Genomic DNA, 144,179 nt, shown 5'->3' with positions numbered 1-144,179 from the left:
TTGAAAAATTTATATCCTTCCGTGGTAAGAGCAAAAAATAAATAACCTTGCATAAGACATAATGAATGCGAAAAAAGCATGCGTAGCAACAGATGAAAATGAATAATCAATCCGCAAGAACCCTCCTTGCCCCTCAGAATATCAAATGATCGTCCAAAAAATATGAATTGAAAACACCACGGCAAAACTTGATTGAGATAAAGAGATCCATTAATAATCATATAAAATCACGCATCAAGATGACATTGGGTAATATTGAAGTTGAAGAACAAATCAAATGAATGATACCCATTTCCGTGCTTTCTCAATGTGTAAATGGCAGTTGTATACATAAACAAACGACGGACAACTAATGAGGATGGTCAATTCCAATTATTAAACAGAGTGCAGCATCTGTATCATGTGTATACAATAATCTCTAATATACAAATTAACAAATCAACAAATAAACTATATTGTAAGTGACTGAACCGAAGGTGATGCAGTACGTTGTAATATGAGTTGAGAATAATAATACAGCATAGAGAATATTTTTTATTTGATCCTTCTGACTAAAGTTTCCACATGTTCCTAGCATTTGTAAATTTTTCTTTCCCAACTCTCGGCTCTAATAAATTCGGTTGAAAGCATTTCAAGAAAGCTCATCGAACGCAACAAAATTGAGTATTTTTTGCTTGATTTATATATGCATGTCTCTTGTACAAAAAAACAGTGCAATAATCAACAAAACATTTACAACATTATACAATAAAGAAAAAATGCTATCTCTAGACAAATTCCTGGACATAGTTTCTGGATTATTATTGTAGTCTTGTAATGCTTATCTCAGACCGTTTATGATGTCTTTACACCAAAGTCGTAGGGTGTATACTCATTGATACTTTAGTCTGGGAGAACATGATGTATAATTGATCAGTTGTGATTAGCATTGAACTGTCTTTCAGTTACTATAATACTCCTTTTTACATCGCGATGACCGTGAGGGCATTCCGATGTATTGTTGCCACAGAGATTTGACTTTCGTTTTTGACTGGTAACCGATCGTATAAATACGCGGACATTATCGTGTGCAAAATAACATTACTTATCGTTTGTTATAAATTCATTTCTTCAATGAATACTCATAAAAATAATTTTTTTTAGAACATAAATTAATAATTTGAAAATGTTTTGTCGTATAAGTAAAAAGTCCTTAATGTCAGAAAAATTGTGTTAACGCATGCGGAAGAATATCTCAAGAACGCTTTGCGGGAAAATATGAATGCCTACTCAAATCCAATCTACTAGAAAAATCGAATTATTACACTCACTTTCAGGTATAGAGATGTGATTTTATTTTCTGAGACAAGTGCTTGTGACCATCCACAAGAACTTGCGGTCATCCGATGTTCAGTACTTCAGTACTTTGATTATCTTTTGTCTTTATGTAATTATTTTTTTTGTGTGCTTCGTAGCAATCTGATGAGTCAAGACAATTCCAACTGAGTTTTACAATTCGTTCTTATGTTGTTCTTATACACCACTGTCCGATGTTATGATGGAGGGTTGAGCGCTCACAAACAGTCATGTTTAACCATTGAATATGTTCCTGTCCCAAATCAGGATCCTGTAATTCAGTGGTTGTCGTTGGTTGGTTGCTGTCATGTTTGTTTTTCCTTTATTGGTTTGTCATAAATCAAGTAGTTAGTTTTTTCGTTTGAATTGTTTCACGTTTTGTTATGTTAGGACCTTTTATTGCTGACTAAACATTATGGGTTTTGCTCATTGTTGAAGGCCGTACGTTGACCTATAGTTACTTAAATCCAGTTCATTTGGACTCTGTTGTATAGATGTCTCATTGGCAATCATACCACATCTCGGATTTTGTATTTAAAGCTTGGCTTTCATTCTGAAAAGTTACAGAAGTACTTATATATCCGGAGTAAAAGCAGTAGTGATCCTGTTTAAATAAGAACGAATTTTCATAGAAATGCGCCGTTTTATGATTGAGGGTTTTCATGCACTTAGTCAGATTGACTTTGGAACCTAATTAGTCATGTTAGTATAAGTGAAATTACAGAACTTGTAAAGTACAGAGTTAAAGACTTCAACCATATCTAAATTGGCAATACATGCATACAATTGTCTCATTAACGTTTAACACTAATCTCATTTCAATCGTACAAAAAGATGCACGTCATACTTGTACAAAACATAAACTTTAGTCGCAAACAAATGAACTGTCATATTAATATGAAAAATGTGTACATAACATTTCTATCATTTCTGCTGTGTCAGGTGAAATATTTTTTTATTCTTTTTGCTTATTCATTGCATATTAAATAAATTTAAACAAATACCGACTTATCTTATCACAAAATACAATCTCCATCTTATACATTGGAAAGCAAATAAAGTAAAGCTTTGTTTTGCAATAAACATGCGCTTGTTTTAAATGAAAATAAGCGACCCCTCCCAATATATCATATACAGATGATTTAGATCAAAAGGTTTATGTATTGTGTAACAAATAAGGTTGTTATGTTACCATAAACAGAAGCTTTTTTAATTTGATATACTGAAAATGATTTCGACAATCAAAAAGGTCAAACAAACACAAATAAACTATGACAAACGGTTGAGTTTAAGCCACATATCATTTAGTACTCATTCAACGCCCGATTCGAACAGTGTCAAATATATTTTTAATTGATTATCCTTTTTTTAAATTTCACAGCAATTTACATTTAACATTACGTTCACAATTTTACTTCAAACTACGAAAATATTTGTATCCCATGTCCTAAAATAAAAATTTTAACGTATATAAAGAATTATAAATAAAAGGAGGTGTAGGTTATATGTCTACACGTCAGCAAGCAAACAACACAAAAAAGACAACAAAAGACATCTATAGGTAGAAGATATGCGGACTTCATAACTTTAAAGAGAGTATCAAGGGTTGATTTTTGAAGAACGATATAAAAGTGAGAATTCAAAGGTGACCGGAATAACAAGAAAAAGACGAATACGAACAGCAAACCGGAAGTGTAACAAAAAGTAAAATAACAAAAATACCGAGCTCCAAGGAAAATTCAAAACTGAAAGTCCCTTATCAAATGGCAAAAGTTCAAACACATCAAACGAATGGAAAACAACTGTCTTATTCCTGACTTGGTACATTCATTTCTTTATGTAGAAAATGGTGGATGAAACCTGGTTTTATAGCTAGCTAAACCTCTCGCTTGTATAACAGTCATATAGAACAATTACTAAACTAAACTTTTGCAAAGTGAACGTTTAGATCATGTACAGATAGTAAAAATTGCGGAATAGAAAATAGCACAACAAGAAGGGTTATATGTTTACTAAACACTTCCTGTAAAGTTTACTTAGAAATGTGAACCATCTGCCCAGTCAGTTATTTCTTGTGACGTCGAGGAATTAATGATATTGGATTTTGTTTTTAGACATCAACATTGATTATTCATTCATAGATATTGTAAACGTTGTATTAGAAAAACATTACCACAAGTACAATGGAAAATTGAGTGATGTTTATTCAACGTCCAACGACAAATATTTCATTGATATTCAAGACGACACCACGTTAAACAATAAATAAGTCTAGAAGGTTCTACAAAAATGGTCTCAAAAGAAAGTGGTTAATTTGGACCGCTGCTGGAAAAAGATGGCATGTTGAGAAAAGCGAAAAATTCGTTTTACAATGGATCCCTTACAGAACCGTCAAAGTTGCTGCAAGTGTTCCTTTACGTACGGAGAGTCAGTAGTCCTTTTCACAAAAAATCTTAAGTGTAAAATTAATCTTACGATAAAAATATTTAGTTGAATTGTTAAGGAATATTTTAGACTTACGATAAATTTTACACTTAAGATTTTTTGTGAAAAGAGCTACTGGTATCGAATATATCGTCCATATTCCTACCTGACATTTATAAACCATGCTCGGTCAAAAGGGCGCACATCATCTTGCATCTTCTTACTGTCGGACAGGAGAAGTCCTGTCCTGCGTTTCACAAAAATACATTGCGACTAAAATAGATCGTAAGCCATAAGCATTTCAGAAAAATTACGATAAATAAAATTTTATTCGGTAGTTTTTCTGTGAAACGCAGTCCAGGTGACCTTTTTTCCATATTCCCGTCAAGCACTTGGGTGAAATGGTCTTGCGTATTCTAATTCAATATCGAATGTGCAGAATTTTCTGTTTTTGATGTTTTTTTTTTTAATTTTATTTCATGATTGCACTCCAATATGACTGCATACAGAAGATGTAATTTTGTAATAATTTTATTGTGGGTTACTGTCTCATGACGTACACTCTACATCATCCTTATTTAGAATTTTTTGGGTGTCGTCTGATATTTCTTTTCAAAATTTTGGCCTTAAATGAATACAGTGTATGGTTTATGGTAGAAGTGATGGTGATGGTATATGAATTAGAAGAAACTGTTTTACATTTGTAATTTGTACTTTGTCATGGTTCTGTATTTTTTTTTTAAATCTAACCCATATGTGTTTAATTAAGACGTTTTTATCAAACTTCATGGAGTGAAAATATCTGTTTAAATTTCGCTTCATTTCATTAGATCCTGCATGAACTATTTGCAGCCGTAAGACTTTAAGTCAATAAGAATGAATCAATCCGTTTTTGATTTTTTGTTATTAATGTGTTTTTTTGTTTCATAATTATTTCTCTTCTGGTTTTGAATATGTTTGTCTGATTGATTTTTTCATTGACTTTATTTTGCTAACGGTTATTGCATTCATATCCAGGTTGACTTCGACTCCACTCGAAGCAGCAAGTTATTGGGTAGGATTTGAAATTTTTTCTTACATTGATTCCTTATGAAAATTCCTTAGCATTGTCGCTTTGTTTTCTAACCACAGTGAAAGCATGTTCTCCTAAATGTTTCTTCGATTTAAATGTACCCTTTCTACCATATAAAGAGGGACGAAGGCTGTATGAAGACGTTTGTTATAGGAAAACATCTGCTTTGCACTAAATAGAATATTTTAACATCCTCCCACTTAGTACAATAAAGTTTGTAATAAAACGCCATTAGCTTTTACTTTTAAAGTTTACGATGTTGACAACATAAAAATGCACAGTGGATTACATTTAATATATTGCAGTGTGTGCCGAGTTCAGAGATGAAATGGTGAAATCCCATAATACACTGCGAAGTCATCATGGAAGTAAACAACTGAGAATATCTGAAGACCTGAACAGGGATACTCAGATGTGGGCGAATATCATTGCAGACAAAGGATATGTTCAGTTCAGTGAATTTCCTGGTATTGTAGACTTTTTTTCTCTCTCCTTTTTCTTGTTGCTAGCTATCAATTTATGAACTACATATCTAAAGTATCTTAACACTCTTCGTTACTGCCCTACACACCAATGGCATACAGGGCAGTAATTAGGTAAGTAAGTAATATCTAAAGTAGTCGCGTTAGTCTAGATTGTATAACATTACCAATCTAATTAAAATATAGAACTCGGATTCCGTTATACTACATACTTAGTATAACGGAATCCGAGTTTTATATTTTAATTAGATTGTAACAAAACAACCCAGAGGACAGCTATTGATATTCCCACAGCAAGAAATGTTGGATGGTGTTGTCTATTGACTATCATACTTCGTCTCCTTTTCTTATAATGTACGATTAATAATCGTAATATTCGTTTTTTTTTATTTATAATTTCCCCTTTCTGTCACCAAATAATAAATAAACTTTGCAATTCTCTGTAGATCTCTAATATTCTTTTTAAAAAACGCAAAAATCGCATGATTTATAAACAATTTGAGATTGTAATTGATTGATTGACTTAACGTCCAGGCAAACATGTCATGCATATCAGGATGAGAACAAATTAATAATAAATTAAATAGGTAATAAAAGTCGACCAGTAATGAGAGCGGGAATTTAGCCCGGTTGCCACTGGTAGTAAGGGTGATAGAAAAATTTGGCTTGCAACAGGCCAACTAATTAGGATCTATAACCGAGTTAGTACAAGTGCTCAAGTCAAGAGAATAACCCTTCTTATAGCAAAAGTTTTACTCTACTAACAAAATTTTACCACGCCCCTTGCAAATTCCATGATTTGGTAACTTAAGGGAAACCCCAAAAATATAATTCAGAAAAAAGAGGAGATGCACAATGGTATTATAGGATAAAGATTCTCAAAAAGTTTTAATAAACTCTAATAAGAGGTTGGAGTTGCGGATAAAAAATGGGTACCCTCTAAAGCAATTGTAAAGTCTATGATTTCCTAAGGAAAATTCTAAAAATTAATCGGATCAAAACAAAATATGAAGTGCACAATACCATTATATTTATATGATTAAGATTTTGAGAAAATTCAATACATTATAATAACAATTAAGGAGGAGTTGCAAATACAAAAGGAAGCAATCTATGATTTGCCAAGGGAAACCCCAAAATGATTTGGATAACAAATTGGTATAATTTCTGAGTATGGCAAACTTAACCCAAAAATTTATTCGAATGAAAAAATGAAATACGAGGCGCAAAAGAACATCATTCGAGTAAGATTCTGTGAAAGTTTCATAAAATTCTGTCAAGCGTTTCATTTGTGGACAGCCGTCTCCCCCATTAATATAAATCGCCCGCTTCCGCTATACTATAAAATCAACAGCAAATTCATGTTAATCAAAAACTGATTCTGCATGTTATAAGTTTTGTGTGCTCAAATTTCTTCCTGACAAAGGCACTTTGATGCATATGATTTTTACATCGGATGACCGTGAGGGCATTCCGGTGTATTGTTGCCACAGACATTTCTACCCACGTGGCTTTCGTTTTTGACTGATAACCGAACGCAAAATAACATTCCTTATCGCTTGTTAAATATCAATTTCATCAATAAATATTCATGAAAATAATTTTTAAGAACATAGATAAATGATATGAAAATGTTTTGGTCTTGAGAAATATATATATCAATAACAAATCAAGAATACCGAAAATTGGTGTTAACGCATGCGGAAGAATATCTCAAGAACGTTTTGCGGGAAAATATGAATGCCTACTCCAATCCAATCTATTAGAAAAATCGAATTATGACAGAAGAGTGGCACTGCACTATTATTAGCATAGTAGAATAGAATGACATACACATGGATGAAAATTATATATGCATGTAACTGTTATATACAAATATCAATATAATATATAACAACAAACCAGAGTATCACTACAATATAATAATTATTACGGTGAGGTTGAATTCCCTGTCATTTATTCATCATCCACGCACGAACTTGTCTCAGAAAAAAATATATCTATGTATACCTTAACCTCACTTTCAGGTATAGAGATGTGATTTCTTTTCTGAGACAAGTGCTTGTGACCATCCACAAGAACTTGCGGTCATCCAATATCCAGTACTTCAGTACTTTGATTAATATTGTTTACTAACAGATAGTTTAAATAAGTGAATAATGGGTCCTAGATGTTTGGTAAAAAAACAATACACTCTACATATAGTGGACACAAATGGAGATTGCAAAATACTTTAACAACGTTTTAATTTGAATTTTCGCCCCTTCTATTGGCTACATGTTTCACCAAACGGATTTGAATATATAAGTAGAGTAAGACCCATTGGTGACCTTGGGCTGTTTTCTGCTCTTTGGTCAGGCTGTTGTCTCTTTGACACATTCCCCGTTTCGATTCTCAATTTTATTTGTCATTTTCAAACATCCAACAAACATCTTCAAACTAGAGCAAAAAGTAGCTGGGTTATAGAAATAAGATGGGTTTTTGCCCATCTAGCAGAAAAACCTGTGCTACGTTTGGTTCCGTTTGCCTGTGCGGGTTGTATAAATACTTTGTCACGTGCAGTAGAAAAGGTGACGTTAAATCATACTTTTGTCCATTTTAACAGATTGCCATGCTCTCTGCACGAGGAAGAACCCTTGTAATGAGGGTCGCACAGGTGTCATTTTGCAAGGGAAACTTCAGTTGTTAATCATAATGCATCTTTTTCCAGAGGAATTCTAAATTTCCGGCCGTCATTTGGTCAAATCATTTTTAATAACTTAACTGTCCTGAATAATCATGAATCATTTGCCACTGTAAGTTCAGCAAAATAACAACCAATCAAAATCTCTGTATGAAGTAAGATAACGAAAATACCGAACTCCAAGGAAAATTCAAAACGGAAGGTCCTTTATCAAACGAATGGAAAACAACAGTCATATTCCTGACTTTGTATATGCATTTCCTTATGTAGAAAATGGTGGATTAAACCTGGGTTTATAGCTAGCTAAACCACTCACTTGTATGACAGTCGCATATAATTCCATTATATTAATATGCTCTTTAACGTGAATTATAATACTCAATCGCAGTAGAATAGAACGCTATTTTTCAATTCTTATTGTACAACATCGTTCAAATAAAATATCTGTTTCAAAATTACTTTTCACTGATTAAAACCCTTTTTGAACATTTTACAATACAACATTTAATTTCCGTAGGTAGAGGTGAAAATGTAATATTTGTGGAAACGAATGGACAAAGGCCGAGTGGAGATACCGTCACAGAATTATGGTATAAGGAAATTGAAAACTATGACCACCTACACCCACAATGGAATAAAGGTAACTTTAGGCAGTAATCAACCTATTTTTATGATTGATTGATTGATTGATTGATTGATTTATCTAACGACATGTGAACACACATGGACTATATCGCGGTGAGAACAATTTAAAAAAAATGCCAAAAAAACACTTACTTTTAACTTACTATTGACACAGGGATAATTATTTAACAGCTGGCCCTTCCGAATTACATAACTTACACCCAGTTTCTCGTGGTTTTTGAGTTGCTCAGTCTTTATTTTTTTGTGAAGTGTTGAATGGATTGTTGTTTGTCTATTCGTCTTTTTTTCTTCTTTTGGTTTTCCACAATGAGCAAAAACAATACCGCATTAGTTAGTTATACAAGGCCCCGCAATGACAAATGTGAAACAATTAAAACGAGAAAACTTACGACCTGTTTTATGTACAAAACAAAAGAAAAACAAATATGACATACAGCAACAAACGACAACTACTCAATTACAGGCTCCTGGCTTGGGACAGTTGCATACAGAATATGGTTGGGTTAAGCATGTTTGCTGGTGCCAACCCTCCCCTTACCTTGTAACAGTGCAACATAAACAGTAAAAATCAGTTGAAAAGGGCTTAACTCATCAGATCGATACAAAGCACATATCAAACCAGAGGTTCTACAATTACTAGTATGAGAGATAGATTAAAAAAAAAACAAGAGCGTCATTGCATATGAGATATAATTCTCTTTTTCATAATCTAGCTTGTTACATGAATTGCACTGTATTATAACACATAGTACAAATGAACTTATGATAAATTTGCCCACACTTTCATAATCCAGTTTTCTACATTGTATTTTGTTTTCGTACATGGAATAAACTGTTGTGTGTATTTCTGATTTGATCCCAGTTAGATAAAAACTACTCCTCCCCCCCCCCTAAAAAGCGAAAAAATAACAAAAACAAAATCAACCAAACAAACGTTTGTAATAACAAACACACATGTAAATATCCAAGTTGGAGACTCATTGACTTAAAATAAGCTTTTATCCACTAAGCATCTTTGAAGGTACTAGTACTTGCAAATATCAGAAATGTACAACCGCGTTGATAATCAGGAGTATAAACATTGTTCCTTCGCCTGAGAGTTTCTACTCTTCCTCAATGAACATCCATTTAGCGTGCAGGATGTATAAATACGCAACCACGTTCGACAATTTGTCTCTCGATTTTTTGGCCTCGAGCATCACTGAAGGGACAAAAATTGAAAATACTCTTCTGGTGCAGAAAAATGGCACCGTTAATGTTATCGTAGCAGTCAAAAGATACAGATACTCGAGGGGTGGTTATACACTTGCATTTGCAACATGAAGAATTACTTGCATGAAACACTGTGAATATAAAAAAAAAAAACACGAGTGCACGTTAACAATGGATTTCCTTAATTTTGAACGTGTTTATCCAATTATAATTTGCATAGCTGATGCTACATACGAAACAACTAAAAGACGCTTGGAGTGTTCATGTTTTGTAATTTCAATATCCACATGCTGAAATATCCGTATCCATACATCAGTTTTACGCGGCTTGTGTACTACGGTCACCGTCTATTCAGTGTTTCTCGTCTTTTATATAGATTACACCGTTGGTTTTCCTGTTTGAATTGTTTTACACTAGTCATATTGGGGGTTTTTAAAGCTTGCTGTTCGGTGTGAGCTAAGACTCCGTGTTGAAGGCCGTACTTTGACCTATAATTGTTTACCTTTATACATTGTGACTTGGATGGAGAGTTGTCTCATTGGCACTCATACCACATCTTCTTTTTTAAATGTATTATTCCCAATATTATATTTTTTTATAATCACAGACAGTTTGGGGATAGTTCCAGAAAAGTTTATTGGCCATTGCATGCCCCACACCTAGTTCATGTATCGACACTAATGGTTCCAATTCTAAAGGTTTATACACTGAAATATATTTTCATATACTTATTGGTCTGACTTCTAATTTATTTTCCAGATTCGATGAACTTCACACAGATGATATGGAAATCTTCTAACGAGATAGGAATTGGAATCTCTAAAGTTAAAGGACAGAACAAATACGTTATTGTTGCTCATTACAAACCTTCCGGTAATATCAATACTCCAGGAGAGTTCCGAAAGAATGTATTACCGCCAAATTCTTAAAATAATACAAATGATAAGTTGAAGAATGGTTATCAACAAAGATACACGTGACAGAAATTCTTAGAATGTGATTTAGAAGTGTAAATGTACAATGTAATAAAGGCAAAGTCGATTATTCAAGATCGTCATCATAGGTCTTGTGAAAATGCTTCCATGCATACGAAATGTAATTAACGAGTGTATTTGTTTTTTAATTGTCGTTCATTGTATATTGAACAAATATGTAATATAAATAAATATACAAGTCATTTTTACATATATTAATATACACCTATATTTATTTTCCCTATTTTTCTGGGAAAAAGCAAAATTCCGCATTAATACATGTATTAATGCTATTAATGCTACTCACAAAATTTCATTCAATGTAATTTTGATAAAAGTAAATTACTGACATGACGCGTTTGGAATGATTGTATTATCCCTAAGCGTCAACCGCAATTTTAATAGAAAAAAATACTTAAAATATAAGTATCAGGGTACAACAATCAATATTGATTGATTGGTGATTGCTTTACGCCGCATCCGCACAAAAAGGCTATATTGCGGCGTGACTTAAAATATACGTTTTGATCCCAAAATGTATGCAGGTTAATAATGTACACCTTCAATTGCGTGATATGGATGGTGAAACCAACAGCAATAATTTTGATTATATTTAACATTTTTTCATACATTGAAAAGTACGAGTGTGCTTTTTAATGAAAAAAAGGTGCTGTGTCCGAATAACGAAAGATTACAATCATATTTCGGAAAACAGGGTACAACCATCTGATATTTTTTTTACGCAATAATATTTTAAGTTGCATAAATATGGATAAGAGGATGTATAATGCACCAAAATAAATCGTTCCGACAGATTCCACACCATGTTACAGTTAGGAGTCCATTTTTCATTAAAAAAAGCTAGGTGTTGCAAGTGGTTTTTTTTTAACATAGTGTCAATAATATCATCTTTCAACTATATTTAGATTAAGATACAATTACAATAAAAATGTCAAAGATAGTGATTCTCATTTATAGTGTAAAAGTCTACTTTGTTGGCAATATGAAAAAGTATTTTTAAAAATACCGAACTTCGAGGTGAATTCAAAAAGGTGGGAGTTCTTAAAATCTGACAAAACCAAACGATAAATATCAACCAATGGAAAGAACGGAAAACAACAGTCATATTTCTGACTTGTTACAGGCATTTTTCGATGAAAATGGTGGGTTAAACCTGGTTATATAGCTAGCTAAACCTCCTACTACCGGTATATTATACCAATAATGTTATTAAAAACAAACTACGTGGGTTTCTTTTCGTGGATTTTGCAAACTTAAACGCATTGCATGGAAGTGAATGACCAAGGCACACATACATGATAAATCTGCAACCTCCGATTGGACAAAGAGTATACTCCAGATATTTATATCAACGGTATAGGCCTTTGTCTACAGTTTTGCTGTAAACAAGGTTTTTCTGAAAGAAACTTCTTTTAAGTTTTTCGTGTACAATAACTTACTTTAAACCAATATAATTATCGCAGATAGGGTCAAAGAAATGAGAACAAATAAGAAGCTATATAGGTCCTATACCAATTTTGGGAACAATGAGGACATGTGACAAGTTCACATGGTGATTTGTAGAAATGTCGTGTGAATGATAGTCTCGTTTCATTGGAAACCATACCACATCTCCTTACATTTACGCTAATTTTGATGTCACAAAAATTTTCAGTAAGAAACGTCTTTTAAGTATTTTGAGTTTAAAATGTTTAAAAAGTCAAAAATACATTTCAAAAATAATCTAAAAATCGCAGAAAAGGACAAAGAAATGAGACAAAAAAAGAAACTATGAAGAAGGTAGTGAATAACCAGAAAACGTAGAAAGACTGGCGAATGGACAAGAAAACGAGACAAAAAAAAGACAAAAAATTTAATAAAAGGGGCCGCAACATAATAAAAAGAAAACTATATATATATATATAGAGCAACATGATCCCTGCCGAAAAAAAGGAAGATGCAATTCTAGCTCCTCTTGTGACACCAATGAAGGTCGTGTTTATTAATTATTAAGTTTGAAATAAACCAATTTTACGATAGCCTAAGAGTTCATGCGCATCTTAATGTTGATCGTCGGGGTTATGGCTTAGACCTTAAAGTATTTATGAGTAGTTACAATGAAGGAATTGCAGGGGGGGGGGGGGGCGTAAACTATTTGTATAAAACTGTATATTTCAGAGAGAAGAAGACCTGGAGGTTTCATACCTTGCATACAGTCCTTGTGTTATGAAGTTTGCGTCGTCAAATGGCCATTGTCCTTGAACTCATTTTCATGGTTCAGTGACTGCTTGTAAAAAAATGTTAGTTTTTGTCATGTAAACTTCTCTCTTATGAGTAATAGGATAACTACATTTGGTATAAGGGTTCCTTGCAAGGTAGACATATCCGTCAGACAGGGTTCACTTGACATCAACCTCATTACGTGGATCAGTAATTGAGTTTTTGAGTTCTGATCTGTTTTTCAAATACTATAAGTAGTATGTCATCTATATTTGGTTTATGGAATGATTTTAAGGTATACTATAAAAATAAGAAGATGTGGTATAATTGTAAATGAGACAACTCTCCACCAGAGACCAAATGACGTAGAAGTTAACAACTATAGGTCACCGTACGGCGTTCAACAATGAGCAAAACCCATACCGCATAGTCAGCTATAAAAGGCTCCGAAATTGCAAATGTAAAACAATTCAAACGAGAAAATTAACGGCCTGATTTATGTAAAAACAATGAACGAAATACAAATACGATATACAGCAACAAACGACAACCACTGAATGACGGGCACATGCAAAATAGTCTATCTGGCAGGTATCAACTGTCCTTGAGCTTTTTTTTAAGGCATTGGTCAATGTTAAGTTTCCGTTGTTTGGTCCTCTTCTCAGATACTATATATAAGCAATAGGTCAAATATTGTTGGTCTATGGAATGAATGGAAGACGTGCGTGTCTGTCTAGTAGAGTTCACTCTATTTTCATGGTTAATTGGTCAATGTTAAGTTTTCATTGTAAGGTCTGTTTTTTTTTTGATACTATGAGCTATAGGTCAACTATATGTGATGTACGGAATGATTGTAAGGTGAACGTGTCTTTCTGACAGGGTTTATCATATACTTTGACCTCATTTTCATAGTTCATTGGTAAAAATTAATTTTTTTTGTAAGGTCAGTTTACTAGATACTGTAAGTATTGCTCTTTAATAATGTTAAGTTAATGCTATGTAATATTAGTAAAACATTTTATCTTAAAGACTGTCAGCATAAAGTCAATCATGGTCATTTAAATAAGCGAGACATTTCACCTGGTTCACTCTTGTTGAAATAAAAATAAGAAATTATTATAAGTGTTTACAAAAAAAAAAAAAAAATGAAACTGCAACTGCAACTTACTTAATTGAAAATTATTGAAAGTATAGAAAGAAAATCTGATTTTAAATGACATATTCTATATGTCTAAAAATAAATTGTCTTTGATTTTAGAGAAAACAAAAATTCGTTCCGGGGAAAATATTACAACCATTTAAAGTTAAATTGATATTGGTTGTTCTATGGTGAACGTCTTGAGCACTTTATCACAGCCATATTGACGATGAGCAAATTCAATACAAAAAATATAAGGATAATTCCATATGTTCCAAAACAAATTACCCACAATTCTTACTTTCAAAAACTCAAGTTATACTCTACATGTATATTGTATATCAAAACGATGTAGACTTTACAGTTTTCTGGCCAATTTCTATTTCTATATTCAAGAAATTTGCAATGGATATCGCATTTTTTGGTTCACAAGAAACCTCTTTGTCGTCACTTTTCTTTCTGCAGAATTTCTTTGACATCTTTATACAGTGAACATGCATAATATCTCGGAATCTCTTGGCAAATAAACAGTATATGACAAAATTAAACGCTGACTGGATGATATACAACAGCCGAATTATGACGGACGTTCGGGTAATTGTTGTGAAATCTTCTAAATATACCTCCCTCGTAATAAAAGATATAATTATCACAAACACGTTATGTGGCAATTGGAAAAATATCAAAACAACAATAAGCAAAGAAACATTCACTTCGTTTCGTTCTACCTTTTTCGTATGTTTTGCCATTCGTAAAGACTTCCGGTATGACCTAATTTTCCATAGCAACAAGAAGTTTAAAATCAACATGAAGACACATATAATTAGACTTGAAATTACGTAAAATCTCTCGTAGGTTGAGCGATATGAAAGAATTAAACCATTACCTGACTCGAATAATTCTCTTGGATTCTCGTACACTAGAAAAATTTCTTTAATTAACTGTGGTCCGTGAACCAATATACTCGTACACACGGCTAATATGATTACTATTCGAGTACGCCTTATTGTTAAGCAATTTCCAACTTTCATTGGAAATAACACTGCAATACTTCTCTCAGATGTCAAACAGAATGCAAACAATAACCCGGTGTAAATTATATTATAACCAATAAAACGCTCTATGCTTCGAATAATGAATTGTTTACGATCGTCATTTGTAATTGAAGGAAATGGATTCTGTATGGTTGATGATAGTATATTCTTAGAAGTTGTTATCATATAATCATAATTTGTAAACTCATTTCTTGAATTTGTGTTGATGGAGTGTGGGATCAACGATCGATTCATCTGTGACTCATAATATTGCAAAAACTGTTGGAAAGACGTAAAATTTAGCCCTTCCAAAGACGACAAAACGTCATCTTGAGTTTTCTTCCTAATCTGTAAGGTCCGTACAAAGTTATTGGCTTTATTGTAACCTTTTATAGCTGGATAGACATCCGAATAAATTGCATATAACATATTTAAAATATCATGTATCGCCAAAGCCTGAAGTAGACAAACAGGAGAACTACGCAATGATTTCCCACAAAGTACAATTAAAATAACAATATTCCCGATCAATCCGAGTCCAATAAAGACGGGCATTACAACTCCAGACGTAATGTACATAAAGTGAATTTCAGATAGAATATCATCAATAGCTAAATCCATTTTTATGTCTTTCTGGTAAATAGGTTATTTCCCTGATAGACTATCATAAAAATAGACGATCAGACGTTTCTTCAGCATGACGAAACACTTTTGTGGATCTATTTGACTAATTTGTGTATTCCCAGTGTCTTTCTTAATAGGTTCTTTCAGATATCTTGTAGATGAGAGCCGGGTAAATCTATTACCTACAAAGGAAAGTCAAACGAAAAACAGTTTTTCTATCATCAGAAAAAAAGTGTCCTTATATCAATCGCACAAAATCTATGATTGTGTCCTAAGCCAGTTGGTTGTGTTCGTGTATTGCATAATTATTAGTTTTTATCGCTTCTGTGGTTTTTTTGTGAGGAATATAATCTTACTTTAATTGAAGTTGACACGTACATTAATTATTATCGATGATATTTCATTCGCAGTTTGAACTAATCTTAAATTCTCCGTTGATAAAATAAGAAATAATTGATAAAAATAAGATTCCAGCTCCGTCAGTCATAGTTTACTTTAGATTATCATCTTTGGTCATATATATAGCTCTTGATGTGTTTATGTTTTATATATCCATGGCTTTCAATATTTGGATTTGAGCGTTGCTGATGAAGGTTAATCCAGAAAAGAGTTTCGGACGCACGAAATCGATAAAGTGTCATTTTCTTTAAACGTCTTTGGATTGGCCCGGCAGAGAAGCGAACCCACGACCTACCGAACGCGAAAGGAGATTGATACCACGAGATCATCAATGTGTTGCAGAATTTGGTGTCTCATAACTACCTACTCCAGATCTCATATTTTTGAAACAGATCAATATATCTTTGATAGATAAAAAGGTATTTTAAGGTCACATATACACATTATTACATGACAATAGTTGTTATTCTTGAAGGTATTGCCAGTTTTGAAGATTGTATAAGCTTAAAAATAATTTTAAAAAAGTATATCTGGTACAGATGTATAAATTCGTAATAGTTCCAAGAAGGATCAATCCAGGTAGGAACAATTCAGGTTGGAGGCTATTCAACCTCAACGTTATATGTATTTGTCCTCCTCAAATATATGACATATATGTGGCTCAGTTTCTTTGGCCATGAAATTTAGTATCATACTTTTTTATAAGCTTGTATACTGAATTTCTGCCCTACCCAAGGTACCACCCATCCGACCAGTAATAAGCTCTTCGGCATAAACATAATTTGTGTGATGCATTTTTTCTTCTTATCACGGTGCAATAAAGCTATTAGTTTCATACGATATCCATGCCATCTTTAAATTATTACGTCACAAATATGTTCCAATTGGTTGCCTTACGATGTGGTAAAGAATGAGATATAGAATTGGGAACGTGTTCCGGACAGAAGAAAAAAAAAATGAAACAACACGTTATTATATAGATTTCATGCGTCCGAAGCGCTTTTCTGGATTTAAATTCATCAGGAACGCTCAAAGCCGAATATTTGAAAGCCAAGAATGTATAAGAATCGAGACAGTTGAAGAGCTATATAACTAAAAAGGACCTAAATATAGCCAAATCCATCTATGGCCAACTTTTCCTGAGGGTGTTGAAACCTTAGTTTCTTTATAATTTCAAAATTTGTAAACGAACAATTTTAGAAAGGTTTGTTATAAATCATGACAGTACCGAAATACTAATTACTGACGGAGCTGAAAATACCCTAGGGAACTGATAGATATAGGAAGATGTGGTATGAGTGCCAATGAGACAACTCTCCATCCAAGTTACAATTTATAAAAGTAAAGCATTATAGGTCAAGGTACGGCCTTCAACACGGAGCATTGGCTCACACCGAACAGCAAGTTATAAAGTTTCTTTATAATTACTAAATTTATAAATGGACAATTTTTAAAAATGTAGGAAGATGCTAAATATGGCACATGAGGAATAACATTACAATACGGATATTCAAGACCCAATCAACAATCATTGCTACATGTTGAGGTTATTTATAATACTGGACAGAAATCTGTACCTTTTTAAAAAGGTTAAACTTTTCACTTTAATGATTATGTACTTCTATTCGATCGGTCCTTCGGGCAAAGTTGGCATACCCTTTTTATTCATATTAATTAGATGGAAGGTCGTGCTTTTTCTCAGTCTTTACAAAAGAGGGGCGAAAGATACCAGAGGGACATTCAAACTCATAAATCGAAAATAAACTGACAACGCCATGGCTAAAAAAGAAAAAGACAAACAGACAAACAATACTACTCAAAACACAACATAGAAAACTAAGCAACACGAACCCCACCAAAAACTGAGGGTGATACAAATAATCCGCAATCTTTGAATTTTTGTTCTTGCATTTGGACAACATGATTTATCTATTAGTTGTAATAGGCTTTGCACTGGATACCAGTCACTGCGAGTACTCTTTTTTGTGCTTTTTTGTCATTTTGTTAGTTGTTTTTGTGCTTAGTGCCAATTTAATGAGTCTTTTCATATCCAAATGATATTTGCAGTTTGTTCACATTTTCCGCTATTACACAACTATCTCGTGTTAAATGAGGCTTGAGCGCTCACAAACACGATTGAGCCCGCCACATTTTAAAATTATGTGTTTTTCCCGAGTCATAAGCCTGTAATTCAGTAGTTGTTACCGTTTTTCGTTTAATTGTTTTAGCATTAATCAGGTCTTTGGTTTTCTCGTTTGAATTATTTCACAATTTGCCATGTCGTGGCCTTAAGCCGACAATACAGAATGGGTTTTGCTCATTGTTGAAGGCCGTACGTGTCCTATAGCTGCTAATACCTACGTAATTTTTGTCTCTAGTGGATAGTTGATCCAATGACCATTGACAATCATACCACATCTCCTTATTTTATATGGGTAGCTTTTAAATTTTGAATCTCCAAACTTTCGTGTATTTTACTTTCCTATATCTTTTGTTCTAGGGACTACCTGATGAGAATTGTTTCAAAAACTTGTCCTGTACGTTGAATTTGGAATGTTAAAAGTTTCTCTGACCCAAAATTAACTGGTAAAATGTTCATTATTACTTGAAACTCCATCACATACTAGTATGTATACATGCATGACCGGAGTGTTGATATAAGGTAGAACTACTGGCAATATACCCAGTCGTTTAACACATCATGCAGGAGTCTGCTGAGTTTTTTTAATAGTCAACAATTTAAAAAAAGCTCGTTGAGAACAATTTAGTCGAGAAATTTTTCAAGATTTGAATTTATATAAAAAATAAGCCATAAAAAAACCAAGCACAAGATGCGAACACCAGTGGCGGATCCAGAGGTGGGGACGGTTTCTGGGGGTTTGAATCCCCCTTTTTATTTGACAAATAATGCTTTTGCATGGGGATATATCATGGTTAGAACACCTTTTTTTTTATGACTTGCATGTGTTGGAACCCCCTTTTAAAAATGGCTAAAAATGAACACCTACATGTCACTGTCAACCATGGGTAAAACCCATATAGTAACTATTAAAGAGAAGATTTATGCTAAAAAAAAAATAAACGAAAAATAATTATGGCAGACAGCTACCAACAACAACCACTGGATTACATGCTCCTAACATGGGACAGGCACATACAGAATGTAGAGGGGTTAAACATGTTTGTTAGCGCTCAAACAACAAAATTATGGGACAGTGCTGTAATAGTGTAACAATAAAACAAACTAAAAATCATTTAAGAATGGGCTATACTAGTCAGTTCAGTACTTAGCACAAAAAAGATAACAAAATGACAATAGACACACACAGTTCCGACCTAGGAGTACTCTCATCTACTAAAATCTATTCCAAAGCACAATCTCAACTAATAAATAGACCATGTTTTCCCAGATTTAAAAATCAATCAGATTACTTCCAATGGATTTAGTATAAAGACGTCAAAATTGCGCATGAAGTATGAGAAATGAATGACTTTCAAGTACTTGTACATGCTTGGCTTTTATATTTTTGGGTAGAAGTGTTCCTGATGAAGGAAAATCAAGAAAAGCGCATCGGATGCATCAAATATAAACACTATTTTCATTTCAAATTGACAACCTTTTCAGATAAATAAGTTTATTCAAAGGACAAATAAGTTTACATGGGTCATATCAAATTTCACCCAACAGAATTATTTTAAATGAAAGTATTCGTTCACTTAAGGTGGGAGGTACATGACACTACAGGGAGATAACTCTGTAAAAATCATTGTTAATGTAATATTAAGCTTCTCAATGATGAAAATTAGTGCGTGTCAAACTGCTATATATCCAATGATTTTTTTCCGACAAAGTGTGTGGTTAAAATTTTTTGAATTTTTAATATTATAATTGTCAAAAGGTCAAAGTGAATATTTTGTTAAAATTTTATGAAAATTAAACGAGCCAAATTAATTTTAGTCAAGGTGTTTGGTACCAATTTAATGGAAATAAAAATAAATGTGATCTAATGCGTTGAATTCATAATTCGTTTAAATTTTTTCGCATTATTTTAGCTTGAGGTAGTTTCTTTGATAGATTTTTTCCGGGTCAGGTACTACGGCTGCCATTGAAGTGTAATTAAAAAATTGATGGTTTTATAAACATGTAGACGGTTCATGAAATAAATTAATGAGTTTTATTGAAATATTTATAAATTAGGTGACAACCAAAATTAAGGGTTTAGGCTCAATGTAAATATGATATAAGTGTGTGTAAAAACCTGTCATTTAAACTTAGAAATTTTATAAACTATGAAAAGCAGTTTATTCATATTGTTGGATGTAATAAATCTATACTTTTGAAAAGTCTCTTTTTATTCTGCATGGAATGGATCTCATTTCATGCAATATTGTTTTAACACTCGTAACTGTATATTATATTTGTTGAGAGATGAAACGTTAATAAACATTTAGTTGAATTGAATAGGATTAATATGAAACTTTATCAATTAAAATTATTTAAAAATAAAAAAACCCAACTACATTGTTGCGAATTTTATATGAAAAATCGAATTTAAGCACTTTCATTTTTTTCCTATTGGCAATTTCCCAAGAAGATGCATGGCAATTTACCGCACATGTATCATCAAAATTTTGAAAAATCAATGGCTTTTCGTACCAAGCGCTTGGAACGGGAAACACTTCAGGAAATCTTCAAACGGCCACATTAAATTTACTCACAATATGTTACGATAATGCGAAAAATTTCATTACTTTTCGATTATTTATTTTTAAAGGTACAACAGATAAAATAAAATGATATTTTTTTTACTTTGAAAAAAACAAAATGAGAACAATGTTCAATAGTTCCTAAAAAATCGGCAAGCACTTAATGTATTAAAAAAGTTAAAAACGAATTTTGAAAAGTGAACAAGTAGAATATTAATCAAAGTCGGTTGAAGTTTCATGGCTTTTCTTGGTAAGAAATTGCAAGGAGAAGGTTAAAACTGACCAACAGTCACCAACAAGCATCCTAAATTATAACTAACCGCATCCTCGTTGCTGATCAGATGCACGATAGGGATATATAAAGCTATATATACAATATATGTACATTGTCGAAAAATATAAAATTTATATGTACGAGCTTTAGAAACAGGACGAAAAGCGAGACTCGCCGAGATTTTCTCCTGTTTCGGAGCGAGTAGAAATAAAATTTTATGTTTCTGACAATGTACATATATATTGTTTTTATCCGGCAATTTACACCCGGCACTCTGATATTTAGTTGTTTAAATCCAAATTGTTGTCTCTGATTTTTCAAAGAAATCGACAAAGCTAAAACGCGAAGAGGACCCCAGAATGAACTGTCACACAAGAAATGTTCACACTTCCGTTTGTTAATATGGAAATGGAGTAACAGGAGATTTCAATTTATTTGTGTACCTGTTATATGCACAATAGTTGGCTGATTGCAGGATAAAACTATTATAGCATATTTAACAAGTGCTGTATGTAGTAAATTAAGTAGTGTCTTGACACATTTAAAATGAAATCTTTAACTTGTCAATATCTACCCAGGTAAAACCACACACACGTAACGAAAGGAGCTAGCACAAATCCAATACACCACTTCAGACACACCTAAAAAGGTAATTTGAGAAAAAGTACATAAATTGCAATCAAACGCATAATTGAATATAACATCAATGTCTACAGCTAATTGGGCGCATTACATTTGCACGCAATTTGGGGATTAAAAACTTTTACGTTTGCGCGCACCTTTTGATTACATTTGGCAAATTGCGCGCATTCATTTTACAGGTAACACAGGTAAAAATAAAGATACTTCATAATAATTATGACTTTACTTATTATGAATTTTGAACATACTTGTAAATTTAAATTTGGACCATATCCACAAGAGTTATCAGTCTACAAGCAATGGATTTCGGTCACCGGTGATGATGAAACGCGATACATATTCCATATTCGACACATGCGTTTTGTTTTTAGTCAAAATATATACAGCACAAATGTTCTATATAGCTTATTGTTGCATCATCTTCTTCTTCTTCTATCCGTTGGTGTAAAACAGTTTGTTTTGATACGTCAAGAAACACTGTAACATTAAGTACAATGGCATTTATCTTGAGAAAATTTTATTAGGTCTCGTGCTAGGTCGGCAGTTAGTTTGACGAAAATTACATAAAAGGTATAACATATGGACACTAAAGTTGACAGTATGAAAAGGAATAGACACAAATAACTGACTCATACATCATGTAAATATTGTTAATTGTAGCACCACAGTACATAAGTTACACGAGACATTTTTTCAAGAGCAAAGTTCAATCAAGTTGCTCGAGGGTCTTGGTAAGAAAATAAAAAGTCTAAAACACTAAATATTTGCAAATAAAACTTAGAAAAAACCCCCAAAAAACAAAAAAACAAATGGAGATTTTATTAGCCAAAAAAAAAAAAACAAAAACAAATCCAAACTATTCATGATTTTGAAACGGATCTCAAATAGCCCCTTAATTGCCCTAATAATCAAAAACCGGACACTTCTAGAGAAATAGATAGGTAAACTTCAGTTTAATGTTTATATATTGAATAATTTACTTAATATTTATTTTACTCTTTGATAATTTTTTTTGAATATATCACTTACATGTACCAGCTGTAGATCTGAATTTAATTCCACAAAATATATTTCACATTAGAAAAAGGCTTATTCCTTCTGGAATCATAGATCCACGGCCATATATTTCCAGTTCAAAGCAAACAAGTGCCATTATGATTTATGATATAAAACATTGCTCTGACGTTCTGATGCGCTTTAACAGATACTGAAATACTTCATTCCAATTTCATAACCACTTTACAGAGGAATCGAATAAACAATAGATTGCGAAGAAATAATTAGTCTAATGCATTAAACGTGACGTAAAATATTGTAAGGGGGAGAAAAAATGAAGACAAAATGACATTATTGTGAGATCAAAAATGCGTGGTTTAGATTTATCATTTCAGAATTCAATAACAGTATGAGATATGTTTCCTATTTGTTTGCTATTTTCGCATCTAAGGTTGTAAGGGTACATAATGCATTGCTGATTATTTACTGTAAAGTAAACAGGACGAGTTTGCAATAATCACGTAGCGTAATACAAGGGATTTTCTCTCAGTAATCAAAGTCATTTGACTAAAGCACTTTGGAGAAAAGACCAGTTTTGCTAAATTATGATTCCTCTGACAAAGGTGTTTGTAAACAACTGTGTAGGAATAGGTCAGAATCTGTCCGCACAAGTGTCCTTCACTAATCTTGCCACGACGTCTAATCAATTTAGCATGAAATGAACAATACTAGATGCCTACTTTTTATTTAAAATATTTTTAAGATCCATAAGTTAATATAAAACTGTTAAAGAATGATATTTGTGCTGTAATTCCCCCCTCCCAGCAAATGTATTATACACCAATGTATAGTAATAAGACATCAAATTCTTCTTCAAATTTATTTGATTAGTTCAGCCTATCATTGAATCACAGATAACATTTACTTTAATTTTTTTGAGAGTTTTGAAAATTAAAAAATTCCCTTGAATTATTAATAGGAACAAACTGTAAATCAAGAACTTAGTCCAGCATTCATATATTTTTTTCAAAATTCCATTTATTAAAACGGTGAATTTTTATCAAAGACTTTCTATAGCTCATAATAAGTTTATTTCACAATTTATATCATCAAATATGATTATAATAAGAATGCATTCGTTTGGGGTGTTCAGCATACATACCCCCACTCGTAATTCAGAGTATCTGAAATCAGGAATTATGTTGATGAGAAATCTGAAAAAGGCACACATCTTACAAATCATCACTGTTGAGATGCTGACCAAATATGAAATCATTCTGTTTATTTATTATTATTTTAGTTTTTTTTAGATTTATAATATTTTTTCAAATATTTTGGCCTCGAGCATCACTGAAGATACATTGATTATCGAAATGCGTATCTGGTGCAGAAAATTGGTACCGTTTATGATATTCTGATAAAAGTATGACGAACATTTTTAAGTTTATTCAACATTTGAAAAAAATAGATAACGGCAAACAGGAAGTTGATTTGTTGACACATCTAAAAAATATGTTCAAACCTTACCACTCATCACTGTAAAAGAGAGGCGAAAGATATCAAAGGGACATCCAAACTCATAAGTCGAAAATAAGATGACAACGCCATGGGTAAAAAAGAAAAAGACCAAAAGACAAACAAAAGTACACAAAACGCAACATAGAAAAACTAAAGACTGAGCAACACGAACCCCAGGGGTGTTCTCAGGTGCCCGGAAGGGTAAGCAGATCCTGCTCCACATGTGGAGTGAAAAATCCAGTGAAAAATTTGTGTCAAAATGTCATTTTTTCTATGTCATATCTTTTCTTTTTGTAGTGTAAAGAGTAGATAAAAATCCATCTAGCATGATAACTTGTGAAAAGTTGAGAAATGGGTAAAAATACACAATCCAAGTATAACTAAAATGAAACCTGTTACAGTTAACTAGTTACATGAAACTATGAATATACTAACAGTATTAATCTGCCAGACCTTAATTTAATATTTACAAGCTATGCAGTGTACTGTACAATCAGAAGATAAGTCTTCTATTACATATAACCAAATCATCCAAAATTGTTTACAATAAATATATTAAAAGCAATAAAACATAACATTTAAATTATTAAACATATAAAGAAATTCATATTAAATAATGATATAGTGAAACACATCATTCTTGTATAAAAAAAAATGCCTAAACTGATATCTTGTATAGGTACAACAGACATACATTGTTGGAAAATGTAAAATTTATTTAAACCCCCTAACAAACAGATGAAGGACTTGAGAAGGCTACATATTCAGCGATTAAGCTTTGAAATCAGCCAGTAACATATATTTTGTTAAATCTCAACATTTTTATAGAAATTGACTGGCCTTGAACGTGGATAGTTAGCAGATTGCAGGATGAAACGACTTAAAAAAGAACATCCTTCAGTTATTCAATATTTGTGTTACAATAACACCTGGTAAAGTGACAAAGTTTGCTTTTGACAGGTTCCACTGTATTTGACAAAAAATAAAATGTCTCCTTCAGTCATTATATATATACATTTAAAACAATTCCTGAATATCTAAAGGTTAGGATTTGTTCTTTAATGAAGTAGAATATATATAAAAGAATAACCTTATTGTAATTTTTTTATTAATCTACCAAAAATGTTATGTACATTTACCTAAGGGAGCTACCATTTAATTTTTATGGGGGGGGGGGGGGGGGGGGGGGGGACTAGGATGAAAAATTTTGTCCTGCCTTTTTTTTAGTTGTAATCTCTGTCCTGCCTTTTTAATTTTCACTCTAGTCGGTCCTGCCTTTTTTTTTAGTTTATCCAAACTTTTTGTTTTGCAAAGTGTCTCATCCTGCCTTTTTTTTTTACTCAAAACTCCTGTCCTGCCTATTTTTTTCAAATTTCATCCTAGCCCCCCCCCCCCCCATAAAAATCAAATGGTAGCTCCCTAACATCAAAGTATGTTGAAATTTGTATATATGAAGAATTGAATTGATGTAGGTCTTAAAAAATGAAATTCAGTTACATTGAAAATTCATTCAAATGGTTTTCACTTCATTGATCATTGATGTACCAGGAATGAAGTGCTGTATTCGTCTGAAACAGAAATAATTCCAAACTGTACTATTACAAAATGAAAGTTAATTCTAAAAATAAAGATATGACATTGTCTGTATTTTCTCTTTTTTAAGCAGTTAGTTTATCAAGTCACGTTTAATCTGGGTTAAATTTAAACATTTTTACCGTGAAAATCTGAAATAAGTCAAATTCTTTTTCAAAAGGTGAAAAGAAAACCCATGCCAAAATTTTTTTAAAATACTGCAAAAAAGAATCATAAAAAAAATGCTCAATGGACAGCCATTAAATAATTTTATGATTATCTGGTTGTCACAGTATTTCGTGATCAACATTAAATCACTTAAGTTTAAATTTGCAAGAAACCCAACCTAATATATGAAAGCAAGTACGGTAACTCTGTAAACAATCTTTTTTGTAAATCAATTGCTATTCATATTGATATAAAAGACAACAATGCTCACCCTGGGCCTAAAAAGGGTATCAACAAGCTATTTCTTTTTCCACTGATTAAAAAGAATTTAAACCTCAAATTAAGCAATTCAGAAACAATTGCACTTACTACATAAACCAAATTGTTTCATGTAAACAATTTTTTATTGTGAAAATATTAACATAAACATTACCAAGTTGTTTGAGAGGCAACAACAAAAAAGGAACACACCATATGCAATAGTCTGATTCTTGACACCTTAAAACATTTCACATTTATATTCCTTGCTCATATAACAGATTTCCATATATGGCCAAAGGTTCAAATGTCAATAATCCACAAGGAGAAAGGACCATATTCCATCTAACCATATGGCCAAATGTTCAAATGCCAATAATCCACAAGGAGAAAGGACCATATTCCATCTGACCATATGCCCAAAGGTTCAAATGCCAATAATTCACAAGGAAAAAGGACCATATTCCATCTAATCATATGGTCAAAGGTTCAAATGCCAATAATCCACAAGGAGAAAGGATCATATTTCATCTAACCATATGGTCAAATGTTCAAAAGCCAATAATCCATAAGGAAAAAGGACCATATTCTATCTAACCATATGGCAAAAGGTTCAAATGCCATTAATCCATAAGGAAAAGGGACCATATTCCATCTCACCGTATGGCAAAAGGTTCAAATGCCAATAATTCACAAGGAAAAAGGACCATATTCCATCTAACCATATGGCCAAATGTTCAAATGCCAATAATCCACAAGGAGAAAGGACCATATTCCATCTGACCATATGCCCAAAGGTTCAAATGCCAATAATTCATAAGGAAAAAGGACCATATTCCATCTAACCATATGGCCAAAGGTTCAAATGCCAATAATCCACAAGGAGAAAGGACCATATTCCATATAACCATATGGTCAAAGGTTCAAATGTCAATAATCCTTAAGGAGAAAGGACCATATTCCATCTAATCATATGGCCAAAGGTTCAAATGCCAATAATCCACAAGGAGAAAGGACCATATTTCATCTAACCATATGGCCAAATGTTCAAAAGCCAATAATCCACAAGGAGAAAGGACCATATTTCATCTAACCATATGGCAAAAGGTTCAAATGCCAATAATTCACAAGGAAAAAGGACCATATTCCATCTAACCATATGGCCAAAGGTTCAAATGCCAATAATCCACAAGGAAAAAGGACCATATTCCATCTAACCATACGGCAAAAGGTTCAAATGCCATTAATCCATAAGGAAAAGGGACCATATTCCATCTAACCATATGGCAAAAGAACCACATGCCAATTAACAATATGGAATTAATATGGCAATGGGTCATATACTAATTTAACCACATGGCAAAAGGATCATTTGCCAATTAACCATCAGGTAAAAGGACCATAGTATAATATAAGTTTCACTGCATGCAGTTCTATTATTCAATTAAACTCACAAAACTTAAATATTTGAATCTCCAAACATTTACTAGTATATAAATCTACATTTCCCTGTCATCAAATCTCTTGTAAATAGAAATTTTTCTGTGACCCATCTCTCACAGCTGTAACCAGTAGTATTTTCTTCACATGCCATTCAATGGCCTACAGAGGTAAATACTTATATTGTAAAATACATTTCAAGATTTTCAATAATATAAAAAATAAGGAGATGCATTATGAAGATTCCCAAATGAGACAACTATTGACCAAGCATATTGAAAATTAAATGGGGACAGCTCTATAACAAGTAGTGTTCTTTTTCGTTTCATTGATGGTTAATTCATTTTTTTTAATGTAATATAACATATATCAATAAATATCTATATTATTGTTCACTTTTAAAATGATATGTATATTGCATTAGAAAAATTCCTTGAACATCTCTCCATAAATTGCATACTTCAAGATTTATTCCTTTAGCCAAGAAAATCTCTTAATAAGGACAATGTCAAATGAAGATATCTAATTTATTTTAAAATTTTGTGAATATTAGGAGACAATTTATCTTCTTAGAAAGGTAGAATAAGTAACTTGCTAATAAATATACAAAGGATTAAACAAAGATGTTTGCAATAAGTATATATAATGAATGAGATATGTGTATTTCTATATGTCTCATTTGTTTATATCTTTATGTCTTTATTATGTTACTAATCATAATATGTAATTATATTTTTTCATTTGAAATGTAAAGAAATATTAGAGTTATCCCCCTTTATATAGAAACGGTAATTTACAGACTTCTCCCAATTCAATATTATGTTATGTTGAATTCTGATCATTCATTTCCAATCAGTATGATAGTTGTGTGAAAAGATGTTTGAAAGTAGTTATATGTGTGTCTTTGGTATGATATATATTCCTGTTTTGAGCCCTGTTAGGTTAATGAAAGAGCTTGAATTTAAACTAGCTAATTAAAGAACAGCAAGTCTTCCTTGCAATTGTTAAAGCCATTGTACACTTTAGATGGATAAATGTTTAAAGTCCAGAGGGAAATATAACGAACTATAAATTCAGAATATTTTTGCGTGCAATTATCATTCGATTGATGAACAAGTCACAAAATTAAATGATGAATAATTGTGATTTCACGAAATGCTGCATACGTTAATGTCAATCGAAATTGAAAGTGTAAGTTGTTATATATTTTAGAAATTATATCCCATCACAATTTTCAAAAAAAAAAAAAAAAAAAAAAACATTACAAAAATTTCTGAATATTTACTATACACATTGAAAATGAGAACATGTAACTAATAATGGGATAGGAATATGAACCCTGCTTAAAACTAAAAATTCAGTACAGTAACTATCGTTTTCTTAGTTTTCTAGTTTCTTCAATAAGTAAACTTCAGTGTTACTTGGATATACAAATATATTTGACATCTGAATTTTTTTCTTTTAATTGTTTCAAATAATTGTAGAAAGCATAGTCTAGATAATTCTTTTTAAATATTTGCAAGATCTGTATTGTCTTTGAAGTACCCTGAAAATAGCAACAAATATATACCTTTACTAAAATCCCAAAATGACAAACCTTTTATATGCGTTGTTTTAACTTACCTGCCCTATCACATTATATTTTGATCTTCCGTAAAAATAATTACCCATTTCTCACACCACCTCCTTCCGTAATCCTTCTTTAACTCTATGCATTCAAGTGTGTCCTCGTCTGTAATAAATATTAAAAGATATGCAACTCTATATTCATTACAAATGAACTTTTTATTATGTTGACACTTGAGCTCTTGATGTGAGACCACAAAAAGCGGTAGGTTATGTAAGTATGTAAAATAATTAAATTTTTTTAAATATTTTAAATAGACTATAAATAGAATACTGCAGACTTTAACAGTGCTTAACAAAAAAAGCTGGAATTTTTAACAGTTCTTATCAAAAGTGTCTATAAAATGTGTTTGAGAAGGCATGGACATTTAGGAAGACAGGAATCACAAATATATTTTGTTCTGGCCTTACAATTAAACGTGTTAGAGAAGGCATGGACATTTTAAACAGTACTTGACCAAAAGTGTCTATTAAATATGTTAGAGTAGGCATGGACATTTAGGAAGACAAGAAACACAACTTTATTTTGCACTGGCCTTACAATTAAATGTGTTAGAATAGGCATGGACATTTAGGAAGACAGGAATCACAAATATATTTTGTTCTGGCCTTTCAATTAAATGTGTTAGAAAGGCATGGACATTTTAAACAGTACTTGACCAAAAGAGTCTATTAAATATGTTAGAGTAGGCATGGACATTTAGGAAGACAGGAAACACAACTATATTTTGTTCTGGCCTTACAATTAAATGTGTTAGAGAAGGCATGGACATTTTAAACAGTACTTGACCAAAATTGTCTATTAAATGTGTTAGAGTAGGCATGGACATTTAGGAAGACAGGAAACACAAATATATTTCGTTCTGCCCTTACAATTAAATGTGTTAAAGAAGGCATGTACATTTAGGAAGACAGGTGACACAACTATATTTTGTTTTTGCCTTACAATTAAATTTGCTAGCGTAGGCATGGTTTAGGAAGACAGGAAACACAACTATAGGTTCTGTCCTTGCAATTAAATGTGTTAGGAGTAGGCATGGACATTATGGAAGACAGGAAACACAATTATATTTTGTTCTGGCCTTACAATTAAATGTGTTAGAGAAGGCATGGACATTCAGGAAGACAGGAAACGTAACTGTATTTTGTTCTGGCCTTCCAATTATTTGACTGGAATTATGGTAGTATAACAACCTATCAACAGTATGTCACTTTGACCTTTATTTCACACTATAGGGAAGGATTAACATCAAAATAAATAATTGTTTCACTGATCATGTCTGACAACGTCTCATGGGATTCACAAGAGGAGCAGGAACATCTGACCCTTCAGGAGAACCTGAGGTACTCAATTTATCTACCTAAACATCCTTGATGACTGTAAAGAATTGCGCTAACGTTAAACGTACCCTTTTGCGGTGCGGCCGCTATCTTTGTGACGTCGCGTTATTGTGATGTACGATTATGTTTATTGAATAGAAACTTATAATGGCAGACGTAGTTCTATCTGTAACGCCTTAGTTAAGCTTACGATCAAAATACACAACGCAACCCATTAATCTACATTGGTGCCGTGACTTCAAACGGAGAGAATGGACATCAGCCGATTAAAATCCTTGAGAGCGGGGAACAGAGCAGCGGTGACAAAAGTTTTTAAAAAACTGGAGGAAGCCATCGGAGATTCGCAAATAGATACGGAGGAAGTATCAACATTGCTCGACGCAGTTGAGAAGAAAAAGAAGACGTTAGCCACAATAGACGAACAGATACTAAACACAGTCGATTCCGAGGATATTACTGATGAAATACTTGAAACAGATGAGTATTATCTAGATTTAGAGGGTAAAATTGGAAAATTCAAAAAGTTCTTGAAACCCGTAGCACAAACCACATCTTCAATACTAGATTCCAACGCCCCAGAGTTTGTTCCGTATTCAAACCCATTTACACATGCAAGTCAGCAATTATCACAATCAAGTTCGACCTCAAGAAATAACCATCGCCTACCAAAGCTATCGCTTCCCAATTTTAGCGGAGATATTTTGCAATGGCAATATTTCTGGGATTCATACGAAACCACGATTCATCACAATCACACATTAACTGACATTCAGAAATTTTCGTACTTGAACTCATTGCTTCAATTTGATGCTGCAAACGTAATTTCAGGATTAACCATGACAAATCCAAACTATCACAAAGCAATTGAATTATTGAGAAATCGCTATGGCCAACCACACAAAATCATTAATGCATATATGAGAGCACTACTTGATATACCTGCACCTAGTGATAATTTAGAAAGTTTGAGAACATTTCACGATAAATCAGAAGCATACATACGGGGACTAGAGTCTCTCGGACAATGTCAGGAAATGTAAGGATCGCTATTGATACCAGTGATTCTCGGGAAGTTACCGCATGAAGTACGGAAAAATATTACACGCGAAAACGGGAGCAACCATTGGAATATTCAATCGCTTAGAAACGCAATAGGTAAAGAGATTTCTATTCAAGAGTCCGGATACGCGGATTATACACACAAGTATTTAACCGCTACCCCTAGCGCAAATTTCATAACAGGCGTTAAACGAGTAAATACAGATAAAACCCGTCCGATAAACACAACAGACAAATCATTAACCTCGAATCGGAAGAAACAATGCACATATTGTGACGGAAACCACTGGCCAAACGAATGTAAAGATGTCATAGATCACGATAAAAGAGTAGCCATTATAAAAGAAAAGAGGTTATGCTTTAATACACCTTATCGCTATTCCCGGCTGACCCGGCCGCTTGAACTTTTGACGTCAACAACAATCACTTTTCCATTGTGGCGTCAGATATTTTGTTTTATGACGTCAAAATTTTACGGGAACCTGTGTGATATCCAGTAATGGCGGACAAATAGCGATAAGGTGTATTGTTTAGGTAAGCATAAAATAGCCGATTGCAAATCCAAGAATACATGTAGGTGTTGCCACCGGAAGCATCACTCTTCATTATGCAAAAAGAACTCGTACTCAAATAAACATCCTTTTGAAACTGAACAATCGCAAAATAAAGTAGACACAGAAACTTCTATGTTGTATACCGCTAGCGAAGAAAGGTCCACTGTTTTATTGAAAACAGCATTCAGTCCAGTCGTTCACCAAAATACATGTATAGATGCAAGCATACTCTTTGACGAGGGAGCTCAGCGCTCATTTATAACCGAAGAACTAGCAGCTAAATTGGACATTAAAAAAGAGGGGTCTGAAACATAGAGTATAGCTACATTTGGAAGCACTACAAAAAAGGTGAGAAATCTTGACAAAACAACAATTAATCTAAAGTCTACCGAAGGAGAATTAATCCCTATTAAAGTTTTAATTGTACCAACCATTGATTCACCACTTCAAAGTCACAACATAAGAATAACGCAGAATTTTCCATATTTACGTGGTCTACAATTAGCACACCCAGTCACGGAAGGAGAGCAATTTGAAATATCCTTTTTAATTGGAGGTGATTTTTACTGGGACATAGTTCAAGACAAAATAGTGCGTGGAAACGGTCCAACCGCAGTTAGCTCGAAAATTGGATATTTACTTTCCGTTCCTGTCCCTTCACGAACCAGTAATGCATCTTTCTCAATGATGAATATACTAGTATGTCACAAACAAGAAGAGTGCGATCTTGAAAAATTTTGGAAGCTTGAATCGTTGGGAATTGACGCTAAAGAACAAAATGATCCAGAACTGGCTGAATCAATTGAAAATTACATACAAACCTCCATTACGAAGAAAAATTATAAGTTTATTACGAAATTGCCATGGAGAGAGAATGCGCCAGAGCTACCGATAAATGAAGACATCGCAAAACGCAGAACGGAAAGCGTTATTCGTCGCCTAAAGAAGGATCCCGAGATGTTCCGAAAGTATGGTGAGATAATTACAGACCAAGAACAAAGAGGATTCATTGAAAAGGTATCTGATGAAAGTACATGCACAAACAAGGTTCATTACATTCCGCATCATCCCGTAAAAAAGGATTCAGTCACCACCCCGATACGCATAGTATATAACTGCAGCTGACGAGCTGACGAGTGAACGACAGTAGTCCTTGTCTTAATGATTGCCTAGCAACATATCCACCAATTATGACGGAGATATTAGTACACTTTAGAATGTATAAATATGCAGTTACAGCGGATATTGAAAAAGCATTTTTACATATTGAATTAGATGTTGATGACAGAGATGTCACAAGATTTTATTGGTTAGAGAATCCCATGGACATAGAAAGCCGTTTGATTACTTACCGGTTTAAGGTTGTACTTTTCGGCGCCACCTGTTCACCATTCATGTTAAGTGCCACGCTTATGAAACATTTTAGAGACAATCCGTCAACTACATCAACAGAATTACAGATAAATTTATACGTGGATAACGTTTTGACCAGTTTTACAGATGAACAATCACTTTTGAAATTCTACACGCAGTCAAGAAAATTATTGTCAGAGGCAGGATTCAACCTACGGTCTTGGAATTCTAATAGTACGGAATAACTGAACGTCGCAGGACGAGACAAGATCGGCGACAATGACGACATAGTCAAAATTTTAGGCATGAGATGGGATAGGGAATCAGACGATCTGAGATTTCAACAGATTGAATTTATGGAAAAGGACAAAATGGTAACAAAGCGTTAGGTTTTGCGCACATCGTCTAGAATTTTCGACCCCCTAGGATTAATCACGCCAATAACGGTGAAAGCAAAATTATTTATGCAGACTCTATGGAAGGCAAAGTTTGATCGGGATGAATGTTTGTCCGACGAACTGAGATGTAAATGGCAGGTAATCGCTTTGGATATCGAGGAGGCTACCAAAATAGTATTTCCACGCATGTTAACGGAAGGAGCTATTAACGAGAAAACGTCACTACATATTTTCACGGATGCCAGTCAGTTAGCATATACGGAGCTTGTGCTTACTTAGTTACAGCAAATTCATCGGTCATCGTCATGGCTAAAAACAGAGTAGCACCCGTAAAACCGATTTCACTACCACGTTTAGAACTTATGGGCGCGCTTATCGGCGCCAGATTAGCAAAGCATCTTCTTAAAGTCATAACAACAGAACATGTGTATATGTGGAGCGATAGTCAAATTGTTTTGAGTTGGATTAAATCTTCAAAAAACTTAAAACAGTTCGTAGCAAATCGACTTAAAGAAATAAGAAAATTAACAGAGAATGCTGAATGGAATTATTGTCCAACAAATGACAATCCAGCTGATTACTTAACTCGTGGAATTTACGCTAAACATCTTAATAACAACAGATTATGGATGAACGGTCCACAATGGATTTTAAATCGTGAAAATTGGCCGACATGGACGAGGAAAATAGAAGACTGCAGCACGATGGTAGCTGTTAGTGATGACTATACATACGATGAAAGTATAAATGCTTCAACACAAACAATTCCATGTATAAACATACAACGATACAGATCTTTAGAAATAGCAATTAGAGTAACAGCATACGTCTTGCGTTTTATACAGAACTTACGGTATTCAAAAGATAAACCGTCAATCGGATTTATCAGTGTTGAGGAGCGATGTAAAGCATTAAAAGTTCTAATAGGAGCAGTACAACAGGAAACATTTAAGGATGAAATTGATAACTTAAATTCATCTTCACAGAAAAAAGTGCCACTTGTTCGACAACTTAAACTATATACAGACAAAAATGGATTACTACGATGTAACGGGAGAATACAAAACGCAACTGTGGAGGAGAGTACTAAATATCCGTTGTTATTGCCAACACATCACAGTCTTACGTCCTTAATCGTAATGGATGCGCACACTAAGACTTTACATGCCGGACTTAACAGTACAATCGCTTATATTCAACAGAAATATTGGATACCCAGAATAAAGTAGTGCGTAAAATCACAAATTCGTAAATGCGTTCAATGCATTAAAATATCAGGAATGCCTTACAGCGCACCCGATCCGCCACCTCTACCTAAAGATCGAGTCAATTACGATTATCCTTTTTCAGTAACCGGCGTTGATTTTACAGGAGCTTTGTACACAAAAGGAAAACACAACGAATTAAACAAAACATATATTTGTTTATTCACTTGAGCAGCTACACGAGCTATACACTTGGAGATAGTCACAGATTTAACCGAGGACTCTTCCATACTTGCATTTAAAAGATTTGTTGCCAGGAGATCTATACCAAGGATTATTTTGTCCGATAATGCAACAACCTTCAAGGCAGCCGCCGAAAAGATCAAGCCAAGACAACCGTATACAAGAAAAACTTGCCGATCAAGGAACTGAATGGAAATTCATACCCAACAGAGCACCGTGGTTTGGAGGCTTCTGGGAACGCCTTATTGGACTCACGAAAAAGTCAATTAAAGCAATACTAGGAAAGTCATGTGTCACTACGGAAATGTTGAATACAATTGTAATCGAAATCGAGGGAACTCTAAACAATCGTCCGATAACTTACATTTCTACTGACATTAAAGATCCCGAACCGCTGACGCCAGTGCACCTGTTATATGGTCGTCGACTTGACACCCGATCGGAACAGAATATTGACAGTGTTACATCCGAAGATTTGCACGTGAAACTGAATAAAAATTTACACAGACAAAAGGAACTAATCAACCACTTTCGATCAAGATGGAAACACGAATATCTGACGTCACTCCGTGAATTCCACCGTACATCTGGAAGAAACGAACAAACAATACAAATTGGTACACAATGATACAAATCGTATAATGTGGAAATTAGCAGTTGTACAAGATTTAGTTCGTGGAAAAGATGAACTCATTCGATCCGCTATTATCAAGACCGACACAGGAATTACCAACCGTCCAAATGTGAAGCTCTATCCGTTGGAAATACGCAGTACAAATGATGACAGTGAATGAACGTTTCTGCCCAGGAGAAATTAGTTTATGTATAGACTGTTCAATTAACTACGGTTATTAGATAGACTTGTAAAAGTGTTTAATTATTCAAACGTAAAAAGTGAAGTTTTAAAAAAAATATTGAGAGACTTTAACTATGATTTTATTTCATTTTGTGACTCAATTGATTAGAAACATTTAATTTTAACTTAAGTATTTTTCATATTGAATTTCACATTTGAGTTAAATATCATTTTCTGCGGCCCCAGAATGTTAAGAATTGCGCTAACGTTAAACGTACCCTTTTGCGGTGCGGCCGCTATCTTTGTGACGTCGCGTTATTGTGATTTACGATTATGTTTATTGAATAGAAACTTATAATGGCAGACATAGTTCTATCTGTAACGCCTTAGTTAAGCTTACGATCAAAATACACAACGCAACCCATTAATCTGCAATGACAAATAACTTGAGGATCCAAGGCTCACCTGGATTACTGGTGGTACAAAGGAAAAAAACAAAAGTAACAAGTAGCTGGTAGCGGGTCTCCCAAAATATTTCAAATTTAAGTAAATTATTACAGAAAAGATTTTTGAAAAATGGCCAATCAAAGCGAACTATTCCCTCTGGTGGCCATGGTTCTTGGTATGATCAGAACCAAACGAGAATAGCTTGTATTCAAATCATTTATTAAAATAAACAATTGATTTCAAATGGACCAAGTGGTTTCAGAGCAGGTGAAGAACAGGAATTTTTTTATAGAGTATAAATAGGTATTATTTGCCACTGATGCCACTTATTCCCATTTGATGAAAACTGTTCACGGTTAGAGGAGGGTCTCCCAATCATCAATTTGGTAAACTTTAAAGAGGAAGATAAAAACGTGAAGATGTGTGACACCGACAATAAAAATGCCTAAAGATGGCAATAGCTTATAATGTCTTTCAGTCCACGTGAGCTGAACATGGAATTACCAATAAAACACTAGCATCAAAATTAATAAAAGATGAGTCATGCATGAGAAATTCATATTCATTACAAACCTATGTATTTTTCTGCAGTCATCCTCATTTCTGAGAATAAAAAACAGCTGTTGTTTCATGGGCAAATTATTTCTGTGATAATAGGGGAAAACCACTGCTACGTAATTTAGTATACCCAAATAAACATGCAAGCTTGCTCTTCAATTATCAAGAAGTGTATTTTTAAGTGGATGTATTTATAAGGAGATGTAGTAGGTTTGCCAATATTATCAGCCAAAAGTCCCTAAAACCATATAAATAGATCTTCCTGATCAAAAGATATCCAATATATAATTAAGCAAATTTATTTTCCTTCTTGGTGATTTTTGATAGCAAATTGAAGAAGACCCTCTTTCAAAGACCAATTGTTGGTTAAAATTGACTAAGTTGTTTCAGAAAGATTTCTCAAAATAACAGAGTTATAATAGCACTTTGTCCATGTAATACCATCATATTCCATGGTCTATATGTGGTACCTTTAATCTTTAATGCCGAATACAATACAAATTGTAGTCAAAATCACACAAAATAAAGCTGTAAAATCATAAAATAAACAATTTATATTGTTGAAAACAGGTGAAATTGATAAATTAAAAACTATAATTTAAGGATTTATATCATTTTTACTCAATTCAACAAAAAGATTATCTTCAGAACTACAATTTTTGTTTCTTGTACAGATGTATGCATGCTCCATGTGTAACAATATCATATGGTGGGTGTTATATTATGCAAAAGGTAGATATCTCTATCTTTAAGTTAATAAAAGTATTAGAAATTATGATTCCATCATTACAAATTACAAACTTAAAAATTAATCTTTACTATTCCAACAGTACAGCGGTCAACATATTCCTAAATTATAGTTTTTATAATCAATTTCACCTGTTTCAATACTATTCATTGGTTATTTCAGGATTTTTACTTCACTTCGGGTAATTTTGGGCATTCAAGGTACCCGTCTATGCGAGCTATAAATTAAAAAGTTCCAATTGCGTAAATGAAATAAAACATGGATTACAGGGCTCAGCTTCCTTTTAAAATAGAACTGAACTATAAAATACTGTATCTTTAGATCAGATTGTTAAAATGATAAAGTGAAGTGGTGGGCGACGTGAAAATAATATATAATATGTGAAACTTACCAACAACAAAAAAAGATGAAAAATAAATAACTTACAAAACATTCCGTTTTAATGGGATTTTTATAAAAAGGAAACAGGAAGAAACTTTTTCGGCTTTTTTATCTTTAATTCAGTTTAATACTTTTGTCAGCCTATATATAAGTTGATACCATCTGATAATTCGAAGTATTTCAATCAGTGAGATGGGAAGGTCCAGATGTTTATGAACAAAGAGAAAAGAAGGATATCAAAGCACAGCTTATTTGTTGGTATGTATACGTTTTTAAAAAAAAATATGAGTGTATAAAAACAATCGATGAACTAAACTGCTTAAAAAAGAATAAATTTGTGGCTGCTTAAGTAATATAGTGAAGTAATACGCTCAGGTTGAAATGTACCTTCCTGGTCTTGTGGTAGCGTGCTTGCCTAGAGTGGGGAAGATCCTGGGTTCCTATGGCCAGGTCAAACCAAACAACTGAAAATTGGTATGTGCTGCTTCTCCACCAAGCATACAGCATTTAGTAGTAAGAGAAAAGACAGGTCAGCTGTAAGTCAGAATAAAGTGTCCGGGTAGGTCGACATGTCTTCCTGTGGATTGTTACCTGTTAAAATCCTGCACAGTATTTAGGTCTAGTACGAAGAAGGGGTTCATATTCATATCTTAGACATCAACATGTTATTGTCCTGATAAGCATGTAATATTCGCCACTGGATAATACAATACCAATCCATCCATCTATGGAACGTTTAGCTTAGACATGAAGGAGAAACTCTTTAGGTTGAATAAACATGACATTCAGTTTTTGAATACTATACACAAACTCTCATAAACTCTCGTATTATATACAAAGCTATATGTACATTTCCCTATGGAAATGGATTTCTGTTTGCATGTGTATATTTGGTTGGCATTAAAAATGAGTAGGAATATGAGCTACTGGTACAACTGCAGTAAGCACATCTTATAAAAGTTTAAATACCCCTGATCTCAATTTTAACAAGTGTAAACTATTAACCCAAATATAATCAAAATCTATACTACTCAGTGATTGAAAACCACCCAATTAACTATTAATCTACATAGAACGGCTAAAGGCAGACGACCGATAGTGTCAGAATGATTTCTTCAAATTTAACTTGAGACATTTGATCGTTTGAAAATCGAAGTTCTTATACCTAATCTCTTCTCCCATTATGTATGCGATACAGAGCTCCTCTCCTTTTCAAGGCCTTCCCATTAATACCAGCAGTTACTTAATTATGTCTTATAAATCTTAGTTTATATTTTCTATTTTCCATTATTCATATAATCTATTTTTTTTAGGTAAATAAGATCCAGATAAACACATTTAACTATTTCAAGAATAAAGAAAATGTCTCACAATAAAGCAGAATCTTTGCATTTTTATAAATATCTGTGTTATAAGATTGGTTCAGAGGAAGTTGTAAAAGGGAGACGACTGATATTGACATGTCAAGATATGGATCATGTGGATGCTTTATATTCGAAAGGATTTTTGAGATTAAGCAGTGGCAGTAAAGGGGAAGGTCTAAATCTAAATGGTAGTGATTTTGATCTGATGTTCTTTGATTTGAGGTTCAAAGTATATGAATCAGAAAGAGTAGCTGTCCAGGATCGTGATTGTGTGTTAGTTATGGAAACAGAAGATACACAACCGTGTTACACGTATCTTCGTCTATTCACAAATTATAAAATTTTGCCACAAAAATACAAAAAAGTGTTCCAGCAACAATCTGGGCAGAATCTTATTTCTAGTGAACTTTACAAACTATGTATGTTAAACAGTGTTGAGACAAACTTAAACAAACCACCAGTAAACAATATTCATGGACCCTGCTTATCAGATAAAAATGATGAGTTTGATCTTGCTTTCTGCTTTAAATGTGATCAGTGGGTCTCTCAGGCGCAACCATGGATTACCAGACCACGTGCAACATGGCCGTCAGCTGAACTGATTTCAAAAATAACTTCTTGTGGTGTCTTATTTGTTCCTATTGGCTACAAAGGATCTAGAAATGAGCATCTACAATGGAGAATATCATTTTCAATAGCTGAAAAGTTACTTATATATTCTTTCAGCCATACTCAGTTACTGTGTTATGCACTGTTAAAAATTTTATTAAAAGAAATAGTAGATAGAAATGAAAACTTAAAAGGTTTATTATGTTCATATTTCTTGAAAACACTGATATTTTGGATTTCAGAAGAAACAGAACCATATATCTGGAGATCAGATAATATAATACCATGTTTTATGGTTTGTTTAAAAAGATTGGTATACTGTATTGAATATTCTACATTGTTACATTATTTCATTCCAAACAATAACTTGTTCTATTTAAGGTTTAACAACAAAAACAGGGACACATTAATCAATATCTTAAAGAATTCATATATAAAAGGAATTAAGATTTTCTCATCATCTGAGACTCTGCACGACTACAGAAGATTTCATAATGAAATTACCAGATCAGAAAGCAAAAATGCTAGATTAATCCAAGAAATAGGGACTCTTTTTAGTAATGAATCGTCTGATTTACAATTTTGTCCTTCTGATGGGACGAGTATAAAGAATATATTTAAGACTTTGCTGTATCATTGTAGAACTGGATTATCTAAATGTATATTTACTATTTCTTTATCAAATAATTACAAAATGATACCTCATACACTACAACAAGAAAATAACCAAAACAATAAACACCAGTACAACAATTACAGACATGACCTCAGTTTGCTTTTGGTTGGTTCACATTCAGATGTGGCATCAGGATGGCTGACATTGGCCTCTTTCTTTTGTGTCCATAAACATTACTTACACTCAATAGCCATAATAAATTATGTTTTGTCAAAATGTCAAAATGAATTTCCAGTTTCTGATTCTAATTTTATATTTATTAAAAAGCAAGAATGTGAGCTGAAAATGATGATGCAAGAAAGGCTGGGCTCAGTATGGAAAAAAATAATAATTCAAAGGGTCGTATTGAAAAGTTTTGTCTTACCAATAGAACTAGCATTAAATATTCAGGAAGAAGTTGTATACAGTCTCGATCCCATATTATTTGCGCACCAACTAAGTGTTCTGAGTAATTACCATCTCAAGGATAATATATCATGTAGGCAATCCATGTTACAATATATAGATAGATCTCATACAATCACTACATTAGAAGGATTCAAAAACAATAATTTAATTCAGGCCAATGCTTTATACATATTCAGTAATCAAAATCTTACAAGACAATTTTGTGAACGTGTAGCCAGATGGGTGAATATGTTTATAAAAGTGTTGTGATCAGACCTGCGATTTGTTTATGGTTTATTGCAGAATTTAATGAAGATACCTGCTGCTAATTATAATAAAACCAAAAATAATATTCATTTTTGCCAGATTATGAAATTAAGACTCAAACGAGCCTGAAAAGGCTATAAACTACCATTTTATAATCTATAAACAAATTCAAAGGTTAAAATTATATCAGATGTAATCAACTAGAGGTACTTATGTGTATTCTGAAACAAAAAACTGTACTAACTGCATAACTATGTGTTAAAGTATGTAATTTGAATGTACATAAAATATATTTATTGCATAAAAATGTGTTATCATTTGTTATCTGAAACTACCAGAAAATGCACTTATTGCATAACTGTGTTTAAATATCAGCTGAGCTGTTACAAGGATAATCATTTAAGCTGTTAATTTTGTCTGTACCCCCTCCCCCCCTCATGATATAGTTAAAGCAACAACAGTAAAACTGATTGGTTGGCCTAAAATTATTTTATAAAATTATTAAAACAAGGAATGATTAGAATCTTGAATAATTTTGAATTCTTGAAAATTGATAAGAAATGTACGATGGCAACTAATTATAACCCAACTAAATAGGGTTAGGCATGCACGCACGGCTAAGGTTTAGGTTACTTCACTGATATTTCAGTATGAACTAAATAACCCCTTTGTTCTGAGTGCATGTCTAATTACTTTCCTTAATTTGGCTAGTTTTCATCATACATTTCTTATCACTATTCCAGAATTCAAAAAGTAAAATAACAAAAATACCGAACTCCAAGGAAAATTCGAATCGGAAAGTCCCTTATCAAATGGAAAAATCAAAAGCTCAAACACATCAAACGAATGGAAAACAACTGTCATATTTCTGACTTGGTACCAAATTGTTCCAGATTCTAATAATTCCTTGTTTGAAAATGTTTCCCTTGGAACTACAAGACTTTAATTATTCACTTTAGCATACAATTAAATGTGCATTGTAAAACTTAATTACATCCACCAGATTCTATTACTTGCAGAGGGTTACCATGAACCTTAAACATGTTAAAGGGGCATTAGCTACGAGATATAAAAAAAATTTAAATGATTTTTTTTTTGTTCAATCATTAATGAAAGTGAAATAGTGATATAATAATTTGCTTGAAGCAGCCAGTTTGGTTCAGTTTTGTCAAAATAAGCAAAGAAACATTGCTAATGAATTATTCACTTGCAAGTGAATAATTCGACCTCATTAAATCCGTATTCATGTGAACTTCAATTGAACCCTTTAGGTGTAATACCACCAAATCATAGTACGTTACATCCGGTTGCATACGAAAAAGGGTCGAAAAAAATATTCCCTTGAATTTGACAGCTGTAGGAAATTAATCGTACATTTCATTGCAGTAAAAAATATCTTGGGTGTTTTAAAGCACCATTATTTTTTTATTTGGTGTTTCTGTAAAATATTTTGGAAACTTGAGGTTACATGGTTACTAAAGCTTGTACACAGGTAAAAAAGAGGTAAAAATTTGATTGGTTAACTTCCAGTGATGGTTATTTTCTTATATGCAATGAAATGTTACGTGAAATTTTGTCTATAGTACTGGACAGGATAAAACTTTACTCATGCCAAGTATTTCTTTATTTGAAACAAAAATAAATTCTGCACATTTGTTTGAAAAGTGCAAATTTAACAAAGACTAATATGGGAAAATCAATGGTGGTATTACACCTAATATGGGAAGCTGCACATGCACCTTTGACCTTGTGAGTACCCTCATTTGTTATAATTCCATGCTATTTAAGTGAAATATTACAAAAAATGAAATATTCTGAGTGGATTGAGTCTCAAAAACACATTTTATGAGAAAATTGCCTTGAAATAGGACTCTACCATGAATATTAGTAGGCAGAGCAAGCCATACTCAGTGTTTTGGGGAGATTTTCTGACTTTTTCTCCTTATTTCTTATATTCTGCTATAATAGAAAACTTTTTCCTAAGTAATACTTTAATAAATATATAGTTATTAGTAAATGAAATTATTTTTGAAGCAGTAACAACAAATTATTCACTAAAAGGGAAGCTTTTTATGTCCCTCTCTGGAACGCGGTTTACATTTAAGTTTTACGTAAGGACTTATTGAAACCTCCTTGGAGTCAGTAAACTTTTATATGCATAGTTCATTCACCTTGAATACTTCAATTGCTCATTCATTATAACATTTCTATCATTAATGAGAGAAACTAACCCCAAAATTTTTATTTATTGGCCTAAAAAGTTGAAATTTTGAGGAAATGAGAGGTATAAATGGACTAAAAGAGACCTTATAATGAAGACAAAGAGGTCCTTTAGTGGTATTTATCATCCTAAAGTCATCTTTTGTATCATATTCAACTGTTTGTAGGCAGATGAGATAATTATTTGATCATTTATTGGTCCACACTATATTCTATCATGATGCGGCTTGATTTGGATTTTTCAAAGAAATTTTGCTCGAATCGTAGATTTTTCTCAAACTATTGAACTGATTATGACAAAACTTGACAGTAATGCTTGAAATAACCAGTATTACAAAGATAAAAGTCACATTCAGTTTATTCAACAAAAAGGTTTTCTTTAGGTGTAATACCACCAAATCATAGTACGTACGTCACATCCGGTTGCATACGAAAAAGGGTCGAAAAAAATATTCCCTCGAATTTGACAGCTGTAGGAAATTAATCCTACATTTCATTGAAGTAAAAAAAATCTGTGTCATAGACATATATCTTGGGTGTTTCAAAGCACCATTATTTTTTTATTTGGTGTTTCTATAGAATATTTTGGAAACTTGAGGTTACATGGTTACTAAAGCTTGTACACAGGTAAAAAAGAGGTGAAAATTTGATTGGTTAACTTCCAGTGATGGTTATTTTCTTATATGCAATGAAATGTTATGTGAAATTTTGTCTATAGTACAGGACAGGATAAAACTTTACTCATGCCAAGTATTTCTTTATTTGAAACAAAAATAAATTCTGCACAATTTTTTGAAAAGTGCAAATTTAACAAAGACTAATATGGGAAAATCAATGGTGGTATTAAACCTAATAGTTAGAGATGGGTTACGCACGAACTAGGCGTGTTCAGCTATCAAAAAGAAAAGAATGTCAACATTGGAAGTGAAACAAGGGTAAACCATTTGGTTGACTGATTCGATCTACAAAAACCCATTCTTATACAGGTAAAAACGAAAATTAACATATTTTTTAAACATATAATATGAAATCAAAAGGACCTAGAAAAATTCTATTGCACGAGTTCGCTATCTATTCATATCTATGTTGATGATATGACCGTCGGCAGTCTTCGGATGTCACATATAAGGTTAATTAGATGGCGTCTAGACTAAAATACACATCACGAAATGCTGATACATTTTAACACAGTCATGCATTGTTAATTGTTTCTTTTTGGACTTTTTGTAATTTGGATTTACGTTTTCGTATGTTATGAATCAAATATGAGAATTTGAGTCAAGTCGGTGAACATGAATTTGACGGCTAATGCCTCTTTAATAATTAGTCAACTCATTTTTAATATAAATTTTTTTTTAAAGTCAAATAGCAGGTGCACAACTTCAATTGCCAGTTTGGTTGAATTATGTCAAGACTTTGTCAAGAGTTTCAGTTACACAGACTTACATAAGCAGAAATGGTTTTAAGTCCATGTTTTGGTATAGCATCCCCCCCCCTTCCTTTCCCCCCAAAAAATAACTAAGATAAAATTTTCTAAATAGCAGACTGACAACTCTAGTTTTCTCGTTTGAATAGTTTTACATTTGTCATTTCGATGCCATTTATAGCTGACTTGGCGGTATGGGTTTTGCTCATCGTTGAAGACCGTACGGTGACCTATAGCTGTTAACTTCTATTTCATTTGGTCTCTGGTGGGGAGTTATCTCATTGGCAATTATACCACATCTTCGTATTCTTATATTTATGTCCTGAAGAAGAATCTGTGCAAGTTTAATTGAATTTTGTCAAACCCTTTTCAAGGAGGTGCAGGTGAACTAAGTGTGACACAGACAATGTGGACGACAACGCAGGACGACAAATGAGATCCTTATATAAATACATAGCCACGTTTCGGTTGTACATGAGGTATAAATAATACTAAACCAACCACGCCCTAAAAGGGACGTTGATTTCAAAATAAATACTTTATTGGAACTGAAATGACTGTCATGCAAGTGAAGAACGCAATATAAACCCTGGTTCAACACACCAATTTAACTGAAAGTGTTTGTTTCAAATTGCTAAATATACTGACGGACCTTAGAAACGCAACACTATATCATTCTTTTTAACTACCATTTTCAAATATGCATTTTTTGTAAAACAAATATATAAACATAAATTTCATTCATTACTTCATTGTCTAAAAAACGTTTGCAGTTCGAAAGTCGAATTGATTACGTCATTTTTAATGTTTAAACCACTGAAACCCCGGTGTTCCCCTTATTAATGGATGTGTCACCGCCAAAGGCAATGACTGTCTGTAACCAACGCCAAAATTATTGTCAGAAAGGTCAACCAATTCTGTTGGGCATGTTTTGGGTTCTGTTTTGTACCTTCTGATTTTGCCTCTGTCCCAAACATTACAGCGTGCTTCGGCAATTATGCGGTTTAAACTTTAGAGCTTTAAATGTTTTCCTGCAGTCGATTCTTTGGCATTTCAGTATATGGGAATAATTTATGGCGTGAATCTGTCTGCCATGGCATTCGGCGACTTGATTAGCAGTTGACGTTGCGGCCGTAAACATGTTTCGCAAATGACGTTGTGTAATCAAATTCCATTGACGTGGCGTTGCCATTGCATATTGATCATGGATGGTCATCAACAAATCCCGTCTGCCTGTATCGTTGTTGTAAGAAAAGTAAGACGAGTTCTGACGTGAAATTGTCCGGTAACAGCACGTTCACGTTTTCCTGCCTGCAATATTCTTATGGCCTGATTCAGATTTTCATTGCAGAGTCTCGGCAATATGGAGATGCAACATTTTTCAGTGGCGTAGCTAGACTTATAATGATCTGCACGCAGACGTTGCCGAGCGTAGCGAGTCAAAAATTTTGCCGAGCGGAGCGAGGCGAAAAAAAATTTTGGACCTTTTTTTTTACAGAAAATGAATCTTTTTTCGATCTAAAATGTTTAATTTTGAAGTGAAGTATGCACAGTTGAGTGTTTTTCTTTACTTGTATATCAAATCAAAGACCTAAAACTGACTAAAAAATTCTAAAAACTTTGCAATCCTCGCCAATTTATTATGCTTCAAAGAAAGAAAGGGCTAGAGAACTGGATCCTCTCATGACATATATGTTAACATACGAAAACAAAGCAATTCAAACAATCAATTTTTAATTTGGTGATATATGAATGTGACGATCGTATGTAAGACCGTATGTAAGACTGTTAACAACCGAGTTCCTTTAGGAGAGTAACATTTTCATTTACCTAGCATTGTTAAACGTGTCAATAACTTCTTTAGTGTCAATGTCAAAATCAGAATGAACGTGCAGCAGTGCAAGTGAAGAAAGTCTTTCCCATGGTCGATCTTAGATACGTTTTTACGCGTTTCAGAGCGCTGAAAGAGCGTTCAGCAGTAGAGGTTGAGGGTGGCATGGTGAGAAGTATTTGCAGAATACAGAAAATATTTGGGCAAAGTTCTTTCGGCGTCATCTTCGATGTTGCACAGAGATGGTCTGGTATCTTAGATGGATAAATATCCCATCGCGCAACCCACCTTTTAATTTTGAGAAGAAACTGATCTTCTGATTGAAGATCGGACTCGTAGGCGCGAAATATGCGAATTTGATGGTCCCGATTCAAACTTTTCAGATTGTTTGGAAGAAGCATCTGGGCAAGAAAACGTTCTTCCGAATTGACAAGACGATCTCGTAGTTCGTTTTAAATTAGTAGATGGTCTAAAAATTGTATATACCGATGTACGCACAACAAAACTGAACTGATAGAAAACACGGAAACCTTTCTGACAAGTTGCAACACCTTTATATACAAAGTGACAGTCAATCGCACTCTTTCTTTTTTTGACTGCTATGATTTTTTAATTATGATTTTTTTTTGGGGCCATTTCGTTTGTGCACGCAAGTGCGTCGTTGCGTCAATGGTAGCTACGCCACTGTTTTTTAAGTGATTAAAGTGTTGGTATGGATTGAAAGAATTGTTTCACGTTGAAAAAAAACTTTAAAAAAATCATGGGTATCAGTCGAATTTTCGCTTTAAAAAATTCGTGCGACTTCAATTATCCGGTATGTTCAATAACCTCAGGTAAGTCACATATTGATTTTTTTCTAAACAGAAAGAAGTACGGTAAGCATGAATAGTAGTTATATATATATATATATATATATATATATTTTATTAATTTTGTTGTGTGTTGCGGTTTTAAAAGTCCGCCAGTATAGATAAGCATCTTAATTTTTCACACTTTTTTTTAGGTAATAGTGACATCACATTTATTTAATGTGCCCAGTTCTTACAGCGGATTAGAATTACTTGACATGTATAACAATTACTTGTTCTAGTTAGAGGACAATTACATGTATACTCCAGGTTGTTCTTGTGAGGCAAGATATCTCTTTATTTTTATAGTAATTGCAGTGTTTGTTGTTTATGCTGTTTGGATACAGTAGAATGTGCATGCCCTTATATCTAACACTTATGGATTTTCGCATGTGAGAGCTGTCGCCCTTTTTATGATTATGTTTTTTTTTTCTTTATACTAGTTTTTAATTTCCGTTTATTGTTTTTACCCCCCCCCCCCTCTTTTACAATGATATTTTCTGTATTTGCCCTGTTTTTAAAAAATGTTCATTATATGTTTTCGTCTTAACGTCCCAATTCAAAGCTATGACTTTCGGTATTCTTTAATTTTCTTCATTTTTACAAATTTACAATAAAGACATTAAAAATCGGAAAAACAACTAAATACATTTCAACGTCTAGAATAGTACCATGCCGTAAAAATCGCATTCTAAACATAAATTTAATTTCAATAAATCGAAATTCAGCTTCTAAATTCAGCATTTTCCACAATTGTGTGAAAGGGGGCAATGCCTCTGCAGCAAAATTATTCAACAAAATTACCCGTGGATATCCACAAATATATTTACAAACAGTGACAAACCTGCTCCATATTATCTTTCAATAGTACTGTTTGGTCGTAAGTGAGCGAGAGAGCATTTTTGCTCTCCTTTTCCGATTACATTAATAGGCAAACTTGAAAACTTTATACTTCTATAAAAATAAGAAGCTGTGGTATGATTGCCAATGAGACAACTCTCACTCCAGAGAGCAAATGACATAGAAGTACGGCCTTCAATAATGAGCAAAACCAATACAGCATAGTCAGCAATAAACGGCCTCGAAATGACAAATGTAAAACAATTCAAACGAGAAAACTAACGGCCTGGTTTATGTACAAAACAATGAACGAAAAACAAATACGATATACAGCTACAAACGACAACGCTGAATTACAGGCAAATTGGGACAGGCACATACAGATTGTGGCGGGGTTAAACTAATCCTCAAACCCTCCCCCTAACCTGGGACAGTGGTGTAACAGTACGGTCAGCGTAAGAACAAATATAAAAAAATCAGTTCAAAAGGGTTTATCTCATCAGATCGATACAAAGCAGAAAAACATCTAACAAAAACACATACCGGACGTGGCAGGGTATTTATACATCCCCACAACAAAAAAGACACTAAGTAGTAAATACAGATCTGAGAGTACTCTCAGTCACTGGCAGCTAATTCAAAGCCAATAACACCTAATAAAAAGATCGTGTATATAAGACTAAAACATCAATCGGTACACATCAAACACCAAATGGATTTAGCGTAAAGACGCCATTTACAGTCAGAGAAAAACATGACCTAGTGCAATGCCAAGATAAGGTATCGACAGATTGTATAACCGTGAATGTGCATATGTATATAACAACCATATCAATGAAACCAAAATAAAGTGCTCTACTACTTTATCTGTCTGTCCTTTTAAAATAGTTACCACTGTGTCCAAACTACCCTGGCAAAAAATGTTTCGACTCGATAATATCTTTATATTTCCAGTATGTTTGCACATCTATGAATGTTTTGGTGACCCTTTTGTTGATTTTTCTTGTCTATATATAGAAATAATAAGATGTTTGCCAATGAAACAACTAACCACCAAAGAACAAGTGTATAAACAACAGTCAATATGTTATTTATTATTTCTTAAGAAGTGTTAGGGAAGAAGATGGTAATATAGACTTTCAATGTGATCTTCAATAAGGTTAAATATAATATAATCTCCAGTATTTACGAGGAATCCTAGTGCATGGTCCTAAAATGATAATTTTAATAAGTCTGGAAAAATTAAAAGCTTCGATTAACAAAAAAATAACCAATTTGAACCAATAGAAGTGTGCAAGATCAAAAGAAAGAAAAAAGAAAATTAGCATCCATTCGGACATTTTTTTGAAATTTGAATTTTTCGACATTTCAAAATGTTAAAATTTGACTTTGAATGAAATGTCAATGTTATTTTTTATATTTTCTATACTTCTAATAATTCAGTAAGCTTTGCTTCTTTTCAATTTTCTTGGAGTTCAGTTTTTTTGTTATACTTTATTTTGCCAGTTCGGAACTAGGAATATTTCTGCAAAAACGTTCACTACGGGAACTAGCACTAGTACCGCATTTAAATGAAGTTTTAAATTTTTTTGGTTGTTTCAGAGAAGATGAAACTGTATCAAGTGATCGGATGTGACAAACCCCGTATTATTGAAGAAGAAAATTCTTTGTAAATTGTTAAACAGTTGGAATGAAATCCACACAATTATTGAACTGATTAGTACATTTTTAGTCTTATTCAAGTATTGAATCTCTGCATGACTATTGAGTATATGGGGTGGATTATGCCTTCATGAAATATTCAGACAACGTTTAAAAATATCACGGTATCTAACGTGATTGAAAAAATGAAGTTTCAGTAATTTAACATCGACATTAAATAATTTGTACGTCACTGCATGGGTGCTGTCTGTTGTGCTATTTGCCCACAATCTAATTAAAATATATAGTTCTCTGATTTGGCTATACTTTATACTCGTATGAAACATAGCGAAATCAGAGAACTATATTTTAATTAGATTGATTTGCCCAGTACCCAGTGCTTTGATAATGGCATCATTTAAAATTTCAAAACTACGTTGTATATATATATAATTGTACAGAAACTAAGTTGCAAAATCCTCAGGCAAAGATGACCTCAGACTGTTACAATTTTATATTCAACGTAAAAATAAGCAAATGCGATATATTATTATCCCTTATAGGACAGAGATCTGAAAACAGAAACGCTAAAAACAGACGCAATAATACAATACTCATATTAACGAAGTTCACATCACAATTATATGTATCAAATGATTAGCGTAAAGAGCTGTGAATTCCGAACTGATAAATTTTAATGGCCTAATCCTCTACGATAACACTCCCAAGGTTATCGTCAAAATGTTATATGTCTCAATTTAGTTACACTGGTCTCGGTAGTATTGTGTTACATTGTATTCTACTTTTCCATTAGTTAATTAGTTAATGTCATGTATTTAATTACCAGTATAGCAAAAACAAAAAGCCTACAGAAGTATTTTAACATAAAAAATGTACTGTCAGAATGAATGATTTTTATGGTCAAATAATTAAGATTATTCTAAACGTAGAAAATTTGTGTCTTGATGAATTACACAGATTAAAATACCGATTCTGCGGAAAAAACGTAGTAATCTCAAAATTTAGTTTTTATGGATACCAGTGGTACATTTCAACATGATTTCCCACTTGTGTGAAAATGAAACCTTTTTCATAACAATAATAAAGGATGATTCTAATTTCGGGCTATAAAACTACTCCTTCAGTGTCATATTAAGGTCCAAAATTTGTAGAATAGTTGCTTTTTTGTGCATCTCCTAAATAGTGTCGAGTATCGCAAAAGGTATTTGTGAACCGTACATTTTTCAGACACAATGAGATTTGTCATGTTCCGGCGTCAAACTTCAACATCAGACATTTTAAAATTTTTGGTACGCTTCAGAATTCAGGGGGGGGGGGGGGGAGGTGTTAATTTTATTGCACAATCACTTTCATATTTGAAAAAAAATCGAAACCAAACTCCTAATAACAACAGGCCGCAAACATAAGAGAATAGGAAATTATACATAAAAATTAAGATAAAATATTATTATGAGTATATATCTATTTCTTCAGAGGAGTCGAGTATACACACACCTCCATTAAATAAATCAATAATGACACAGTGCTTTTATTGCTGTTCCTCATCTATGAATATATGAATTTCATGTCTTAAAAATTGTCTCAAGATTTATAAAGACTTAAAACGGACAACTGCTATTAATATTGAACATGTTGCTCATAGTATAAATGAAAATGATAAATAATGCTAATACTATGATGATGTGTGTGTAGAATATAGATTGCGGTGTTGAATTTAACTGCTGTATGTTCGTGATGCTCAATCTTGAGATTTCTGTGTTGTGTGGAGGGGCTGATCATTTGTGTCGAATATTTCTCTTGGTTGCTATCATTACACCTTTCCTTTAGAGTACACATTTGGCAGTCAATGATTGTCCAAGTGTCTATGAAAAATTATACTATGATAAAAACAGACGTAAAGTAAACAAACTGGGTTTTTCACATTGTTGAAGGCCGTACGGAGACCTGTAGTTGTTTTAAAACTTCTATATCATTTGGTCTCTGGTGGAGAGTTGTTTCATCTGCAATCATACCAAATTTTCTTTTTTTATAATGTCGTAAATAAATGTATGAACAAAAGGCGTTATGTTCGGTTTACGTCATTGAGACAGCAACTCCCCGACAAAAAAAAACTAAAAAAAAAAGACATAAAGAGGACAATATACACACTTTTCAACATTATGGCAAAGTCTAAATTGCCGACACTACACAAGTTGTGAATAATTAAGCAGAAACATATACATTTTGTATTGCATAGAAATCTATTAGTCTTTAGAAACAAATGCTATGCATTACGCAACAACTTGACAGATTTAAAGGAATTCGATTAGTGTATTAAAACCTATATTAAATTGGAATTTAAAAAAAAAAAACTGTAAAACTACAAAAGAAAGACAAACTGTAGTTTCTCCTTAGCATTGCGGATATAAAGAAATACCACTGATTAGGTAGAAGTTATAGTCAGTATTAGAGGGCATTATTCGAAGCAAAGAAAGTCTATATGAAATATGTATATCATTTCTATACTTTTTGGCGCATGAATCAATATAAGATTTCTGTTAGCATCTCTTAAAAAAAGTAACCACAGCGCAATATTTCATGTCATATGTGTACAATAATTATGTCTATTTATACGTTTTTGGCCCATATAATATAAAATTCATCACATTTCCGTTATCTTCTCTTTGAGAAAGTTAACAGGGAAACAAACAAAGAAGATCTATTTAGAGAATGGACAAGTGATGTAAGATGCTACAGAATAACTTTTTATTAAAAAATTTAAAAAAATTAAAAAACTGCATCAACGACATTTGTCCCATAAATCACAATGGAAAAGTTGCACACTTTTAATTTGGAATGTAAAATGTTTGGGAACATACACTAGCATTTCTTCCGTCAATGGTACGAGTGAGGTGTCCTTGACAATGATCCTCTCCACTTATAAGTCTTATCACATTCAGGACAAGCAAATATTTTCTCCAGATGACAAGTCTGTATATGGTCATACAGCATACTATCGTTTCCGAATTCTCTTTCACATTTTGGACATTTGCCAAAATCCCCAATACAAATCTGAACATGTCGATTAAACATGTAACGAGAGGAAAACTGTTTGTTACACTTACCGCAACAAAATGGCCTTTTCTTGCGATGTTTATTGATATGATATTCAAAATATGTAAATCGGTCATGAGAGTAAGAACAATTGGTGAACGGACACTTAAACAATCTGTCTTTACGATCTCTATGGGAGTCAACGTGTCGTTTTAATTCAAATCTATTCGGATAAGCTCCTCCACAAATATCGCAATAAAATCGTGAATGGAAATTAAGTATGTGTTGGTTATACTCTTTGTCTGTATTAAATATCTGCATACACTTCAAACAACAGTTCTGCGTACCATGTTTTCCCATTACATGTTTTATTAGGTAGGCTCTCCGAACGTAGCACATATTGCACTGAATACATTTGAATTTCTTACTCTGAGCTCGAGTATGCGTTATTTTAGCCGAAGGTACTGGCGCCGGTGTAGAATTTATTGTTGCTGAAGTAGCAGGTTTTGAGCTATGTGACTGTTCGTTAATAATTGGTGTATTACGTTGTAGCGGAATTTTCTGTGACGTAGCTCTAAAAGTGTCGCCTGGTGGAGTATCTTTTGATGTATGCGCAATTTCTTGTACCTTGATTGTGTTACTTTTAAGAACATCGCTAGAAACTCTCGAAGCTTGAGGATCGTTTGCCGGTTTTCTTACGTTTGGTAGAAACAACTGTGGCGTTATTGTCGAAGGACGGGAATCATCTTCACGTTCTGTGATTGGTGTCAGTGACATTTCAAAATGAAACTATTCATCATGTACATTTGTATTCAAGAAATCTGTACAGACTGTTACTGACAGGTTAATCTGAATATAAAAAAAAAGAAAAGAAAAGAAAAATTGATCGTTGATGGATGCTGTCTGATATCATTATTTTCGATTATTTTTGTAGTTTAAATCAGGTCGTTGGTTTTCTCTTTGAATTTTTGCACATTTTGCCATCCCGGGGGCATTTTTCGTTATTTATACGGTATTAGTATTGCTCATTATTGAAGGTCGTAGGATGTAGAATGGCTGTTTCATTGGTGATTATACCACTTCTTCTTATTTTCATATTTGATAATCAAAGTCTAAAAGAAAACGCCGAATATCTTTCCATCTTTTTGAAAGATTGTAATCTGGATAACGTCAAGCAACCTTATTTCAAATTGAAGCAAGGACTTAATTGGATATGTATGCATAAAAGATATGTAAATGTTTTCTTCCAATCATGCCTGGACTTCTCCCGTCCGGCAGTAAAACCCTTCAGGATCTGCTTATCCTACCAGAGCACATGAGATAACACCCGTTTTTTAAGGTTCGTGTTGCTTATTCTTTTCTATTCTATATTGTGTTTTGCGTACTGTTATTTGTCTTTTGTAGTTTTTTTTTTGTTTTTTTGCCATGGCATTGTCAGTTTGTTTTTTGCCATGGCATTGTCAGTTTGTTTTTTGCCATGGCATTGTCAGTTTGTTTTTTGCCATGGCATTTTCAGTTTGTTTTCGACTTACGAGTTTGAATATCCCTTTGGTTTCTTTCTCTTCTCTTTTGTAGTAGTCCAGAGATGATTGGAATAACGAATATGTATGTATGTATACTGGTGTCCTTTTAGCTATGTGAGGTGTATAAGTTCGCAGCCACGTCCGGTCGAGATGGAAACGTTAAATCCAATGCTCCGTGTAGGGAGACTGCCATGCATGCTTTCTGCACCTTTAAGAATCCTCATAACAGATCTCTTGAGGGGCCGTAAGTGACCTGTTGCAATTACGGAAAATGTCTGTCCCTATCCAACATACTCTTCATATTTAACAAGCCCTGCATGCCGATCGCTCCTACCTGGTAGAACTACACATTGTACTAATTGTTCTCTTTTTGAATATGTATGAAATATTTGCCACAGGACGTTCAGCAACCAACAATCAATCTATCAATTTTTCTTTCAATTTTACTTACTGCTAATAGGCAATTTCGCTTTTTTATTTAGTAATTAATGCATCATACCACACCATATATATAATTACCAATTTTGTTTGTGTTTGTTTCGGATGCATCAAAGTTATTAATATAAGAATAAGGAGATGTGGTATGAGGGGCAATGAGCCAACTATCCACCAGAGTTAAAATGAAGTGGTAGTAAGCAGTTATAGGCCATGCACCTTACAGCCTTCGACAATAAGAAAACCCCACCGTATAGTCGGCTATAAAGGCACCGACATGAAAAATATGAAACAATTCAAATGAAAAAAAAATTACGAAAATCAAATATGACAAACATGAGTGGTCGTAGGATAACTGTTGGCGCCTGTTAAAACGTTTAAACTCGCTGCATTTGTATGCACCTGTCCTAAGTCAGGAGCCTGTTGTTCAGTGGTTGTCGTTTGTTGGTGTGGTCCATAAGTGTTTCTCGTTTCTCGTTTTTTATATAGATTAGACCGCTGAATTTCCTGTTTGAATTGTTTTACACAAGTCTTTTTGGGGTCCTTTATAGCTTGCTGTTCGGTGTGAGCCAAGGCTCCGTGTTGAAGGCCGTACTTTGATCTATAATTGTTTACTTTTTACACATGGTGACTTGGATGGAGAGTTGTCTCATTGGCACTCATACTACATCTTATTTATATGAACCAATGACAGGTTATTTTTATTTTCCACGGGGAATTCTTTTCTGCAGAAAGATATGTTCGGGCGTGGTACCTGATCCTTTAAAAACTCTGGTATAACTGAAGAATTATTTTGGTAGAATGATAATTTTTATTTAGACATTAGAACTCATTTTAGAAAACAATCAAATGATAACCCAATTAAAGAGGTGTGTATTTTATATAAATGAATGTCACTGAATGCTTTATTTATTTAATACTTTTTGTTATCCATGTTTAAATATTTTCATTAATCAATATGTATGAGTCAAATCTATGTCCAGCCCAGCCTCAAAGCACCCCCCCCCCCCCCCTTTTTTTTTGTCATCAGATATATGCCCTGTGACGTCATGACACTCAAATATGTTGCCCTATGTTTTGGTGTTCCTTACTCTTTGGCAAAACAAATGTAAATGAGAGTATACTGATAAATTTTAGAATACTAGGCTTTAAATGTCTATTATCGACTTTTTTAATGTAACAGTAGAAAGCAATCGGTCTAGATTTTTTATTAAAAAAGCAAATTTTGAGAATGCCATTTATTTATGAGACTTTTCGTTTAATTGAAGAAAATTATCTTTTTTCACGACTGTTTTTATAAGTTTATACAGTACAGAATAATATTTTGATTGTTTCTGAGACTACTGTAACAAATATATGTGTTATAGTAGTCTCAGTTTGATTTTTTCTTTTCAAGTAAAGTTTAGCTTTACAAGGGGAATAACTCAGTTCATTTAATATTATAAAGAATGTACATTATTTTTTTTTAATTTCGTAATATAGCAAGAAAAAAGTACGGTGTAGGCCTATCCATTTTTTCTTTTTACTTGATTCATTTTTTTATAAGATATCGCGGTAACTTTGATCAACTTTATATTCTGTAATTTTGTTTTCTATAAATAATAAATGCCTTTACCTTGCATAATCCTTACAAAGTGTGTTATTTTGGGAAATATTAATGTTATCAATTTGTAAAGAGGTCGAGGCACAAGTGTAATCGTTCTATACATACCTATCAAATCTCTAAAACACCCACTGGTGCCTCTTGAGAATGGTTGTCATTAGTTACAAGTCAACGAGTTCAACGGAAGTTGATAAAATTTCACATCCGGTAAATAGCATTGTGGGATAGAATTCCGTACGCTAGATCTCTGAAATTCACCAACATTCAGAAGAATAATTTGTTTTTGACATATTTCAATAACAGATGGAATAAGGAAATCGTTCAACACCTTTTGAGCAAAGTTATCACTTGAAAACAACCGACAATATGTCGTTAGACCCGAAAATCGTGAAAAAGACCCAAGATTCGTTGGGGAAAATAATCAAGAAACCACCGCTTACAGACAAACTGTTAGGAAAACCCCCATTTAGATTTCTGCATGATATAATGACATCGGTAAGAAATAAATGCTTAACAGAACAGGGATGATTAAGGGTAAAATTATATATTTGTGGTAGTAAATTATACACGTACGTGAGCAGTCTACCAGGACTATAGTCTATACATGTACCTGACCTTTTGGCTATTTGAGAATTACACATACATGCTGACATCTACACACAACAATGACTGTTACTTTTTAATTTAGACAATTTATCTTATGATGCCAAACTTTTCAGTTAACCTATATGATGCTTGGTGGACAAGGTTTTTATAGACCAATGTTGAGTTCTTTTTTTATGAATGAGTTACCCTGTCCAGTTGAATTCAATTTTCAATTCAAAGTTTTATTTAATGTGGATGTTCAGTAAATCAACTACAGAAACACAAGCAATAGTGAGCTTTTCAAATCGACTAAATAACAATATATAAACACACACATACAAAGTCAATACACCTAATCGCTATTTATTCCATTCCGGATAAGTTCTAAAATTACACAACTTTTTCATCCAGTTGACGCTATCTGGGACCCTGTTTAAACAATGCACCATGCATGATACTTTTTAATGAGACCTGTTTAAAACATCGTAAATACTTCAAACACAATATTTTTTTTGACTATAATTTGAGTTTGGAAAAAGTGGATCATAATCTATTAAAGATTCCTATTGATCGCTTTCTAAATTTTTCCCTCCCTCAGCTCGTTACTGATGACCTTTGTTTGCGGCCTGTTGACCCAAACAGGAAGTTGTCTAAATGACTGTTTTTTCCGGATTGGACTAAATAGCGATAAGGTGTATCAGCATAAATGACATCATTGAACAATCAACTTTTTCTCAAATTCTGTGACATAATAACGAAAGCATTGTGACATCAGAAATATGGTTTAACTGGTGAGAATGTAGGGATGTGAATGTCTTCTATTGCTGACAAGAATGTAAATTAAAGCTGAATCATGCATATACACTTTAAATGCCTAATACTAAGAATCTCTCCCATATTGTCAGTCAAAGCAAGGGAGTAATTCTCCAACAGAGTTCTCTCTAAGACTATCTTAGTCTTTAACTCTTAGATACTCGGGTTGGGAACAATATTTCCGAAAATAAGATATACATTCCTAAATATCAATGTCATTTATAAGTACTGTACATGTTCTAATATTCAGGCTTTGCTCAGAAATACTTGTAAGGCCAAAAAAGGTTACTGTTTTGGGTATCAGTGCTTGATTTAATCTGTTTTCACTGACATTTTACAGTCGAGTACTAAAAATCATTGGTTGCTTCCCACTAGTTGACAGTACATGTATATAGAATAATTCTGAAAAATCATTATATATTTCTACATTGTATCAGTGTTACTTTGTATTTATAGTTGCCTGATGCATATGATAAGATGAATAAAATGGTAAAACATGTAACAAAAAAAATAAAGTTATTTGTTATATATATTACAGGTTATCAAAACAACAGGCTTCATGAAAGGACTGTTCACAGAGGGGGAGATGAACTCTGAGAATGTTAAGGTAAGTAATGAACTAAAAATGTTTATGTTTACAATCATGACAATTGATGAATTTGAATTTGGGATCAGAAGATTGAAATGCAGGAACAAGCATAACATGCATAATTCAAAACTTCTTTGATTCTGAATTGATTTAAATGGCACACTGTGTCTTAATTAAGTCACTAGCCTGATGCCAGAGATTTAGTAAAAGTTTATTAGGGCTAGTAAAAATTTACAGAAATTTTGTTTGAACATATTGTAAAAACTTATCATTTTGGTTGTTCAGGCTACATTTTGTGTAGAAGCTGAATTTTTTTTTGGCACAAACTGCAATGGTATACAACATTTTCATCAAACTACAACTTACAACAAATACCTGAATACCAGATTCGTTTTTTCAATAGAAATCAATTAGCTTCATACAATACGAATACGAATACGAATTTGTTTATTATCATGATTATAGTGACATTGTGTATATATACAGTATAATAATAATATTTGTCAATACAATGTGTGTACACCCGGCCCATTGGACCTATAAGTCACTTAAAAAATATAAATCTAAAAAAACATTTCATAGTAGAGTCCTGTAGTTCAATTATTTACATAAATGAATTGTCTGCGTTTTTATTTCTCAATTTTATTGTAAAATATATTTAGCTGTTCTTCTTGGAAAATAAGTTAGAGATTGTATTAATTGTTCACAGTGTGGCAGTGATAAAAATGTTTCTTTGCCTGGTATGGTTGAGTAAAGTTCATTTCGAAGTTCATTATATAGATCACAGTTAATAAGGAAATGAATTTCACTTTCAATTTCATTTTTGCTACACATTTTACAAAGTCTGCTGTCCTCAGGTTCGCCAATAAACCGTCCTGTTTCAATTCTTAGAGGTAGAATTCCGCATCTAAATTGAGCCAACGTCGACCGTTCGTTGCGTTGTAGGTTAAGGTTCATGTATGCTTCAGCAGAGAAATTATTTTTGAAAGTTTTGTATGTTCGCAGTTTTGGATATTTATTTAAGTTTGTAAACCAATCAAGACAATACATGTGTACATGTACATGTTTGCAGTGTAATATAAAAAAAAAGGGTAAACAAAGTAACACCTGAGAATGTTACAAAATCGTATTGTTTCATACATTACTCATACTTAAATGATTTAGACAGCAAAAACAAATCAGGTGGTCCCTTAAATGTTCATAGTGTTAAAACAATAAATGTTAACAGCAATAAAATATATATATATTTTTAAACAAAATTTTGTAACAGATTTCTAAGAAATTGCAATTGAATGTAAAAATGCATTTTACATGCATTCTATACATTTATAGACCTATATGCACATCATTTGTACATGTACATGTGAAATACATGCATATCACAAATCTTTTGGAAATATAAATGGTACATATTTCATAATGCTTCTACAAACTATTGCAGGACAGAGATAGTAAAGTTGCATTTCTACAGAAGGCTGTAGATATGGTCGGTATGTATATATTTATTTTCTCTGTGTTAGGGCCATTTTATGTACTGGTATTATTAAAAAAACATTGGTCCTTCATTCGCAAAAAAACACTTTAGAATCTATAAAAACATGGAAATGGCTGTTATAATAAACTGAAGAAAATGTTTTTGTCATAGTTTTGGCATTCTACAATCATTTGACAATGCACCATGTGATATATGTCAGCATGGAAATTAGATGTTAATGCAATATGATTGCCCACAAGACAACTATCCAACAAAGACCAAAGAACAAGGATGTGAAAAATTACAGGTCATCATATGGCCTTCAACAATGAGCAAAACCCATAATGCATAGTATGTTAATTAAGCTCTTAGAGTCTTTACATGTAAGGTCCTAGGGTGACAAAAAGCGAAACAATTCAAAAGAGAAAATATAAGGCTTGATTTTTGATTAAACAATTAACAAAAAAACAATTATGGCAGACAGGAACCAACAACAACCACAGAATTACAATGTACAACCTCCAGATTTGGGACAGGCACACAAAGAAGTTGAGGTTTAACATGTCGGTGAGCACACAACCTTCCCCTAATATGGGACAGTGGTGAAGCAGCACAACATAAAGTATAAAAATCACTTGAAAAATGCTTGACTCATCAGATCTGTACTACACACAAAAGGCCAGTGAATGATAAAATTTGAAGCAGTAAAAAAGAGAAAACCCAAGCTGTATGGAATACAGCAACCAACAACAACCTCTGGTTGTAGGCTCCAGGCTTGGGACAGGCACATAAAGAATGAGATGGTTTAAACATATTTGAGAGACCTCAACCCTCCTCTTACCTGGGACAGAATTGTAACAGCATATCATAAAAAAAATTTATAAAAATGAGTTGAAGAAAGTTTGACTCATCAGTTCTAAGCACAACACGACCAAAAGACACAAAGCACTAAATTAAGAGTGGTTATTAGGAGACTTGATGTTTGCACACTGTCGCACAGCGATTGGGAATATACAATGACTGGTTTATAGATAAGAACTACATTTGTACATGTGAATGACCTTTGTAAAGGAAATAAAAAATATATACAAAATGATTACTGTAAATTCAGAAATTATTGCATGCATTTATTATTGCGATTTTTCATGAATGGACAAAATTGCGAGTTTAATTATTGCGATTACAAAAAAATCTGCATAAAGACCTATGTTTCAGTTATCCGAATGCGAGTTCTTATTGTTGGGATACTCAACCAGTCACATCATTCGCATTAATAAAAACCTCGCAATAATTTCTGAATTTACAGTATATGAAAATGTTTTGTATAACATAGAATTTTTCTTGCAGAGGCACATAGATGGCTAACTAAAATTCCATCTAGTTTATGAATAAAACAGACCCTTTTGTGGTACTCTCCCCCCCCCCCCCCCCCCAAAAAAAAAAATAAATAAATAAAATAAAATAAATTATTAGACCAAAAGCACTTGTTGGAAAAATGAAGTTATCTATTCTAAATACTTTTGTTTTTTTATTTACAGCTATAGCAACTAAAAAGTCTTTGTCAGTAAAACCAGCTAAGATAGTAGCAGGACATGAACCAGAGAAGACAAATGAATTTCTGCAACTTTTGGCATCAGCTATAAATGCAAATGTAAGTGATGTGGATTTATTTTTATGCCCCTGTTGCATTGGAGGGGGCATGAAGTGTTACTCCCGTCTGTACGTACGTCCCAAAATTTGTTTCCGTTCTCTAACTGAAGTTTTGTTTTATGAATTTTGATTAAACAATTAATTTAAACAAAGATGAAATTGGCTTCAATGTGCAAGTCTTTGAAGTATTAATTATCACCTTATTGAACTAATAATTGTTTAATCAGCAATACTACAGTAATGAATTTTACCATTTGAAAACAATTAGGAGGATATGATTAGAAAAACAAAAAATGAGAAATCATAATGTTCCAAAATGTCAACTCCTTTCAAATGTCTTTAGGTTAATAGTACACTGCTCCAGTGGGTTACAAAACCCAACACAGAAAATGACAATGACTTGATTATTGGCCTACATGTTCTATAGCATCACCTGTTAAGAAATCTTCACATCACCAGTGTGGTGTTGACCGGGAACTTGACCCTTCATGGAATTTATTTCGGTACTTATTTTTGCTTGATTATCTAAATTTACAATGGAGATAAAAAATGATTCTTCATCAATTTTCAAACAATAACATTTACAAATAAATGGGTATTTTCCATCAGGACAACATTACAAGCATGACAAGAGCAACATCAGCAGCATATTGTATAAAAACATCATAACAAACCCATTACAAACGAACAGCGCACCACAACAAAGTAACTAAGAATAGTCGAAAATCGTGCACTAACCACAGCGCTATCAGAAAATCCTAGGGAGAACTACAAAAAAAAAATCAAAGTACCAAAAATTCATATCCCAGTCAATTTTATTTACTGAAAACAAAATTAACTTCCATCTGTTTTTTTGTTGTTGTCTAGTTCCAAACAGCTTCATAGATGTTCATTTTTAAAAATGTATAAAAGAATATTTTTTTTCTAAATATGAAATATTACTTTTATCAGTGCTTTAAATAATTTTTCATTAATGGCTTAAAATGCTTAGTATAAGAACATTTTCCATATTTCACATACAGTATTTTTGAATGAAAGTAGATGTGGGGTAAAGACCAATGATACAGCATCCCATCAATCAGTGATTTTGCTAGCGCTCGTCACTTTCGTAATTTACGAAACTGTTTTCAAAATGACGAAAGTATTTCAAATCAATTTCGTCACTTAAATTTGGAAAGTGTAAAAATATTTTCGCATGAAAATGCTATAATTCTACCTGTCTACATGTTTCTGACAAGTTTATGACCCTCAGCTAATTAACATTTACAACAGGTGTTATAAAGTTGTGATTACAGCTAATCCGCTTATCGCCATCGGATGGGTCACTAATCCGGTTAATTATTTTCCCCAGTAAAGTTAGTCAGTCTGCATTTTAATTTCAATATTTCTCAAGGCCAACGACCACAATTTGCAGTTCGTTTGTCGTAGTTTCGTCATTTGTACAAAATTGATTTCCCCCGGACAGTTCGCTTTTTAATTTCAATATTTTTAAAACGATCATAATTTGCAGTTCGTTTGTCGTAGTTTCGTCAAATGATCGTATTTTCGTCATTTTTGATATAAAACGTTCAATTTCGATTTAAAAGATAGAACTTTATTCAAAACGTTCAGAAATGTTTTCACGTTAAAAACTTCCATCATCATCAACGAGTCAAACAGGTGCTTCTTTTACGATATACTGCGCATGCGTGAAAGTATTCCTATAGACACTAAAACGTAAAATACGAAATTAATTTAGTGCCAAAATAAATGAGAGAGACAAATATAGTTCTTACTAAGCAAATTGAAATAAAAAAATGATAATTTCCTGCCTTTTTTAAAACACGAACCAATCCGCAGATGAATCCGGATTCATTCTGAATTTATTATCTACTTGTCACTTCCCGTTTACATTTCATTTGAAAATCGAAAGTAAACGTGATCAATTCTCGATTAATTTACAATTTACAGTTATTGGAATCGTTCCATGTGAATTTGTACAAATCCTTGGTTCCAACTTTATAGAAATTAATTCAAAATATCGATTTAAACGTTTTATAAGGATAATGATTATGCAGTGTAATAGTCAAAGTTCAACAAGTTCATTTAAAAAAGGAACCCAACTTTTGTTGATCAGGAATGTCCCCTGAAACTAATTGAAGTATAATTTTCAACTAGATTTTCAGATCTTATATCCTAATCTTCATATTTTAGGGACACATCAGTCAAATGATGCAATTACTGCCTACTAAATTGATGTCTTAATTAGTCCTTCAAAGTCTGACAAAGATGTATAGCTAGTAATATGAATACATCCTTGGTCCCTTGCTGTTACCCAAAATAATGTTGATTTTCATCTCGCGCAAAAGTGACTAAAGCCCTCAAAATCCTAGCTTAAACCCTGCATCAATACATGGGCATGTCACAGATAGTTCTATTCAGTATTGAGACTAGAAGTTTGAGTAAAATGATATTTGTGGTAAAGTCAACAGCAACCCAACAACACATTCAAACAGGACTTGTCTCCTGTAAAACCATGAATAGAAATTTTGAGACAAATAGAAATTGTTTTTAAATTTATGTAAGCAAAATATGTTTTATATATAATAATTGTGCAGTTTCTTCATGAATGGTTTGATAAAATAGAAATAATATGAATCGTCTTGATTTAATTGATTAAAAAGAATTATTTAAAGATAAGTAAAACTTTGGTACTATTTTATAGGCTGATAATGGAGCAATTGTTGACAAAGTTTTAAACAAAGCAGGAGATACTGCGGAAGAACCAAAGAAAGAAAAACCGAGAGAAGAAAAAAAGAGAGAGGTTGGTTATTGTGCATTGTAGATGTACAGTGGTGTCAGAAATAAGACTTTTTATTGATTTTACTGGTTTTTATGCCTCGCCAAGCAGAGGGGGCATTAAGTGTTACCCTTGTCCTTCTGTACATCCGCCCGTACGTTTTGGAATTGGTTTCCTTTCTCTAACTTTAGTTTGCCTCAACCAAATATTATGAAACTTATACACCATGCTTATTACTTTAAAACACAGATCAAGTTTAAATTTAGGTGGTGTCACTTTTACCGTTCTAGAGTTATGCCCCTTTACAAATGGAAAAATTGCTGAATTTTTCGTTTTTGTCTCCAACTGAAGTTTGCCTCAACCAAATGTTATGAACTTATAGGCAATGCTTATTACCACAAAACTCAGATCAAGTTCAAATTTGGGTGGTGTCACCTTTACCGTTCTTGAGTTATGTCTCTTATAACGTTATATGCAAGCGGGGTCATCATCTGTGTCCCATGGACACATTCTCCATTTAGTTTAATTTATGATAATATTAACTCCTACATTTGTCTTATATACATGTAACTTAGAGTAAAATTCTGGGCTAATATGCATAAAACCACTTAAGTAAAGATATCCAATTGTAGTACTAATTTATCGTAGGACATTTATAAAAATCCATCCGTTCGGGACAAATCTTTACTGAAGTAGTTTTATGCAAATCAGCCCAGTTTCCTTGATCCTTGAGATAGTCTAGATCTACTAATTATGTAAGAGGCTTTAATCAACACAGAGTTGACTGAACTCATAATATTCAAATTATTGTGAAATGACAAATGTTCTATTTAATTAAATTACAAATATTTGAAGTTGATTTGGTGTTTGATTAAACAGGATGACAACATTAATAGCCGCTATAAAGATGACTGTTTGAGGATTGTTATTAGGTGTGAACAAAGACTGACCTAGTACACATTTTTGTTTAGGGGCCAGCTGAAGCCTGCCTTAGGGTGTGGGATTTTCTCGCTGTGTTGAAGACCCATTGGTGGCCTTGAGCTGTTTTCTGTTCTTAGGACGGGTTGTTGTTTCTTTGACACATTCCCTGTTTCCATTCTCAATTATAAAAAAAAAATGACAGAAACGTACCGTATTCAAAAGTTGTTGTGTTTGGTATCAACAAGGAAAGTTAGCTTAGTAAAGTCAAACGATTCAGATGCATTTGGCATTCAACCCACATAAAGAAACTTTCTTCTAAATGCTTATATATATGAAATGATTGCAATACACATATTAGCATCCCACCTTAAAGTCTAACAGAGTGTCTGAGGTCTCTGGCATGGGTACACAAAGATAATATTGCTAAGTTGTCTTTTCACAATTGTTGTTTACCAAGTAAATTGTACCTCTAATCTATCTCTTATCCACCTTTTTAAAAAAAATGGTAGAGCCGGGAAAAAGATGAAAAAAGAAGCAAAGATGACAGAAAAGAAAAAGATGAAAGAAGAGAAAAGGATGAGAGAAAAGATAAAGACAGACGAGACAGAGATAGATCAAGAGACAAAGATGAAAAGAGAGAGAAAAGTAGGGACAGAGATAGGGAAGACAGACGCAGAGACCGCGAAGATAGACACAAAGATAAGGATGACAAACATAGAGACAGAGAGAAAAGACATAGGGATAAAGATGAAGAAAAAGAAAGAAGACGGAAGGTAAATAATTTTTCCTTAGGAATTAATATACTTGAAAAATAATAAGGTTCCATGCTTTTAAATGTTATGTGCTGTAAAATCTGTCTAAACAGAACCCCTATTAGATAAATTTTTTTCATATTGAGACAGTTGTTATGTTTATAGAGGCTTGATATTGATGAATATATTCACACACAACAGTCCAGTTTACACAGATTTAAATTTAGACAGATTTCATTATATTTGATATACCTGTGTTTTGCAGAATTGTGTGTTGAGTATTATATTCTCTTAAAGCCAAATTTAAAGAAAAACCCCATTTAGCAGGATGTGTCTGTTTCAATAATTGATGAGCTAGACTGACAGTTTAGTTCATTTTTATTTGTATTTGACCAGTTGAAAGTTTTTGTTTTTAGAATTTTTCCTTCATCTTTTTCTTACCATCATGTAAATATTCCTAAATAGCGAGCTCCTATCAAAAAAGTGGACATATTTGCTGAGTTTCTGGCTGCTGATGATGATGATGGAAATACATCCTGTTCTAGCACTGATCTTATAGAAGGTTTTGCTGAAGATGTCAACAAGAAATCAGATACGTCAGGTCCAGGGGAGAGTAACAGTGGGGATCGAGTTGATAATCAAAAGTCCTCCCGTGCCAAACGTCCCAGAGCTGCCAAACCAAGATCAAAAGGAAAGACAGATTTAGATAAGGAAAACTCTGAAAAAATGTCTGAATCTGCTGAAAATGAGGTTGCTTCAGCTTCAAAGGGTCCTAAACAAAAGAAACGAAAATCAGGTACAAAAAGCAGAATGTCTATGAGGGATCAGGAATCAGAGCCAAGTACAAGTAGTCCCAAAAAAAAGCCTTCGAAAATCCCAGTGAAATTGGACAAAGAAGGTAATAGAAGTCCACCAAAATCAAGAAATGGGAGACACAGAAGTAGTAGCGATAAATTGGCTCTACAGCATTACCCAAGCTCTCCGTCTAAAGGGAAAATTTCAAGAAGGAAATCAAAAGATTTGCATATGGAAGATTCATGGTCTAATGCTGAAAATAATGAAAGTGGTACAAGTCTTAATCAAACTGTAGTGAGTTCAGAAAGTTCTGTTCTCAAGTTAGTTTGTTAATGTTCAGTTTTTAAGTTAGTTGTTTTTCTTGTTTGAATTTGTGTTGAAAATATTCTTAGAATTTGATTGCGGTACCAATATTTAGAAATGACTTATGGAAATAGTTAAATACAAGATAAATGTCATTAAAACAGGAAATTTGTACAGTTTTACTGGCAAAGGAATTGTATTCACAGAAAATCAATTCCTACAACCACACTAATCATGTGTGAATAAACTACCACTTACCAGTTTAGTTTTTTATTAACTTGATATAATGCCACTAAGTGTACCAGTAGAATTTGTCACTCTTGGAGTGAGAACTACATTGTATTCATCTTGTCTGTGCATTTGTCCATTCATCCAACACATTTTTGTCACACTTTTCTCGGCTTCTACAAAGCAGAATTACTTCATGTTTTGTCATTTACTTCATATCCAATCATTCACCAGTAGAACTTTTATATACTTCTTGATGCTGAAGAGTTGATACACCTTGCTATATTTGTGGTAAAATAATTCTCCTACTTGAAAATTGGCATCTCAGTTGATAGAATTTTACATATAGTTTTTTTCTGAGGTAACTTTTTGTGAAATATCATTTTCATGATCATACATGATTTAAATGAAGATTTTAAAATGCCATATACACTAGAACATTCATGCTCCAGCTTAAAGTGAACTATGAAATCAGTTACATGTATTTACTTTATCCTATCAACTGTGAACAGAGAGATACTTGATAAAAAATCATTGAGAGTCACACTCCTTTACCATGATTACAATTTACATGTATCATGTGTATTTACTTTATCCTATCAGCTGTGAACAGAGAGATACTTGATAACAAATCATTGAGAGTCACACTCCTTTACCATGATTACATGTATTTACTTTATCCATCAACTGTGAACAGAGTGATACTTGATAACAAATCATCCAGAGTCACACTCCTTTACCATGATTACATGTATTTACTTTATCCTATCAACTGTAAGCAGAGTGATACTTGATAACAAATCATCCAGAGTCACACTCCTTTACTATGATTACATGTATTTACTTTATCATATCAACTGAGAACAGAGTGATACTTGATAACAAATCATCCAGAGTCACACTCATTTACCGTGATTTTAACCTGAATTACTTTCATTTTTGTAGAACATGCAACATTTATGTTGTGAAAGCGAGACAAAGCGATCCTAGATTCAGTCGTCTGCATTGGCAGCATCAACATTTAGGTTCAGTCTGTGGTTTAAATTTTTTAAGACATCAATAACTTTGTTAAATCTTCATGGAATTTTAGGAAATTTAGACAGAAGCTTGTTTATGACTAAAATACAGTATTCAGAGCAAAATTTTAATTTTTCCGTATTTAAATGATAAATGGACTTTTTTTTACATTTAACAAATAGAAACAGTCTGGGTTTAAAGTTTGTTACACATCAATTGCTTTATCAAACTTCATAGAATATTATGAAACTTTGGAAGAAGCTTTTTTATGATTAAGAGATAATGTCTGAATCAAATTTTTGTAAATATATATTTTTTTCGTTTTTAGTATTTTTCTGATAGATGGACTCAGTTTTTTACAGTGAATATTTACAGAAAGTCTGGGATTAAACTTTTTTGATATGATGAATTTGTAAACCTGCATGGAATGTTGTGAATTTGGAAAGAAGCTAATCTTCAAGACGATGAAATAACATCTAAAGAAAAAGTTTGATTTTTTTTTAAATTCTGTATTTTACTGATTAAATGGACACACTTTTTAAGTCAACATTACACTTATACACTTACAGCAACAATCAGAGGCAAGACACAGGGTTTTGCGGAACCCCTTATGGATTTCTATTTTTATATTTTTATTATACGACCGCAAAAAAATTTTGTGGTCGTATATTGGTATGACGTTGGCGTCGTCGTCGTCGTCCGGCGTCGTCGTCGTCCGGCGTCGTCGTCCGAATACATATTGGTTTTCGCACTCTAACTTTAGTTTAAGTGAATGGATCTTTTTGAAATTTGACCATAAGGTTAAATACCACAAAAGGAAGGTTGGGATTGATTTTGGGGGTTATGGTACCAACAGTTAAGGAATTAGGGGCCAAAAAGGGGCCAAAAATGAGCATTTTCTAGTTTCCAGACAATAACTGTGGAACGGTGTATGGATCTCTCTGAAATTATACTACAAGTTTCCATACCACAAAGGGATGGTTAGGATTTGCTTTGGGGGGTTATGGCTCAAACCGTTTAGGAATTAGGGGCAAAAAAGGGGGAAAAACAAGGTTGTCCTGGTTAATGGACAAATACTTTAGTACAAAACATAATTTAAAGCAGTGTAAGGGAGATAAATCAAATACATCATTGAAATTATCTCCCTTACACTGCTTTTAAATTATGTATAAAGTAATGGTTAATGAACAATAAAGATAATTTAAAACAGTGTAAGGGAGGTAATCCAAATACAACGTTTTGGTTACTTCCCTTACACTGCTTTTAAATTATGTTTAAAGAAATGCATATTTATAAAGGAAGACCAGTAAAAATATCTGCAAATGTTTTCATCTTTTTTTTTTACAAAAAAATCCATATGAAAGATTTGACACTATATTTTTATTAATTCTATTATAAAATAGATTAAGTTAGCACTATGGTAAATTTAAATGGGTAATTATGGTTGCCAACTCCATTGGAAATTTGAATTGAGATTATGACCATATCTTGAGGGAAAGAATTTTTTTGGAGGAAAAGGGGGGGGGGATAAAAAGAAATTGTGGGGGGCCAATTTTTTCTCAATTCAGATTTCAGAAATTAAAAAGAATTATTCTTCAAATATTATTTTTTTTTCAAATTTCAAATATTGAAAAATTTCAAGAAGTAATCTTTAATTGCACAGTATGGCGCATTAGATTTGTAAAATCTTTGATCACATTTATTTATTTGTTATGCCGAATCTAACAGTGTATTTAGATTTTTAATTTTGGGTCCAGTTTTCAAATTGGTCTACATTAATGTCCAAAGGGTCCAAAATTAAACTTTGTTTGATTTTAGCAAAAATTGAATATATGAGGTTCTTTGATATGCTGAATCTAAACATGTATTTAGATTTTTGATTTTTGGCCCAGTTTTCAAGTTGGTCCAAATTGGGGTCCAAAATTAAACTTTGTTTGATTTCAACAAAAATTGAATATATGGGGTTCTTTGATATGCTGAATCTAACCATGTATTTAGATTTTTTATTTGTGGACCCCATTATCTAATTGGTTCATATTGAGGTCAAAAGGGTCCAAAATTAAACTTTGTTTGATTTCATCTAAAATTGAATTATTGGGGTTCTTTGATATTCCAAATCTAACCGTGTATTTAGGTTTTTAATTTTGGGTCCTGTTTTTTAAATTGGTCTACATTGAGGTCCAAAGGGTCCAAATTAAACTTAGTTTGATTTTAACAAAAATTGAATTCTTGGGGTTCTTTGATTTGCTGAATCTAAACATGTGTTTAGATTTTTGATTATGGGCCCAGTTTTCAAGTTGGTCCAAGATAGGGTCCAGTATTTAAACTTTGTTTGATTTCAACAAAAATTGAATATATGGGGTTCTTTGATATGCTGAATCTAAACATGTATTTAGATTTTTGATTATGGGCCCAGTTTTCAAGTTGGTCCAAATTGGGGTCCAAAATTAAACTTTGTTTGATTTCAACAAAAATTGAATATATGAGGCTCTTTGATATGCTGAATCTAACTAACCATGTATTTAGATTTTTTATTTGTAGGCCCCGCTATCAAATTGGTTCATATTGAGGTCAAAAGGGTCCAAAATTAAACTTTGTTTAATTTCATCGAAAATTGAATTATTGGGGTTCTTTGATATGCCAAATCTAACCGTGTTTTTAGATTTTTAATTTGGGTCCCGTTTTTTAAATTGGTCTTCATTGAGGTCCAAAGGGTCCAAAATTAAACTTAGTTTGATTTTAACAAAAATTGAATTCTTGGGGTTCTTTGATATGCTGAATCTAAACATGTGTTTAGATTTTTGATTATGGGCCCAGTTTTCAAGTTGGTCCAAGTTGGGGTCCAAAATTATACTTTTTTTGATTTCAACAAAAATTGAATATATGGGGTTCTTTGATATGCTGAATCTAACCATGAACTTAGATTTTTTATTTGTGGGCCCCGCTATCAAATTGGTTCATATTGAGGTCAAAAGGGTCCAAAATTAAACTTTGTTTGATTTCATCAAAAATTGAATTATTGGGGTTTTTTGATATTCCAAATCTAACCGTGTATATAGATTTTTAATTTTAAGTCCCGTTTTTTAAATTGGTCTACATTAAGGTCCAAAGGGTCCAAAATTAAACTTAGTTTGATTTTAGCAAAAATTGAATTCTTGGGGTTCTTTGATATGCTGAATCTAAACATGTGTTTAGATTTTTGATTATGGGCCCAGTTTTCAAGTTTGTCCAAGTTGGGGTCCAAAATTAAACTTTGTTTGATTTTAACAAAAATTGAATATATGGGGTTCTTTGATATGCTGAATCTAACCATGTATTTTGATTTTGGACATTGGACCATAATAGGTAAATTAAAAAAATTCAAGTTCTTAGACCACATTCTTTCTGTGTCAGAAACCTATGCTGTGTCAAATATTTAATAACAATCCAAATTCAGAGCTGTATCAAGCTTGAATGTTGTGTCCATACTTGCCCCAACTGTTCAGGGTTCGACCTCTGCGGTCGTATCAAGCTGCGCCCCAGCGAAGCATTTTATTGCTGTTGTGTTTCTTTTACATATTTTGTTTGTTTGTTTATGTATTTATGTTAATCAGGTTGTTTTTTTTCCATATTTTATTCACAACTGTCATTCTATGTATATTTAAAATATCATGTCTTGAAAATCATATATAAAATTGAGAATGGAAATGGGGAATATGTCAAAGAGACAACAACCCGACCAAAGAGCAGACAACAGCCAAAGGCCACCAATGGGTCTTCAATGCAGCAAGAAAATCCTGCACCCGGAGGTGGTCCTCAGCTGGCCCCTAAATAAAATTAAATGAATTCAAATGTTATTTGACAAGTTTCTATAATCTTCATGTGTCTTGAAATGATATATTTTTTTTGTCTTTGTATATTATAGGACATATTTGTAGTTTCCAACCAGATTTTCAAATATTCATAAAAACCACAAATAATTTAAAAAAAATTAAATGTATTTTCGTTTAAATATTCAAAAGCATTAATTCCTAAGATTCCATCATTCATAAGATTACTCTGTTCTATACATTTATAGTACTACGAAAATGGTAGTCGCCATAAAATTCTTTTGCTAATTTTTATTCAACTCTTATCTAATATATTGATGGTATATATACAATGTACATTTATGTTTTTTGTATTTGCCTTGCTAATTTTTAAAAAAATCAGATGCCTTTTCTTTTTTTAGGAAAAAGAAGAAGAAGCAGGAAAAGAGAACGAACCAGCTTTAATGAACGGAGAAGCAGAGGTAACAATACTAAAATAAGAAATTGAATGGTTGAGCTCCTTAGAGCTGTTCACTAAAAACATACATTGGACCAAGATAAGACAACTTGAATTTTGAACCTAAGGGTTGGTGTGATTGCTATAATGGGGGGGGGGGGGGGGGGGGGTGTTACTTTGTTTGTTCAAAGCGACTTTCCTGAAAAAAAGTTGTTAATAGCAGTGCACAACAACATATTGAGATGTATTCAATTGGGCCGTTTTAACCAACAAAATAAAACAAAAGATGTTACTGAAAAAAAATCAAAAGACCAAAACTGTTTAACCCAGAAGTAAGATTTCATTGAAAATCAAACACAATATAATAGGAAAAAAAAGAAAAAAAGTTATTTTTCTCTTTGCTTTGACGATTTAATTACTAATATAAAGTATGATGAATAAACAGTGTAAAAGTTTTAAGATACTGTCAAACGTGTTAGCAGAAATTTTGCAAGCCTGAATAAATATGCTTTTAGAAATTAAGGCCTATTCTGTTATGATCTTCACTAATTACATGTATCAGGTTCTTTAGGAAAATCTGCAGACTGTTGTGCATCTACAGGCTGACCCTTATTTTATACATTGTATGTAAAGATTGTAAAAAGGAGGTATGAGCACGAAAAGAAGAGGAAATAAAATGGCTATTTCTCGATGTACAAAAAAAAATTTTTGTTTTTCGTAATTTGCAAGAAACACAGTGATAATGAATGAACTTCAAGCACTAGAATGTGTGAAATAAAGATTGCAAATAAGTTGCACAAAAATAACCCTTTACGGTCTGCTACTTAGCCTGAGAGTTACATATAAACAACATTCATCCATATATGGGTCAAGATATGCAATTCATTTCAAGTAGGCCGTAGTGGTAGCCTTTTCCTTAATTTCGCTGCCCATATAATAAACTTTGTTTTATTCCAATATGTTATTTCTATTAAAAGTCAGAACAGCCACAGAGAGTTGCCAGACCCACATCAGCTAAAGGCTCTAGAAGAAGACACGGAGGTATGTTATTAGTGACCTTGACATCATTAGCTTTGTTTTATTTCTGTTTGCTGTGTTTTGATTTGTTTTGTCATGACCTCATGTTTACTTACAATGTTAAAGTTATAGCATATTGTTTTTATTTTTTACTTAATATTGATAAAATTTTAGATATTTGTCTTGAGTTAATTTTCACTTTTGATTTCCAGGGTACTAAGTCATAAAACTTTACTCAGTACTCGGAGTACCAAATTTGTGATCGAAACATCAAATCCAGTATTTTGATTGGATGATTTCTGAATCTGAGAATGATTATCGTGCTCGAAATTTTTATGACCGCAAGGCCTGATTTTATAGTATAATTCTACTTGAAATTGAAGTCATTTTGTAAATCCAGGAAATATTTTTTAATTTGTCCACAAATTTGGATAGACTTCCTTTTTGAAGTAACAAAACTTCCCCGTAATATTAGAAATCCTTTCTTATAAAGTTTAACATGCTAAAATGAATATACATGAATTTATTTTTACTTATAAAACCCTTTCTTATTAAAGGAAACAAAAAGCAGGGTTTTTTTAAGTAGATAGATTGAGATAAGAATTTTTTCCTGTTGGGTTATATTTATCAAATTGATAATTTTGTTTAGCTAAATTAAGTTTGCATAACCTGGAAAAATTACATAAATTTTAACAAGTTATAATTTCATCGATACTTAATATTTTTCTTTTGCATGTAAGAATTCTTTACTTTTAGTTCCTACTCTTTTCAATATGTATTTACTAGGAGAATAGTATTTGTACAATATGTATTTACTAGGAAAATAGTATTTTTATATACTTTCAAAATAAACCTGTTTTCTCAATGCATGATATGATATATTAACAATTCACAAAGTTTCAAGTGAAATAAATTTGAATTCCTGATGTTTGAGTAGTATGTCAAATACAAAAGCTTTTAATACAACTCTTGTTTTTAGTTTATATTGATCACAAAATGCACATACAAAGAATGCTATTCAGTAGGAATGTAAGCAGCGCTTCTCAATTTTTGAAGTGTTTAAGTAAGAAGTTTTATGGAAAAAACGTATGAATTTTTTTCTGCTTTTTGTAAAAATTTGCTTATTCAAAAGATTAAAATTGTCATGGAAGTTAAGTTCTGTATGCAGCTATTCTTTCAGAAACTACAATAGTTATTTAAAAAAAATGAGTAATAAGTTTAGTCAAAAATGTTTTTGTTTAAAAATTTTAGTGAGAAAACAAAATCACAATTTTTTAAATGAGAGTTAACTTACTCCCAAAATTTTAACACACTTTGCTTAAATCCTCCTTATTGAACCCCAATTTCACTAGCTGAGTAGCTGCTTTTCACATTTTAGCATTTTTATTTGCTAATGTTGGCATATTTATTTTTGCCCCATTAACAGGACGACACCATGCTTCAAGTGATGAAGGTATGTCTGAATTATCAGGTCACAATTAATGTTGTAGATAGATGTAGAAAGTTGGTCTGTACTGAGTTTTAAAACTGGATCTATTGTAGTCTTTTGTTCCAAGCAGAGAATCTTAAAAATAGTTTATGCTAAATTTGTGTCATCTGAAAATTTAGGAAATGACTAAAAAGTTTTTCATTGTTAGAAGTATAATAAAAGTTTCAATTTTTTTTAAATATGAAATTAGATAATTATTAATGTTGTATATTTAAGTTGGATAAAATTCTCTTTTTTTTGTAAAAAGATTTTGTAAAGTAATAAGAAACACTGTTTGATATGCTTACTTTATGTATAATTTTTGTCTGCATTAATTTATTGATAAACTATTAAAACATGTTTTCATTGAAATTTGTCCTATATGCATATTAGAAAAAATAAAAGACCTAATAGATCTTCAATACCCATGTGATATCAGGTTTTAATTTCTGAAAAAACATTCATAGATTGAAATTGTCAGATATTTTTTTATTTTAACATGTTAAAATTTTAATAATTCGATTTCTTGCATTAGAGGTTATAACTTATCGAAGATTTAAAACTATACTTGTATAAACACTTGAATATTTTTGTCTATAACATGCTCAAGTGAATAAGTATTCTATATTTTTGACATCAGAATGCCAGATCATAGTTTTAAAGCTCAGTGTTAACGTACTGTATTACTTTGTTGACAATCATGAAATAAAAGCTGTTTTTTTTAGAAATTGTGTATAGACCTAGGACTATGGGAGACAACTCCTGATCAAATTTTTTTCAAACTTTTTATTGATATTTTCAAGAAGTTTCTTTTGCTTTTTTTCAAATAGGAAGTGCAATAATTTAAATAAGTTTGACGTAACAAACAAATCTTCAGATGAAAGATGCCAAACAAATTTCATCCCATCAAATTAACATTGAAAAATTTAACAATTAAACAACTGTAACAGTTTGTATTATTACATCTACAGTTAATTGGTATTATAAAACTTATTTCTTTATAATATTTGGATCACAATGACCTAATTTTAATGTTTGGTTGGCTTTTAGTAATTTTTACTTATTAGTTTTCATAAAGTGCTTTTAAAACTCAGCATCCCAGGTTAAAATAAGGAGAATCATTTATTGAAAAATTAGATAAAAAATAAAAAAGAATGGATAAGATGACATGCTACTTTATGATTGTCTACAAAAGAAATGTCTAATTTTTTCTTAAGTAGAATAGAAAATTTCTTCTTCCTTGTAGATTTAGGATTCCTAGAATACATGTATATATATATATATATATATTGCTTATCTGTGAATGCTGAATAATTTTTTTTTATTCCTATGTACAGCTTGGTTTGTCGTTTCCAGATTGCATTGATTCAATGTACTATGTGGTCTTTTATTTCATTAAAGGGTCAACATTTTGTTTGTACAGTTATATTAATTACATAATCAACTACTTGTACCAGGAATTTTAATTTAAGGTCCAGGCTTTGAATTTTATTTTCTATGTTTGTAGAGTATTTAAAGTAATTAGTATTGTTAAGATTGGAAAATCCTAAAGTGAAATCCAATTATCTTTTTTTGATCCTCAGTCAAAAACAGTGGTTGCAGAGATAGAGTGATGGTCTTTGCACATGTCTTTGTGTCCATCGGACATTTGAAAAAAAAATAGCCCTAAATTCTTCAAACACTCCGCACCAAAAATTATATTGGTCCATCAAGGAAGGAGCTTCAAACCTATTTTGTTATGAGATCAGAACTTAAAAGTAAAAGTCAGATCATTTCATTATAGAAAAAAACCACAAAAGCACTATCTATAGAGACATCCAGTCAAAGGTAAAAAAGTAAGAAGTCTAATTTCATGGCTGTATGAAGACGTTATGGTAAAAGATTGTATAGCTATCTTGTCCCATATCTACCAACTGTTATTAAAAAGTTCCAAGCTTTGTACAATGGTTTTAAGGAGAAGTTGGAGCCATTTTAACATCAAGGTCATAAGTTAAAGGTTAATATCACATTATGTTGTTTATTGGAAAAGCTAGTGTGTTTTATTTTATTCATTATTCAAACTTGTTACAACAGTGTCCTGTGATGAGAGGATGAACTCTATTGAAAATGGGGGAGTCATACTTGTAAGCTCTTGCAAGAATTCTTCAGAAACATTATTTTTATAAGTCTCTTGTTTTTATACAGCGCAAAAAAATTTTTGTGGTCGTATATTGGTATGACGTTGGCGTCGTCGTCGTCCGAAGACGCATTAGTTTTCGCACTCTAACTTTAGTTTAAGTGAATGGATCTCTATGAAATTTTACCATAAGGTTCAATACCACAAAAGGAAGGTGGGGATTGATTTTGGGGGTTATAGTACCAACAGTTAAGGAATTAGGGGCCAAAAATAAGCATTTTTGTAACTTCCAGACATAACTTGTGTGTAAGTGTATGGATCTCTCTGACATTGTACCACAAGGTTCCATATCACAAAGGGAATGCTTGGATTGATTTTGGGGGTAATTGCCTCCAAATTTTAGGAATTAGGGGCCAAAAAGGGGCAAAAAACAAGCATTTTTCTAGTTTCATGACAATAACTTGTGTGTAAGTGTATGGATCTCTCTGACATTGTATCACAAGGTTCCATATCACAAAGGGAATGCTGGGATTCATTTTGGGGGTAATTGCATCCAAATTTTAGGAATAAGGGGCCAAAAAGGGGCAAAAAACAAGCATTTTTCTAGTTTCCAGACAATAACTTGTGTGTAAGTGTATGGATCTTTATGAAATTGTATTACAAGGTTCCATATCACAAAAGAAAAGCTGGAATTGAGTTTGGGGGTAATTGCCCAAAAAGTTTAGGAATAAGGGGCCAAAAAGGGGCCAAAAATAAGCATTTTTCTAGTTTCCAGACAATAACTTGTGTTCAAGTGTATGGATCTCTCTGAAATTGTACTGCAAGGTACCATACCACAAAGGGAAGGCTCGGATTGATTTTGGGGGTAATTCCCTAAAAATTTTAGGAATTAGGGGCCATAAAAGGGCAAAAAAACAAGCATTTTTTTAGTTTCAGGACAATAACTTGTGTGTAAGTGTATGGATCTTTATGAAATTGTACTGCAAGGTTCCATATCACAAAGGGAAATCTGGGTTTGAGTTTGGGGGTAATTGCCCCAAACGTTAGGAATTTGGGGCCAAAAAGGGGTAAAAAAACAAGCATTTTTCTAGTTTCCTGACAATAACTTGTGTTCAAGTGTATGGATCTCTCTGAAATTGTACTGCAAGGTATCATACCACAAAGGGAAAGCTGGGATTGAGTTTGGGGGTGATGAATCATAAGGGGGTTCAAAAAATTTGGGGGGGGGGGGGGTTTTCCTTTTTTTTTTCTTTAAAATTTTCCATTTTAAATTGGTTATTTCTGATTTATATATTAAAGCAAATAATAATGATATGGTTTGAATAGGTTAATTAAAAAATTTTAAGTTCTTAAACCACTTTCATTCTGTGTCAGAAACCTATGCTGTGTCAAATATTTAATTACAATCCAAATTCAGTGCTGTATCAAGCTTGAATGTTGTGTCCATACTTGCCCCAACTGTTCAGGGTTCGACCTCTGCGGGCGTATCAAGCTGCGCCCCAGCGGAGCATTTTATTTATTATCCCTTTATGGGTTTCTGACAAACAACTGTCAGTTTTGTCTGTTTAAATTCAAATTGTCCAGTGAACTGTAGGAAAGCTGATAGTTGATTGGTGATAGGGTTTTGCTCAGATAAATTTTTCTATTTAACAATATTATTTTTTTTCAAGCTTTTGAGGATATGATAGGGGGTGTAGCTCAAAATCAGTTTGCCACTGTCTGAAATGGTTTTTATTCAATCTTTGATTTGAACACATTTCAGTTACATACGATGCACCAAATTTTAAAAAATGTGGCTGTCATAAGTCATGCATGCAAACAAAATGTTGTTTTGCTTTGAAACAAGTTTATCAGATGTTGTATAAATATATGTTTATATATGTATATAATACATTGTTTTTTCTTATTACACATGCTTTGTGGAACCCTTTAAAAAAAAAAGTTATATTAAGAAAGTGAATGAAGAGAGAGTTTGATAAATCATTTATTTTGAGTTTTTTAATACAAGACCAATTATTTTAACGAACAATTTTGTCAAAGCTGTTGCTTTATAAATTTGAACTATTCATTATGGTACAGTTCTGCTGCCTGTTTGAAATCTAGGAATACGTTGGAAAAAGTGGTAAGAAGTTTGTTGATTTGAAAAAGGTCAAACTTCAATTCTATAAGAAATAATTCGTCTGTGTAAACAAATTCCACTAGATTTTGTCCATCATACTTAGTCTTCAAGATAAAATTATGAGATATACATGTTATATTTTTATATATTAATATATCCAGAGGATCCTTTCTGCCTATTGATTTTTGATTTTTTTCTCTGCTTATAGATGATGAACCAAAAAGACAAATTCAGGCCTCAACAGATCCTTCTGTGGGCGAAGCAGACCTCCCTCCTCAAGTAGTTGCTTCGTAAGTATAGAGAAATATGCATGGCGAAGCTTTTAATTCATTTATCTGGGTTTTTACTGATAAATGAACTTTGTTTTTGGCAGTCACAATGACACTTTTACATTGACAGCAGCAATCATAGGTGAGAAATAGGGTTACCTGGAATCCTTTACAAATTATTGATTTAGTATTGATTTTAAACTTTCTCTCCACATAATGGAAGGATTTATTTGTATGCATAATTTTGAATAATTTTGAACCATTTTCGTTTTTGTTCAGACGGAAAGCAGGACGACCAAGCAGTGCTAGACCTGCTCCTCCTAGGAGGAAAGAACAAACCATGGTGGAAAATGAACCAGCTATGAGGTAAACTAAGTATAGATATTGTAAAATATCAGCCACTCGACACAATGTGAATCTTTTTTGCTTATTCGCTGCACTCCCTCACAAAAAGGTTCGCATAGTGGATCCAGCTGATATTTTATAATATCAATGTGTAGAAAACCTGATAAGCTATACATAGTATGGCACCAATTTTACAATAGATTATTTGAATTATGCAATTGTGATATTGATGTAAGGATCATCAAAATGTTTAAGAGTTTCGTTTTACAATAAGTGACAGAAATGACAAAACTGCTCACACATGAGATGTTGGTCATGGCCACCTTGGTATTGTGAAAATATGTCGCACAGTGAAAAACCATCATGAATTTCTGAGATATAGAAATATCAATATTCATTTTAAAATCTTTTAATCATTTAAGATATTTGTACTATATGCGAGAAATGAGAAAGAGATAATATAAGAATATCTATGACACATATTCACTGGTTGTTGAAATTAAACTATGCAATAAAAATTTACCTGAGCTATGAAATGTAGGTCATGGTAATTCAAAATTTCTTTTTCCACATAGATGACTTTAGTATGAAGAAATGAACAGGAAGAGATGATTGGGGCCTAGGTGGCAGAGTGGTCGTATAAGGTTATTTTAAATTATCACGTTCCTGTGATTTCTGAGGTTGTGAGTTCAAACCCTACTCATGGGGAGGTTTATTTGACCTCAGTTTCAATTACGAGAGATTGCCAGTTCTCCTGCCAAAGGTCAGAGTCTCTCTTCGGGCTTCTGATACCAAAACAAAAATAAAAAAAAACTTGCACCCATGAAAGAACCAGGGTGACACACAAACAAACAGATGTGATAACTATCTTCAGATTTTTTTTTAAAACTAAATTTTATTGTATATCCATTTATAACTATATTTATAATGTTGATATATCAACAGACTGGGCAGTGGACAACCTACCAATGTTATTGTGGACGATGGTCAAAATTCAGATGATGAAGAGGATGAAACTTTTGTTGTTGAAGAAACTGCCCCACCACCACCCGATAGTGATCAGGTTTGTATAGTTGAAAATATGAATAAAAGGATATGAAAGCTAATTTTGCTGTGATGTGGATTGTTTAATGTTATATCTTAATCATGGTAAAGATTAAAGACTATGATATATAAGAATAAAGATGTCAGTTTCAAATATTCAAATAGAATAAAAATTTGCAATATAAAAAAGAAATGGTTTTTTATAATGCTACTGTTAACTATTTTGCAGTCACATTTATCAAAATATTACCAGAATTTACTGTAATATTTTCATATTTTTTTCGCGGAATTATTTCATTAAAATTTGCATGAACACTTTGCATTGATTAGGAAGAGACGGCACCAGACGGGGTAAATAATTTCAATAATTGTTGTACTTTACTCTTTTTTCCAATAATACCTCAATTCTTATTGTTTACATGTAGATAGTCATCAATTTTGTATATTATTATTAACTTTTATTTTCTGTTAAACATTGACTTTGGTAAAAAAAAGTTAAGTAGATGCATCAACTCAAGCGATCTCAAAAGTGCCCTTCATTTTGTAAACCTTTAACCATTTATAGATCGGTTGAATTATTGCAGGCGAAAATCATCATCAGAACTTTAAATTGTGCCTATTTTCAGCGATTTTGCTAGCGCTCGTCATTTACGAAACGGTTTTCAAAATGACGAAAGTATTCCAAATCAATTTCGTCACTTAAATTTGGAAAGAGTAAAAATATTTTCGAATGAAAATACTATAATTCTACCTGTCTTATTGTTTCCGACAAGTTTATGACCCTCAGCTAATTATGATTTACAACAGGTGTTATAAGTTGTGATTACAGATAATCCGCTTATCGCCATCGGATGGGTCACTAATCCGTTTAATGTTTATCAACCTCATAATTGTTCATCATAATTATTTTCCCCAGTAAAATCAGTCAGTCGGCATTTCAATTTCAATATTTATCAAACAAGTACAATTTGCAGTTCGTTTGTTGTAGTTTCGTCATTTGAGTTTTCCCTCAGACAGTTCACATTTTAATTTCAATATTTCTCAAACGATCACAATTTGCAGTTCGCTTGTCGTAGTTTCGTCAAATGAACGTATTTTCGTCATATTTGATATAACTTTTAATCAAAAACTTTCGACAATTTCGATTAAAAAGATAGAACTTTATTCATAACATTCAGAAATGTTTTCACGAGTCAAACAGGTGCTTCCTTTATGATGAACTGCACATGCGCGAAAGTATTCCTATGAATTTAAAGACACTAAAACGTAAAATACGAAAAAATTAAGTATCAAACTAAACGAGAGAGAGACAAATATAGTTCTAATTTAGCAAATTTAATTTAAAATATGATAATTTCCTGCCATTTTTAAAAACGAACCAATCCGTAGATGAATCCGGATTCATTCTGAATTTATTATCCACTTGTCACTTCCCGTTTTCATTTCATTTGGAAATCGGAAGTAAACGTGATCTATTCATGATAAATTTACAATTTAAAGTCATTAGATTTGTTCCAATAAGGATTTGTACAAATCCTTGCTTCCAACTTTATAGAATTAATTCTAAATATCGCTTTAAAACGTTTTTAAGGATAATGAGTATGAATAATGCAGTGAAATAGTCCCTACAAGTTCATTAATGGGAATTTATTAATGCTGTGATTCCTGGTTTAAAAAAAATGGATCCCAACTTTTTCTGATTAGGAATGTACCCTGAAACTAACTGAAGCGAAATTGTGAACTAGATTTCTAGATCTTATATCCTAATTAATCTTTGTATTAAAGTTCCACATCAGTCAAATCATGCAGTAACTGCCTAGTATGCCTTAGTCCTTCAAAGTCTGACAAAGATGTATAGATAGTAATATACATCCTAGGTCCCTTGCTGCTACCCAAAATAAGATTGATTTTCGTCCCATGCAAAAGTGACTAAAGCCCTCAAAATCCTAGCTTAAACCCTGCTGTTTTACAATAAAGTTGAAAATATTGTCAGAGGCATCTCTGATATTATAGTTTCTGTTAAAGAAAATTTCATAAAATGTTAATCTTTAACAGCCCTACCATTTTATATTGTTACCTCCCTACCCCTGTATATTGTTATGCATATTTCCTGTTACCCTGTGAAAATATGTTAAACTCCCTACCCCTGTATGTTGTTATTTATATTTCTTGTCACCCTGGGAAAATGATTTTTTTAGATTGGCAAGTGTAAATTTCTGTTATTTTTTTTTGTTATCAATATTTTTATAGGAAACCTATATAAAATAAAGTATAGTTTTATTTAATTGCTGTAAGAACTTAAACATTCTTTTAACCCTTTCAATGCTATACACAGCATATGCCGCGATGACGTACGCCGCCTGCCACTGCTGTTCGCAGCATATGTCGTGATTACTATGGATTTTTCATCCAGACTTGTAACCATTCGGTTTTCATTCGGGTCCTCTCTAATTTTTCCTCGTATGAATCGAGGATATACAAGGTCCTGTTTGCGCTTGAAATCATGGGAATTTTAATGGTAAAAGCATGCAGTAGAAGAAAAATTTAAAAAAATATTTTGACAAATGCAAATGGTGGAAATTGAAAAAGACGCTGTAAATATGGAATTATTTCAGCATTTCTATGGCGAAACTGACAACGAGGAGTAGTTAAAAGGTTTCCCGTTATCTCAATGTGTTAATTACATTCAATTTGTGTGGGAAATATGATTTGGTCGATCTTTACGAGACGTAGAAAAAGGGGGGGAAACGGAGGTTGACTGAAAATTTTTAGGACGGAGCCACTTATTTGCGCCATGTTTACATTAAACATTGTGTATGGTGTAAATACACTACGGAATCGAGAAACTGGTGTCTTTTTTATTATATGGCAGATAAAACAACAAAATAAATGAAGATTAAAAGTTGTTTTTATTCAAAATTCAACACAAATACAATAATTTACACCTTTTACCTGTTAATTACCTGAAAATGCAGGTAGCTTGATGAAAATTTTACTAAAATAATTGCATAACATTACAGTTCATGCTCTCCTGAGCATTTTTCATGCACTAACTTTGTCTGTATCTCTAATAATAAAAAAGATACAACAGTCTGAAAAGGAATATACTGTTCTAATGAATGAAACACAAAAAAATGCAGCAGCAGCATCCATTTTTCTATATTTTTGTGTAGCGTTGAAAGGGTTAAAAGAAAAGAAAAAAAGATAGAATTATACTGAGCGATTTATTGAATTAAAGAACTTAAATTTCTATCACAATTGCTCCCAATATTAAAAATTGAATGCTTCCAATAATAAAAATGAATGCTCCCAATATTCATATGAAAACAATTGAAGTAGTTAGAGTTGAGATGCATAGTTACTTTTTATTATAAATCTTTTTGTTTTTCTCTGTTTTTTGTTGTTTATTTTATGCTTTTCCTTATATATTGACATTTTATATTTATATATAAAACTACTTAATCACCTCTAATATAGACTAGTCAGATTTTATTATATGCACCAAATTTTAGTCTGTTATCTTGACACAAGGGAGGCATTAACTTACTTTAATTTTAAAGTATGTGTTATGTATAATCGTAGAAGCCTTGAAAATGTAAGATAGTTGAAAATTTAAAAATATGCATATTTATGAAAATTACATAAAAGCTCAAATATCTTGAAATCAAGATGGAAGTTTCAGAGTTTAGAAAAATGGCATGTACATTAAGACCCTCATGAGAGAGGTTATTTATCTGTGTGGATTGTTTGTGTCATATTACCAAGTATAAGAAATTCAGGAGCCTCCGGAAGATATTCTTTCATTTAGGATAAGTCTTTTGAAGAAGAAACGTGTGTCTGGGAGTCAAAATTTTAAGCCGGTTATCTATGATGAGTTTATTTGAAATCCTTTCTACAGATGTGACTGAATGGATGACATTGAGTGAAAATACTTGTTTTTTACATACTTATAAGTCTATAGCTAGTTTTATAGTGCTTGGAAAAAAAATTTCTTATTGGAGTATCAAAGGTTGATGTACAAAATTCTTATTCATGTAAAGAAGTAAAAATCATAAGTATTTGAAAAGAAACTTCGGAATATGATTCAAAACATTCAGAGGAATAAGAATTATGTTGAAATGTCAAGTGATCTGTGAATATTTTTAGAATGACTCTACTCTATTTTTAGGCCTTATCTCGACCGCTAGAAGATGGAGACGATGAAGACCATGGTGGATTAGTTAAAAAAATATTAGAGACAAAGAAAGAGCTAGAAGGTCCACAACAAACCAAGAAAACAGAAATTGTAAGTTGAAGCTCCAGTGTTGACGCTTCTCTCCGACCGTGCAAGACCTTCGTGGGTAGTCAAGGTCGTTACATTTCTTGTAACCATAGCTGCAAATTTTTATACGACCGCAAAAAAATTTTTGTGGTCGTATATTGGTATGACGTTGGCGTCGTCGTCGTCCGAAGACACATTGGTTTTCACACTCTAACTTTAGTTTAAGTGAATGGATCTCTATGAAATTTTACCATAAGGTTCAATACCACAAAAGGAAGGTTGGGAATGAATTTGGGGGTTATGGTACCAACAGTTAAGGAATTAGGGGCCCAAAAAGGGCCAAAAATAAGCATTTTTGTAACTTCCAGACATAACTTGTGTGTTAGTGTATGGATCTCTCTGACATTGTACCACAAGGTTCCATATCACAAAGGGAATGCTGGGATTGATTTTGGGGGTAATTGCCTCAAAATTTTAGGAATTAGGGGCCAAAAAAGGGGCAAAAAACAAGCATTTTTATAGTTTCATGATAATAACTTGTGTCTAAGTGTATGGATCTTTCTGAAATTGTACTACAAGGTTCCATATCACTAAAGGAGAGCTGGAATTGAGTTTGGGGGTAATTGCCCAAAACGTTTAGGAATAAGGTTCCCAAAAGGGGCCAAAAATAAGCATTTGTCTAGTTTCCAGACAATAACTTGTGTTCAAGTGTATGGATCTCTCTGAAATTGTACTGCAAGGTACCATACCACAAAGGGAAGGCTGGGATTGATTTTGGGGGTAATTGCCTCAAAATTTTAGGAATTAGGGGCCAAAAAAGGGGCAAAAAACAAGCATTTTTATAGTTTTATGATAATAACTTGTGTGTAAGTGTATGGATCTTTCTGAAATTGTACTACAAGGTTCCATATCACAAAGGGAAAGCTGGGATTGAGTTTGGGGGTAATTGCCCAAAACGTTTAGGAATAAGGGGCCAAAAAGGGGCCAAAAAACACATTTTTCTAGTTTCCAGACAATAACTTGTGTTCAAGTGTATGGATCTCTCTGAAATTGTACTGCAAGGTACCATACCACAAAGGGAAGGCTGGGATTGATTTTGGGGGTAATTGCCTCAAAATTTAAGGAATTAGGGGCCAAAAAGGGGCAAAAAACAAGGATTTTTCTAGTTTCATGACAATAACTTGTGTGTAAGTGTATGGATCTTTCTGAAATTGTACTACAAGGTTCCATATCACAAAGGGAAAGCTGGAATTGAGTTTGGGGGTAATTGCCCAAAACGTTTAGGAATAAGGGGCCAAAAAGGGGCCAAAAATAAGCATTTTTCTAGTTTCCAGACAATAACTTGTGTTCAAGTGTATGGATCTCTCTGAAATTGTAATGCAAGGTACCATACCACAAAGGGAAGGCTGGGATTGAGTTTGGGGGTGATGAATCATAAGGGGGTTCAAAAAATTTGGGGGGGATTTTTTTTTCCCCTTTTTTTTCTTTAAAATTTTCCATTTTAAATTGGTTTTTTCTGATTTATATATAAAAGCAAATAATAATGATATGGTTTGACAAAATGTTTAAATAGGTAAATTAAAATTTTTTAAGTTCTTAGACCACATTCATTCTGTGTCAGAAACCTATGCTGTGTCAAATATTTAATTACAATCCAAATTCAGTGCTGTATCAAGCTTGAATGTTGTGTCCATACTTGCCCCAACTGTTCAGGGTTCGACCTCTGCGGTCGTATCAAGCTGCGCCCCAGCGGAGCATTTTATTGAAAATGCTTTATTAATTGAGATTAGAAAAGATTTGATGTTTCAGTTTTTGTAAATCTTCAGTTGATTCTTAAATCTTGGAATGTCATGGCTACTGATTGGTATCAGAATTTAGTTTGCAAATGGAAACTTGTACATTAGGACTGTTTCTGAATTAAATGCATGAGAGAGGCTCTGTTTTCCGATTCCAACCCCCCATAGAATTAGATATTTTAATTTTACTTATAGTTCATACAAAATTCTATAAAGGAAAATTCAATCTCCAATATTTAATTAATTTGAGTGCTTCCTACCCTCCCATCCAATAAATTCTGGATCCCACCCAATAAATTCTGGAACTGCCCTAAACAGAAGACATTGTTTTTTCAGAAAGTTTTTAAAGCTTACATTTTATAGATATCTAACTCTGTCATAACCTAGACATTATTTCTCAAATATGGAGTTTCATTTTGATGTAAAATATTTCTATGTAGCAGAAATAGCTGATAATATTTTGTACCTTCTAACTAGAATAAGATATTTTAATTTTACTTATAGTTCGTACAAAATTCTATAAAGGAAAATTCAATCTCCAATATTTAATTAATTTGAGTGCTTCCTACCCTCCCATCCAATAAATTCTGGAACTGTCCTAAACAGAAGACATTGTTTTTTTCAGAAAGTTTTTAAAGCTTACATTTTATAGATATCTAACTCTGTCATAACCTAGACATTATTTCTCAAATATGGAGTTTCATTTTGATGTAAACAATTTCTATGTAGCAGAAATAGCTGATAATATTTTGTACCTTCTAACTAGAATAAGATATTTTAATTTTACTTATAGTTCGTACAAAATTCTATAAAGGAAAATAAAATCTCCAATATTTAATTAATTTGAGTGCTTCCTACCCTCCCATCCAATAAATTCTGGAACTGCTCTAAACAGAAGACATTGTATTTTCAGAAAGTTTTTAAAGCTTACATTTTATAGATATCTAACTCTGTCATAATCAAGACTTTATGTCTCAAATATGGAGTTTCATTTTGATGTAAAAAATTTTGATGTAGCAGAAATAACTGATAATATTTTGTACCTTCACATGATAAACTTGATAATTCTTACATTACAGGAAAGAAGTGGAATGTCGGATGCACAGCGCAGAAAACAACGTGAACAAGTTCAAAAGGAAGTGGATAAATTACGAGGCTCCATACAAACTTTAACACGTAGTGCTAATCCACTTGGTAAAATTATGGACTATGTTCAAGAAGATTTAGATTCGATGCAAAAAGAATTAGAAAGATGGAAGACGGAAAACAAAGAACATCAGATGGATTTGAAAAGGGAAAAAGGGTTAGTTTCGACAGATTTTTTAAAAACATAACTGAAATCTTTTCATTTAATCTTTTCAACTATTAAAATTTTACAATCATGTTGTGTGTACAATAACAGCATTTTTTGGACAGCACGGGGCATGTTTCCCTGTTTCCTTCTGGATGTGTCAAAAATAATCATACTCTTCTAAGAAAAACTAGAAAAGTATATAGTAGGCAATACCAACCTGCACTACCAATAATGCAAGTGACAAATTTAAATTAATTTCCGCAAATATGGGAAATGCATCTACTTTGAGGGTCTGTTAATTCAAGATATCAATCTGACAGATGTAAGTGTATGGAAAAGAAGAAATATGGTGTATTAAATTAAAACTTTGTGGGTTAGCAAACTCAATGCAAAGGAATAGTGTTTTTAATGCAGTTCTTCATCTTAAAGTCAAAGTGAGACCATCAGCATGTATCAAAACTCAATTTGGAAATTTGATATTGGATGTTTTGTTTCTTGGAGGAGAAACATTCCCTGTTTAGTATTATTATATAACATGCAAAAAAGATTGAATGGAAACAATTTCAAAATTTGATTGTTTTTGTTGGTAGATCAGTTTTCCTGTCCCATTAAACAGGTATAAATGTGATCATACCCTAAATGCAAAGCTGTGTTAATTATAAACCTGAAAATGAGCACACAATGAAATAATTTGAAAGATTTATTCTATAGTAAGGTTGTAGACCTAGGTTTAAGGGCAAGAACTCTATATTTTGTGTATGTATTCCAAGTTTTTTAGTAACAAAGATTTATTTCAATTCTGTGTCACATGAATGTTTAAAAATCATTGATTAAATTTACTTTTACAAACACACTACTTATTTAAAGTTTATCAATGTAACCCCATTTTATTTGTTTTTGTTTTTCTCTTTTTTTCAGAGTGACAGACAAGGCTGTAGAACCACTTAAAGCACAATTATCTGAAGTTGACCAAGCTATTAAAGATCAACTTGATCTGATCGCAGCCACCAAGTCGAATATTGCTAGAAATGACCAAAAAATAGAAAAACTTTTACAGAGTGTTACACGATCCTGAAAATTAGGCTGTTTTTATTGATTGTTTAGAAAATTAAGAATATAATTTGAGCAAAAAAAAAACTGATATTAGTTGCCAGTCAAATGTTCTTAGCAAATAAATTACTTAATTCATTATTATTAGTGAGAGACCAATTTTCATGGACTTTGTAGTACAGTGAACCTAGAATTTAAATGTCAACAAAGTACAAACTTTCCATAGGCTTGTACTCAGGCTTTTGCAGATCCACAAAAAATACAATTTTTGCTCAATCCATGAAAAATGGTACCCACAAAAAAAATAAATGAATTCAAAGTGCTTCAAAAGTTAATGATATTGCAAAGGTCTCCAATTATTTCGTAGTTACAAAAATTTCTATAATTTTTGTTTTGCTTTTCAAAAGAACTTATAAAATTTATATTTAATATCAGTATAAAAGGATGGCGCATGTGAATTTCATGTACGCAGTGTATTCTTGAAAATATTTATAATCTGTTGTACTGTGACTTCTTATATCGTCATTGTCTTATTTGATTTGTGCCAAGAATACCAGCGGTTAAAAATCAGGTTCAAAACATCTTAATTTAAACAAAAAAATATAAAGCTACATGTACAGTATGCATTTATACGTAAATGTAGCAGAGTCGACTGGCAGAAATACATGGGTATTTATGTTAATGTCATGCATTTTATTAGGCTGTAGATAATAGTCTAGTAATATTTTTTATAAAGATCTGATTCTTATACAGTTGGATGAATGTATGATGGTATATGTGGTACGAAAGTATGAAAGTTTATATGTGACGGAAAAGTAATACTTTTTATACCAAAATTGTTATCTCCCTTTTCACTGAGTAATGATTTCAATATTTATCTGTTTTATTTTAAACATGCATAATTCAAACTTAAAAGAAGGAAAATAAGTCATAAAGTTGAAACCAATTTTTTTGTATGTCCATTTCATGTATGCAGAATTACTCACGGAAATGTTGTTGGTTGTTTGGATTGAGGGATTGGAAAAGTCTGAAAAGCACAGATTTTATTTTGTACTTATTCCCAATATTTTATTATAAAGTAAAATTTGGAACTAGTTGATAGTTGGCTTTTGAGTCATATGCTGTTATTTTTCTACATTACTGGTTTACCGTAGTGTAAATACACATTTCATAACAAGCTTCTATAAGAAAAATAGATGCATACAGATGTGCAAAGTGGGAAGGGGAGAAAATCAATGAGACTAAAATGATCGGATAAATGATTGCATGTCTGTTTGGTTCTTTGTTGTAGATTTGAAGAAAAACTTTAGTATTGTGGTCTTTGCATTTTTGTTTTAAAAGTTTGTTTTTGATAGTTTTTGTAATATTTGCCAATGGATGTTTAGGAAACAACATTTAATTATATTTGGCAAGATTAATAACATATCATTCTTTATGGCTCTCTTTAGCTTTTCTTCACTTAAAATTGTCTCATAGTTTCTTTAAAAAAGGAGTTAAAATTTGAAGTATGTCTTGATGGTACAGGTTCTGTTTTTCAGTGTTATTAAAAAAACTGACTGCCACAAAATATCCAATGGGGCTGAAAGTAGCATTAAATATCACTCAATCAATTTTCAGTGTAATAACTTATTGAAAATAAAAGAGAGAACCTTCCAGCATTTATTGGAATTTAAAAAAAAAATTACAAGAAGCTTGAGGATTATTTATATGATTTATTTATATGACATTGTATAAGAAAACTTTGTGTTGACAGTTGTTAATTAAATTTGCTGTTACTGTTATAGATTTACATATCAGGATGACGGTATAAAGTCATAAGTGTAATTTATCGTAAAACTGAAAGAAACATCTTATTTTTAGTTATATTTATTGTTTTTATATTTTGTTTCATAAGCTTCAAGAATTCAGAAACCATCATTTTCATCGCAGCAAAAACGTGTTCATGGAAGTTTTGAAGCTATTTTTCGTTGTTTTGGTGTTTACTTTAAATGTAGTACTGCTATCTGTGTATTAAAGTTTTTTTAATGTACCAAGCAAGTTATTTTGATGAACATTCCATTTTATTTGCATGTAAAACAAAAAAATTCAGCTGACACGTAGAAGTAATATTTTAAAACATTCCATATGCATAAGATACCTGGCGTTACTTGACTGCAGAAAATATTCAAAGATTATTTTTGAAATAATATTTTCTTTGTCGTTAGATATCTTTAGTTTTGAGTTTTTGGTATTTGTATGCTTATGAGTATAGTATGTATTAAGTTATTTATGAAAAGATTTATTTAAATACTTGAGAAAATTATATTTAAATGGCAGTGAATAGTAAGTACTGGTACATGTCTTTTTGCTATAATCGATATTTTTCTCCAGTAAAATGATTCTGAATACTGTAAACCAACTTATTTTTCGTGCATACTTTTTTTAGCGGAAAGTCCTTTTTAACCAACTTCGCAGCAATAATTTATTTTGCGATCTTCTCATTTTCTTGATATACTTATATAAGGAAAGATCCAAGTTTCACATATTCGCGACAATTTAATTTCGTTAATTTTTTGACTTGTGAAAGTTGCAAATATCATTTGGTTGACAGTATATGAAATTATATTTTAAAACAATCATACCAGTATTTTTCAGTCTTAACAGACAGTTATAATATTTAAATTTATAAAAAAAAATCATTATCTTTCCAGATATTCTGTCAGATTGTTTTCCATTAACAGATTTCACATTCATGCTTCCATTATTTACTTACAAATTTAGTACAAATAAAAAGTACTGTTACCCAATGAAAGCAGTCTTGTGGTATTGTTGATATTGTGAGGTTGTGTTGTGATAGGTAGAAAAGAGAGATCTGATGTGCTCATTTATGTCACATACATGTCTTTTGAAACCATCAAGTTTCTGAATTTATAATGATTCATTTTCATTTTAGTAATTTAGCAACAACAGCTTTAAAAATCTGGATTATTCTCCACTTTTCTCCATTAGAAAATTATGGAAAATATTTAAAAAGTAAAGAAAAGGGGAAAAAAAATACTAACAAAACCAAAACAAAAAAATATTCTGACTATACTGTATTTTTTTCTTTCATTTCTTTTAATAGGGGGTAATTTTCTTATCTGCATGCCACTCAGGCTCAGAAAATGAATTGTTTATAACAATTTCAATGCCTTGTATTTTAAACCAGTTCCTCGCATTAACTTGTAAGCATCTAATTTCAACAAACTGCAAATGTTCACATTTTAACTCCTTTGACAAGACATTGAATCTTACTGGTACATGTATCTGTTTTAAAAAAAATAGTGATATAACATGTATAATTATAAAAAAAAAATGTATTGGTGCAACTGTGCTGTAATAGACTTGTTTCATCAAAAATATTACTCTGAATTAGTTGTTAAAGGACTCATTATATGATTATTTTTGAAACATATTATATTTTCAGAAACTTGATGTTTGGAAATGTTGTTAAGTCTCAGGATTTGTAAATCCGTCCACTTCAGTATGAAATTTGTATATTTTTTTTCAATAAACTATTGTTGAAATCTGCTGAATGTTCTTATTTGTGTACACTGATATTTGGTCCATATGCTACTTTTGCCTTTTAGATCATTTTATGCCCCCGCCGCAGCGGAGGGGGCATTAAGAATTACCCTTGTCAGTACATCCGTATGTACGTCCCATAGCTGGTTTCCGTTCTCTAACTTTAGTTTGCCTCAACCAAATGTTATACACAATGCTTATTAGTGAAGTTATTACCACAAAACACAGATTGAGTTTGAAAATGGGTGGCGTCACTTGTACCATTCTTGAGTTATGCCCCTTTATAAACATAAAAATTGCTGAATTTTTCGTTTCCGTTCTCTAACTTCAGTTTGCCTCAACCAAATGTTATGAAACTTATACACAATACTTATTACCACAAAACTCAGATCAAGTACAAATTATGGTAGCGTCACTTATACCGTTCCTTAGTTATATCCCTTTATAACTTTATTAGATATGCAAGTGGGGGCATCATCTGTGTCCCATGGACACCTTCCACATTTATTTTTATTAGCTCTTCTGGCCTGAAATCTAGTGTGAGATTTTCCCATTACTTAGTGTCTGTTGTCTGTTAACTTTTACAAAAATCTTCTCCTGTGAAACTACTAAGCCAAATTTAACCAAAATTGGCTGGCATGGCTAAAAGTAGAACATAGGGGTTGAATACATTTTTAGCTCACTTGGCATGAAAGGTCAAGTGAGCTTTTCTCATTACTTGGGGTCCGTCGTCCTTCATCGTTAACTTTTACAAAAATCTTCTCCTCTGAAACTACTGGGCCAAATTTAACCAAAGTTGGTCACAATCATCATTGGGGTATCTTTTTAAAAAAATGTGTCCGACTACCCAGCCTCCCAACCTAAATGGCCGCCATGGCTAAAAATAGATTTGATTGACTGTTGGTTGCTTAATGTCCAGTGGAAAATATTTCTTGCATATTCAGGACGAGAACAAATTAACAAAAAATACAATAGGTAGAGTCTGTAATAGAGGCGTCCAGAAAAATTTAGACTGCCACTGGAAATGAGGGTATATTGGATAGGGACAGAAATTTAGCCTTGCAACAGGTCAACTACGGGTCCCTCAAAAAGTTGTTGCAAGGGTTCTTAACGTGCAAAGAGCGTAGCACTCTTTACACGAGGCATCGGATTTAACGTCCCCATTCTGACTGGACGTGGCTGCAAATTTGTACATCTGTCACAGCCAAACAGACGTCCCACTTTGGCGAGGGTTTTACTGCTGGTGGGAGGAAGACCAATGGTGACCTTCTATTCCCCAGTCACCCTGTTCTAAAAATAGATTGAGAACCATCTGCCCTGAAATTTTCAGACAAATCAGACAACCCATTGTTGGGTTGCTGCCCCTGAATTGGTAATTTTAAGGAAATTTTGCAGTTTTTATATGACCGCAAAACATTTTTTGGGATCGTATAATGGTATGATGTCGTCGTCGTCTGCGTTGTCGTCCGAAGACACATTGGTTTCTGGACAATAACTTTAGTTAAAGTGAATGGATCTCTATGAAATTTTTTAAGAAGGTTCAATACCACAAAAGAAAGGTTGGGATTGATTTTGGGGATGATGGTCCCAACCGTTTAGGAATTAGGGGCCCGAAACAAGCATTTTTCTAGTTTCAGGATAATAACTTGTGTATAAGTATTTCGATTGCTCCGAAATTGTACCACAATGTTTAATACCACAAGTAGAAGGTTGGGGTTCATTTTAGGGGTTATGGGGCCAACAGTTTAGGAATTAAGGGCCAAAAAGGGGCCAAAAACAGGCATTTTTCTAGTTTCCAGACAATAACTTGTGTGTAAATGTATGGATCTCTCAGACATTGTACCACAAGGTTTCAATATAACAAAGGGAAGGCTGGGATTGAGTTTGGGGTTAATTGCCCCAAACATGTAGGAATTAGAGGTCAAAAAGGGCCAAAAACAAGCATTTTTCTAGTTTCCAGACAATAACTTGTGTGTAAGTGTATGGATCTCTCTGAAATTGTACTACACGGTTCCATACTACAAAGGAAAGGCTGGGATTGAGTTTTGGGGTTATTGCTTCCAGGGGGTTTCAAAAAGTTGGGAGGGGGGGGGGGGGAATTGTTTTCCCAATTTTTTAAAGGGATTCATATTTTTTTTTCAAAATTTTTAAAAATTTGATAACAATCCAAAAAAAAAAGCCCCAACTGTTCAGGATTCGACCTCTGTGGTCGTATCAAGCTGCGCTCAGCGAAGCATTTTATTGGTTATTATCTTGAATATTATTATAGATAGAGATAAACTGTTAACAGCAATAACGTTCAGCAAAGTGAGATCTACAAATAAGTTAACATTACCAAAATCTTCAATTTACCCCTTAAGGAGTTATTGCCCTTTAAAGTAAATTTTTAACAATTTTCGTAAACTTTTGTAATCTTTTACAAAAATCTTCTCCTCTGAAACTTCTGAGAAAAATTTAACCAAACTTGGCCACAATCATCATTAGGGTATCTACTTTAAAAAATGTGTCCAATGACCCCGCCTGCTAACCAACATGGCCGACATGGCTAAAAATAGAACATAGGGGTAAAATGCAGTTTTTGGCTTCTATCTCTGAATTTAAAGCATTTAGAGCCAATCTGACAATAGGTGAAAATGCGCCTCAGGTTGAGATCTATCTGCCCTGAAATTTTCAGACGAATCAGACAACCCGTTGTTTGATTGCTGCCCTGAATTAGTAGTTTTAAGGACATTTTGCAGTTTTTGTTTATTATCTGGAATATTATTATAGATAAAGATAAACTGTAAACAGCAATAATGTTCCGCAAAGTAAGATCTACAAATAAGTTAAACATGACCAAAATTGTCAAATGACCCCTTAAGGAGTTATGCCCTTTAAAGTCTATGACGACCGTGCGAGGGCTGTATAGCCAGTCAAGGTAGTTAAAAACTCCAATCATCATTTAAAGTCTATATTTTTAACAATTTTTCGTAAATTTTTGTAACCTTTCACAAAAAATCTTCTCTGAAACTACTGAGACAAATTTACCCGACCTTGGCTACAATCATCGTTTGGGTATTTAGTTTGAAAAAAATGTCCGATTACCCCGCCTGTCAACCAACATGACTGACATGGCTAAAAATAGAACATAGGGTAAAATGCAGTTTTTGGCTTATATCTCTGAAACTAAAGCAAAAGTATAATGGTTGCATTATTTCATGCATCAATTGTAAACAAAAACATCAGGTGAGCGACACAGGCTCCTTGGAGCCTCTAGTTTGTCTATTACTTTGAAAACTGCTTTAGATAGAGTATATCTAACATGAGCATAAATTTTCAGACCTATTTATATTTCTACCTATTGTCCATTTACATTAAAACTGCCAAACAACTTCTTCGAGTTATTTAAATGAAGAATTTTACAATTTTTTTTTCGTTTTATGCCTTTTATCTTCAAAACTATAACAGATAGATAATTCTTTAAATAGTACAAATGATCAGCAATACAAGATCTACAAATATGTCATATGGTTTAAATCATTAGTTGACTCTTTATTGGAGTTATTGCCCTTTAAGGAAGATTTTTACCATTTTTTTTGCGTTAAGGCCTATTATTTTAAAACTATAATAGAAAGATTTCAACTTTAAAAGAAAAAGTGATCAGCAAAATAAGATATACAAATAAGTCAATTTGCTGAATTCGTCAGTTGGCTCCTTTTAAGAGTTATTTCCCTTACATGATGACTTTCCCCGTCTTTTTTTTAACATTTTTTGCCTATAATCTTGAACACTACAATAGATAGAAGTTTATATGCAAAACAGATCAACAGAACAAGATATGGAAATAGGTCCTTATAGATGAAATTATCTCTTGCCTTCTTATAGGAGTTATTGCCATAACATGACAATTACTACCATTTTTGTGTTTTGGGAAAAAAAAACTTTGGAAGATAAAGAGAATATGTAAATAAAAGGTGAAAAAATTAAGTAATACAAGATCAACAAAAAAGAGATTTTAGTCTTTTGATTTATATTCTAGTCTACAATGTTTGATAGTGTCCATACACCTTATCGCTATTTAGTCCAATCCGGAAAAAACAGTCATTTAGACAACTTCCTGTTTGGGTCAACAGGCCTTGAACGGGTAAACAACAAAGGTCATCAGTAACGAGCTGAGGGAGGGAAAAATTAAGAAAGCGATCGATACGAAACTTTGATAGATTATGATCCACTTTTTCGAAACTCAAATTATAGTAAAAAAATCTTTTGTTTGAAGTATTTACGATGTTTTAAACAGATCTCATTAAAAAAGTATCATGCATGGTGCATAGCTTAAACAGGGCCCCAGATAGCTTCAACTGGATGAAAAAGTTGTGTAATTTTAGAACTTATCCGGAATGGAATAAATAGCGATTAGGTGTATTGTTGAAGATGTACATAGACCTAAATGAGCAACGCAGGCTCTTTAGAGCTTCTAGTTTTGTGTGCAAATTGTATCTGCAGTTTCTTCTAAACCAGTAAAGAGATTTCAGTGAAACTAGAAATCTGTCAGAAACAACAGGTCAGTATTAAGCATCAGTACAGACTATTTGGAACCTCCAATCTTACGCCCATTGGTCTATAACAAATATTTGTTTTCCTCACATTTGTTGCTAAAACTAGTTTTAAGAAGGCAGCACTCCCATTTATAATCCCTTCCCCTTTTTAATCAATTTTAGTAGAATAACAACTCGATCCATTTGCAGAACGAATAATAATCAGAACTAAAATCTATGATATTGGTATTATATACAAACACTAACACGGGTTCTTTAGTGTTCGCATTTACTAATAGCAAAATACCATTAACAGTGCTGACAGACACGGATGTTGTACATAGAATTAAAATTGAGAATGGAAATGGGGAATGTGTCAAAGAGACAACAACTCGACCATAGAGCAGACAACATAGAGCTATTTACAGGAACATATTAGTTTAACTACAAGGGAATTGAAACTAATCACCCAAAACTACAGGATTCAATGATTTAACAACAGTAAAGAAATGAATATAGAAATAGAAATTCTTTATTAAACCAATCATGAGATTTAAATTTCATACAATGATTACAATGATTTGTTTTAATGACAATAAAATAATAAAATATAGCATTATAGAACAATGAATAGTCAGTATGTGCACATGAGAGAAATGTTAACAGGGGAGACAATCAATTAATATTGTAAGCAGTATACAAATAGTTATAAACTTTATGAACAACAAAAATAGAAGGGACAGTCAACCTCTTGGAGAAAAGAAAAGGACGAATAGACAAATAAATATTAAATAGTCCGCACAACATAACACATAATTCCAAAGATTTAGCAGCAGGTGCTCAAGAAAGTTAAGCAGCTTCTTCTCAACCAGGGTCATGTTAATTTTGTGTAAAATTCTGGTGATAAATGCATTCAGTGATAGGACATAAACCAGGAAATGCGGGAGGGATTGTGACATTGATATTTCATAATGGTAAACCATATCATGATAGCGCCCATGAAACATCTAGATCTAATCTTTACATGACTAAAACTTTTATACAATTAACCCTTGGTTTAAGAGCTTTTATTTAAGCAGCAATCATATATTAAGGAAAAACTTATAGGAAACACAAGCCCTGGAATATCGTAATGTAAACAATCTTAATATTTTATGAATTTGAGACCAACAATAATTGTCAAGCAAAAGTTAATATTAGTATTGGTGTATACTATATTACTTATGTTTTTTAATGTCATAAATGGAATTTTGTATTGATGACACATTTTTAACAGCCTCTGTTAAATTTAATAGGACGATTGACATAAGTCTATTGTTTAAGACCGTATGTTGACCTCCAAATTTAATGTCTTTTGGTTTATGTGTAGTTCGGTTTCTGTCTCATTGGCGTATTTCCCGCATCCACTTTTATGTAAACAAATAAGAAATGAAGTGTTCAAAATTGTTATACAAGTATAACGAAAAATATTAGTTAATAAGAAATATAACTTGCAGGGAGCACGAATTACGCAAAGATGGATTGATGGAAATTTTATTGCCAAACAAACATATAGTTATTATAAGATACACACACACAATAGTAAATCGATTTTGAACTGAAACGTTCATTTTGATCTGAACATGTCTTAAAAGACAAAATAATACATTTTACAAATAACAGTCAGTTCACTATACTATAGAACAGTAATTTTAAAGTAGTAATACGTTACTATAAAGGCAAAAAACAACGTGATAAAAAAATGACGTAAATACTGTATGTACTGAACAGCACTGAATTTACAACCATAACACATCTGAACTCTTATTTCATATGATGTTAAGATAAAATGACCGTTTAAGACTAACATTTGTTCACTAGTTACACAGCAAGAACATTTTAGGATTTTTAAGAATGTATGCACATGCAGTACAAACATATTCAAATTAGTCCCACATGACCTTAATCAACCAACAATCAATCAATCCAAAGTAGTCTATAATAGTTAAGGGTTATCTGATTTTTCAAAGAACCTAAAAAGTGTTGAAATACAAATTTTCTAAACGGCATTAAGTGCACTAATCTGTAGAACAGGACTGCGTTTCACAAAAACTGTTACGCCTAAAGTTGATCGTAAGTCATTTTTTGTGAAACGCAGTTCAGAAGTTTAAAAGAGTAAGAAGATACTATAGAGGCAACCAATTACCAACAGTCAAAGAAAGGATGCCAACACCATGGTAAAAAGAAATGATGTAAATACAAACAAAAGTATATTAAACAACACGCAAATCATAAGATTGAGCAACAAGAACGCCATAAAAAATCTCATGCAAGATCATGTGCTCTCTGCAAGGGTCAGCAGTTCCTGCTACCCTGTATCACCTCGTGTTACTCATGCACAAGTCCTTTGATGAGCTATTACCAGTGATAAAACGTTATATCGGATTGAAATCTTTTCTAACCGTAACACATTACCAAATGTATAAGACCATCGATATATGTTAATTCTCGAATTCTTATTTAGATACTATATATGATGCCGGACAAAGGTTGCCAGGTCCTATTGTATGTCTGAAAGACAAATTATTCTATAAATATGACAGTCATGATGAATACAAATGCATTGTTTGTTTGCATGCATGTAGTTTTTAGTTATTAATAAATTGTTCACGTTGGTGTAAAACTTAATTAACGATGAGGTTCATATTCATTTGGAAACTTAATAACTTCCTTTACGTTTAGGTAGCTTGATAAGAAGCTTCTTTGTTGCCTTAAAATCATACATCCTGATTAACGTCCAGCGACAAAATTTCTTGCATCTAGCAAATCAGTGATAAATCAAACAGATAGGTTCTGAAAAATTGATCGACTGGGATGATAGACGTGACATTTAGACTGCCACTTAGGAAAAAGGATATATAAAATTGTGGCAGAAATTTTGTCTCACAACAGGCCGCTTACGGCCCATGCGTTGCATGTGCTCTTTGACGTACAGAGAGCGTGTCACTCTCCATGCACGACGCTTTGGATTTAACGTCCTTATTTTGACAGACGTGACTGAGTATTTATATATTCTGTAGAGCGCCGTGGACGCCGCCTCATCAGAATGGGGTTTACTCTGACGTGAAAGCCTATGTAATACAATATTTCTATGCCTCAGTCGAGTCTTTAGGTTCATACTTTCTTTAAACAGTTTGCATAGTATTTTTATTTACCATATTCTGAAATTATAAAAGGTAACTCCAAAGATGGCACACCCTGACTGAGAGTATATATACTGAATTCCAATACAGATTTTGAGCAAATCGTACAGTAACTGTATTTTGTTTATCAAAATTTGAAAGGTTTTGAAGCTGATTTGATAGTCTCTATATGACGTCTGATTGACAATATGTCAATCAATATTAGTCCACCAACAACTACTGTCATAAAAACTATACCCAAGGCACCAACTTGAGAGGCAGAAGACCGGTTATCTTTCGCACTCATGTACTTCGATTTTGTTTTAGTCAATTTTGATACATCCACTGTAAGATTACGTTTGATTTCATCTAAAACAGGATTTAGTATGACACGTAGTTCAGCCATAGTATAGTTTGTTGCATTTTGAGATGCCCAATAGTCTAATTTTGCTTTAAACTCACAGGAACATGGACACATTGGTTTATCTGAAACAGAGTGATTAAGATATATATAGTTTATTACATTTTGAGATGCCTAATAGTCTCATTTTGCCTTAAACTCACAGAAACATGGACACATTGGTTTATCTGAAACGGAGTAATTAAGATATGTATAGTTTGTTACATTTTGAGATGCCTTATAGTCTAATTTGGCTTTAAACTCACAGAAACATGTGCACATTGGTTAATCTGTAACAGAAATATTAAGATATGTATAGCTTGTTACATTTCGAGATGCCTAATAGTCTAATTTGGCTTTAAACTCACAGGAATATGTACACATTGGTTCATCTGTAACAGAAAGATTAAAATATAGTATAGTTTGTTGTATTTGGGATATCTTATAGTCTTGTTTTGTTATAAACTCACAGGAACATGTACACATTGGTTCAACTTTTTTATAATTATATTATATTTCATATTGAGCAATATTCGTTATTTTCATAATCAATAGACTTAAATAGTGCTACTGTTCGGTGATATTTTTATTTGCTTTTTATTATATCAAATTTAGTATAACGTTACTGTTTCATTATAGGGCTTGTTGAATGAAGTTTGGGTGCTTTACAGGTCACCAACGTAGCCATGATTATATTCTGTTTCCTGGTATCGTTTTAGAGCTCACTTTGTTTTGCAAAATGTGTTTATTTTATACCACCTCGTAGCGAAACGGGTTTAAAAGCATGAACTGGCTCAGAGACTAAAATGTTCACATGAGCTTGTTTTTTTTTTATCTTTATGCACTATCAGCGTCGGTGTTATGTATATCTTTATTTCTTAACATACCAAATACACAGGTATAGAGATACATACAAATGTATGTTACATGATAATGCATATATACATCCATACAAAAGTTATATTGAAATAACCACAGAAGTTACATTAAAAGGGTAGTATTTATTACATAATCTACGTAGGAGAGCATGGACGCACACTTCATTAATCCAATAGATTTACACAAGTTGTTTAGATCAGAAAGGATTTTATTATTCATCAGTTCGATCATTACTTCAATAAATTTGGTCGGTTTCCAGGTGTGCTTCGCAATAACATATAGTCATGTATTACTAATTAAAAACTGTGTTTCCCTTTATCAGGAATAAAGTTTACATTGTTCAACGACTTAATATAATTTCTATATTTATACAATATTAAAGAGGATTTATTTAAAATAACAGGACGATGTTTGATGATTTCCAGATAAAAATGTTGTGCAGTAATTGATTATATGGAGCTAATATAATTGATTTCTAAAGGATTTTTGCTTAATATTCCTTTATCGGTTTGTACTTTAAATGGTCTTTGAAACATTTCATGTTCTACTATGATATGTAAACTCAAATATTTAAACTCATAAACAAACAATTTCTTTGCATAAAACCTTGAACTGGAAGTTGAATACGTTTATTACTGTACATAAATACATTAAATATGCCATTAATAGGGAAAGGGATAATTAACAGGGGAAATGGCTAGCATTTTAAATTGAAATACGTTTGTATGTTTAATGTATTAATATATTTTTCAAAGCAAAATTGATTGAAGATTCATCAATAACTAATGACTTTGAATATATATATATACAATATACCACAATCAGTAATCCTTATTTTATTACGCATTACATTTTCCCAGCAGTTTCTTATGAATCTTTTATTCCAGTGATAAACGAATTTCACACGTCAATTTACTTTTAACACATTTATGTCTGAACATTCCAAATGAAGATATTCCAGATAATAGCGTTGGAAGAACGAAAAATCTTCTATGTTATATTAATGCAGAACGATATTTTTTTTAAGAGACTGGCTAACAAAGCATGCCAAAAGAAAAAAGAGACAAAGCTTTTAAAACTAACATCGTTAAATGGAAAACATAGTTTACAATTTTGCAGCCCATACTTATATACTGAATACAATCATGTAATGGTAAAAATATTTTAAAAGATAAGTAAAGACACACAAAACGTATATGTTAATTTTTGATAAAAAGCACCCTTGTACTTACATGAGCAACGCGACGGGTGCCATATGTGCAGCAAGACCTGTTTACCCTCCGGAGCACCTGAGATCATCCGGGGTTTATGATGGGGTTCGTGTTGCTCAGTCATTAGTTTTTCTGTCTTGTGTTTTGTTTACTGTCTTTTAGTCGTTTTTCGCTACTTGCCATCGCATTGTCAGCTCGTTTTCGATTAATGAGTCTGATTATCACTTTGATATCTTTCGCCTCTCTTTCGTAAATTGACGAACTATTCAAAATTTCAAGATATTATGAAGAACAACCACCCACCTGAACTAAACAAGTTGTTAGATTTATAATAATAGTTAATAAATGCCTAGAATCTCATGGGTAACCATTTAATGTCCCAACTTGCATTTGTATTTATATTTTTTATACTATGCGTGTTAATTCATTTGAACATGTTTCTGTACCATTGTATTTTGGTTTATGAGAATATATATTTATGATATAAGCAATTTGATCACTTTGAATACTTTTTAGATGTAACAGAAAGCAAGAATTAAAGTGAACTGTATAGTTGAGACTGAAATAAAGGTCTAAACTATTTTACCATTCGACACTCATTACTTATTTTTTTATTTATTCATCGATTGTAATTTAAAGTAATCCAAACCACGTCCACGTCTTTTTGTATAGTTTTTATTCCAAATAGTCACAAAAAAAAACTTTTATACAATCTCTCCCTTAAAATTGAATACATTATACATCTTATAAATTACAAAATAATCAAATTTTAGACATGCATACTTACTTTTTATAACATCAAGGAAAATAGATGAACTTGAAGTTGTTCCTAACAAATTTGTTGCAGTACAAATATATTCACCAATGTCATTTGGTGTTGTTGATGGAAAAGTCAGTGATGGCGAATTTATATCCCTGCCCAGTATATTACTGGTAAAACTGCCATTTTGCTTTTTCTTCCAGTCAACAAAAATCACATTCGGTACACCACTGGCTTCACAGAAAAGCGTAGTACTTTCGGATGCATTCACCCGGACAACAGTCTGATTTATCATTATATTAGGTAATCCTTCAATTGAAATCATAAATGGTAATTATATGGCAAGAGTGTTAACTTTTTTTCGGCTGAGCACTTTAAACACACCATTCGACTTCGAAAAAACGGCTTATTTCCGTATGAAAAATATTAAAAGTATATTTAGCCTCTCTAGTATAAGCAGATATGGGGTATAATTGCCATGTGGATAATTATCCATCAGAGACCAAAAGACTTGTATATTATATAAGCAACTATGAATCACCGTACAGCCTTCAACAAGGCATACCGTATAGTAATCTATAAAAACCTTAAGAAATTGAGTGCACACAATTGTCAAACTTGAGAATATATATACTTCTATCTCAAATGAATGACTTTACATACCATTTTTTTTAGTGCGCGATTTATCAACATGAGGCCTATTTTGTAACTGATAAATGTTACAGCTGTGTGCAGCATGTTAGTGTCTTTTTTGTTAAGACATTATTTCGACGCTAATATTGTACGAACATCCTGAAGTGAGGATCAAGTAAAAATCCTTATCAAAACAGATTATACACACGTACGCAAACAATTTTCATAGGACAAAACATCATACTGAACACGATATAAGATTGCCTTAGTACATTATACTTACTGAGGAGTTATCAAAGAGAGGCTCGATCACTATATTCGTATGCGATTCTTATTTGATAAACGTAAAATGCATTCATAGTCGTTGTGGATGACATCGCATTGTTATTATCAAAGTTATTAAATATTGCTCTGACAGAGTTAAGCGAAAAGCGACTGAAATCGACACTACATAAGTTTTCTGGTCAGTCACCATCACAAATTGGTTGACGGATACGATGTGCATGTTTCTCGACTCACTAACGATATCCGATTGCGACAATTTTGCTTAGTGGATTCACATGTCAGGTGATGCATGCGAAGCTTGCCTTCGATTTTTGTTTATAATCTTCATTTCATTTTCTTAAAAGTATTTATGAGATTAAAACATCGGTAAACTACCATTGCCTCTAATTCCCCCCCCCCCCCCCCCCCATTTTCCAGGAAAAGACCTTATATGTTAAGATAGTAGTTACCTCCGAGTTAACAGCTATTACAACCATGCTTCAAGGTAAGCTAATAATTGGAGACTATCCAATCTATATTACAGTAAGCTTTCAACCAGACACTGCCAAAACTATTTAATCATGAGATGTTTACCACAAGCTATCACTGCTATAAACGAGTAAGCTGTTAAATGATGGATCAAAAACGATCTCATCTAAACAAAAATCATAAATACAACTTACCTCCTATAACGACTAAAGAAGTTTCCGAACTCCTACCAGACGAATCTATGGTTCCCCCTTGACAACAGTAATTTCCAGCATCGGAAAAATCTACATCTAATATCAATAGTGATGGCCAAGTTGTGTTTGATCCAATATATTTTGAATTGTTACCCAAGTCAACACAGACAGCTGTCCCATTTATTTCTCTTTCCCATGAAACATTTTTCAGGTCTGGCTTAGACCATATAGTACACTGTAACGTCACCTGTTCGCCATAAACTACTGTATAAGTAGGACTGGAAATTTCTGCCTGAACTGTAAACGAATAATCATGTTTCTTTTTTGTCATTCAATCTCTCATTTTATTGACACATTACTTTAACTTGACTTTTAAGTAATTTATTCCCCCTTTTTTGGCATTAACTGTTAAACTGGTCAGAAATTTTACTACTTCCAGAGATTTTTAATCCATTCATCAATGCTGCAGTGCATAGACATTGGAAGGCCGTACGGTGTCCTATAGTTGCTAAACTTCTACGTCCTTGGTCTCTGGTGGAGAGTTGCCTCATAGACAGTCATACCATATCTTCTTTTTTATATAATAATCATATAGGCTTAATATAATAGATTGATTGATTGATTGTTGGTTGCTTAACGTCCTGTGGCAAATATTTCATGCATGTTCAGAACGAGAACAAATAATAAATACAATAGGTAGGTCCTGAAATAGAGGCCGTCCGGGATGATGGTCGGGGAAATTTGGACTGCAACTGGAAAATGAGGATATATTGGACAGAGACAGCAATTTAGTCTTGCAACAGGCTACCTACGGACTCCTCAAAGAATTGTTGCAAGAGGTTTTAACGTTCAAAGAGCGTTGCACTCTCTTTACACGATGCATCGGATTTAATGTCCCCATTCTGACTGGACGTGGCTGTGAACTTGTACATCCCGCACAGCCAAACGGCGAGGCGAGGGTTTTACTACCGATCGGAGGAAGACCAAAGGTGACCATATTTCTATTCCCCAGTCACCCTTACGAGGGTTAATATAATAGAAAAGCAAAGGATACGGGTTTCCATCCATAATACAAAATCAGTACATGTACAGCAAAAAAAAAAAAAAAAAAAAACACACACAAAAAGCAAAGCAACAGCGCTTTTATTGCTGTTCTTCATCTCAAAGTCACAGTGAGGCTTTCAACACGGAGCTAACATCTGAGCGGTAAATTTCTACTAAACGGAAAAAGACTGTTAGTTTATGAGGATACTAGTAGCTTGTGCTTCGATTTTATAATCACTTCAATAATACCATTTTAGAACTAGTCTTTGACCATTAATTATACCAAAGCTAAGATTGCAATTTCTCAGAGGCTAAAAAGATTCTGTCTGTTGTACAAAAGGCTCTTTATCGTTTTTTTTCATTTTTATTCAAAATGTATTGAGTTATTCTCGGAATTGTGCATTGAAATCGGAATCTAATTTGTAAATAACTACGATTGGATAATTGCAGATACTGGTGAACTGTGAGTCACCAAGGTCAACAGTCAGTGCAGAATAAACTTGCTGAAGGCAAATTTTTAAAAACGTACATGGTAACTTTTTGATAAAATCAATGACATCAAGTTTGACAGTATTTCAAAACATACCGCCTATCACATCAATCGTTATTATATCTCCCACAGTTGTTCCCACAGGGTTTGTTGCTTCACATGTAAAATTGCCTACATCTTGAAAGTTAACGCTGTGAATATACAGGTCCGGTGTCATTACAGTAGCTGCACTGTAATGTGTCGATACTGCGTCATTGTATAGAAAGGTTCCTCTGCTATTGTTCATTTCCCACTGGATCGACGTCACCTCTGGCAGTCCACGAAACGAACAATTCAAAACAACTGAGTCACTATACTTAGTAATATATAGAAGCTGTGGTGTAATAACTATTGGAAAATCTGAAGTACAAAATAGCATTTAACAAATAATGACTTATAAAAGAAGCTACACTATATGACATCTTTACGGCCAGTTGATATTTGCAGGTAATCATTTTCGGAGCATTATGACCCTATTTTGCTCACTCTTCTACATAAAGCAAGTTTTGAAATGAATGTGCAAAGTCATTAAAGATACAAGGGTTTGATTTAGTACGCTTGCAAAAACTCAATAATAGACTCTAATCTAAACAGTTGAATGGTCATCTCAATCCAGAAGATGAAAAACCCTGAAAAACAAACATTCAAAAACGTTTTGTCAAATCTGATTATAACTATCTATGCCTGGGGATAACAAAACCTTAGTGTTAACATTTAATGAATAATAAATGGACAGAAAATAATCAATACTATTTCATGTCAGTCCTGGAGTACATTGGTAAACTGTTGTCACCTCTTATTTTTTCTTTATATGTTAATGGGAATTGTATTGAAAACTTAAACCCTATTGTCATACAAGTGAGAGGTTTAGCTAGCTTTTAAACCAGGTTTTATCCGCCATTTTCTACATAAGGAGATGACTGTACCAAGTCAGGAATATGACCGTTATTTTCCATTCCTTTGATGTGTTAGAGCTTTTGATTTTGCCATTTGTTAAGGGACTTTCCGTTATGAATTTTCCTTGGAGTTCGGTATTTTTGTTATTTTACTTTTTATCATTTCAATTATAAATTGTAGAAAAAGAAAATAACGCTTTTATTTATTGATTGTGTGCATCCGAAGCACTTTGCTTGATTTACCTTTATGATTGCTCAATTATTGCATGACTAATTATGAATATTGTTCCTATACGTTTAAAATATTGTACGAACTTTCGAGTGGAATATATATATTCTTTAATGAATTATAGTCACCAATATTCACGAAATAATCACTTTATCATGTTAATGTATATTACAGCTTGAAAATCTGTTTTAGACACATTTTTGTCACAGATAGTGTCATTAAACTGAAGCTTTTATTTGCTTTTACTAGTGCATTATGATAAACTAGTATTATAAAAAGCAACTTTTGAATAGTTTTTTATGAAATATGCTGCTATTCCAAACAGTTATTTTTGTTGAACACTGGGTAATTAACTGCAAACATTCTTAGGTATAGTATCATTTAGTATTGTTTGACTTGTGCCTGCGTTTAGCTTGTGCGTAATACTAAAATGGTTAAATTATGTGATTTTCCGACCTCTTCTTCTACATCCATATTGTGGTTCAATTGATGTAGATTAGAACGGGAGTAGCTGAACCTGGCCAGTCGTTTTTCAAAGGTATATCCTCCTTTTAGAGAATTTGATGATGATGACAGAACTTTGGTAGTGTCGGGGATTTTAATTCACAACTGGTTTGTATTTCAGTTGTTGTCTTTGAGTAGTAATATTTATATCATACTTTTTCCTTTCTTTAAGGAATTTGGTTTTGCATTGAAATTTATCTTTCGTTGTCCCTGTTTAATTCACAATTCACTGCTTGTCTATAGACATTTGGTTATTTAGAGCTTGTCATGTTGTGTAGACACTTGCTTATTGTTGAATACTATATGTTCATCTCGTTTATTGGTTTTTGTCTTGTTAAGTTGCTCTTTCTTTAACATGTTTCCTCCCTCATTTTTTTCACACTTGCCAGAAATCTGTATACCTACCAGAAATGGTGAAACTGATCGATGAGCCCATTCCAACTCCTTTAAAGTTGGTAACATGGCATGAGTAAGAACCCATATCCGATTCACCCACATTGGCTATTATCAAAGAGGTTGAAGATATTGTCGATCCTGTATATTTATTGACATTTGTTGAGGTATCAATGACTTTGACAGTTGTACCATTGTTGAATTCCCACTCTACATTTAGAATTGGTAAGATTGAACAGTATGGGCATTCAAATGTAACAGCAGCGTGGTACGGCGACGACAATTTGGAAAAATTTCTATACACATATGGCGCTGATGCATCTACAATAAAAAAAAGGCAACTTAACTTAAAGTATTTTACCACCTCAAATAAAATATGTTGAAATATTTGCACGATTAATTTTATTGACGATGATAACAAAATACAAAATAGGATTTTTTCAGTTAAAATATATTTGGCATTGTTAATATTGTTGACTTCAATTACCTCAAATATGACTAACAACGGGATAAAATGTCGATGGATTGAAATGTTTTTTAACGTTCTTGCACTTTACATTTGTATAGAAACTACAACAATAAATCTAATTGAAACTTTGGATATTTGCTTTTATCGGCATATATAAAGTACATAAAAATGTATCAATGTTTCAGTAGGTTGCGTTAACGAGTTATTACGACTTGTGCAATTTATTTACTTTGGTTACGAAATGAGCTTTACTGGTTAGCGAGTATCTGAATATTAGGAGGCTACGTATCTCTTTAATCTAAATAATTGCTCCATTATGCGTGAGATATCTTAACTTCCTTGTTCAGGTGGTTTTTTGGTACGCAAGATATTCTTGAAAGTAGAAAACAGATCTAAAAAATGTTATAACATTTTATTTAAAAAATATGAAAATAACACTTTTTATATTTAGTGCATTTCTGGATTTACTTTCACATGTTTCATCAGGATCATTTAAACTAAAAAAGTTAAAGGTCAAGGATGTATAAGTACTTGAATGCATTGGGAACTTTATGAACTAAAGGGATTTAAGAAGGTCAAATTTCCCTGAATACATAACTTATTGATATATAAAGATTTTGTCATCATTTCTTTTTATTACTAAAACATTCCTTAAACGCCATCACAAGTTGTGACATCATCGAATGAGACTTATCACCGAATTTGTTTTTACTATTAGCAATATGAGGGATCAAACTTACCCTTCCGGAGAACCTGAGATCATCCCCGTTTTTAGTGTGTCATGGTATTTGTTTGTTTGTTAAAAGTATTCTTAAATTTAACGGTTTTTAATTCTAATCAGATATTCTCTAAAGCATTGTAAAGTACAGACATTTATTTAATAAAGTAATAGATTTGTCATACCTGAACAAAGATAGTCATAGATGTTATCACATCCAATTGTACGTAGCTTGAAGCCTGGTCTTTCTAGCCTTATACATCGGTCTCTTTCTTGATTATTTGGTTCACCTGATTCCCATGTCGCAAAAGAAGGAACATCACAGCTTGTCCAGCGATACACATACGGAGTGGAGGTCATATCGTACTTCATGCCCACCCAGATGTCATTGGCAATATTATTGCCCCTAAGAAAGTACACATGTTTACAAAAATGCACGTAATAGCAAATCAAGAAGATATGGATAATTTGGCGTCCAAAATTTGTAAATTTAACCGATGTAGTAACATTATCAAGATACACCGTTTACTAATATAACTATTTCTTTTGGGTTTTTATGGGTGTATGTACAAGGAAAGGGGGGACGGCAGAGGAAACGTACCCGACAAAGGTGGCTTCAGAACGCTTAACATGCGTACAGACATGAGTATACGCTTATCTTAGTTTGATATTATTCACTGTTGTCGTCGTTTCATTTATTCTAAAATTGTATGTCCTGTATAATCTTCAGTACATTTTTCATTTGAAATTACATTTATATTTTTGTGCAAATGGCAAAAAGAGGAGGAACGCAAAAAGGTAACTTATGAATATTCAAGTTAAGATTTCTAATCACTACAAATTACACAATACATTCAGTACCATGCGGTTTTAAAAAAAAACTTGTACCTCAATTTATTCCGATATTGAATCCATCTATATATTAAACTCCAAATAACTTCAGTTGATGTCACCAGACTAATTAAAGGTACTATAACGATAAATATTTTAAATATTTAAGGAATGACTGTAATATTTTTTCTGTCTATGAAGAAATAACATCAAAAATGTGGTGCACATTGAATAACCCGCGTAGCGTGTTGTTTTAAAGTGTGCACCACATTTTTTATGTTATTTTGAATAGACAGAAAAAATATTACAGTCATTTCTTATAATTTAATTCTAAATTCCATTTTAAACTGTAGTAAACCATGAAAAAACGTTGATGACGTCACGGTCACATGACTAAATTATGTCTATGAGCTGATAAACAAAACAACGTCAGCCAATCAGAAGACGCGTTACATCCAAAATTAAATTATTACTAGATATCAAAGAGCGACGGAAGATACCAAAAGGGATATTCAAACTCAGCAGTCGAAAACGAACTGACAAACTCCATGGCAAAAACGAGAAAAGACCAATTCACAAACAACGTCTACAAAACACAAAATAGAAACTAAAAACTGTGCAACAGTAACCCCCCAAAATCGGGGTGATCTCAGGTGCTCCAAAAGAAGGATGAGCAGATTCTGCAACACATGTGGTATCCATCATGTAGTACAAATTTTGTGATAAGTTTAATTCGGTAGTCACATATGAAAAAAAGAGGACGCGATTGGGGTTACGACAATTAGAACATATCCGTCGTCATTTGTGAAGCAGCTGTTTCATGACAGTCGACCAACTTGTGATTGCGTCCTTAAATTTTGTCGAAGGGATGACTTCAACATCACCACTTAGAACCCTTGGTTTAATAGCTTCCTTGTAAGCAGTAACCCTCTATAAAGGAAATCCTGAAAATGCAAGGTCTGGAATATCGGATCAATTGGGATATGATACTCCATATACATGCGATGTCGGAATGTTGCTTCATAGAAATGAAAAGTTTACAATTGGGAAGCTGAAATCATCTCTTTACTTGTAGCGTTTTTGTTTTAAACCGACCCTCATTGTTAAGTTCTAGATGTAAGTTCAGATATGAGGCAAAATTTAACTGTATCTGTTGTATTGTTTAGTTTTATATCGAAATTAAATAACTAAATATACAGATGTATTCAATATAAAAGCGATATTCAATTATCACAGGTTGTTAAATTTGCTTAGTATTTTTCTTATGGTAAACAGTATCTTTGTGTAAACAGAAAAGTTCAGATGACATATTTTCGATTTAGCAAGCAACAGCTCAAATATGAGTCCGCCTACGGTATTGAAAATATTGACTTCTGTTAACATAAGACGTTTTCAAGCTTTTTGTTCGCTTCAGAATCGAATTAAATTTGACCAAAAGAATCTTTTAAGGTGAAAAATGTGAGTATTTTGTATACTATTTATACTATTTACGAAATCACAAATATTTATTGGAAAGGGGAAACATTTTCCGTTAAGACCTTTGAAAATCATAAAATATCCGAAGTAAATGTCGCGTTTCTTAACATATTGCAGGATAGGCCAAACAAATTGACGCATTTGTCGTATCACATATTAATATCACATGTCCAGTGAGATATGAGAAATATCTCTCGATGTGGGAACTAGGTAATAGATCACAACTCAAATACAATATTTAACATCCTTTGCCCTTAGTTTTTTGGTGGATAGATATTGCTAATCATACCAAATTTCAATTGGGTAGATCTATTTAATCAGTGGTTATAAAAAAATCTTGTTGGTCTGTGATATCTGCCAAGGAAGATACAAGTTGAAAGAAATTCAGGATTTATCATCTTAACATTATCTGAAGAGAAAATGTAAAGTATTGTATTCACTTGTGATAAATTCTTCTCCATTGTTTGTAAGTCCGAGATCCATAATCTACTTCTCTTTTTATTGTTTTATTTTTAAATTGATGAAAGGAACAAATGTTTGCAGGAATGGGTTTTGAAGATCTTTAAAAACAAATCCTCAATTCTTCTCATTCGAAAAAAAAACCAAGACGGATTCTCATTGTCTGAACCTAAACATAGCCAAATTTTGTCAATCTATATCATAATTAACAAAAGGGAGACCATATTAACATTGTTTTTTTTTCAACTGATCGAGTGAAATACATGGCGATGCGATGATGTATCAGATCTTCTCATTTAAAACTTTTTAAATTTGATTAAAAAAACATGGAGATAATATCAAATGATTATGCCTGCCTAGGTATCTTCCAACAGGTTAAATTTAGTTTTTGAAAAAATGCTAGATATGTATTCAATAAACTAGTCCCTCATCAAGTTAAGTGGCAGCTAATCGAATCTTGATTATTATTGATACATGTCAAAAACATCATTAATGAAACTGATATTTTTAAATGTTGTTAAAATATAAGCTCATCTCATTATGTTATTTCGATATAGTGGTAAACAGTGATAAAAAGAAAGCATAAGCAAGATATGTAATACTTAATAAGAGTATTGTAACAAACTTTGCAAATGACAATCTTAGTTAAGCTGCTATCAATACAACAATTACGTTTCTAGTCTTTTCATTTGTATTCTTACGATTCATTGTTCATGTAGGCGACAGCATTATCAAGGTCTGATTGGGATTCTAACTTTGCAAGCTGCATACCTCGTTCTTCACACTTTAGTTTGGCTTGAAGCCAAGTAAATGTAGGTACTCCGTTACTGTAGTAATATCCACCTGATAACAAAACAACTTTTACATATAAGAAAAATCATGAATTTCAGATGTCATAATATTCATTATTTTATTCAAAACATGAAACAGTGTTTATTTGATAGGGTTTTGAATAAAAATTAGTAGAACATAGTTGATTGTGAGAAGCCATTAGTTCTATGACATCAGCCTAGACCATAAAGGATGTTTTTAGTAACTGATATTCTACGATCCCTACTACTCTGTACGATGGCAGTGTGTTTTCAGGTCAATGCATCCACTCGTTATTCTGTCCGTCCGTTCCTCCGGCCCCTATCAAGTTAACATTTTTCGTAAAGATAGCTGACAATGGATTTTTAAACATAACAAATTCAATTACAGTTTAAACTTGGATTTTGCGATTAAAAAAACCATGGGAATATGATAGTGCAAGCGGGAATGGTGTTGTTTACATATGTTTGAATGCTTCAATGCCGAACCAATATTAATGAATGGCTTTATGAAATGATTATTAATGGAAGTTATCATTTGTTCATGTTTGCCCCACTAATCACACAAAGGGACAGGGTTGGGTATTAAAACTTGTTTAATAAGTGACCACCAGACATAACCAGACATAACAAAAACAAGAAGATCAAAGAAGCCAGATCAATATCATATTCATATATATTGACGACGTTCTTTCCATTAACAATCAAAACTTTTATCATTGGGTTCCATTAATATATCCTTAAGAACTAGAAATTGAAGAAACAGACACGGCTTCCGCGAATTTGTCATAAGTGGTCATATCAGTACCAGATTCTATGACAAACGAGACGATTTAAATTTGAAATTATAAATTTCCCCCACCTTAGCAACAATATACCAACTTCTCCTGCATATGGGATATACATTTTCATCTCATTCGGTATTCAAGAGCTTGTAGCTGCTACTCAGCAGACTTTATAAAACGTCACCAGTGTCTGAGCAGAAAGTTGATGAACAAGGGTTATGTCAAAGAACGTATAGTCCTTTTTCTTAAAAAGTTTATCGAAAGATATCATGACTTGTTGATAAATATTCTGTATCAACTTCACAAATAAACATGATGATCTTGAAGTATAGATTCTAGGTACTGACGTTGTTAATCATCTTTATTACGTGTTATAATGTTCTTTTTATGTTTCTTTTTATAATTTTTACCTTTACTGTTTATTCCACATGACTAGATATTTATACATCCTGGCATTGTGTTATTGTGCCATGGTCATTGTTTGTAATCTTGTCTTTCATTTATGTTTATGTAATTTGCCTATAGAGTGTCTATAAAGTGTCTATATGCCATTTTGTTTTTCTTTGTTGAAATAGTTATTTGCTTTAATAGTGATTAGGATTATAACACAATGTTGACTGCTGTATTCCAAATTTTGACATGTTTACCTATTATTTCTGATTGTTTTGCTCACACATTGTTGTCAATATAATGGAATTCTATATGACTGGCGTACAACATGTACAAGTGAAAGGTTTAGCTAGCTATTAAACCATGTTTGATCCACCATTTTCTACATAAGGAAATGTCTGTACCATGTTAGGCATATGACCGTTGTTTTCCATTCATTTGATGTGTTTGAGCTTTTGATTTTGCCATTTGATAAAGGACTTTCCGTTTTGAATTTTCCTTGGAGTTGGGTATTTTTGTTATTTTACTTTTTATTGCGTTATTATTATTTTGTGGCTGGTTCATTGCCGATTACTCCACACCTACTTCATTTCATATATACTAACCTATTGAAAGAGGAAGTCTGATGAGCAATAACAGAATACACATTAGAAGATGCATTGCAAGTCATCAAATAGATTATCTGAAATAACAAGTGATAATATTTAAAAATGTGACAACAACTATGAGACTCGTGGTAATATCGCAAATTCGAACTAATAAAGCTGGCGACGTAGCAAATGATTTACACAATAAATAAATGTCCTTCCTTGAAAATGTTCGGCCATTTGACCAAAATATAGAAAGGAAAACTTATTCCCAACATCAATGTGATCTCAGAAACACAAAGTATGTTTTTATTGGTATGTAATGTCTTGTAAAAAAGCATTCACCGATTGTATTTTAAATCTCATATTGCCGCGGTGTTCGAATTTTAAGACTTGCATAAATGCACCTGAGATACCAGCAGACGTGCCTTTCGTCTTAATAACATTTCACCAGGGACGCTCAAATAAATAAAGAAATTGTAGAGCACTGAAAACCGCAAATTCCAATCTGTTGTCCAAATTTTGGCTAACAACTCCGTCTATGTCTAGGGAATAATAATTTTTTTAATGCCAGCACACGCATCGACCCATTAGTTGTAAAAACCTTATAAAATACCAGGCATTTGATTTAGTACACCAATCACGAGTTCCATATACACAAAACTCATCAGTGGAACACGAATCAAAACAATTGAAAGTCCAAATCAATAACGAAATTGAATTATGGGATTATTCTTGTTGTTTTATTGATTCTTAAATTCATCTGATTTATCGGTGTTTAATGCCACTTTCAGAACTATTGTTCTATTTCGTGGCGGTTAGTTTTTCCTGGTGGAGGTAGCTTGAGTGCCAGACGAGAACCACTGATGTTTGGTAGGATAACTGACAATCCTAGTCAATTAAGATTAGATTGGGAATTACTAGATCAGATGATTGTTATTGTATTTTTTTTAATTCATTGTTTGTTTTCATTTCTATCAATATCAGAAAAGCGATAATAATTGGTTAATCAAAAAAAAAAAAAAAATAGTCATGGTCTTAGTTTTTGTAATATGATATTTAAAGGGTTGCATAATTGCATCATTAATACAGATGAAGTTTCAAATTTTATTGAGTATCCTGCTACACTAGACTGATAATACAATAAGAAAATTTATTATGTGACATAAGCCAAATTGATTTCAATATATTACTGTTTCAAAAAATATTCAATACATTCATTATGTGACATAAGCAAAACCGATTTCAATGTTACTTCAAAATATATAACGGAACTATATACAACTGTCATACAAGTTGGAGGTTAAGCTAGCTATAACATCAGATTTAACACACCCTTTTCATCGAAAAATTCCTGTACCGGGTCAGGAATAGGACAGTTGTTTTACACTCGTTCCGTTAGTTGATAACGCTTGATTTTGTAAGTTTTTTGGACTTCCCCTTTTTGAGTTCACCTTTGAGTTCGGAATTTTTATTATACTTTTTTGATAATTTTCGTAGAATTTAAATCCGAATAATGACAACACATATCATCTTTCTGGTATATAATATGGATGAGTGTATACAAAGTGTTTCAATGAAATCTGATATGAATATCAACATTGACTGAAATAGAAGACACATTTCCTTCCATTGGACAGACATTTTAAACTGACTATCAAAAATAGATGATTTTGTAAATAAGATATCATGTGTAGGTTGAACTAATATAATCGAATAATTCGCATTCAATAATTCAATTCAATTCGTTAGTGTCATTTAAATTGAATAAAACAACAAAAACACCCTCAAAAAAATTTAAAGACATACAGTAAATAAATAAAAAAGAAAACCATTCAATCAAGTCCTTTGTCCGTATTTTTGAGTTCTTACTACATTTTATTCGGAAACATAGTTTGTTTTTCTTGAAATAGTGTTGATATGTTGAAACAAGTTCTGATAGAGGATAGAAATTATATAATAATGTTGTATTTCATCAGAAATACACATCTCTAAAATCGTTATCAATTTTTCAATTTAATTAAACAATTTTTTTCTTATCAAGATAAGTCATACGCATTTATCAAAATTATTAGAAGATCTTATAATGTAGTAATGTGTACAATGTTGCTGATTTTGATCAGGTAGTGGTGATATAAAGTTTTCATAATATTTATCATTGGTTTCGAATAAAAGTCCTTTTTCAAAGTAGTCATATCTTTCTAAAGCATTTCATGTTCATTTTTTATTTCCCGAAGCGCTTGTTTTTCATATTAAAGTTAATCATTTTATGTCAAATAAACACTTAAAGTGAATTGCATGTTCAATTTAATTTAGATTCCATATACTAGGAAAAGTATCATATGAAAAATCTTCAACAAAATATTTTCAAAGGGAAATACCGGGATTGCGGTGGAATTCAATGCTCGAATTTTCACTTCTATATAGACATAAAACAGGATAAGATAAAGTACTAGAAGTCAAACGTTAAGTGACGCCATTGTCATTTGCAGGCGGAAAATAGTTATCCCTTCTACGTCCTGTTTACTTACATTAACCTTTTTACGTAAAGTAAAAATTCAAACCTTTGTTGCATATCAACTCATGTTAACGTTCAGTTGTATACGGCAACATTTTCATAACTTTGCTGAAGTAAAGGGATTTTATTTATTAACTGAATCATGTGCTAACTCGCCAACACCGCATGCCATCTTAATCACAGGTTCAGCAATAGCCCATGCAGCTTAAATACAAAGAGCACGCGGTATTTTAGATGTCATACGTTTGACGGAAGGATCAATTGTTTTTTCCTCCCCCCTCTAGAAAAAAAAAGAAAGAAAAAAAAGAAAAAAAAAAGAGAAAGAAACATGCAAAAACATTGTGTGTTTTTTTTTAATCATTTACGTTTAACAGATGTCAAGTTCGTTGCGTTTGTGACAATTATATAAGGTAGTCACATGTTGGTTGTTAGCAGGTGTGAGCGTGGGAAATTATTTTTATATATACGCATCGTAGATATTTTTTGATATAGCAAGTTGATATAATTATTACTTGTTGATGTTACAATTTTTTCCTTATAATGTCTAAAATTAAAAATAATGTATCACTTTCTCGTTCAGATTCAAAGCAAAAAGGTATATTTTGCGGGGAGTATATTTTGAGTCTGTAATCTAAAGTCTATTTGGTGTTTTATATGATCATGTCCTTGCCACGTAAGACAGATCAAACGAACCAGTTGATCAAAATTATCAGAGAGTAGAACATATTTTCTCTGTATTAGTTGTTATTTGATTACGCCTTGAAATTGTAGGGCTCTGAGAAGTTTCTACTTATGGAAGACGGGCTGAAGTCAGTTGATCCTCGGTTAAAAACCGGAAAGTTCCTCTTCTAACCAGTAAGTTTCAATTTTAATCCTCTACATTTCATTTGAAATGAGTATGTCTCACAACCGATGTTTATCGAAACGTCCGTTAAATAGATTTAATTGCAGTCTTGGTGTGAACAGATTGTTTTAAATATCTCTATTTTCTTTGTCTCAAGTCAAAAGGTTGGAAATACATAAAAAATCGAATTTGAGTCTGGGGATCCAAAGTTCAAAATGTATATTGATAGCTTTACATTATCGTCAGGTGTTCAAAATACGCCTGAATCTAAATCAATTCGTCTTGTATCTCTAAAAATAATGAAATAATAAATACATGTATAACCTGTCAATGATCAGTCATCAATAATAACTTCTCCGAAATAACAAAATCCCGGTAAGAATTGACATAAGACAATATTTGGAGAGGTTCCTAATTTGGTACAGGCACATGAATATGATTTAAATAAACTCATCATAGATTAGCAGGATTAAAATTTTGTACGTTAGACGCGCGATTCGTCTACAAAACACTCATCAGTAACGCTCGAAAAAATTTCAAAAGGCCAAATGAAGTACGAAGTTGAAAAGAACTGAGGACCTAAAATTCAAAAGTTTTGCGAAATACAGCTAAGGTAATCTATTTGTGGGGTAGAAAATCCTTGGTATTTTGAAAAATTCAAACTTGGGTTAATAGTAAATTCATAATTATAACCAAACCGATGATGATTCATGTCAACACAGAAGTGCTGGCTTCTGGGCTGGTGATACCCTCAGGGAGAAACCTCCACCAGCAGTGGCATCGACAAACGATGTTAGATCTCAACCGGATATCTTTCTATACTCTCGATTAGTCAACTTACAAAGGTACTGATACCAATGTACAAAGTATCAGTACAAGAAAAGCACCAAACCAACCAAATATTGGTCTTGTAAATAAAACAAACATTAGTTCAAACAATAATTTATAGATTTTTTACCGTATCAAAGAATTATTGCAGTTACTAAAAAAATCGGCAAAGATACCAGACGCACGTTTCGGCTACAAAAGATTCATCAGTATCGCTCGAATCAAAAAAGTTATAAGACCAAATCAAGTTCGAAGTTGAAGAGCATTGAGGCTCCAAAATTCCGTAAGGTTTTGCTACATACAGCTGAAGTCATCTATTCCTTGGACAGAAAATCCTAAATAAATATTTCGAGCAATTCCCAGTTTTACAGTACAGATAATTTATAATTTTATGACGATATCAATAATATCTAGTGTCACAACAGAAGTGTTGACTACAGAGCTGGTGAAGTCAGGTCAACGTAGTTAACAAATTGATATGTTATCAATGACATACCGTCCAAAACAATTAAAAAATTAGGCGTAATACGAGTTGTTTTAAGAGGTCTTGTCATTCGCAGACAATTTTATGTCAATTGTCTTTTGTTAATGTCAATAAAGTGGGAACTTATTGAGTTGAATATTATATTCCTGTTTTGTCGTTGTACATAGTTTTCGTCCTCTGCAACTGTTTATTATTTAACAAATGGAGCTGGAGCATAAGTTCTTAATAATTTTTTAATTTATTATCAGAAAATTTAAGAAAAGTTTGTTAAAAATTATGTCAATTGCGAATGTCTGACATCTAAATTTATGATACCCTCGTAGACTTACAGTACGCTAATAGTGGTATCGCCTCAAGTGTTCGGAAAACAAAGACGTTGCAAAGACTGATGATGTATATTCTGAACATATTGTAGGAACCAAGGAGCCACCGAACTAGTCCACACTGAATTTCATAGCTGGTTCTTAAGTGATCACAATTTACAAAATTCGAACTTTAAATGTTTGTTTAATTTCATCATTAAATGTTAGAAAAGGGTATTTGCCTTGACAATTCTGAAACTAAAAGCGGAGAGGAGAATAACCATTGATGTACCAAGAAAATAAGTTTTAAATTTTGATATTATTAAAAATTTGACAATTTAACGCAAAAAATAACGTTGTCCATCTAAGAAATTATTTTAAATTAAGGAATATATCTTCCTCATGCAATGCTCTGATTGCCCGGCTTTGGCTATAATTTTTTGTCCTTTTTGGTTGATAGCTTTTCATCTTTTAAATAAGCTTTGGATTTTCAAATATTTTGGCCTCGAGCATCACTGAAGAGATATTTATTGTCGAAATGAGCATCTGCTTCAAAAAAATTGTTACCGTTTATTAGGGAAGTGTCCCTATATTGTCACAAAATGTTCTGAATGGAACATAACTTTTCAAGAAAATGTTCGATTTGTGATTGCAGGTAGATCCTTTTCTCGGGCTAAAAGTATATTCCTCGATTAAATTACGTTATGAACTTTTTTAAATTGCTATAGTAAAATCACTATCGTGTTAAAAATTATTTCAGACGTTAAATAAAAACTAAAATTATAATAAATAATTATCTTCGGATCGGTACTGTTTATAGATGTTTTAAATTATGTCGTGTTTAGTTATGAAAACAAGCGGTTAAGAAAAAATGTATGTAAATTAATATTTTATGTTCAGGTACTTAGAAGTAAACAAAGTATAGGTAATGAAATAAAACATTCATTTCCCTTGGCTGAGGGAGATATGAAGATTTATTCACCCTCGAAAAGTCATATTTCCCTCGAGCGAGGCGCTCCGGAAATATAAATTTTCTTGGGTGAACAAATCTTCATACATGTATCTCCTTCAGGCACGGAAAATAAATGTATAATATCCCAAAATCTGTAATGCTTATTTTTTCTACGATTTACTCATAGATTGAGTTCAAACCATGCAAACAATACAATCATAATACTACTATAAAAGATAATCTTAATAACAAATATTTTACAGCCAAAACAATTTGTAAAATAGTGGAGATACAACACTATAAAACTCCTTTTCTCTAAACTTCTGGTGTCCAACTAGATGAATAAGCTATTATAATTCAATTGGAGTGTGAAGATAGAACAGTATAATTCTGACAAAACTTTGTAGAATGTAGAAATTCATTATTATAGTTGTATAGGGAGATAAACCATTGCACCTGGATATTAAATACATAGCTTTCTCCATTTTTATTAAAAGCGGACATAAAGCACTATAAGACTCACACGACGAATTCTCAATTATTTCAAATCGAATGTTTTGTTGTACAAATTTTGTTAGTTATTCATTTTTTACATAAGAAATAAAGGTAACAGTAGTATACCGATGTTCAATAGTCATAAATCAATTAAGCGAAACCGAGGGAAACACATCAACTACAAAAGGGGAACAACAGAAACACTTGACTGCAACAAAAACAGACGCCAACATACATCATGCACATAGAAACGGACTATCTGATAACAACTGCCATAAAAATTTTCATTTAACCAAACGCGCTAATCTTTAAATTCAAAGCATTGCTTTGGTATCCTTTGCATATTTGTTTAAGCTTAAAAACACATAAATATAAAATAATTTTGCTTTTAAAAGAAATGGAAATTAGTCTTAATACTTTTGCCGATCTTATTGCATCATTAAAGTGAAAATGGGTAATCTTAATATCCATTATCGACCGGATTTACATATTGCTATTCATTGTTTACCTGTTAAATTTACGTCCATTTACTACTGTTGAACTTTTTGCGTTAATTAAACAATCAGGAAAGATGAAACGAATTATGAATAATTCATTTATACTTTTAACACTCGTTATCTTATAAATTCACAGATAAGCATTGTTTTTTTTTTTTAATAAATGGATGATAAATTATGATGTTTGACGACCTTTTCATAATGCAAAACAATGTTTGCTACTATAGTATCCCAACGTGCCGAACCGTACTACGAATAAAGGTTTATTTATTAAACTGCTACCCACATGATAAGCTTTTCGAGCAATGCATTATCACTCGCCATGAGAATGCACACTCAGTCAAAATATAGCAATCAGGTATAGGATTCAAATGGGTAAGTAAATATAAATCAAACGAATATTCAAGTATCTATAGATCTAAGACCGCAAAAACATGTCAACCATTGCGTCATGGTGACAGTGAAACTTATGTGGTATCGATTTCAGTCGATCTTACTAATAACTTTGTTAGAACGGGTTTCTTGAATTAGTAGGACATCCCTGTAAATGACATTAGTAGTTTGCAATCGATTCTAGTTTGTAGTCGTCCATATTTGTCACTATCAAGGAAAAGGTTAAGATATGAAGCAGACCTTCTACTTTTGGTAGTACCTTTAATCTTAAGTTCACCGGGATAAATGAGATTTAAGCACTTAAAAAGACCAAATGTTGCGTAAGTCCTTGTCAACACAATCCTTGGGATTATTTAAGACACAACTCAGAATCACTATATAATATTTATTTTACTCTAACATTCAAATTACAAATCTATTTCTTTTATACCCAATACAACTCCGTTTCTCCGTTGACGATATGTCACGTGAATAAATTACATAAATAATAGACAATTAACGGAGTTATGAATACAATGAACGGATCATTAAATTACATAAATAATAAGTATGGAGCACATTCAAAAGATGAAAAGAAAATAAATCGCAGTTCGCGACACTCCCGACAAGAAATCTGGTTTTTAATTTTAATGTTCAGAATATTGTTGTTCTGTTTCAACTTCAGAAAAACCTTCATCTCCATTGATATAGTAAACAGTCCTGGTAAATGTTAGTACGATTGCTTGTGTTTTGGTTGTCACATGTGAAATCTCTACAGCAGTTTCAGGATTGTCACGGAATTCTTCATCACTTATCACAATTACTTCATTATCTGTAATATTCTTTTAGACACTGTGTTCAAAAGTATGAGGAGATGAAATGTCTTTGTATGGTGTCTTCGTTTCCATCAATTCTTCACTTTCCGAACTCGAAAGACAATCATCAAAATTAAAATTTTCACATATATTATTATTTTCATCATGAATTAAATTTTCACTTTCATCACTTGATAAGAATTCATCAATATTAAAATCTTCCCCACTATCTTAAATATCACTTAGGTCTTGTAACAAATCTAGAATTGTATCGTCATCGCCTATGTAAACTAATGGTCAGGCATTAACAATTGCTTCAGTTTCTTTAATTACTGTTAGTAGTTGAACGTCGCTGACTAACCTTCCTTTCAGAACTTTTCGCAAAGAACGTTTTACCACTCCAACAAGCCTTTCGTAAAAACCTCCCATCCATGGTGCTAATTCCGTTATAAAAGTCCAGCGAATGCCAGCATAAGACACATAGTTTTGAACGTCATCACATTTAATCACTTTCTTCCAAACTAAATCTAAGGTTGCACTTCCTAACTTGAACTGGGCTGCATTATCACTTAGAATATTGCATGGAGCACCTCGAATTGATACGAATCTTCTAAATGCGTACAAAAATTCTTCAGTTGTCATATCATTCAACAATTCTAAATGCATAGCACGTGTAACAAAACAGGTAAACAAACATACCCATCTTTTCTTGTTCTCGCCATCAAATTTTACATAAATCGGTCCTAGATAATATAGGCCAGTACTTGCAAACGGAATGGATTGTGAAACTCTAGATCTTGGATATGGGGTCATCTTAGGCATTCGGTAAGGTCCACCTTCAAACTTGCGACACACCAAGCAATGTCGTAAAACTTGTCTAATTGTGGAGCGACCTTGTAGGATCCAGTACTTATGTTTTATTTTACTGAGAGTTTGTGATACACCACTATGAAAGAGGTCTTTGTGTATTCTTTCAATGATCAAACGCGTGAAGTCCTCCCCATGCGAAAGAAGAATCGGTATTCTAGCTGCTTCACTCATATCTGCATTTTCGAATTTCCCTTTACAACGTAAAAAAACATCATCAGATATAAAAAGCCCAAGTTGATTCTGTAGGTTGTTTGGTTTGTTTTCATATATTGCACTAAACATATCTGAATAATTCCTCCTTTGTACAAATTTAATCAATTTTTCTTCTGCAATTTTCAGTTCCTCTCACGTCAAGATTTTACTAGTCTTAACTGAAATTTTCTTAATTCGTGAAATGAATCGATCAGCCCATGCAGTCACTCGTATAAATTTGTAATACGATGAGAAATTGTTGGACTGTATTCCATACGGTGCTTCAATCTGCATATCTTTAATTTCTTTGGTACAGAGCAATGCACTACTTTCTGTTGTTTTCTTTCCTACTTTCAACTCACATTTATATTCTTCTTTAGCTAATAAATCTTCACAGGTGATTATTTTCCACTGATGAATGTCGTTCAAAAGCCACTCGGGACCGTGTCACCACAGACTATTGTCACAGAGCTGTCTAGTCGATGTTCCTCTTGTTGCAACGTCTGCTGGGTTTTCTTTGGTGGAAACATACAAGAATTTAACATCTTTATGATTTTTGAGTTCCGAAATTCGATTTTTCACAAATACACCAAGGTCCTTTTTTGTCGAAATCCACGTTAAAACACACTGAGAGTCTGTCCAAAGATATATCGTTTCAATGGGTACATTTAATTCAACTTTAACGAATGCTAAACACCTGACACCTATCAAAACATCCATCAATTCTAGCATCGGAATAGTTATGCCTTTTACTGGAGCTAACCTTGATTTTGAAAATATTAAATCACACTTATTAAATTTCGAACTAAATTGATGCAAATATATAACAGTCGCATACGCACTCCAAGAGGCATAAAATAATCACAAAAGCCTATATTGAACTCTATCTTCCACAGTCATAAAACCAATACTTCTGGAAATTTGGCATTCGGACACCTTTTGTAGTTCTGTTTGAAAAGAACCCCATTTTAATGAGTCTGTTCCTTGTAATTCTTCATCACAACGTAAGTGTTTCTTCCATAAATCCTGAAGAAATATTTTACCACTTATAAGAATAGGAGAAAATAATCCTAGCGGATCGAACACTTCTGATATTTCCTTTAATGTCTTCCGTTTTGTTATGTTTCCTGAGTTGATAGAGGACTGAGAATGTTTCACAGATATGGTATCATTTTCAATATTCCACAGATGTCCAAGAACTTTGGTTTGATTTACTTTTGGCTTGTCTTCAGGTAGAAGGAAATCATTCACTGACTGGCTGTTCGAAAGCCATTCCCGTAGATTCATTGAAGCATCCTTAACTATTTGTTTTGATTCTGAGTAATGTGTCAAAGCATCTGTTACGGTATTTGCACCAGTAATGAGATTATCCACGTAAATGTTATTCCTAATTTGCTCTGCTGTAGGCGTATTATACTTGTTAAGATGACTTTCCCTGGTAGCTGCAAGAAGGAATGGACTAGATATAACACCAAAGGGCACACGGCAAAAACAAAATTCCTGAATTATTTCATTATTTAATGAAAAATTCTCACTATCTTTTAACCATAAAAATCTTGTTACATCTCGATCGCTGTTTTGAAGCCCGACTTGAAGAAATGCCTTCTCAATATCTGCAACTAGAGCTATTCTGTGAAGCCTGAATCTTATCAATATACCACAGAGATTACAAAGCATAACGGGACCACGATGTAGACACTCATTTAAGCTGTTGACATCCTTGTTCATCTTAGCAAAAGCATCATACACTATTCTCAACTTAGTTGTCAATTTTTGTGGAGTTATAACTGCGAGGTGTGGAATAAAATGTGTTCTTCCATCAACTTTCTTCTCGTCTACCAATTCGATTATACCTTTCTTTAACTGATCTCGGATAACTGAATTATATTGAGTCATCAACTCTAGTTTATTTCGCATTCGCGCAACACACGACTTCAATCGACCCATGGCAAGTTCTCTATCACTGGTAGTTCATAATTTTCTTCTTTCCATGGCCATTTAACAAAATACCTCATATTTTCAAATTGCAAGGTTGCTTTGAACGTTTCTAAGGCCTTTGAATCACCATTATTTTCAATGTGTTCAATAATTCCTATCGAATCTAAATTCCAAAGGTCTGTAATGTCTGGTATTACAGAAACTGAAGAATCAGTTGTATTATGGATTGTCATCGTCATAACACCTGTATTTGAAAGTATCAACAATCCAGATTCAGTTTTTTCATCATCCATTTTCTGCGATCTTCCTGTCAATATCCATCCCAATTTTGAAGCCAACAAGTATAATCCAGGTTGTATTTCTATTCTCTGAGACCATATCAAATCCAAATAATGATCATTGCCAATTAACAATTTTACTGCAGAAGACTCACTCCGTAATGGAATATCGTCGGCTAGTTCCACATCCTTTACGAACTGTTTTAAATGTTCCACAGATGAAATATCATTTTTTTTTCTTTGAACACTCCCACTAATGACTGGCACAATATTGGCGACAATACTGAAGAATTTCCCGTTGTTAAGTTTGATGTTCAACTTTGTTGAAGATGTCTACACAATTTTCGGTTTATCACTGCCGAATGTTACAAGTTTTATTTCTTCTTCTTTTTCACCTTTCAGTTTGAGTTTGGTGGCCAGTTTCTGGGAAATATATGTCCTCTGTGATCCAGAATCAAATACAATTCTTGTCTCCTGTTGCATAGAATTAGTAGGATTCCCAATTTTAGTTTTAGCTGTTTGCATCAAAACCATTTCACTAGATGAAATAAACACATTTTCATGAACAATTTCACATCCTTCATCAGAATAAGAGTCTAAATCTATACCATTGACACATTCTTCGTTGAAATTACCACTATATTCTTCTGACAAATGAACACTGGTTAATTTCAATTTGAATTTCTTAGGACATAAACTTCTATGGTGAGAATATCTTTCATTACAATGGATGCATATTTTGTTTCTTTTGCAATCAGCTGATTGATGTCCATATTTTAGACATTTGTAACAACTTCCTTTTAATTGTCGTTTGCGTTCCTCAATACTTTGATACTTTGGGCATTCATCACTCCAATTGTTGATAACAATATCTACATTTGTCAAAATAAGATATGTTACTTGGTTTACTATCTGTAGTTGCCACTAAAGCTTCAGCTGAATTTACTAATTGACCATTTCGATTACCATTTTGATATCTGGAAATTTTTGTCTGCCAAGGTTTATTCTTCGGACGGAAATGCTGTCCTCCGTCGAATGCTTTGTTGGATGCTCCATTGGACGCTCCGTTGGATCGTTCTTTGGGTGTCTCTTTTTTATCAGACTTTTCTTTCGCAACCACATAATCACGTAATTTGTCACATAAACTCATAACTGTCCATTTTACTTGTGATCCCTTTTGAATTTCTAACTGAAGAAGAACTTCCTCTGGTAACTTGCTTTTAACCAAAGATACAAATATGTCTTGACTCACATTTTGCTTTAGCACTTCTAAACTACGTAAATGACGGTTTAATGTATCTAAGAAATTTCTCAGAGAAGAAGTTTTATTTGACGACGATTCTAAATTAATCATTTCATCATAATGTAAATCAATAACAACCTGAATTTTTCCGAATCTTTCTTGCAAAATTGAAACTGCAACTTCGTAATTATCATTTGATAAGTTTAAACCTGATATTGCTTGTTTTGCTTCACCACCAAGTTTACTTTTTAAATAATTGAATTTCTCAACCTTTTCAAGTTTTTTGTTCTTGTGTATAGTGTTTTCAAAAGAATCCTAGAATTCTATCCACTTAATTGTGTCACCATAAAATTATATCTATCTTTGGCAGTTTCACAGATGACTCATTGTTTTCTTTCATTTGTTGCTAATTAATATTTCATTTTGCTGTTTCATTTGAGTTTCAATTATATCTTTCATTTCTCTTTGAAGTTCAACTATTTGGATAGGATTGAATTTTTCATATTTTTCACCACTTTCCTGTTTGATAAATTCAACTAACCTTTCTTTGTATTGCTCCAACTCCAAATAACAATCTGTAGCCTCAGAGCACAGTTGACAATCCTCTTCTACTACATTTTTAATTTCTTCTGTTACTTCTTCTCCAAGTGCACTGGCCACTTTACCGCTCTGAACTTCCAATTTGTTTACATAAAGTTTCAATTTTTCAACACACTTTGACGACTTCAACACATATTGCTGATGTTCAGGAAGAGGCAAATCTGACTTTAGAATTGATAATCCCAATCGAATTTCCATTTAAAGACAATTACGATATCTTGTTCTAACACCTTTAAGATAACTAGAAGCTGGCATTTTGCACAATATTTTGTTAACTCACTTTGTAATTTGTTTTTCACTCCCGGGTTCCGGCACCAAACCATGTTGCGTAAGTCCTTGTCAACACAATCATTGGGATTATTTAAGACACAACTCAGAATCACTATATAACATTTATTTTACTCTTACATTCAAATTACAAATCTATTTCTTTTATACACAATACAACTCCGTTTCTCCGTTGACGATATGTCACGTGAATAAATTACATAAATAATAGACAATTAACGGAGTTATGAATACAATGAACGGATCATTAAATTACATAAATAATAAGTATGGGGCACATTCAAAAGATGAAAAGAAAATAAATCGCGGTTCGCGACACCAATTAAGGTCAAGTCTTTATTTGAATAAAGTATACCTATTAGGTATCGTGTTTCGTTTTCGTTTCGACAAGAAAAAAAGCAATGCAATTAAAAGAAATAAAAAAAAACTAAATTAAGCTCACATATTGAACTTCAACTGATCTGATAAATGTTTCAATAATTATTTTCCCCTATTAATATTCATAATAATTCAGTAATGAAAATATTGGTCTTTCTTAGATTTTATTCATTTGAGTTTACTTATCTTATCATATTATTATTTGTTTGACAACGATGTAATTTGAATTTCAAATATACAGATGTTTAACGTGTTTAAAGGGATATTTAACTGATCAGCTGAAATAATTTCAAAAGAAAATTAAAAATGCAAATATAATTAAAAAAATAATTTTGAGCTTTCGTTATTTTCATAAGACAAACTTATCAGCCTTCTCATTGTACGAAAAATAGACCTAGCAATATAAACTAATGAATTTAGACTACATGTATTAGTGATGTTTCTATAGGAACTTGTGAAGAATAGTATATATGTAGTTTCAGAGCTAAACTGGTTGTAAAAATTTATTCATACATTACTGTAGAGATAGCAATTGTCGAAAAGCGCATCTGATGCAGTAAAATTGGTATCGTTAATTTGATTTCTACCAGTGGGTCGATACCTCTGCTGGTGGACCGTTAGCCCTCAAAGTTATCACCTGCCCAGTAGCCAATACATGTACTTTGCTACTGGCATGAATGTATCTCCTTCATACAAAGCTCTCATTTCATGTCAAGGTTTCACTTTTTATCGTTTGGTCCTTTTTGGTTTTATAACTCTTTATATATTGTTTTAGGTTTAAATATCCAAATACATTGACTTTGATCATAAATGAAGAGACATGAATTATCGACACTTACATGTGATGCAGTAAAATTGGTAACGTGAATGTTATTAACAGTATTTTGTTTAATTCGTGATAAGTCGACAGAAAAGGACACTTTTACCTCAACGTTAAAAGTTGAAAACGCAGAAGAGAATGACCATGCTATGAAAATTGTTAAAATGTTGGGATTTAGCGCAAACCATGTCTATTTATAGGAGAACCCGATATTGTCAGAACTTTGTTCTAAAAGTAACCTTTAAAAACAATTGTTTGACTCGTGGTAGCAGCCTTAGCCTTTTATCGTGCTTAAAATACATAAACCCAGTATTTCTTGATCAAAAGTAAGTATTATCGCTCGTTAAAACTGTATTTGCGTCTTGGTCTACAAAATATATTTGGATATTTTGAGACGAAGAAAGCAAGAAATCCTGTGCTAAGTTATGTTGTCTGTTTTAGCCGATATAACGTAATTTTTGTTTGTCTTTTTTTGTGTATGAAAATTCTAAATCAATTAAAATCTAGTATTTTGATATAAAAAAAATATTATACTTTCTGTAAGGAATTTCTAATTATTTTATAAGTTCATTTAATCAAACGTGACTGCATACAAATTACTGCACTATTTCGGAATCATTAAACAAATTTGTGTAGGCTTTAAAACAGAATTTTGTCTTGAAAAAAATTAGAAATTTTACAATGGTCTACTTTGTCATTTTTCTAATTATTTTATTAAAGTAAAAATAAGTATCCTTAATTTTAAATTTATAGCAAAAAAGTGTTTTTATCATTTTCTTTTCCACTACCAATAATGAACTTTGATAAGTTATCGGCTCAGCAAAAAATTTTTTTTTTATTTCTTACCTGTTCAATCTACATCCATTTTAGACTGTTTGCTTCAAGGTTAATATTCAGCATAGATGTTCATTATTATAAATGCTTCATTTATGTATGTTGTTAACGCACAAATTCTTTCACTTTGTTGATGCCTTTTTTACGACCGGAAAAGCATTGTTTATATTTAATTACAATACATGAATGATTAATTATGATGTGGGTCTTCCATTTCTTATACATAATGTAAACCGGTCATTGTTACTTTTTCATCACAACAAGAAGAACCGTGTTACGAATAAAAGATTTTCTATAAACTTCAACTTACATTGTCAATAATAAATAAATGTTAGAGAATTTGATGTCTTTATTTAGATTGATGTCTAAATAGTAAAAAGTAAAATCACAAAAATACTGAACCCCGAGGAAAATTCTAAAAGGAAAGTCCCTAATCAAATGGCAAAATCAAAAGCTAAAACACATTAAACGAATGGATAACAACTGTCATATTCCTGACTTGGTACATGCATTTTCTTATTTAGAAAATGGTGGATTGAACCTGGTTTTTTAGCTAGCTAAACCTCTCACTTATATGACAGTCCCATCAAATTCCATTATATTGACAACGATGCGTGAACAAAACAAATAATTGTCAAGTAATGGAATTAACAATTAGCAATCCCTGGACCTTAACAAAAAAGGTTGTGGTAACTAACTTGTATTGCTAATAAAAGTTATGGTGGATGCATTAACATTGTATTTACTGAAATAGTTGAACCATAAACCGTGAATAATGTATGTGAAAAAGATGGAATGATAGATTTTTGTTGTTGCTTATGTTTAAGGCTTGGTTTTTAATATTTATTTTATTTCTTTGTGTTAAGATAGCTGTCAAAGATTAGGCAATACAATATTTCGATAACGAACTTTACTTTCAGACATTGTTAACTAGTCGTGATTATTAGGTCTTTCCACTTTTCTGTGGAAAGACCTATTGTATTTGTTCTGATTATTATTATTTTTTTCTTCCGTTAAATTTTGTTATCGCGTAAATTTTTTGTTTCGCAATATGTCGCTAAGATATTTCTTTTATAGTATCATACAGTAAATGCGTTTCTTATTTTCAATCATTCTAAGCCGAACAATTTTCTTTGTAAGAGTTATCTCCCTATTCACTGTTTATCAAGTGTGTGCATCTCCTTCGTAACAAAAAAAGATATTGACAAAATTCTTTTTCTAAATTGTTCGCTACATCCTCAGGAATTTTTTGCTAATTTGAATCGAAGCGATTCGATGAAAATTTAAAAGAGTTATCTACCTTCACCAAATAAATTTGTCGGTATGTTTTTTTAACCCATAAACAGTTAACTGTATAACCATGGAATATTTTTATTTGAGGTCCATAGGTCCTAACTTAGAAAATGAGGTCAAAGGTCAAGTTCTCAAATTTGACTTTTCCTTGTTTTTGCATTTTCTCAAACACTTTTAAAGATATATATGAAACAACAAGTACAAAATGTTTGCTTTATTGTAATGAAGATATGTTACATTTGGTCTGAAACAATCTAATGGCATCTTATAGGAGTAACTGCCACTGAAATGTCCATCTATAAGGTTGATTGATTATTACTTCAACTTGGTTCATTATAAAGCCATATGACCTTTTACAAAAGGTTGGATGACATATGAACTTGAAGAATGACAACCGGAAGTGACCTTGAGAAAACCGGAAGTAGCCATTTTTGCACTTTTTTCATGGAAAAGTACTCGGAGTCCCTATATTTTGTAATTTTAATACATTAACTTATCACTAGAGACTAGATATGACTTTCGATAAACCGGAAGTGGCCAATTATCTCCTGGTTTACAAGCAAAAGTATATAGAAACTATATATTTTTGGAATCAGTGTGAAAGAAACTATCATATGAGACCGGAAGTGACATTTATTTCACCGGAAGTAGCTAATTTTCTCCCTTATTTCACACAGAAGTATATAGAAACCACTTATTTATCGCATAGGTATGAAGAAACTGATGATAAGATGCCAATTTTAACTTTGAGTAAACACGAACTAGCTTCTTTACAATAATTTAAAAATTGCTGTGGAAAGACCTTCAATTGTTCACTGAACAATTGGCTTTTAATTATCTTTTTTTTTGTTATTTGTAATGATATGATATTTTAATGGCATTACGGGTGATGCATGACAAGAGATTCGTATGTTGTCGATTTCCCTGAGATCATAAAAATTCCAACTGTAATTGATTCCTTTAAAATAAAGTCATCCCTTGTAATTTTTTATTAACTGTGTATTTGCATTCAGGTGTCACAGGTCAAATTTATTCGTTCATTGTGTGTTAATTTACGTTTTTTGATTGAGTTAAGCCTTCCAATTGATATTTTATGGTGTGTTTTTCTATGTTGTGATGTTATACTATTGTTTCAGAAAAGGGAGAAGGTTTGGTACCATTAAAACGTTTAATCCCGCAGCAAATCTTTGCACCTGTCCTAAGTCAGGAATCTGATAACAGTAGTTGTCGTCTGTTTATGTAGTTCATACGTGTTTCTCGTTTCTCGTTTCTATATAGATTAGACCGTAGGTTTTTCCGTTTGAATGGTTTTACACTAGTAATTTTTTGGGGCCCTTTATAGCTTGCTGTTCGGTGTGAGCCAATGCTCCGTGTTGAAGGCCGTACCTTGACCTATAATGCTTTACTTTTATAAATTGTAACCTGGATGGAGAGTTGTCTCATTGGCAATCATTCCACATCTTCCTATATCTATCATCATAGATACCAGGCTTAAAAAGTGTGTATGCCAGACGCGCATTTCAGCCACAAAAGACTCATCATTGATGCTCGAATAAACAAAAGTTTAAAAGGCCAAATAATATGTATGAAGATGCAGAGGATTGAGGACACAAAATTTTGAAAAGTTTTGCTAAATGCAGATAAAGTAATCTATTCCTGGGTTAAAATGATTTATGAGATAAGACAGTCTCTCGTGCATTTAAATTAGAAAACAAAAATATATTCACAGGTACACCGATATCTACAAGTTGGCAGCTGTGAGATTCGGAGACAAATTGTAAAACATAGAAATTAAGACTATGAAATTGCAAGTTCAAATTTCAATTTCCTGTGTATCATTATTTTAATCGATATGTATTTTATGGAATTATTGACATTGAAGGAAGAGAATAGACCATTTGTTATGTTGTTTTCTACTGTTTCTCGTATTTCAAAGGAATATTAAGCAATAAGTGGTTTGAAGTCTGTCATTTAAAAAAAATGATAACATGGTTTGTTAGGTCAAGAATATTACAAGCATGTATGACACAGATAAATGCCATTCCACAAGGTAACATATTCTGTCTTCGTGGTGTCTTTTATAGTCACTGTTCTGATTTCTTTCAATGAATGGAAGGAATAGATAGGTGATATAGTTGACTTTAAGTCAAACAGTGTGACATAGTCGACTTTAAGTGAAATAGTTACGTCAGGTCTTTTTGTAAATTTCTATTTGATGTTAATTGTTGTATACTAGGCGAACGAAAAACTATGCAAAGACATAATGTTTGAGTTCCAGTGTAGTAGACTAATGTGATATACCAAATGGTATATTGGACTAACTTAAAGAAGTCTCACTTTAAAAAGAGCTACAACTAATTTTGAGAACCCCGTAGATATGATTTAAGTAAAAAAATACCTGACCATTTTGTAGTGACATGGAATTTGTGCCTGAATGTTTCATTTATAGACTAAGTCAGTAAATACATCGACTGATGTTCAAAAGGTTAAAAAAACAAATATGCTTATTAAAGTATACCGAAAGACTGGCTTTATAGAGACTCTACAGTAGCAAAACAATAATTGTGTATTATATCAACCAGAACAATCTGAAGCTTCACAACAAAATATCAATAAAATGTATAAACATTTTGTTTTTAAAGTCAAAACTGAAATTTGCAAAAAAAACCTAACAAGTAAAAAAAAAAAAAAAAAAATGGAGGAAAATACCAAGGGGACATTTAAAACTCGAAGCGAAACTGACAACACAATGGCAAATAGTGAAAAAAGAAGAAAAGACAAACAAGTCTACAAAACACTATAGGAAACTTAAGACTAAGTAAGCGATTGATTGGTTGATTGTTGGTGTTTGACGGCACATTCGGCACTCTTGGCTATATCGTTGAGGCCAGTTTTTTTGGCGAAGGCAGCCTGTGTGTCCGACAGAACCACCGACCTTTGCCAGGAAAACTTACAATCCTAGTCAATAAAGATCCCTAATCGAACGCAACTCCCACATGCGGGATTTTAACTCCAAACCTCAGGCTATTGATACTGTAGTTGAACTACGTAAACAACTAGTCCGCCGAAGCCCATGAGGACACGAAGATAGTTCGTATTACTATAGGACTGGTGTAGGGAACGAACACCTAGACACTATTCTAATGGATATCAAATATAGTGATGGATCAGTTTGTGATCATAAAGACATTTTTATGAATAAAAGAAAAATAAACGGTTTTTAGGAATTTAAAAAAGTGTCGATAGTAATACATAACAGATAATTTACATTCACACGATTATTAAGGTGTACAACATGTATGTGATATCGTCAATATTTTTGTGTGTTGTCTACTCTGTTGATTCAATTTCTATGCATTGTCATAGAAATTTTGTAAATAATAGACTGGAAATTGTTCTAAGTGTTATATGCAATCTTTTTGTTTTTAATGACATTTTAATTTCAATAATTTAGCTGGTTTTCAAAGGCAGGTTTAACGTAAAAAAAATTATCAACATTTAGCAGCGGTAAAAAATCTGGTAACAGACCGGGAAGACCTTAAGAAAACATATCTCCGATAAAATATGCAACACCCACTTGCTATCTATGAATTTAAAACATAATGATGGTGATGAGACATTGGAAATTATGATTTTAAAGTAACTTCTTTGTCTTCTAGTTCAACATATTTAGCATTTTGCGAATGAAATATCAAAACGCGTCTTTCTGTAAAAATTCATACCATATTACATATCTTTATGAAATGTGTAATTAAGTAAGGATCCGCAATGAATGAAAGTATTTTTAAATTGCAACTAGGTGTCGTAACTCTTTAAATATCATGTCATTCATTATAAAATGAAAGATATGTTATAATCTAAACGTAATACATGAACCAATGGGTATAGCTTAATTATCAAAAATTAAATTGCAACAATCACTAAAAGGACGCAAAATTTCTTCACCAATTATCAAACGGTGACCACCATGTCTTTGCAATCACTATCATTCACGACTATAACGCGCCGTGTTTAGACTTACTTTAAAGCATCCAGAACCATTCAAAATTCTCAAAAATTAATATAACTTGTCTCAAAATGTCAAGTACTTCAATAAATTCAAAAATAACTTTATTTTATAGATTGACACTTTTTAATTCCATTCTGAACAAATGATATTAGTTATTTGATAGGATGCCTGATTAAAGACTACGAATAGAGTTGAAATAACATTTTTCTCATTACGTATAATGAATGTTCTGATGAGATTATGCAGTAGCAGTTAAACGTAGCCGTTTAATAAAACTACACATGTATAGAAAATCATAAGAGAAGTATCATAAGATGCATGATTAACACCAATTAGAAATAACCCTTACAACACAATAATACAAAAGACAACAATTTTTCCAATAGGTACAAGCTCATCAAAGATACCAGTCTTATCATTGTTTACCCCAGGCGAGCGTTCGTCTACATACGACTCACTTTGACGCTCGAACCAAACCAGTTTGGAGGACAAATCAAATCCGAAGTTGAAGAGCATTAAAAACCGAGAATTCCGAGAATTTATGCGAAATATAGCCAAGGCAATCTATACCTGAGAATAGAAAAACCTTAGAGTTTAAATATTATCAATTTTAATTAACAATAAATTTACAGAGTCGATGATAAGGGAACAAAAACCATTAGTCGAAGCATTTCAGACAATACCATAAAAAGAATGAAATAATTTTTCGTTATTTAAGGAAATAAACCAAAAGCACGATAAAAAATCTAAATCCGTGTATATTTATGCGCATGTTCGGTATTTTGTTATTAGCTTTTGGAGGTAGACCTAAGGCAAATCTTACAAATGTATTGGAAGTCGTTTGTGCGTTTTAACATAGCAGTTATTGAAACAGTGACCAAGCATTTATGTTGTTTATAATGAGAATGATGCAGCAGCATCTCAAAGAAAATTTGTCAAGTTTGACTACACTAAGCATTCAATTAAGAAATAACATATTTTGTTTAGATTCAAAAACAAAAGCTGAAAAGGTAGATGATTATCATCCATACATGCAATGCTTCTAAAAAACTTTATACTGAAAAAATATGGGGAGGACTCTTTACATCATTTACATAAAATATTGGAAGGTTCGGGGAAAATTGGACTGGAAAACATTGGATTGAATAATGAAGTTATAATGTGCTAAGCATTATGCGGTATTTTACTTTATGTCTTAGGTTTTCAAATACAAACGGCAATATTCCGGAAGATATGATCTGAACAACCATCCTATTACAAGCTTATGCTAGCAACTAGATAACATACATTAACACAACATATTAGATAAACGTTTTGCGGTCGACAGGTCTATAACAGAATATGTGTGGTTTCACTACATAAATGCCACAGGGTGCATCTTCAATGTATATAAAGTGAAGTGATGTTTGTGCTCATTTTACTGAGTTTGTTTATCTGGTCTCTTACAAATCTAAAGTTTTAGTCATTCGTATAAAGATTATTAGGTATGTCAGTGTATTATGATTATCAGTCTGGCAACTTTTGACCCGAATACATTTCATCATAAACTTTTTGAAAATGGGAATCCGTATATTTTTTTAATCAAAAACCGCTTAGATTTTTATTCTCTAAATATGGCCCGGAGTAAGATTCCATGAATAAAATGTCAGATAATTTATTCATATGTTTTACATTCCTTGGTTAAACATTGGACGAAAAGAATTGCCTTTCATATGTAGTGGTAATCAAACAGTCTTCAAATTAAGAATGAACACAAATTTATATAAAATTAAATTATTTTGCTAAATATGTACGGGAAAAAGCACGAGAAAACGTCAAGAAAAGCACCAATATAACATGTTCATAATCATCTGGAAACAAACACAAAAAAACTTTAAGTATAGAAAGAATTCTTAGTCAAATACTCTAATTTTAAATAAGTATTTGTGGTAGTTCTTTGTTTTTTTCTGCTGTTCATGGTTGGTGTGGTATTTTGTTGTGCTGTTCAATATGTTTGATAATTCTTGTTATCCATTTTATGCACAATAGAGGTCAAATCTACATGAACCCTTGCTAACAAGACAGCTAAATCAGTAAAAAAAAAAAAAAAAAAAAAAAAAATTAAAGCTTTATTTAAAAGAATTTATAAATCCTAATAAATAATTTCACGGTTTGACCTAATGAAAGACAAGCTAGAAATGTATTTGTCTTTTAATATTAAAAAAACAACCATAGAATTGTTACTAAAAACATGTGCATTACAATTTGGGGAAACAAAAGCAACAACAAACTGACAAACAAGGGGGGGGGGGGGGGGGGGGGGGGGGGTGGGAAACAACAGACACAAAACAGAAGAACAAACAATTTACAGAAGAATAAAATTTGAGAAATAAGAAACCTGGAATAATAATCAGGATGGGGATAATACAGTGAACAAGGACAACAATTTCCATCTTGAAAAGTGCCACTCTTCTTGTTACTCAATAAAATTCAAATTTGTTTGGTTAAAAAGCGTAACAAAATAACGGATGGACCGATGTCGCTTGTCTATTTATAAATAAAAGCCACAGTAGTTTATCGTTGTCCAAAAACAGTGCAGATTCTTTAAGTATGTTCAATTTTCAATTATTTAAGCCTTGAAACAGATAGTTTTCAAAAGATAGACAAGACCATTTCCAAATGATATGATACAAAATGATAACAAAAATACCGAACTCCAGGGTATATTCAAAAAGTGGAAGTCACAAAACTAACAAAATCAACCAATGTTACTTTATATTGTATTTTAATTTTTCTATATATATAATATAATATAAGACACATGCTTTTCAATAATCATACTTACATTGTGTTTGCCAATTCCTAAAATTCCTTCAGCATTATACTAATACATACAGAACGACTATTTACGTCGTATACTCAAAAGTATCACTTTGATAGCTAATTATTGACGTAGAATTATTCGTTGATTTGAAATCAGCTATTTGAAGAGATAATTATCTACTAATATATATATTTGAGATATGATCTGGAAACATATTTGGATGAAATAACAGTCTGAAAATACTTGCACAGCGTGAACCAAGTTTTCCTGTCGTCAATTTATAATTAACAAATGATATCGTTAACCTGATTCTATTCATTATCAATGGCGATCAATTCCAATTTCCTTGTTGACTCTTTTAGCTTTTAATTTGCATGGATTTTTTGTAATTGCTCTAAATGTACAGTTTTACTTTTATTCATTTCTTCGCAAAGGTTAAAAAAGATAATAAAAAGGTCAAAATGCGATTTTTAAAGGTATGCTAACATTGAAAAGAGTAAGGGTCAAATATCTTTTGGTTTTGGTTTTGCTTTATTTATTTCTTCTCTTATTTTTCTTTCGCGTCATATTAAACTAATATTTGGCGCATAATATCGAACAGTTGATTTGCATTTGACTAAGACCTGTGTACAAAAACCTTTTCGTTTAGGAGTTGTTTCCCTTGACGATGTTTCTCTTACTATCGCTACAGTAACTCCTTTTAACCCGTAAAAACTAGCAATTCAGTATCTTTGGAATACGTATAAGTAAGGTATCTTATTAGATCTGAAGTCATTATGTAACCAAAAATTAAATATTATTATTATGTATATGTTACAGTGATTTTGTATAACCAGGGATTATGTAGAATCCCTGATTTTTCAGGGATTCTGCATAATCACTAAAATCATTAGTGATTATATAGAATCCCTGAAAATGACCAGTAATTTTACACAATCACTGAAAATTTTAAGAATTATTTTACAAATTCCCTGGCATTCCCTGTCCATTTATTAAAGCTTATTAAAGTGGACAATTTTTTTCTGGTGATATTCTTTTTAACTGTGTCAAATCACGTTAACTGATAAACAAATAAGTATTTTAAATTGAAATTAATAATACCAAAATAAATGCACAGATCATGTAATTTGTTGTTAAACAAAGGGGATGAAAGTTTACGAACAAGGAATTCGAACTAAGCGATGAAATGCATTTAATCGTCCAGAAACACAAACAGAACACATTCTTGACATATTGAACACAATTATGGAGGAGGCTTTGATACCGATTCCGCATGTTGATCGTGGAAAAGGAGACACCAAAAACACAATGGCCATCGTTCTTAAAAGGGCTAAAAAGGATAATGCCCGACTACGAAAAATGACCATATGGCCAGATGATACAAAAGGAATAAATTTTAGGTGTCTGATTGACCTTTTTAGCACCTTCAGATGTTTCTAATGAAAAACCTAATTAAAACTTCATTTCTCTTCAAAGTGCAGTAAAACCAGATTTAATATGTGAAGGCTACTAAAGGTTTTTTTTTAAAGGGAGATAAGCAGAGCAAATGTATAATAATAATGGGTCTGGATGGGGTTTTCAGAATAGAGAATAATAGACAAACAGTGCAAAATAAAGGGCTAAAAAAAATAAACAAAAAATACAAAAAAAATAAGAATAAAGAATAATAGTGTGCTAAAATTAACAGTATAGAGAAAAATGATATAAAAAATTAAAGCATAAAGAAATGAGGGACCCCCATCCACACCCTCATAGTAGATGTCATCCAAATTTACAATGTAGACAGTTGTTTGTAAAAATTAATGATTTGTATAAGAATATTGTACTTTAGATTTTGATATTTATGTTTCTAAAGATGTTTAAATATGATTTTATAGAATAAATTATTTTACTTTTATTCATTGTCTGTTCATTCCAGTTAATATGTATAATCCTTGACATGTTGTCTAGTGGTAATGCATAAGTCCTGAACATTTTAGTAATTATATATAATCACTAAAGTTACCAGTGAGTATACATAATCCCTGAAAATTTCAGGGATTATACATAATCCCTAATTCTACAAATTCACTGTAACATATATACCTATATGGAGTTATTTCCTTTCAGAACGACAGGTTACTATTTTGAAGAAACAACATAGACGGTACACAGTTTCAATGGAATGTGCCTCAAGGCATAAAACAATGACCTGCGTCAACAGAAAAAACAATTATTCTGACTAGTTCGTTAATTATTGTTGAAAAAATAATCTGCTTTTTCGTGAAAAAAATGTCATAGGTGTCTCATTGGCAATCATACCACATCTCCTTATTTTTATATGAAACAAGAGAAAAATATGTAATAAATTACTTACAAAGTGACTTGTATTTTTTCATACTTAACAACTCATTTGCTTCTTGCTTCATTCAATTACATTTATATTGTAACTGGGCAGTGATTTCTACCGTTTATATCTAGATTAATGAGTGAGTTTTTTTTTCACATTACAAATGAGCAGTATGGCGTGGTTATACATAAACGCTTAGGAACAGAATATCCCAATTCAATGTGATCTGTAAATTAGGATATAATTCCTGAAAATCTTTGCAGAAAATAATATTTGTTGACGGTATATTAGTCAGATAATGCATATTTTGAGGTATTTCTTGTAGTATAACACACCTCGTTCTGTCAAGATTGCCCAAAGAAAGACCCCCCTACGGAGCTCCCTACGGTCGATCTTTCATTTGATAAATCCGACACCCCTTGTTGTGTTATACGACAAGAAAAATATGCATTATCTAAAACTTAAATTTCATAGGTACCAACAACGCGTAATGAACTGGACTCTGTTGCAAGTAAGCTGTCTGGTGATACAGGAAGTTTCTTTGTGTGCTTGAAGTGTTAACTTACTTTGAAAATCATAATATCCATGAATCTGAGAATTCGTTTCATCTTCAGCATATTTTTTATAATGCTTAAGATTATTCTAACCTTAATTGGGAAAGTTATAAATTTAAGACAAAATTCCTTCCTCTTTCTTAGAGCAATTTCTTTTCTAAAAATTATTTTTATCCCAAACAAGGTCATAAGGCTGTCAATAGACTCCATATATACAATTGTGTATATTTCATTAGACGAATCTATTCTTTCGTGTGTATTTTTTGTACTTATTTGCTAAGATTTATTATTGATCTTAGGCTAAATAAAATTAATGTTTCAAATCTAAACAGTGCCATGTTAGTAAACATATACCTTTGGAATATAGAGTTAGGAATTTGTACTAGATACGAATTACACGGAGCTCTGTTACAAAAAGGTCCACGTTTTGTTTTGCTATTTTCTTCCATGATTGTATTTTTTAAAAATATTTTTCGACTAAATACAACCTTTAACCTTTAATTCTCCATTAATTAGACGGACATCCTTTAACTGTGTCAATGAACAGAAACGTTTTTGAGTAGGTCGTTAATGCATCAATATCAATTTCTGATTACGGTTTTTTTTCTTTGAAATTTTTTGAGAACATATCGCTTTCTAAATGACAATTAAAAGTACTATTTTGGTGTAAGTTGTAATTACGTGTATCAACTAATTCTATACAATTATATGAACATTGGTTGTTGTCTCTTTGACACATTCCCCATTTCCATTTTCAATTTTATTGAGTACATTTGTTGTGTAAGGCAGAGTATATTTCAAACCAATCTTGTATAGAAAAATTTATTCGATCGTAAAGTATTTGAGTAGTAAATCCCTCTTTCATTTATCACAATATGTAATTATTTCCTAAATTATATCAAAGACGTTAGTTAAAATCGAAATTTGAGAGACTAAAAATCGGAGAATGTTTAGATGAAGTAACTAAGTAATTAATGTTTTCTTTCAATAAAAAAAATCTATGATACAATGATATTGAGAGAAATTCCTCCTGCAAAGCATTTACAATTGAGATAGCGGTTACAAAGTGACAATCTGAATAAGTAAAATAAACAGCATTTATTTCCGTAATACATAGCTACCATAATTTAAACATCTTAATGACGGAATCAAAAGATAACAATACTCAACTACCATGCGCATTTAAAAAGTAATAAATAATAGTTTCATTGATAAATAATCATATATCTAGCTTTAAACAAAACTGAAATTTTAGGATTTAGATATGGCATTACTATCACTTTTCCCCAAACGATC

General features: G+C 32.4%; 4 protein-coding genes across 7 annotated transcripts in view; 2 read left to right on the top strand and 2 right to left on the bottom strand.

The window, feature by feature from the left end:
* The window catches only part of LOC127729999 (Golgi-associated plant pathogenesis-related protein 1-like), a 13,217-nt gene extending 2,185 nt beyond the window's left edge, over nucleotides 1-11,032 (top strand). The window contains exons 2-4 of the mRNA XM_052238004.1: nucleotides 5,137-5,298; nucleotides 8,514-8,636; nucleotides 10,613-11,032. Coding sequence (XP_052093964.1) covers nucleotides 5,137-5,298; nucleotides 8,514-8,636; nucleotides 10,613-10,782 — 455 coding nt within the window. The 3' untranslated portion in view covers nucleotides 10,783-11,032. The remainder of the gene's footprint in view (nucleotides 1-5,136; nucleotides 5,299-8,513; nucleotides 8,637-10,612) is intronic.
* A 42,424-nt stretch (nucleotides 11,033-53,456) lies between these two features.
* Nucleotides 53,457-57,402, bottom strand: LOC127728792 (zinc finger protein 425-like). Its single transcript, XM_052236405.1, has 2 exons — nucleotides 57,359-57,402; nucleotides 53,457-54,538 (listed from the first exon to the last, which is right to left on the bottom strand). Exon 2 carries the CDS (start codon nucleotides 54,464-54,466, stop codon nucleotides 53,531-53,533), a length of 936 nt encoding a protein of 311 aa, XP_052092365.1. The 5' UTR covers nucleotides 54,467-54,538; nucleotides 57,359-57,402; the 3' UTR covers nucleotides 53,457-53,530.
* Nucleotides 57,403-57,450: 48 nt separating this feature from the next.
* On the top strand, nucleotides 57,451-93,729 carry LOC127729992 (TRAF3-interacting protein 1-like). 4 transcript variants are annotated; one of them, XM_052237993.1, is made up of 16 exons: nucleotides 57,451-57,745; nucleotides 59,187-59,255; nucleotides 60,679-60,727; nucleotides 62,250-62,362; nucleotides 65,066-65,164; nucleotides 66,571-66,834; nucleotides 73,367-73,426; nucleotides 74,379-74,442; nucleotides 75,845-75,871; nucleotides 80,330-80,411; nucleotides 80,670-80,756; nucleotides 81,681-81,798; nucleotides 82,110-82,130; nucleotides 85,948-86,064; nucleotides 88,916-89,139; nucleotides 90,049-93,729. In XM_052237993.1, exons 1-16 carry the CDS (start codon nucleotides 57,617-57,619, stop codon nucleotides 90,203-90,205), a joined length of 1,680 nt encoding a protein of 559 aa, XP_052093953.1. In that variant the 5' UTR covers nucleotides 57,451-57,616; the 3' UTR covers nucleotides 90,206-93,729. The 4 variants fall into 4 exon arrangements, with proteins under 4 accessions (XP_052093953.1, XP_052093955.1, XP_052093954.1 ...); XM_052237995.1 differs by lacking the exon at nucleotides 75,845-75,871; XM_052237994.1 differs by lacking the exon at nucleotides 82,110-82,130.
* A 6,052-nt stretch (nucleotides 93,730-99,781) lies between these two features.
* Nucleotides 99,782-110,140, bottom strand: LOC127729993 (neuroglian-like). Its single transcript, XM_052237997.1, has 5 exons — nucleotides 109,836-110,140; nucleotides 107,859-108,161; nucleotides 106,229-106,525; nucleotides 104,676-104,957; nucleotides 99,782-101,884 (listed from the first exon to the last, which is right to left on the bottom strand). Exons 1-5 carry the CDS (start codon nucleotides 109,909-109,911, stop codon nucleotides 101,547-101,549), a joined length of 1,296 nt encoding a protein of 431 aa, XP_052093957.1. The 5' UTR covers nucleotides 109,912-110,140; the 3' UTR covers nucleotides 99,782-101,546.
* Nucleotides 110,141-144,179: the final 34,039 nt, after the last annotated feature.

Source organism: Mytilus californianus, unplaced genomic scaffold, assembly GCF_021869535.1.
Source record: "Mytilus californianus isolate M0D057914Y unplaced genomic scaffold, xbMytCali1.0.p SCAF_2, whole genome shotgun sequence".
Classification (NCBI taxonomy): domain Eukaryota; kingdom Metazoa; phylum Mollusca; class Bivalvia; order Mytilida; family Mytilidae; genus Mytilus; species Mytilus californianus.
Note: the sequence above shows the minus strand (reverse complement) of the source record. Positions and strands in the feature narration are given on the sequence as shown.

Excerpts from the sequence above, each read along its gene's own strand:
- LOC127729993 (XM_052237997.1), bottom strand. The coding sequence starts at position 109,911 with ATGGGTTCTTACTCATGCCATGTTACCAACTTTAAAGGAGTTGGAATG. Across the intron at positions 108,162-109,835 it reads GATCAGTTTCACCATTTCTG|ATTTTCCAATAGTTATTACA; the intron begins GTAGGTATACAG and ends TTTGTACTTCAG. Across the intron at positions 104,958-106,228 it reads TTCTTTAGTCGTTATAGGAG|GATTACCTAATATAATGATA; the intron begins GTAAGTTGTATT and ends TTTCAATTGAAG.
- LOC127729992 (XM_052237993.1), top strand. The coding sequence starts at position 57,617 with ATGTCGTTAGACCCGAAAATCGTGAAAAAGACCCAAGATTCGTTGGGG. Across the intron at positions 74,443-75,844 it reads CTCTAGAAGAAGACACGGAG|GACGACACCATGCTTCAAGT; the intron begins GTATGTTATTAG and ends CCCCATTAACAG. Across the intron at positions 75,872-80,329 it reads CCATGCTTCAAGTGATGAAG|ATGATGAACCAAAAAGACAA; the intron begins GTATGTCTGAAT and ends CTCTGCTTATAG.
- LOC127728792 (XM_052236405.1), bottom strand. The coding sequence starts at position 54,466 with ATGTCACTGACACCAATCACAGAACGTGAAGATGATTCCCGTCCTTCG.